The following is a 144,179-nucleotide window of genomic DNA, read 5'->3' as shown; positions in this document are numbered from 1 at the left end:
AAGACCCTGAAGGTAAATCAGCGGACGAGACCCTGCAAGCACGGGCTCTGCCCCTCACTCATGTTCCCGTGGGAAGACCGAAGAGTCGGGCGAGATTGAAACGGGAGTCATTATCGTCATCGTAGATGGCATCAGATGACAGGGCAGGATATGGACGGAGGTCCGCCGGGGTGTGGTGGGGCTGGGGGTGTCCGGGAGGGCAGGAACGGGGGGTGCGGCTTCGACGGACCGGCGCGCGCAGGGGCAAGGGCGCAGAGGAAGACGGAGCGCGCTCGCGGAGGGAGCGGCGGGAAGGAACACGGGGGCAGAAGCCGGAGTTTAAAATTACGTCCCCTCCGCTTCCAGATGTCTCCCGAATCTCCTGGCCCGTCAGTCTGGAGTATGGCCACAGCCTGCCAACTGGGTTCTCCCCTTGCACACGCCTCCCACCCCGACCCTGCGCAAGGAGTCCTTGTCTTAAACCGCTCGCCTGCTCGCGCCGGTCCCCTCAAAGCCTCTGAGGCCCCCAGTCACCTGCAGCCCAGCGGTGAGCTCCGCTGGCCCCGCGCGGCCCCAGGCACACGCCTCGCACCGGCCCATTCCTCCGCGGCTTTTCCTTGGGGTCCCCAGCAGGGGCGCGCTCTCGTCCCACCCAGCTGTGCCTTGGGCGTGCGTCACGTCAGAAAAGAACACGCCTAGAGACCTGGCCTGGCAGCAATCCTTGATGCCAAGAAGCCAGAGGCGCTCCTCGGACCTGTCGGGCGGCTGAAGGACCTACTGCGTGGGCGGAACCAACCCCAAGCCCCCTCCCCGCCTTTGCCTTGGCAGCGAGCGCCGCCTGCCCCGAGCAGCCCGCCCCCCAGCCCCCGGAACCACCGAGGGTTGAGCCCTTCACCCCTCTCCCGTGTTCTCCCCGGTGAGCCCTTCCGCAGACCCCTCACTGGCTAACCCCCAACGTCAGCGCGAGGAGGGGAGGGCGCTGCCTCACTGGGGCGGCGGGGGCTCCGTCCCGGCGCCCCGGGCCCCCTGCGGCGCCGAGTCCTGCAGTGTCCCCGAAGGGCTCCACTAGCCGCTGGCCCGTAGACGCTGCTTCACTACGGGACAGGATCGAGGCTTAGGTTAGGTCTTTCTACGGAGGAGAGGCTTGGGATTGGGGGCGCAGAATGCCCACGCCGCCGGCCGTCTGTCGCACGCTGTGCTTTGTGGACGGGCGTGAGAGCCCACGCTGACCTAAGGGAGGCTGCGATTGCTTAGTGACTAATTAAAACTGTAGGCGGCAGAGTTTTAGGCGCTGGCCTTTGGTGTCAGATCACCTGAGCGTCACACACACTCTGTCATTATCAGCCATGTGACCTTCAGTTGTCTCAGCTGTAAAAGTGGGAAGAGCGGTGCCTACTTTCCAGGGGTGCTGTGAGGACAAACCGCATGATCTGAGCGCATCTGCCCAGCGCCTGGCATGCAAACCTCCGTGCCTTCTGTTCTCTTCTGCTAAGCCTTACGATTGGGTCAATAATAAAGAGAATTCTAAAGTTGCTCCGTCATTCCAAAGCAAGTTGCTGTAAAAAAAAAATCTTCAAAAAGAACAGAGGGGCAGTTTTAACTCCCACATAATTTAAAGCAGACTGGGGGGAAAAAAGGAGTAGGCACATTTTTCAAAAGCATCAAATACGCCAGCAATGGGAGAATCATCTCTAGACCGTAGACTCTCATACAGTTCTTAATTGTTCTCATAACTCACTTTTACAGAGAGATCAAGTTACCATTGAAGGAAATGATATCCTGTTAACGTCTTATTAATGACAATTACATTCTTCAGAAATTGATATAGAAGAGAGAATTCAATTGGTTCAGAAAGATACAACTTCAACTGTATCATTTGTTTGGAAGTGTTCTGGTCACAAAATGTCCTTAATTACTGTTATTCTCTTTATTTGGGCCTGAAATTACAGTGCTGACATCCCTTTAGTGACAAAAGCACTTTTCATAGCCAAAAAATGTTAGCTATGGCTTGTAAGTCTCTTTTGATTGGAACTCTGTTGGATGCAGCTGGGGTATTTCTGAGTTAAGCTATGTTCATATGTTCTCCTTCTGGCTGGAACATTTCAGCCTCTGTTGTTTTGATTGCAATATTGTCCAGCAGGCTGAGCTTATGATTAATTCACGTTATTAAGATGAATAACACTCCTTTCAGATCGCAGTTGAAAATCCACAGCAGGAAAAGCTGAAACAGTGATTTGACTGCAGTTGCAGGAGGAGTGGAGGTTATGGACTTTCTCCCTCTATAGCTCAGGAATATTTAAGCAGGATGTTCTTAACATCCTGTAGGCCACTATGGTTTCTTGAGGACCCTGTAAGTGGCCAGAAAGAGAAGTCCTAAGGGCGGTGTTCCCAGGGGGAGCATGATGAATGCCCAGACACAATCAGTCACTGCTGCGATAAGCATCCTGGGGTCCCGGGAGGAAGTCAGAGGTAGGACTTTTGTAAAAACGCATCGGAGATGTCTGGTTAGCCCACTCCTACTTTAAAATACCACCTGCATTCTGTGTTAGGGGGTGGCTCTAGCATTGCGCCAGAGTGGGCACCTGACCCAGGTGAGCCAACGGGATTTGAATTGAAATTTAAAAAGCATCCATCTGGAGTGGATCGCGCCAGGTATTAACCACGTAAGCTCACATAGAGGTGGGGACACATCTTGCACCCAAAAGCCACTTGCTTATTGATGTTATGAACAGGCAAGAGCTAAAAGCTCACAGGGAAGCCAGTCTACAAAAACAGCATAAAGCAGATGGCACATGAGAAATGGACTTCTGGGGGAGAGAGGGCACAGAACACTCACCAACACCCCCAAGGCCTCCTGCCTACAACTGGGAGCTACAAGACTCTATTATATCACTACAATAGGTCCTCACCTACCTCCAAACCAGGACACCTGGAAAACCCCAAGTACCAAAGTCAAGGGCCACCACTGTGCATCCCACAAGCAGCACAGGGATAGGGCTGATTGGTACGGGGGAGGGGAAGGGAGACCTCTCCTACCATGACTCTAAAAGGACCTTCACAAATTCCTCTGGCAGCTTAGGGTATAACTGAACTAAGACCTGAATCACAAATCATTTTTCTAAGTTGAATGTTCTTGCTCTATCTTAAAATATAATTCTTTCTCCAACTTGCTTATTCTACATAATGCAAAAATACGAAATTGGAATCAGAACATGTGGACTCAGCTCCTGGCTTTATTACTTCCTGTCTGTGTATGGTGGGAAATTATTTAATCTCCCTGAATCTATCTTTCCTCCTTTAAAAAATAGAGATCATAGTAGTATCTGTCAACTATTTCTATTTTACCTCCTTTACAAAGCTTCTCTAATTGCCCAAGAAGGAATTCGTTGGGATGGAACCTGGTTTATATCTCTATAACAACAGTGGACATTGTGATAGCTAACTTTATGTGTCACCTGGACTGGGTCATGAGGTGCAAAGACACTTGGTCGAAACATGATTCTGGGTGTGTCTGTGGGGCTGTTTCTGGATAAGATACACATTTAAATCAGTACACTGTGTAAAGCAGATTGCCCTTCCACGTGGGTGGGCCTCATCCAATCAGTTGAAGTTCTGAAAAGAGCAAAAAGATGGACTCTCTCTGGAGTAAAAGAGAATGCCTCCTGCCTGCATGCCTTCAAACTGAGACACTGGTTTTTTCCTGCTTTCAGACTCAAACTGAAACATCAGCTATTCCTGAGTCTCAAACCTGTTGGACTCAGACTAGAACTACAATATCAGCTCTTCTGGGTCTCCTTTTGCTGACGGCAGATCTCAGGATATCTCAGCCTCCATAATCACATGAGTCAATTCCTTGTAATAAATCTCCTTCTATATATATGCACATCTTACTGGTTCTGTTTCTCTGGAGGACCCTAACTAACATAGACATATTATATTACAATTCTCTGCATATATTGGTTTTCTCCATCATACTTTCAGACCTTCATTTGCACAACACAAGGTACAACATCGGGCAGAGAGTAAGGGCTCAATAAATATTGAGTGAAAGTATGTCTGCCTTTCAGACTGGCTTTTGTGATTGTTGAGAGGCATAAATAAAATGTGTGAGTAATTGAAAATGGCACAACTCCATACAGAAATTAGATATTTCTCCATAGTCATCCCCAAACCCAATCTTACTATAGAAAATCAAATCAAACTAGGACTCGAGTGTTTCTAACCTGTTTTCCATGAACCGTGATTAACTCTAAACGTATGAAGGATTGCCTCATGTGTGTGCAGCATCGTTCTTGGCCCTGAGGACAAATGACGTAGACAGGTCCCAGAGGTTCTATTCTAGTGGAGGTGGGGCAAACTTTAAACAAGTAAATGCATAAACAAGCAAGATGATCACCACTAATGGTGAAAATGGAGACGAAAATCAAGCAGGGTCATCCTGGGGCAGGGGCTACATTAAATGGCACCACCTTCCCCACTAGGAGATCTCCCCACTTTTGTGTTTTTCCAGTATTTTCTTCACTCATTTTCAGTCTTTCCCACCTCAGAAAAGAGCTATAAACAAACTCTGGATTCATTCAAATTAATTTTCTTAAAACAGAATTTTGATCACATCATTTTCTTGTTTAAAAAGTTGTGTTGTTAAAAGCTTGATTGAAAACTAAAATAAATAAATAAATAAATAAATAAATAAATAAATAAATAAATAAATAAAAAGTTGTGTTGTTTTCCCATTTCCTACAAAGTAATGTCCAAATGACTTACTGGTGCCTAAGGCATCTGGGGTCTGTTCTTAACCCATCCACAGCTTCCCATCTTGTTAATGCATGGATGTGCCTGCCCACTCCCCCGTTCACAAGCATGCTATGCCCTACCTCCACCCTGCCTTCATTAACTCCGCCCCCCTGAGAAGTCCCCTCTTAACGCCCTCTACCTTCATTTGTGCACACAGTCCATCCATTACATGGAGAAAGGGTCGGGGCACATGGTACCTGCTTAATAAATATTAGTTCCTTCCCTCCTAGCTAGAAGAAAATGCTTGCTCCCCCAAGTCTTACAGCACTTGGTCCAAAACTCCCGTCTGGTGCTGATCTGGCTCTGCCTTGTGTTATCGTTCTTTAGGAACATGTCATATCTTCCATCTGGGTTAGTATTTCCTTAGGAGAACAAAGTGTCTCATTCAACTACATTTTTCCTATAGTCAGTACAAAACAGCCTTCGACAACTGTGTGCCAAGTGGGTGAGTTTGGTGAATAAACAAATGGCCCAGCAAGTAAAAAAGGAAGAAGCCCAAATTTTTCATAGTTTCTTCTTGAACTACTAATGTCATATTCACAATAGGTCTGCGAATTCATCATTCTTTATGGACTTGAGTGATACGCAGTCACCACAGAAGTTCGGAAAGTGAGAGTAATTTCTTTTTTCCAAGAGTGACCATTTTGGTGACAATTCAGAAAATCATATGCTAGGTAAAATGAACCATTTTCAACAATTAAAAAATAAGTAATTTTTAAGTTTTCTTTTAGGGAAAATTCTTTTAGAGAAAAGTGTGTGACTCTACCACACAATCATGGTGACACTTCCTCACAGCAGGACATCCCCAGACAGGTCCTCACAGTAGTGTCAGGGCTGGGAAATGCTGTTGGGTATGTAGCCCAGTGGGTGGTCAGCACGACTGTGAGGCTGTCTTACACCATCCAGCCCCAGGTGAGCCACCGGAGGACCACAGCCCCACGAGGAGCCCTCGGTGAGACCAGAGGACTGCTCAGTCCTCCGACTGTCCAAAGACCATGGCATGTCAGTCATAACCTGAGGTATTAAGTGAATCTAAGTCTCTGCAACTGACTAAAAGTAGTATTGTTTTTGAGGGATTCTGAACTCAGATTCCTTTGCAAGTGTCTTTAAGTTCTCCACATCAAGCAAATCAAAACTAAAAATCATAGGTGGTGAAATACATTGTGGTTTATGCAAGAAAGATGACACAGAATTGTAACCTATACTCAGTAAGACTGATCCTATGTCAAAAACTGGCAAGGAGTGACTGGGTGCTGCAGTCGGATAAGCATCTGACTTTTGGTTTCAGTTCAGGTTGTGATCTCAGGGTTGTGGGATCGAGCCCTGGGCTGGGCTCCATGCTGAATGCGGAGTCTGTTTAAGACTCTCTCTCCCTCTCCCTTTGCCCCTCTCCTCTGCACTCTCTCTCTCTGTCTCTCTAAAATAAATAAATCTTTAAAAAAAAAAAAAAAAGCAAGTCTTAAAAAAGACTGGCAAATGAAAGTACATACTTATGCCTCAAATTAAAATATTTAGAATATGCATGTAAACATTTCCTTATGATTCCCCCATTTAACTGTTTTTTTCAATTAACTATCTAAATGTTGGGTTACTTCAGATTGCAGTCTGCTTCTGTATGTGACATTATATTTCTCAGACTTGTTTCTGTCACAGGAGCCAGTCTACAACATGGAGAAATGGGTATTCCTACTCTCGGTCATCCTGAGGTGGGAAAAGGAAGCTGGCCCTAGACAGGTACGGGGGGAGGATCTGATTCTTCTCTCTGGAGGCTAAAGACTCTGGAAGCGGGGAGAGAGTTGCAGGAGCTGCTCCTGGGAGAAGGCACTGGGGCCCTCACTGCAGGTTGCTGGGGAAGCAAGACCCAGACCAGAGCCCCTCCAGAGCAGCCTCCCAGGGAAGGGAAGATGAAGACACAGGGATGCCAGTTCTAAGAAGGCTCTTCACTCACTTTAAGTTTTCTTTTCAGAATCTCAAGGCCCTTACTCGACCTCACAGCTTCGGTGGAGCTGGCTGGGTTTGCAGGAACCGGGGCAGGAGCTCTGTGCGCACTGGAAGCGAGCCGGCCCAGGAAGAACCAGAGCTGGAGCAGAGCCATGTGATGCCCCAGGAGCTGCCAAAGGCAGAAACCGGGGGCTGCGGTCTGAATGTGTGCCCCCAAATCCATATGTTGGAATCCCAACCCCCAAAGGTGATGGTGTGAGGAGGCGGGGCCTTTGGGAGGTGATTGGTCACTGGGATGGAGCCCTCCTGAGAGGATTAGTAGTATCCTTACAAAAGAGATGCCACGCAGCTCCCTAGTTCCTTCCCCTTGTGAGGACACGAGAAGCAGGACACAGAAGGGGACCCTCACTGGACCATGCTGGCCCCCTGTTCTCAGACTTCTGGCCATGAACACTAGATTTCTGCAGCTCTGGGTCACAGCCGCCCCGGATGGGCTGAGACTCTGGGCCACGTGCCTGGTGGATGTGAGCCCGTCGGGAGCAGGATGAACTTCGGAGGCAAACAGAGTGAGCGCCCAGGGACCCTTGCCTGCTGGAAAAGAAAGGGAAGAAGAGCACAGAGAGCAGACAAAGGAATGAAGGGATTCAGGTTACCCAGGTGACTGAGTGACAACAGGGACAGCTTTAATGACACTGGAAGTTCTAGGACTTTAAGTTCCCAAGACAGGGGCATGTCGTACACACCCCCCAGGGGCTCTTGGGAAGCACCAGGGTTAGTCAGGAGGCAGAAGGAGCGAGCGCTTACTGTGGTTTCCACAGGAAGGAACGGGCCAGGCTGGGAAGGCAAGTTTAGGACTGGATAGTTTGGATAATGTCGGCAGGCTGTGGGGCTATGGGGGTGGTCTCCAGTTGTCCAGAACGTGGTCCTGGGGGTTGCGGGGGCAGAGGAAATACTGGCTGGGGTGTGAGAGGTCAGAGGTGTTTGGGATGTGGGATTCTCTAGGAATCAGGAGCCCTGTGAGGGGCGGTCTCTCCACAGCTAACAAGGCCCCCACGATGTCAAAGCACCATAAAATACAGAAAACAAAAAACATGACTAATACATTGTATTGTGTGAAAGTCTATCAAATGTGTCCTCAGAGTTTATTCACGTGATTATCTGGGTATGTGTGGGTTTTCCTTTTCACTAACTGATATGACATAATACACAAACATATTTCTTAATACTTAAAAAAAGTGTTCATTCTCAAAAGCGAAAAATAAAACATTTCCTGCTTCGGGTATGTAATGTCCTCAGGGATGCCCTCCTGTTCTAAGTCTCTAAATGTCACCATGTCACTACCCTACTTAAATCTCTCACGTGACACCCCCGGAAGCGGAATTCCTTCGGGGAACACACCCTGGCCCTCCAGCTCCCAGCCCCGCGACTCAGAAGGCGAAACCATTCCCGTTTTATCTACACACGACAAGGTTAAAAAACCTTCACATTATCACTTAGTGTGTGCCAGGCACTCCACTAAGCATTTGTGTGCGTGATTCTATTTAATCCTTCCAACAATATCCCCATTTTACACACTAGCAAGTTGAATGTCACAGCTTAAGTAACTTGGCCCAGGTCAGGCATTTAGGAAGCGGTGGAGGAGAAAGTGAAGAGAGCCTGGGGTTTTCAGTTTCCTCTGGGTCTTTGTGCCTTACGGTTCCTCTCATGGGTGTCCTTCCCCTCCCTCCCCACTGTCACCCACAGACCCATCCACCCAGTGAAATGCTGACAGGTTTCCTCCGACTCTAGCCCCTGACCTCCCTTTCCTTAGAGCATTTACTTTTGAAAACTTGTCATTGTAAATTCTTCGTCTGCCCCTCTGAGAAGTAAATCTCCCAGCCACAGTCCAGGAATGTCTTTCTCAAACACGTGGGAGCCAGCTCTTTGAAACGTGACCTCCAGGGAGAGAGGCCCTGGTCTCCAGTCTCTGGGGGAGGCCAGGAGCCTACCTTCCAGGAAGTGCCGATTAGCAAGTGAAGATGACCCGATCGCCTTGACCACCTTCCCCCAGAACCTTCCACCACTTAAAAGCCTTCAGTCTCTCTCCTCCACAGCAACAGTCTCCAAGTCTTCCTGGCCATTTTTAACAAGCTCTGCTGCCATTTCTCTCTCCGGTAGAGCTCCCCACCAGCAGGGGCAGGAGGCCCTCCTTGTCATGGTCTCTCCACTGGAACTCTTCTCACTCCACGTTGAGCTCACGTGCAGATCAGGTGCTTCTGTGAGCACATCCCCATCCATCTGGGCACCTCCAGAGGCCAGGGTTTTGCCTTGCTCATCTCGGTATTCCTCTGCCTCTTTTTTCCAGGCCTCTGGTGTGGAGCACAGAGCATGCCACTCAGGAAGCGCTCCGTAAGTGCTGGTGGAAACAACCAAATGAATCAAGCAAACAAATCTTTAAATGATGACTGATTTTAAATCGGAAGGCATGCAAAATAAGAGAAAAGCATGCATTTTGTATGTATCACACCAGCAGTTTCCAAATTTTAGGATGAGGTTCCTTTCGGCTTCCCAAACCTGTTATCCGAATTTTCCCTATTCTGCTCACCATCTGCATTCCAGCCCGCGTCACCGTGGTGAGCAGCCACGTCATGAGCCACAGACACAACTCATCGCCATTCGATGCCCGTGTAACACAGACAAATAATAACTGCATTAGTCAGACATTTATTACAGGCCAGGTGCTTCCCATCTCATTTAATGCAGCAATCCTATGAAGAATCCACTGTCATTACACAGATGACATTTTACAAATGACAAAAGTGGGACTCAGAGAACTAAGTCACACGCACAAGGTTACCCAGTGAAGGGGAGGAAGAGCCGAGACGCCAACATCAATGCTTGGACCATACCACCACCCCGCCTGCCTCCACGCCCAAGGCCGCTTGCAATCAAAGCCAAACTTGAAGACATACTGGTGATTTCTCCCGAACGTGACAAATATTCCTCACCCTTAAAAGTTATCTGATCTCCATCACAATGTCCTCTCCATTCTTGTCCTATTTAGATCACTGTACTGAGACCTCAAAATAAATAGGTATTATGTAACTTGGTAATTAAGTAAAAATTAATTTTAAAAAATACCCTTTTCTAAAAACAGGGAGAAAATGTTTGGTGAGAACCTTTTCAATTTCATCACATTGCCTTTTCTCTGGTTCGTATACTCCCTCCTCTCTCCCGAGGCATCAGTGTGCTCTCTATCACGCACGCACTCACAGACACACGCTCACTTGCACGCCGAGCTATCCCTCCTCCTTGTCATCACTGTGTGTCTTCTCCCTCATTAGCGCAGCAGCTGTCTCCATATTTTCACTTTCTTGTCTCCTAAGAAGAAATAAGAAGCGCTACACCAAACAATGGTAGGCAGACCACTCTAAACACCCCCATATGAACAGCAGCCATAATATGTATGTTAAGAAGTGCAGTCTCACAAAAATATGCCTCGTGCAGTTCTCAGGTGCTCACTACAGAGCCTGGCGGCACCCGGCCAATGTGTGATGCACAAACGCAGCACCACCCCTGACGGGCAGGAGCCTGGGGCCCCCAGGAGTCACCACTGCCCCCCTGCACCTGTCCAGACCCAGGCAGACCGGCCTGCGGCACCCACATCACACAGCAGAGACGCCATCCGCACGTCCGGCACAGAGAGTAAAAACACAGCGCCATGGGCTTCCGTTTTAACAGAAGTGAGAAAGCCGAAGTAAAAGTTTAAAAGTGTACCCCTCCACTCTTCCATCACAGAAACACACACAACTCGTCTGCCTGGGAAGCAGGGGCCCAACACTGGGTAGTCAACAGGTCACAAAGCCTTAGTTCCCCCTCTACCTTGCCTTTCGGCCTCACACCCACTCAGATTTCCGAAGGTCCCTGTGGAAGAGCAGACGAACAGCTGGAGAGCTGAGGGCGGGACAGTGATTCACGCCCCTGCAGCAGGGACTGTCTCTGTTTGGTAGACATGGACCCGGGGTGCGAGAAGCGAAGGATGTGGCCCCAGTCACATCCAGGGAACTCACAAGGTTATGATTTGACTCTGGATTTGTTGAACTCCACAGTGTTCCCGATTTCCACTTCATCCTCCTAATTTTACGTGTTTATAAAGTGCACTTTCTCGACTTATTTCAATATACGCAACAGACATAGGTAAAATGCAAAGGCTGGGGCGGGGGCGGTTAGGTTAAGACAGTTTCCTTTGAGGTCCAAAGTTCCTCAATTTGGACCCTCAGTTGTAATATTTCCCTTAGCAGGTCCTCTTCTGTCCCTGCTTCCAGCTGAGCCCCCTCCATGCCTGGCCTCAGTGGAAGCCCCTTCTTTTCCTCAAGCCTGCCATCTTGCAGGTCTTGGCAACCAGAAGCAAATGATGGTGATTCTCCATTTTGCATGGTTACTAATAAAATATGTGACCCAAATTATAAAGCCAAAATCTTTCACTTATAGAATGACTTTATCTTCTCCAAAACACCTGCCCATTAGAGACATCATGCATTTATTCTTTCCAGGTTCTTTAGGGCCTTCTGAATGACACTGAGCAAAACCATGGTCAGAACCTAAAGGACAAGTCAAAGAATAAAATGGGGACATAGGATAATAAAGCCATAAATGCAAAGCCTCAGACTGTTCTTCACTATCCGTGATATCTATTTGCTTTTCAAATATTAAATAGCAATTATATTCTTGACCTACATAAAGTATAGGAGTGTTAAACAACTTGCCAAGCTTGGTAAAACAGGGTGCAGTGTGTTCAGAAATAAAAGCCACTAACATGTTACTCACTGAACCAAGTCAGACTATGATGGCAGACTAATAATGAATTTTCATTCATTTATTCATTAAGTAAATTACATTTTTTTTTAAAGATTTTATTTATTTGACAGAGAGAGACAGCGAGAGCAGGAACACAAGCAGGGGGAGTGGGAGAGGGAGAAGCAGGCTTCCCGCCGAGCAAGGAGCCCGATGTGGGACTCGATCCCGGGACCCCAGGATCATGACCCGAGCCGAAGGCAGACGCTTAACGACTGAGCCACCCAGGCGCCCGTAAATTACATTTTTATTGGGTATTGATTGTGTGCCAGGCGCTGTGGTTTATCAGTGCTCTAGGAGGAAACATCCTGTGTGCCTTCACTCGTCAGCATCACCCTTCATCCAAGAGGACCAAACCTCCCAGCTGTACCCAGAAATAGATGTGGTGAACACCTCTCCCTGGGGGCCGAACACCCTGCTTCCAGTATCAGCTTGTGCTGTGTTGGCAGTGGGATGCACTGGTGACTAAGAGAAGAATCTTTGGCAGCTTTAGAAAGCTAGTAGCAGATATTAGGTTAGGTGTGTTCCAATATTTCCACCTAAATTTCCATCTTTCTACTGCAAGGTGGCACAGTCCTATTTATAGGTCTCCTTTTTGAGAGTCCAAAGTTGATGCTAATGCCCTTGAAGGACATTTCCAACAAGAGAGCAGCAGGAGTGAGCCATGGTGCAGTGTTCACAACAAGCCCACTTGACTTGCCCATCACCTAAAATGACTTTGCAAATTGGTACATAATCACGATCAGCCCCAGGGTGACTCAAGGGCCATAATGGTCTTAATGAGATTTTGTCGTTCCTCCCAGTCATATCTGGAAGTGACAGCACAGCTCTGATGAGGAGAACTAAGGACTCAGCTCTGCATCACTGGTTCCTTGCTCATAGCAGACACTGCTTCTTGCTTTGCATCGGTTCTGAAGTTACATAGAGTAGTTCTCTTAAAAGCAAGGAATAAGTGACTACTAACTAGTGTAGCCTAATGTGTGGTAATCTAATGTACGGAGAAAAAGATACCCAAGCAAGTGATGGAAATATTTGCAATCACGTTGTTCTCTTCTTGGCCTGACACATGTATATCTTAAAACTCAAATCACACTTTCTCAATCCAGTTTTTACAGTTATACCCCATTTTATTGCACCTCACTTCCTTGTGTTTTGCAGATACTGCACTTTTTTTACAGACTGAAGGTTTGTGGCAGCCCTGCGTCAAGCAAGTCAATCAGCGCCATCTTTCTAACAGCATTTGCTCACCTCGTGTCTCTGTGTCAGTCTGGTAATTCTAGCAATATTCCGAACTTGTGTGTTTTTATTATCTTTGTTATGGTGATCTGTGATCACTGTCCTTGGATGTTGCTATTGTAATTGTTTGGGGGCACCATGAACCACACCCACGTAAGATGGAGAACTTGATGAATCTCGTGTGTGTTCTGACTTCTCTGTCAACCCGTCGTTCCCCCTGCTCAGGCCTCCCTATTCCCTGAGACACAACAATGTTGAAATGAGGATAATCAATAACTCTATAATGGCAGCTGAGTGTTCAAGTGAAAGGAAGAGTCCCACATCTCTCACTTTAAATCAAAGCTAGAACCGAGTAAGCTTAGTAAGGAAGGCATGTCAGAAGCTTAGCAGCCTGAAAGCAAGGCCTCTTGCACCAAAAGTAGCCAAGGTGTGAACGCAAAGGAGAAGTTCTTGAAGGAAATTAAAAGTGCTACTCCAGTGAAAGAGAAACAGCCTTATTGCTGAGAGGGAGAAAGTTGGACAGAAGATCAAACCAGCCACGACAGTCCCTTAAGCCAAAGCCTAATCCAGAGAGAGGCCCTGACTCTCTTCAATTCTGTGAAGGCTGAGAGGTGAGGAAGCCGCAGGAGAAAAGTTGGAAGCTAGCAGAGGTTGGTTCCTGAGGCTTAAAAAACTGTCTCCGTGACACAGAACAGTACAAGGTGAAGCAGCAAGTGCTGTTGCTGAAGCTGCCCCAAGTTCTCCTGAAGATCCAGCTGAGATCATTACAGAAGGTGGCTCCAGTAAACAAGAGATTCGCCTTGCCGATGAAACCGCCTTCTGCTGGAAGAAGAGGCCACCTAGGACTTTCCTAGTCGACGCCTGGCTTCCAACTTCAAAGGACAGGCTGACTTGTTAGGGGTTAATGCAGCTGTGACCTTAACCTGAAGCCAAAGCTCATTTACCATTCCAAAAATTCTAGGGCCCCTAAGATTTATGCTAGATCTACTCTGCCTGTGCTCTGTAAATGGGACAACAAAGCCTGGATGATGGCACATTTGTTTACAATATGGTTTACTGAATATTTTAAGCCCACTGTTGAGAACTACTGCTCAGAAAAAAAAGATTCCTTTCAAAATTTTACTGCTCATTGACAATGCACCTGGTTACCTAAGGGCTCGGATGGAGATATTCGACAAGATTAATGTTGTTTCCATGCCTGCTAACACAACATCCATTCAGGAGCCCATTGATCAAGGAGTAATTTCGTCTTTCAAGTCTTATTATTTAAGAAATACATTTCAGAAGTCTACAGCTGCCATAGATGGTGAGTCCTCTGATGGATCTGGGCAAAGTAAATAGAAAAATTTCTGGAAAGGATTCACCATTCTAAGTACCATTAAAAACATTTGTGATTGGGACACCTGGGTGGCTCAGTCGGTTAAGCATCTGACTCTTGATTTTGGCTCAGGGTCATGAGATCAAGCCCCACGCTGAGCGTGGAGTCTGCTTAAGATTCTCTCTCTCGGGTGCCTGGGTGGCTCAGTTGGTTAAGCGACTGCCTTCAGCTCAGGTCATGATCCCAGGGTCCTGGGATCGAGCCCCGCATCGGGCTCCCTGCTCAGCGGGAAGCCTGCTTCTCCCTCTCCCACTCCCCCTGCTTGTGTTCCCTCTCTCGCTGTGTCTCTCTCTGTCAAATAAATAAATAAAATCTTAAAAAAAAAAAAAAAAGATTCTCTCTCTCACTCTCCCTCTGCCCCTCCCCCGCCGAACTCTCGTGCTTTCTCTCTCTTAAAAATAGAAAATTGTGATTCATGGGAAGGGGTCAAAACATCGACATCAATAGGAGTTTGGAAGAAGTTGATTCCATTCCTCATGGATGACCTTGAGGGGTTCAAGACTTGAGTGGAGGAAGTAACTGCAGAAGTGGAAGGAGCAAGAGAACTAGAACTAGAAACAGAGCCTGAAGACGGGACTGAATTGCTGTAAGCTCATGATAAAATTTGAACGGGTAAGGACCTGCTTCATTTGGATGAGCAAAGAAAGTGATTTCTTGAGATGGAAACTACTCCTGGTGAAGATGCTGTGAAGATTGTTGAAATGACAACAAAGGATTTAGAATATCCCTTAAACTTAGTTGATACAGCAGCAGCAGGGTTTGAGAGGATTGACTCCAATTCTGAAAGAAGTACTATGGGTAAAATGCTATCAAAGAGCATCACATGCTACAGAGAAGTTGTTCATGAAAGGAAGAGCTGATCAAAGCAGCAAACTTAATTGTTCTTTTAAGAAATTACCACTGTCACCCAACCTTCATTAACCCCCACCCTGATCAGTCAGTAGCCATCAACATTGAGGCAAGACCCTCCACCAGCAAAAACATTACAACTTGCTAAAAACTCAGATAATGGTTAGCAATTTTTAGCAATAAAGTATTTTTTAAATTAAGGTAGGTACATTGGTTTTTCAGACATAATGCTATTGCACACTTACTACAGTGTAAACGTAACTTTTATATGTACTGGAATGCCAAAGAATTCATTTAACTCATTTTATAATGATGCTTAACTTATTAAGGTGTTCTGGAACTGAACTGCAACATCTCCAAGGTGTGCCTGTATATTTGAGGGTTCATTTAGGCTCACAATCCTTTGTTCAGACCTGCAGGTATAAGGGACTGGCATGAAAGGGCTGGTTTAGGAAGAGATTGTATGTAAGTCAGGGGTAGCAACCTCCACCCACTTTTTGTTCTTTCATGGTGTTTTTGAGAATTGCTAACTAATGCAGTAAATGAGATTACAGGTGTATCTATATTTACATATTACAAAGATTTTTAAAAATTTAAATAAAACCAAAATTTATACACATTAAAATATAATCAGGAAATCACTTTTTAATACAAGTCTATGAATATGTAATGTCCTTACTAAGGAACACTAAACATCTTAAAATGTAATATACATAGATGATAGATAGATAGATATAGATGGATAGTGGGTGGATGGGTGGTTGGGTAGATGTATGTATAGATAGAAATACGATACATACTGATGATGGCTTTAACTTCCTGCAAAATATTTCAAATCTATCCTTACATATAACTTAGTCACTTAATATTTTGCCAATATTGGTTTCTTATCAGTTTTTTTTAGTATTCTTAGTCCCTTTACCTTCTTTCCCTCCCTCTCTAACCACTAACCTGAGTTGAAGTTTATCATTCCCATGAATATCTTTTTTTTTATTATGTTAGGTTAATCACCATACATTACATCATTAGTTTTTGATGTAATGTTCCATGATTCATTGTTTGCATATAACACCCAGTGCTCCATTGAGTACGTGCCCTCTTTAATACCCATCACCAGGCTCACTTTTAATGCCTTAAATATACTTTCTGTAAATGCGTATTTCCATAAAATATGTGGGAGTTGTTTTGGAAGGTGTTAAGCCTTATACAAATTGTATCATACTAAAATGTTATGTTTTTGAGATTTATCCACATTCATGCATGTACCTCTGGTTCATTCATTTAAACTAACTGTATAGTATTAAAGTTTTATAAATATTCCACAACTTTAAAATTCATTTTCTTGTTGATGAACATAGAGGATTTTTCCAATTTCTTGCTATCACAAACAACAGTGTTAAAACATTACATCTCTCTCCTTGTACACATGTGCACAAATCTCCCACTGATACACACTTAAAAATAAAATTGCGGGCGCCTGGGTGGCTCAGTTGGTTAAGCGACTGCCTTCGGCTCAGGTCATGATCCTGGAGTCCTGGGATCGAGTCCCACATCGGGCTCCCTGCTCAGCAGGGAGTCTGCTTCTCCCTCTGACCCTCCCCCCTCTCATGCTCTCTCTATCTCATTCTCTCTCTCAAATAAATAAATAAAATCTTTAAAAAAAATAAAAATAAAAATAAAAATAAAATTGCTAGGTTGTCAAGTATGCCAATTTTCACCTTATTGAAGAATACAAATTTGTTTTCCAAAATGACTGTACCAATGTTTACCCCCACCAGCAGGGCAAATGAGTTTCTAGGCTCCACATTCTGACCAAAACTTGGAATTGTCAGATCTTTATATTTTTTCCATTGAGGAGTGGGAAATCGTATCTCAGGTTTTAATTTGAACTTCTCTGATGACTAGTGCAGTGGACTGTTGTTCATATGTTTAGTGCCCATCCATCCTTTCTGCCCTGAGACTTGTCTGTTCATATCCTGTGTCATTTTCCTAGAAAGTTTCTAGTCTTCAGCTTATTGCTTTCAAGGAGTTTTAATATTTTCTGGATATTAATCATCCACCAGTTGTATGTTTTACAAACATCTCTCAGTCCATGCTTTGTCTTTTCACTTGTTTATGAATGGAAGTTTCCTTTACATATAGTTAATTTGATGTGCATTTTCTTCTGTGGTTTATGTTGTTTTTGTCTTTTTATTTAAAATCCCACCCTATGGGGCGCCTGGGTGGCTCAGTCATTAAGTGTCTGCCTTCGCCTCAGGTCATGATCCCAGGGTCCTGGGATCGAGCCCCACATCAGGCTCCCTGCTCAGCGGGAGGCCTACTTCTCCTTCTCCACTCCCCCTGCTATGTTCCCTCTCTCACTGTGTCTCTCTCTGTCAAATAAATCAATAAAATCTTTAAAAATAAAATAAAATCCCACCCTATGCTGAGGTTAAATGTTCTCTGATGTTTTCATTTCAAATTTGAAATTTTGTTTATGTCTTTAGTCTACCTAGAATATATATTTGTGTATGGTGTGAAGTAGGGAGTCTAATTTTATTTTAATTTTTAAAAATTTTTTACTTAAATTTGATTTAGTTAACATAAATACTGTATTATTAGTTTTGGAGGTAGAATTTAGTGATTCATCAGTTACATATAACACCCAGTGCTCATTACATCCAGTGCCCTCCTTAAAGCTCACCACCCAATTACCCCACCCCCCAACCCACCCCTCCAGCCACCCTCAGTTTGTTTCCTATAGTGGAGTCTCTTATGGTTTGCCTCCCTATTGTTTTTATCTTATTTTATTTTTCCTTCCCTTCCCATATGTTCATCTGTTTTGTTTCTTAAATTCCACATATGAGTGAAATCATATGGTATTTGTCTTTCTCTGACTTATTTGGCTTAGCATAATACCCTCTAGTTCCATCCACATTGTTGCACATGGCAAGATTCCATTCTTTTTGATGGCTGAATAATATTCCATTGTATGTGTGGAATTTATCCATTCATCAGTTGATGGGCATCTGGGCTCTTTTCACATTTTGGCTATTGTGGACATTGTTGCTATAAACATTGGGGTGCATGTGCCCCTTCAAATCACTATTTTTGTGTCCTTTGGATAAATACCTGGTAGTGCAATTGCTGGGTTGTGGGGTAGTTCTATTTTTAACTTTTTGAGGAAACTCCATATTGTTTTCCAGAGTGGCTGCACCAGTTTGCATTCCCACCAACAGTGTAGGAGGGTTCCCCTTTCTCTGCATCCTCACCAACATCTATTGTTTCCTGAGTTGTTCATTTCAGCCATTCTGACTGGTGTCAGGTGGTATCTCATTGTAGTTTTGATTTGTATTTCACTGATGCCAAGTGATGTTGAGCACTTTTTCATGAGTCTGTTAGCCATCTGTATGTCTTCTTTGGAGAAATGTCTGTTCATGTCTTCTACCCATTTCTTGACTGGATTTTTTGGTTGTTGGGTGTTGAGTTTGATAAGTTCTTTATAGATTTTGGATATTAGTCCTTTATCTGATAAAACATTTGCAATTATCTTCTCCCATTCCATAGGTTGTCTTTTGGTTTTGTCGACTATTTCCTTTGCTGTGCAAAAGCTTCTTATCCTGATGAAGTCCCAATAGTTTATTTTTACTTTTGTTTTCCTTGTCTCTGGAGACGTGTCTAGCGAAAAGTTGCTGCAGCCAAGGTCAAAGGGGTTGCTACCTGTGTTCTCCTTTAGGATTTTGATGGATTCCTGTCTCACATTTAGGTTTTTCATCCATTTTGAATTTATTTTTGTGTATGGTGTAAGAAAATGGTCTAGTTTTGAGCCCCACATTGGGCTCTCTCCTTCTCCCTCTGCCTGCTGCTCCCCCTGCTTGTGCTCTCTCTTTCTCTCTCTCTCTCTGCCAAATGATTAAATAAAATCTTTAAAAAAAAAAAAAAGAAAGAAAAGAAAATGGCCCAGTTTCATTTTTCTGCATGTATATGCCCAGTTTTCCCCAACACCATTTGTTGAAGAGATTGTCTTTTTTCCATTGGACATTCTTTCCTGCTTTGTCAAAGATTAGTTGGCCATAGGGTTGAGGGTCCATTTCTGTTCCATTGATTTATGTCTGTTTTTGTGCCAGTACCATACTCTCAGGGTGATTAGAGCTTTGTAATACAGTTTGAAGTCCAGAATTGTGATGCTTCCAGCTTTGGTTTTCTTTTTCAACATTACTTTGACCATTTGGGGTCTTTTCTGGTTCCATATAAATTTTAGAATTGTTTGTTCCAGCTCTGTGAAGAATGCCAGTGTTATTTTGATAGGGATTGCACTGAATGTGTAGAGTGCTTTGGGTAGTATAGACATTTTAACAATATTTGTTCTTCCAGCCCATGAGCATGGATTGTTTTTCCATTTCTTTGTGTCTTCCTCAATTTCTTTCATTAAGTGTTCTATAGTTTTCAGAGTACGGATCTTTTACCTCTTTGGTTAGGTTTATATCTAGGTATCCTATGGTTTTTGCTGCAGTTGTGAGCAAGATCAATTCCTTGATTTCTCTTTCTGCTGCTTAATTGTTAGTGTATAGAAATGCAATAGACTTCTGTGCATTGATTATATATCCTGCAACTTTGCTGAATTCCTGTACCAGTTCTAGCAATTTTTTGGTGGAGTCTTTCAGGTTTTCTACATAGAATATTATGTCATCTGCAAAGAATGAAAGTTTGACTTCTTCTTTGCCAATTTGGATGCCTTTTATTTCTTTTTGTTGTCTCATTGCTGAGGCTAGGACTTCCAAGACTATGTTGAACAACAGCAGTGAGAGTAGACATCCCTGTCATGTTCCTGATCTTAGGGGAAAACCTCTCAGTTTCTCCCCATTGAAGATGATATTCGCTGTGGGTATTTCATATATGGCTTTTATGATGTTGAGGTATGTTCCCTCTATCCCTCCATTGTGGAGGGTTTTTATCAAGAAAGGATGTTGTATTTTGTCAAATACTTTTTTCTGCATCTATTGAGAGGATCATATGGTTCTTATCCTTTCTTTTATTAATGTGGTGTATCATGTTGATTGATTTGTGGATGTTGAACCACCCCTGCAGCCCAGGAATAAATCCTACTTGGTCATGGTGAATAATCCGTTTAATGTACTGTTGGATCATATCAACTAGTATCTTAGAATTTTTGCATTCATGTTTATCAGAGATATTGGTCTGTAATTCTCCCTTTGAGTGGGATTTTTGTTTGGTTTTGGGATCAAGGTAATGCTAGCCTCATAGAATTAGTTTGGAAGTTTTCCTTCCATTTCTATTTTTTGGAACAGTTTCAGAAGAATAGGTATTCTTCTTCTTTGAATGTTTGGTAGAATTCCCCTGGGAAGCCATCTGGCCCTGGACTCTTGTTCGTTGGGAGATTTTTTATTACTGATTCAATTTCTTTGCTAGTTATGGGTCTGTTCAGGTTTTCTATTTCTTCCTATTTCAGTTTTGGTATTTTACACGTTTCTAGGAATTTATCCATTTCTTCCATATTGCCTAATTTGTTGGCATACAATTATATTATTATAATTGTATTTCTTCAGTGTTGGTTGTGATCTCTCCTCTTTCATTCATGATTTTATTTATTGGGTCCTTTCTCCCAAATAGGGAGTCTAATTTTAATCTTTTGCATATGGTTCTCCAATGGTCCTAGCACCATTTAATGAAGAGTCCATCATTTCCCATTTGAACTACAATTCTACCTTGCCATAAATTGTTTCCATTATGCATGATTTTGTTTCTGGTTCCCAACTTTGTGTGTTTGTAAATCAATATTCTACCCTTGAGCTAATTTCACACTGTTTTAATTACTACGGTTACAAAATAATTCTTAAAAGTATGTCTGCTAGCTTCTTCCTCAAAATTGTCTTCTCCGTTCTTAGTCCTACAGTTTTCCATATGGCTTTTTTTTTTTTTAAGATTTTATTTATTTGCGAGAGAGAGAACGAGAGACAGAGAGCATGAGAGGGAGTGAGAGGGAGGAGGGTCAGAGGGAGAAGCAGACTCCCTGCTGAGCAGGGAGCCCGATGCGGGACTCAATCCTGGGACGCCAGGATCATGACCTGAGCCGAAGGCAGTTGCTTAACCAACTGAGCCACCCAGGCGCCCATCCATATGGCTTTTTAATTCTTATTAAGTGTAAAACATTTTTGCAGTGAGGTTCCAATTAGATCGCATTCATAGATTAACTTATTGGGAACTGACATTGTTAGAGTAAGCCTTTCCCTCTACAAAAATGGTCTCTACTTATTTACATTTTCTTTAATGTCTTTTCAGAAAGTTTTATGTTTTCTCCATAAAGGTCTTATATATTCTTCATTGAGTTTGTTCCCAAGGGCCATAGAGTTGTTTGTTTAGGTTTTGGGTGGATTTTTGGCAATTACAAATAATACATGATTTAATTAAACTTTCTAATTATTGATTTTTAAAAGAAATTGATTTCTACACATGGATATTTTATGCAGAAGCTTGAATGAAGTCTCTAATTTTAATATTCTTCCAATGGGTTAGTTTGGGGTTTTGATGTAGAAAATCGTATCATCTGCAAATAACAGTTTGAGTATTCCTTTCTAATCATTTTTTCCCTTTTCCAGCCTTCCTGCACTACGTCAGACTTCTATCCAAAACAGTTACACAAAGTTCACTAATGGGCAAAATTAAGGCATTTAGGAATGCATACTTCAATTATTAAAGTATGGAGAAAAATAAGGATGTGATAACCTAAAAGTCAGGATAGTGGTTGTCTTTAGAGAAAAGAGAGAGAATTTTTATTGGAAAGACACCTGGGGACCTGTGGGGTGAGGGCAGTATGGGGGGGGGGGGTTGTTATGCAGGGTTTTGAATCATAGTTCATCAATCTGTACATTTTTCCTTTATACAGCTTTTCTATATGTGTTATAATTTACAACTTTAAAAAGATTTTAAATTGTTTAAAAATGAATTGGAGAACATTCTGTTTTCACATGCTCCAGAACAGTTGGCAAAATGTTGGTATTATCTGGTCCTTACTGAACATAAAGTGAAAAATCAGTTTTAAATTCTTTAAACTTAGTGAGGGTTTTTTAATATATAGGGTTTTGATTACTGAATCTCTTTAACAATTTTATTTCATTCACATGTTCTATTTCTTATTAAATCAATTTTTGTACTTTTCTTAAAAAGCATTAGTTTAAAAAAAAAAAAAAAGCATTAGTTTTCTTTGTTTTCCATTGAATAAATTAGTTCATTATCCCCTCATATTTTCAATTTCTGTCATATCAGTACTTTTGTCCTTTTTTTTCATTGTTAATATCATTTATATCTACACCCTTTGAAGGTGATTTTTATTTTCCCCATTGTACTTCGTTTTGTACTTTTTAAGCCTCTTACAAGAAGGATGCATTGCTTTTATACTCCATGACAATCTAAGATGTCTATTTCAATTTGGGGAGGAAAAAGTAAGGCCTGTAGGCATTCTTTCATAAGGTGAAGTGGCACTAGATAGGGGCAGCAGCCTCACCCTTGTGTCCTAATTAACTGTCCAGCATGTCATAAGTTGGGCTTGCTAACATGTACATCAGTACAGGAAAATGGATGCCACACAGCCCTTTTTAAAATAAAAACAATGCCTGTATAGGGATGATTACCAGAGCAAATAGATTCGCCTTCACATGTGCACCTTGCCCTAGGGAAGCCCCAACCCTGTGTTGTCTCCAGTTTGGGAAGGGAAGTGCATTTACACCAAATCCTTGCTCTCATGGTCTCCTGACAACAGGTGTTTGTTTCCATGACCACTGGCTATTGGAATTAAATTTTTGTCAACATCCACAGAAAGGTCAGTTCCCTCAACAGGAAGAAAGTAGACCAAGCTTTTTTCACCAAACCCTAAAATTCTGAGATTGTAGGAATGCAACGTATTAGGGAAATTATCTCATTAGCTTTTCAAGCAGGAGTCATTTATCAATTACCTGACTTCATATTTGTCATGCCCCTTAGCTGCTTCTTAGCTTTTGTTCTAAATAGTAATACCACATGGTCTCAATTTATCTTTATCTTGTATCTTAAGCTATAGGGCGTAATAAGTGAAAAGGTCATCTGCATAGGTTAGTGTTTAACTACCCATTTCTTTTTTACTTCTCAGAGACAGACAGGCTCTCCCAACTCCTAATCTCATCCTCCCTATGCCACATGGTCTACAGAGCTAGTAGGCTAAGAAGTAGTTCTGCAAATCACAGGAGCAGTGAGGTTTGTAAGGTTCACAGATTGCTAAAAGAGGGCTTATCCCATTGTTTCTTAGGTGAAACACCTCCCAGAGGCTGACTCTGGCTGAGGAATTTCACGAAAGCTACATTCCCAAAACTGAAGCTATTAACTTCTCTGGACACACAGTCACAAAATGTGTGTGAGCAGAGACTTGGGCACAGTTTCCAGCATTCATTTGCCTCTAAAAATAACTTGCCCGGGGCGCCTGGGTGGCTCAGTTGGTTAAGCGACTGCCTTCGGCTCAGGTCATAATCCCAGGGTCCTGGGATCGAGTCCCACATCGGGCTCCCAACTCAGCGGGGAGCCTGCTTCTCCCTCTGACCTCCCTCCCTCTCATGCTGTTTCTCTCTCTCTCTCTCTCTCTCAAATAAATAAATAAATAAAATCTTTAAAAAATAAAAAAATTAACTTGCCTGATCACATAAACAAAGCACCATTTCTCTAGTGGATATTAGCGGCTCAATTATTTGAGTCAAGTCAGGAGGACACGCATAATTGCACTCACTTCGATGAACTAACTCACGGGGGTTGGACATTTGTTGACTGCCTACCATGTGAAGGGTGACATCAGTTGGTTACTGTAATCTCTTTGGCAAACTTTAATGAAGAATGAAGCTTCATCAGTTCAACATGTCCTGAGGGCTTTATTTAGCATGCTATCTTGGTCAGCAAGATTCCCTCCTAAATGGCATCCTAGAGGTCACCGTGAAAGTGAACCACAAAGTGAGAACCAGGACGCATCCACTCCTTCAATGCCCAGATGGTTACAGTAAACACTGCCTCGGTGCAATCTCAATGCTCTTAACTTTCTAAAATTGAACGTTTTCAGCTGCATCCTGCCTTCCTCATCCACACGTTAATGTCTTCCTTTAGATGCGCTCACAGTTTAGCTGCTGAGGAGGAGGGAGAGAATTGTGCCACAGCATTCAATACCATCTGCAGCTGGTTGCTATATATACTGGATTTCCGATCCCAGGATGGGCACAACTGACTTCCTTTCATATGGAACAAATTCTCTAAAATTCCAATACAGCAAGTGGAAAACAGAGTTATGAACCCACAGGGTTAATTCACAGGGAGTTTCAATTTCCTCACTGACAGGTGTCCGGGAACTTTAATTTGAGCTCTGAAATTCTAGGCATATCTTCAAGTTAAACAGACATTGAAGGTTGAAAACAGGGCAATTACTGTTGAATCATAGACAAATTTTATTACAGACTGTGGTAAAGTAAATGTTGTGGAGACAGGTAATAATTTGTACCTGCTATGTACTCAGTAAATATTTGTCGTACTGGATTTAATAACTGAGAAGGAGCCTGAAGAAAAGCAGTTCTCTTCACTCTATCACAGCCGTGGCTTCTGTGTTTCTCAGAATCGGACCCTGTCCTCTACTGGACTTTCTAAGGGCGTACACGAGCTCCACAAGGAATTTCTCCTCTCATCACCATGTGATTTGTCATCGTCCACACTGCACCGGTGGGACAGTGGGAATGCAGCTATCTACCTGAGGCTGAATTCCTGGTGGCCTTGATTTATGATTCAGCACTCTTAGGGAATATTTTCCCGGAAAATGAATGCTGTTAATGTTTCTGGTGGAAAGAGAGGGGAGAGGGAGTGTGCAGTAAGAGCTGCATTATGCGTTTGTCATTGCGAGCCACTAAATCCACACCTACCTCTCTACCTCCCATCAAATTTACCCAGTGATGACGTCCGCCATTTTGCATTGTGCCTGTCTACACCAGACACTTTGACTTCCATCACTCAGTTATTTCTTTGGAGAATTCCAGTCTGGGTTATACATGGCATGCAGATTCTCAATTGCCCAAAGAACAGTGTATATTCATTGTGGGATGGCTGAGCGAACAGCATTAACCTCTTGGCATCAAGCACCTGGCAGGGTTTACTTCCAGCCTCCCCCACCCAAAGAGACAGCACATTCCCCACCAGGGTTGGCCCACCAGGGCAGCCAGTGCTGCTCCATCAGACTGTGAACAGGTCAGGAGACTCCTTGGCTCAGCCAGAGCACAGACTCTCCCTCCTTTGAGATTACAAATCCCAAGAGATCCCCTGGCTAGGCTGTGCATGTTTGGAAGACAAGGAGGGACAGGAATAGCCCCTGCATATACAAAATGATGTCTCCCATGTGCTAGGAGCTTAGTGAGTGAGCATTTTGTGAATGAATACCTCTGAGGTTCCTTCTGCTAGCAGCAGTTTCTTAGGGGAAATGCACAAATATCACCTGATGGATTCAGGGCAGATACGAGAAGGAAAAGCCTTCCTGCCCTGACTGAGTATTATTACATGGGAGTCTGACATCTGGTCCTGACTTTCGAGAGCGACCTTATATGTCTATTCAAAGTGCACTTACTGAGTCTGATGAGGTAGAATAATGAACAAAAAGATGCACCAGCCCTGCCCCAGAGGGCAAATCATCTATTCCAAGTCTCTACTTCTCTTCTCTTAGGCCTTCTTAGGACGGCCTGCCCCATTGCTCCCTCACCCCCAATCTTCTTGACCATCACCCTCTCCACCCTCCTCACTCTATCCTTGAATGAAGAAAGAGTCCTGTCTTGTCCTCTGCCTTGGTTCCTGACCCTCTAGTGACATGGTCAGCTACATGTGGCTGTCTGGAGACTGGCCAGGGGTTCTCCAAGTGGGGTCCTCGGTCTCATCTGGGAGCCCATTAGAAATGCTGATTCATGGCCCCACTCTAGGTGTTGTGAATCAGAAACTCTGGGGGTGAGGCCCAAAAATCGGAGTTTTATTCAGATGTGAACTACACTGTGTGAACCCCCACTTTAATCAAATCCCCCAACACCCTCCTGAGGCCCTCCTGAGTGGGAAATGTGATTCTGAACAAGGGCAGCTCCAGAGCCCAGGACAGGCCCTTGGGAGGCTGTATGTCTTAGTGGGGGCTGCAGTGGGGGTGACAAGCACGGGAGACATGTGGTAGGCATCGAGCAGGAAGAGGAAGGAGGGACGATAGAGAAAGGAGAAGACCCACTCACGGGTGGCGGGGACAGTGTGTCAGTCAGGGTCCCCCAGAGAAACAGAACCAACAGGAGATAGGCCTATTTGTGATTAATGTTAAGAAATGGCTCACTCCTCTGTGAGGGCTGGCCTGCAGACGGGGAAGTCAGACAGGGTCCGTGGATGTGCAGTCTTGAGGCCGAATTCCTTCTCTTCTGGGAACCCTCAGTTTTTCTTATCTATCCTAAGTGATAGATAAGGCCCACAGAGATAATGGAGGGCAACCTCCTTTACTCGGAGTCAAACGACTGTAGGCATTAGCCACCTCTACAAAACCCCTTCAGGGCAGCGCCCAAGTTAGTGCTCCAGCCTGGCGGGTAAGACGACCTGCCACAGACCCTAGAGACACACCTCACTTGTATGGGGATTTTCCAAGGACCACTACCAGATGAGACGGAGCCATCTAAGACTGCAATTCCCAGGGGACCAAAGTCCCAGCAGAGGCAGAAAACCTGCCGTTTTAGAGTAAGATCTCAGCGCAGAGATCATACGGCTGGAGGGCAACGTCGGATAAGATCGATTTTGCTGCCCACACTTGTAATTGAGGTCAACAAATAGTTACTGAGCAGCTACTAAAGACACAAAATTAGGCATCTTTTCCACTAGCAGCCAGCTCTCACCTCCCATCCTTTCCTGGCTCGGAGCCAGACCTGGGCGAGCTCTGCATCTGCTTTATCAGGTAGTGAACGCATCTTGTCATCTTGGTGACCACAGGACCCAGATCCGGCCCCGCACTGAATGGGTGCACGTGTTTGGATCACTGGTCATTGCTGAGGGGAAAAAAGGTTTCCTATCTGTGGTTTAGAATGAGTGCCATAAAGTATGAGCAAGAACTTGCCACTTAAATGTGACGTATTCGCTGGAGCTCAAGGAACACGGACACCTCCAAACACCCCAGGGCTCACACTCAAGTCTGAAACACGGAGTTTACATTCATCTGCTACACGATCCTCTCACTGCTTTCACAGAATCCAACACATCTTAAAGGACTGAAGGCAATCCTCCGTATTCCGTTCAAGTTTCAAGCCCATACAGAATATCAAGGGAACAATTTCCTCACCTGAGATTACATTACGCTCTCTGCCTCCGGAATGAAACTTTTAACCTTTTCCTATTACCGTGTGGAAGGTTTTCCATTTCGCTACCCCGCCCCCCTCCCGATGAAACAAAGTTTTTGCCATCTGGGGACTTTTTCCTATGGAGAGCTTTGAGGATCTCTGTAAAAAAAATACTTATAAATGGACCATAATTATCTCCTTGTGAAGGAGAGAAGAGCCTACAATTTATGGTCGGGCATCACGCGGGCCTATTTTGGCTGCACATAGAGCGCGTAGTAAATAGAAACATCAGCTTAGCCATTTCAGAGGGCCGCTTTGGAAACAGATTTCTCTTGCATGACCACTCATTCCACTTGAGCAGAAAGAATAATAGGGCAAATTAGCAATTTAGTTGTGGAACAGTGGCCAACAGAATCTTATTACAGAAAGAAAGTATCATGTTCTGGGAAAATGGGTGGCCAGGGTTTATAAATCTGTAAGAGATACCACTTAGTATCTCATTCCATGACAACTACAATTTCTTGTGCCCTAATCAAAGGCAAGAAATCAGTATGTATTGGAAAAGCACGAGAACCAGGGGCAAAGGGACTACTGGGGTGTCGGCCGGATGTGAATAAAAGATCAAATAATTTCTATTGCAGGCTCCAGAGTCTAGTTACATCAGAATTTAACAGACTTCATGCAGCCACAAACTAAATTTCAGATTTTTAAATATTTTATTACATTACAGCAACATTAATAGAATTACACATAAAATGTAGTCATAATTCTGTGACTTCAACAAATCAAATTGCATATATTTGTCCATTTTTCCATCTAGTCCCTGTTACAAAAATATATATATAATTTTTGCTGAGCTTAAAGCACACTGCAGCTAAGAAATGCTTGACATTTTAAATCAATACACAATGTTTTTAACCCCAGTGTTTTGACCCTGAGGCTGTTTACTCTCTATTTATCAATAAAAACATTTTCCTCAGAATTATACCAATGATAAAGGCCATTAAACCAACACAACCCTTTGATGGGCTCTCTAGGTCACATAAGTGAACTGTGCACACTGTTCCCTCTTCATAGCACCAAACCCTTTCCATGTACAGTTTGCAACAGAAATGTGGCTCATTTTTTTTTTTGGTCCCTATCAAATTTTACAAATTAACATTTTTGCCACTAAGCATTTTCTTAAGTGCTCATTACTTCTTCCAGGTCTGCTGTTCTTATGTGAAGTTTTGGCAACCATCAGTCTTCTTTTGGGCTCACTGTTTGCACCAAGGCTAACTTTTCCTAAGAATGTATGCAACCAAAACATCACTGCAGCTGAAATGGTAGAGTCCAAACATCCTGCTTTATTCACGCATACACTATATAATAAGACTTTTGTTTTTCATAGGTATGACCATCTGTGACGGACTAAAATCCCTTAAACAGATGTATCAGAGATCAGTCCACCAGCTCAGCTGATGTTTTAGGACCTGCCTCAGCTTCCCTTTAAAAACAACAGAGGTGGAGCCACGTGGGATCAGACATACTGTGCACCACCAGTCAGGGGAATGTTGGCCCAGAGGTCACATTTTTTTTTTTTTTTTTTGCCAGTTATTTAGTCACAGGTGTTGGTACAACATGGACAGGAATACTCAGCAAGAGTTATTAAAACAGGGGTGGGGGCTGGGTAGTTCAGTCGGTTAAGTGTCAGACTCTTGATTTTGGCTCAGGTCGTGATCTCAGGGTCATGAGATCGAGCCCCATGTCAGGCTTCATGCTCAGCATGGAGTCTGCTTGAGATTCTCTCTCCCTCCCCCTCTGCCCCTCCCGCTCATGCTCTCTAAAATAAATTTAAAAATCTTAAAAAAAAAAAGTTATCAAGAGAGGGCCTATGTTTCCTAATAAGAGAAGGTCCTGTTTCTAAAAGAATAAAAGAACGGTGTCTGGGGCACCTGGGTGGCTCAGTTGGTTAAGCGGACAACTCTAGATTTCGGCTCAGATCATGATCTCAAGGTCTTGGGGTCACACCCCGCATCGGGCTCTGGGCTTAATGGGGAGTCTGCTTGAGGATTTTCTCTCTCTCTCTCTCTCCCCCTCTGGCCCTAACCCTGCTCACATGCACTCTCTAAAATAAATAAAAATGTCTTTAAAAAAAAATGGTGCCTGAATTGAGTGCCCATCAGAGATGCTACCACATGGAAATACTAGCCATGTTGTCTTTTTTTTTTTAATTGTGGTGAGAACACAACATGAGATCTACCCTCTTAACAAATGTTTAAGTATACAATATTGTAAAATGTAGACACCGTGTTGTACAGATCCCTCGAGTTTATTCATCTTGTATAACTAGAATTTTATGCCCAATGAACATCTGCCCCACTGCCCTCTCCCCCAGCCCCCGGGGGCTGCTCTGTTCTCTTCTTCTCTGAGCTTGACTATTTTAGACACTTCATGTAAGTGGAATCATCAGTATTTGTCCTTTTAGAACTGGCTTACTTCACGTAACATAATGTCTCCAACATTCATCCACGTATAGCAGGATTACCTTCTGTTTTAACAAGGCTGAAAAATATTCCACTTTATGTATACACCACATTTTCTCTATCCATTCATCTGTCTATGGATAGATTGCATCCATATCTCGGCTGTTGTAATGAACACGGGGGTGCAGAAACCTCTTGGAGATCTTGATTTCAATGCCTTTGCATATATGCCCAGAAGTGGGATTATGATAGCTCTGAATCATATGGTAGTTTTATTTTTAGTTTTTTGAGGACCCTCCATCACGTTTTCCCCAGTGGCTGCACCATTTTATATTCCTGCCAATAGTGCACAAGGGTTCCGGTTTCTCCGCAATTGTACCAACACTTGCCACATTCTGGTTTTTCATTTCAGCCATCCTTCCAGGTGTGAGGTGATCCCTCACTGTGGCTTTGACCTGCATTTCCCTAGGGATTGGTGATACTGACCACCTTTCCACATACCTGTTGGCCATATGCCTATCAAGTCTTTTGCCCATTTTCAAAATCAAGTTATTTTTGCTATTGAGTTGTAGGACGCCTTATTGTCTCCTAGGAGCCTTATTTTGCTTTTCCCAAAGTAAGTGCCACAGAATATGCAGCAGGACAGAGTAACAGTCAGGCACGGCCTTCAGACACGTGAATCCTAGCTCTGTTACCAGATGTGCACCTCTGAGCATAGAATCCCTCTGAACCTCAGCTCCTTGTCACACAATGTTGTTAGCACACTACCTACCCCGCAGGGGCTCTAAGGATTTTTTTTTTTTTTAAGTAGCCTCCATGCCCAGCATGGAGCTCAATGTGGGACTCAAACTCATGACCCTGAGATTAAGACCTGAGCTGAGATTAAGAGTCAGATGCTTAACCGATGAGCCACCCGGGTGCCCCGGGCTTTTAAGGATTTTAAAGACACAGGTAAAGCTTGTTACACAGTGCCTCGCACACAATAAGCTCTCAAGTTTTAAAAATGAAAGTCATTATTTCATGGTGAATTTCTTACTTTCTCCCCAGCCAACAGCAAGCCAGTAAGAGTTCATAGGTGTTTCATCTCAAGTGTATGGGTACTTCTCTGAATTAGACACGTAAAAATAATGTACTTTTTATACCCATTTCACTGTGACTCAATCATTTGACTATATGTCAACCAGTTAACAAACATTTGCCTTCGGGGCAATTCCCAGAGTTCGGTTTATAACCCCCAAGAGGCCAGAAGGTAGATGAGAGGGTTAACTAAGGCCAGCTGTCCAGGCTGAGGCTGAACCAGTTCGGTAAGACTCTAAAATCTGCCATTCCGCGGGTAAATCCAACTGTTTCGCATTTCACAGAGCACATGCTCATCCCTGTGCATCATTTTCAGGAAAAAACATAATTTTATGTACACCTGAAATGATGGGTGTATGAGCCTGAGTCCCTGCCTGAGTCCCCTTGTCTCTCCTGTTCTGCTGAAGGCAGGGCCCGTCGCTCTTTCTAGCTGTGCCCAGACCAGCCCTTTCCTCCCCGACCTTGTCTGCAGCCTGGCGGACCTCGCAGCCTTGATCACGGGAGAGGCACCTTCAGCTGCTCCCCCTTTCTTTCCCTGTGCTAATCCTACTGAGCTATGCTCAGTGCAGGTAGCTTTCAGCCCCAGGGGCTTCTGCAGCCCATGTCTTGTTTAGTGGAAGCTCAAGGAAAATCCAGATGTTATTCCATGAAGCCACAGGAGACTACAAAAGACATCCTATGCTGAAGTTGATGTGATATTCCACATACGAAATGTACCCTCGTGTGTAGAACCCGCACCTCCACATCCAGTTCTTTAAAGGCACATTCTTTACACTATAGGCATTAAAAACATTTTGCAGAATGACTTTCTCGTATGAGCATTTTCTTTCTGCAGCAGTTCCTACCAGACTTATCAGAGGTTAATGACAATGAGACAACAGTCAGGTCACATATAAAAATCATCTTTATGAAGGCTGGTCAGATCTTTGGTCTGATTTTAAATCAGGCAAGATTTTGCATCTGGAGTACTCTTGAAATAAAAATATGTCCCTTTTATTCTACACTGGTGGCAGGTATGCTTTTCTGGGTGTAGCTCACACTTGTTTCCTTTGCCAACTGCATAATTAAGAGTTTGCACCTGTTACTTCGATTTGATTTAACTTGAATTGATTTAACTCTGTGCGTCTCCATCCTCATTGTATTTAAGACATCCAGCATAATTCCCCTTGCTTTACAATCAAAAGGCTTCCTCTCAAAGGAGTATGATGAGTAAAGGCTTTTATCTTACGTGTCTGACAACTTAATGTCACTACATACAATACTAAGACGGTCAGCCCCCTAAAAGGTTTATTATTTAGGTTGGGCATAATGCGTGAGCATTATTTTAATATACATATCTTTACCCTTGAGAAATGTCTGCCCTTCCCCCACTGTTAATTCCTACAGCCATGAAGCGGGTCCAACAAGGCGGCCACCTGCCGTGGGTGGGTGGGGGATCCACAGTCCAGGCAGGCGAGGCGCGCTCCTCCCTTGAAGCGGCTGGTGAGGGAGGACGGGCCTGAGGAGGGAGATGAGGACATCCATGCAGAGAAGTGGCTGTAATGTGGTTGGCCTGGGTTTGGTTGGGGGCTCTTCCTACTGCCTTCCCGAGACAGTCTTGAGGCTAGCGGCAGGTCAGTCCCCTTCCTAAGAGGCTAAGTCCACACTCCACCCATCTCCCTTACCAGAGGGGCCCCCCCTCTCTGGTGCCACTCTGCACCTGCCCCAACGGCCCCCGGTGTAGGCACCAGACAACCAGGGACAGCCCCTGTCGGAGGATTATCCAAATCTGCCAACCCACAAGGAGCTTTCAGAACCTAGCTATCACGGCTGGGCTTTTCATTCATAAGATGCCCCCTCCAGTTCCAGTGTGCTGTCACCCTGTCCCCGGGCACAACTCCCCGCATGGCCCAGCCTCCCTCATATGGAGCTGCCTTTCATCTATCTGAGCATCGGTATGTTGTGGCCCAGCATCAAAAGACTCTTGAAATCCTGTAAAATGGTGGCCCCACTGTGATGTTTCTGGGCCCATGTGGGGAGAGGAGGCCACACATGCAGGAGTGGGGGGCACCGAGGCATGATGTGTTGGGGCCCTGGCAGGGTGAGAAGGGTCTCCTCGTGGCACAGCATGCAATCCCGGTGTGCCAAGGTGAGGGGGCGGCATCTGCAGAACCAGAGGGGAGCAGTGGGAGAACGAGCTGTCTCCCCAGGTCCCTCAACTGTGAACACACTATTCTGTCCTCTGTAACAGCAAGTGCCTTGTGGCAACACACGCCGAGACTATGTCCCTATATTGTTCCTATTTTCACCCACAAATTTTCGCATCCATTGAGGATTCTTGCCTATAAGAATCTACTATAGTTTTGTCAAATGGTGAGGATGGAAGTTTTTTGAAAACTAAAAATAACCTCAGAGGCTTTTGTGCCCGACTTGCAAACTATAGCCTGGGGCCAAATTCAGCCCGCTGCCCGTTTTAGTAAATAAAGGTTTCTGGAACACAGGCAGGCCCGTTCGCTTGTGCACCATCTGTAGACTTCACGCTGCAGGGACCCAGCTGAGGAGATGTAACAGGCACTGCATGTCCCCCACAAAGGCTAAACTACACTCGGGCCCCTCACAGAACAAGGTCTGCCAACCCCTGTGTTTAGGAAAATATTGCATTTATGAGACAGGTACAGAATGTTTAATAACTAGAAAAATAATTCTTATAAAGCAAAAACCTGACCAAATCACCAAAATTAAAAAAAAGTCAACAGAAAGATTGAAAAACAAAATTGAGACAATATTCCAGAAGAACAAAAGACTAAGATAGAAATAATCAGAAAACCAATCCCAAAAGCATGATAGTTGATTAATAAAAGCTACAGAAAAAGAGAAAATACTTTTTTAATCCAGAATTCAAGTAAAAAATTCTTTAAATGACCCATAATGAATGAAAAAGATGTACTCCAAGGCACAATGTCTTGAAATTTTGAAATACCAAGTGAGAGAAGAGAAAGAGAACAGCTCACATACAAAGGAAGAACAGTCAAAATGGCATGAGCTCCATCGACAGCAATGCTAGGATATGCACACGTGTTAAAACTGTCTTCACGTTCTAGGAGAAAACATCTGTCATCCTGCAGTGTCTACCCAATTAAACTATCCATCAGACGTTTTCAGGAATTCATGGATCCAAAATGTGTCTCCCATGTCACTTTTCTTAGAAAGCGGCAGGAGAATGTGCACCACACACACACACACAAAAGGATATAAATCAAGAAAGAGGAAGACAAGACTCCATAAAATAAGATTCCCACAGGAACTTCCCAGGATGACAGCTGTCCAGCAGGACTAAAAAGAAGTTTAAAGCAAACAGAGGCAGAACTCTAGAAATGAAATAGCCTGGAGAAAAAATAGAATTTGTTGATTATTTGATATGATTGATTTAGAAAAAAATACTGAAAAAATTGACCAACATATGAAAGACTGAACTTCTTGGAAAATTTAAGTTTCACCAAAGCCATGCAAGAAAAAAGGGAGACAATTATGCACCCAAGAAAAATAAAAAGTTGTAAAAGAGAGAAGTGCCCTATTACTCTCTGTGACTCCAGGGAACGATACCACAGTCATAATTAACAAACCATAACAACTTATATAAAATTGCTATATTTGATATGATGCAAGACAGGAGATGGCTGGAATAGAAAAGCTACTATTTTATCTACCTTAAGTGAATAGATGTCCGAAACTGACAAATCCAGAAACAGCCACAGAAGAATATTATTTAGAAATATGGGGGCAAACCTGAGAAGAAACAGCTTTAAACAGCTGAACGTTATCTTAGACCCACGAGAGGATGGGTGGGGGCAGGCCTGGGTCTTCTGGCACCATTTGGTGACATGTGGTGTGCACACCGTGCTCTGATAAGACGCTCACAGACGCCAGGACGCCGTGAGTGCCCTTCCTCGCCCGCGCTCACCCTTCCCCCCAGCACTGCCCGGAGCAAATTCAGATGTGAAGGGCTCCCAGGCTCGTCAAGTCAGAATTTGTGCCTGCCTCCTTCATGCTCCCATAGCTGCTGGTATATTCCTTATGATAATTTCTGTTGATTCAACAAATCGTGAGTATTATGAGACTGGCATCCTGTTAGATGCTGAGATAGAGTAGTAAACAACACAGCAGAGTCCTGCTCACGGGACTAGCAGTCTGACAGGCAGACATTACACACACACTCAATTCAGTATGGACAAGAGTTCTAACAAGACGCCCCAGCCTCAGTTTCCCCCCCCCATCCAGATAGTGTTCCCCTGGGGCTAAAGAAAACCGTGCTTGGTCTCTGCCCCTGCCTGTCTTCCGACATTTCCATAACATCTACACCCTCCACAGTTTAACTCAATGAGTTCCAGGCATCACCACAGTCTCGGGGTCATTTTCCAATTCTGACCTGCAGGTGACACGTGGCTTCTACCACTTGCCTCTCCTGACGTCTTCATGGCTCAAGCCACTGCCTCTCCATCCCCCCACGCTCACCCAGATGGGGCAGGTGCTCTGCACCTCTCTGGTGGTACCACGAAATAACATGATCCCCTGCTCTCCGCTCTGACCCAAATTTCAGATTTCTCCCTCCCCAGGGCTCCCACCCGAGGCCCCAGAGATCAGGACAGCAGGGACAGCAAGGACGGCATCGGGGCAGGAGTCCTTTGTACTGTCACTTTCTTTGGCTAAGAACTTAATATCTGTCCCAGATCTTTTATTGCTGTCTTCAAGCAGCTCACACACACACACACACACACAAACATCCCTCAAGAGAGACAGCTGATCAGATAGCTCAGGATGAGAAACAAAAATAGAGAGGAGGGGATGTGCCTCCCAGTAGGAGCAACACGGCATTTCAGAAATCACTTCTGAGGGCGCCTGGGTGGCTCAGTTGTTAAGTGTCTGCATTCGGCTCAGGTCATGGTCCTGGGGTCCTGGGATCGAGCCCCGCATCGGGCTCCCTGCTCCACGGGAAGCCTTCTCCCTCTCCCACTCCCCCTGCTGGTGCTCTCTCTCGCTGTGTCGCTCTCTGTTAATTAATTAATTAATTAATTAATTAAATCTTAAAAAAAAAAAAGACATCACTTCTGAGAGTAACCTTAAGTAGGAGATAAACACATGATCAAAAAATAATCTATACAATCTAAAATGAATTTAGAACAAAATCCCTAAAAAAAAAAAAAAAACAACACATATACTTAGATACACGTTACCCCTGTTTGAAGCCCAAGTATCTGTCAATTCCCTTAAAACACTTTTGCAGAGGATGTGCTCACCACTAACTCATCCGTCTGGGTCTCCACTAATGTCCAGCTGGGGGTCTTCACTGCATTTGTATCGCACTTTGCTCTTTTAAGCAATGACAGTTTCTTCCAATGATTTCAGATACATCTTACCTTGTGAGGTAGGCACTTGCCAAATTTAGTTCCATTAAATACTAACGTGGCTGCTGAACGCCATGAATACAGCACTTTCTCATTTTAATGGATACCATGAGGTTCATATTTAAATACACTTTTTCATTTTGGGTTCCAGCCAGTAAAGAAAAAAACCTTTATCTCTACCACACACACACACACACACACACGTGCACACAATGATCACGTACATACACACACACATACACGCACATTGATCACAGTGATCACACACACAGTGAGCACATGCTTAAGCAGAATTCCTTGTCTTTTAAATTATAAGGGCAAAAGAGAAGGAAATAGCTTTTTCCTTATTTTATATGAATTTTCATTGGGACATGCTATTTTCACGATTTTAAAACTTAACTTAATTCTCTAAACATTAGTTTTAAAATGACCCATAAATCATAATTTCTAATGTGAAAGAAGAAGACATCAAAGAGACAACTGCTTTATTTCAACTTCCAACACCAAGAACACAACCGGTGAGTCCAAAATAAACAAACAGCAACAATAATTTGCCACCTCCTGCCAATACTTAGTATGTTGTCCCAAACCAGTGGTTTATTTTTGCTATCCTCAGGTAAAGGACCAGGCTGACGATGAAGTATTCTTCCGTCTCTTTGATCCACACCAGCTCCATGTGCACTTTTCCTTCCGAGTCCACATAGTCAACATAGTAAGTGTGTCCCAAGAAGTTAGGCCCATCAGAGGGCCCGGAAGATCTCATGCAAACAGGGGAACTGAAACACCAAAAGGGTTTCCCATATTCATCCAAAAGGGTTACGTCCATCACAGAACAACTCTACAAAATAAACACAAATACTCATGGGTGTAAGGGCAAAATGGCCAACTGGACCTGATTTCCAGGGCTAACTAATACCTGCGTAAATGTGTAAATGAAGCCTTGTTGTGAAGGATGAAGTGAAAGGGGAGGGAGGAGATAGAAGAGAACAGAGTTACAGAAGAAGGCAGGGCCACACCAAGACGGTGAGAGAGCAAGAAGCGTCGGAGGGACTAGGAACCAGGGGCGCTGTGGGGCGACGGACAGGGCGGCAGGGCGGCTGCCCACATCACCTCCACCACCGCAGCAGCAACCAGTGCCAGTAAGTGCATCTCCGATAAACAAAAGAGCAATGGAACAGGGGTGGGGGCAGCGAGAACAGCACAGGGATGTTGGTGATCATTACACGCCTGCAAGGAGACAGTAAAGCGAGCCCCCAGCGGTCGGTGGTAGTAACTCACGGGAAAGAGATGGAAGAAGTATTTTTAAGACACACTGAGCAGTATCTGGTATCGGGAGGTGAGGGTAGGTGAGAAGGGGGCGCTAACCTCCTACTCTCTCCCCACTGCTGCAGAAGGGCAGGGTCTGGGGAGAAGAAACGTGTCCCTTTCAGACACACTGCATCTACAATGCCACATGAAGAGTCACTGCTGTACGGAGACTCGAGTCAGGGGAGATGCTGATAACGATTATTATTAATGAGCTATAGTTTTGCATTGATTTTTTAGCTGCGGTAAAACACACGCAACAGAACTTTACCACTGCAACCGGTTTTAAGCGTACAGCTTAGTGGCATTAAGTGACACTGCTGTGCGGCCTTCAGTACCGTCGACCTCCAGAGCCCTTTTCATCTCGCAAGCCCCAAACTCTGGACCCATTAACTTCCCAGCCCTCCCTCCCTGCAGCCCCTGGGAACCACCATTCTACTCAATGTCTCTGTGAACTGACCACTCTCGGGACTTCGTAAAGTGGAATCTTACAGTATTTGACCTTTTGTGTCTGGCTTATTTCACTTAACATAATGCCCTCTAGGTTCATCCATGTTGTAGCGTGTGCCAGAATCTCCTTCCTTTGTAGGGTGGGACAATAGTCCATAGTATGTGTACACCACCTTGTGTTTATCCGTTCAGTGACTGGTGGACACCGGGTTTCTTCCACCTTTTGACTCTTGTGAAAAAACGCTGCTATGAAATGAACACGAGTGTGTAACATTAGCTATATTTTTTAACATGTTCTGTTTACTAAACACTAATCCAAGCAGTTTACATATACTATTTTATTTAATTCTCAAGAACTTTTTTTCTCAAGAAACTACAAAGTAGTATGAAGGCTAAAATTTTCTCTAACACTTCCCTTTTTAAGAAATGGCTCATTATTTGCCATGACTTATGCCCTGTGTTAGTATTTTATTAATTGGAATTTAAACGCTTACTCTTAGATATCTGCATAAAATGAACAATGATATCAACCTAATTATAGAGACACAGGTATTACAGATACCTAGACAGATATATAAAGATATTATAGATGTCAGCATAAACACTGCTTTCAGAGATCTATACATGATTAAATGTGGCCAATAGCACTGACCATTTGGACCTGAGTATGATCAGGCCAAAGAGTCCTGACTCAAAAAAGTGTTTCTCAGAGAGAAATTAAAGGAACACAAACATTCCAAAAGTTAAAAAAAAAAAGAGAGAGAGAGATGGTCTAGTAAGTAAGGGATGAGAAGTGGTTCCCACCTCTGGAGGAGAGCTGAGTGAAGAACGAGCCAACATGAACCATCCCCGGCCCCCGACGGCAGAGAGCACAGACCAGAGCCGAAAGCCCCTGCCCACATGAGGTGGGGGCCACCCAGCGAGACAGTCTGAGGAGCCCAACACTAGACCCTCCACATCCTGGAACAGCACACATCTACCCATCACACCCTCTGCCTCTGGCAGAACAGGGACCACAGTTCACAGACCATGGAGAAGGGCTCACTGGGGCTGAGAACAGGGGGAACCAAAGTGAACCCTGAGAGCTAGAATGTGTCTCTGTCTGTGCTCAGGCAGCCAGAGCCCTTCTGGAATAAACCGCTATCATCATGGCCATTTGATGAAGGAAGCTCCGTGCCATGTCAACGCCCAAGATAATACACCTGGTCAGGTGGTCATGCGGACCCAAGACTTTCTTTACCCCATCGCCCTTCATTATCTTAACTACTGGTTTAGCAGTCTCTCGGTTTTGTTACTTAAAACCTCATCAAAATCCGGCAGCACAGACACAGTGGCTAGAACCATGAGCAAGGAGGAGGCCGTGAGAAGAAGGTGACACCCTGGGCTGCCCCAACATTTCAGAGGAAGATGGAGAAGGAAATCCAGGAGGAACGGTCGAGAGGTATAAGAACTCTTTGATAAGGATGCTGCTCATGAGCCCTGAGCCTTTCAGGAAATGGCTTCCTGTCTGCTTTCGGCCCCTCAGCTGCCGACAGAGTTGTGAGCTATCTCCCAAAGCTCTCCTGGTTCTAAAAGCCTAGCATCCTCCAATTCCTACATATCCTATGGAACACCCGGCACACAGAGGCACAAAAACCCTTTAACAGCCTCAACTCCAAATTCTTTATCCTGGGTTGTGAGGCCCTTTGTGAGCGCCCCCCCAGCCTGCCTTTCCACCCACCTCCTGCTACTCCCTCCCTCCTCTGGTGCATTCCTCACTGGGTGCGGGCCCTGTCACACTGGGGAAGCTCAAGATGGGTAGACAGCCACCATTGGGCTCTTCCACCCCTTTCCAGGCTCAGTGAATACCCAAACGCTGCTTCACAGAGCACAGAGGCCACCTCCTCCTTCATGCACGTGGGGTGTCGGGTTCCTCCCAAGGTGCCGACTCCTTTAATCACCCAGCACTGCCAGCAAACCCACCAGGGCATCTTTCTTGGGGGCTGGGGTGGGACACGCCCATCGGCAGGCTTCACTATTCCTACATAAAGCACAACCACACTTACACTAAAATATCTAGCTTGAATTACAACGGATGCCGAGCTCCATATAGATCTAGAAGTAAGTTACATTAAAATAACACAAAAAATGCCAAGGCATGAAAGGAGAAAGTACAAGGAACGGATATAAGAAAAGCCTTACCATAGGAAACTCCATCCATCAGCACTTCTGATAGGAACAGAAAGAAGGCAGGGCAGGAGAGCGGTTTTGACTGGCACTGAACTCCACCGAAGCCTGCAGCAGCGACCACCCTGGCCATTCAAACGGCCTTTGTAAGACAAACTGGCGAGTGGTCGGAGAGCCGCGGGCCTGTGTGGGCTCAGCACTAACAGCACCTGGGGCAGGCGGCTCTACAATGTATTTGAGACCACCATCTGACTTTGAAAAGAAAAAGAAAACCTCATCAGCTTTTAACGTGATGTTTTTAAGTGTTTACGGCTGAGCAATCCCCCGTATAAAATGACGAGTTGCTGACGTTGGGCTCCAGGCACCCAGGAAAGAGTTACGTCTGGTTTGAACGACCGACGGGGCCACCCTCACACTCCCGTGCTCCTCTGGCAGAGAAGAACCCCCTGCGAAGAGTAACCAGGAGGACCCCAGAGAGCCCACCCGTGACCACACACCACTCCAACAACACAGTGGGATGGGCGGCTCTGCCGTCCGTCATTATCATGATCATCGATATCCGTCCCAGGCCCAGAGTCGCCGGCTTGGGTGACACTTTCTCACTGACCTGCGCCCCAACGGCGTGCTGAGCGACCGTCCAGAAGGCTGTTTTACAATCTCCGCCACAAGCATGCTGCTTTGTTTTTTGGTTTTTCATAGTTACATGTATTTAAGAAACTTTTTTACAGTTTACCCTTGTTAATAAAATGTTTTTAACTCCTTGAGAGCAATTTCTCAAAACATGTTTTATAGTTTCACTACAGTTACGCTGCTCAGATGCCTGAGGGAAATGCCTGACCTGCGTGGCGAACACAAGGGACAGGACATCACTTACCTCGACTTTTCTTCTTTAGGAACTCGGAGGATATCTCAGTCCTAATACCAAACCCCAAAACTACGAACAGGAAAATACAAATGGACCTTGCCCAACTGCAGCAGGCCCCCGGGAGAGGGTACAGCCGTGGAGCCCCACTCCAGCTCCCCCCCGAGCCCAGCTGGGAGAAGGAACTGCAGGGGAAAGTGTGCAGGGACACGCAGTCCATGCCTGACTGCAAGGACCCAAAACCCCGTTTTCAGATCGAGCCATTTTGCTGGAAACGTGCATTCCTGAGTCACATCGGTCTAGCGACCTACAGAATCACGGCCTGGAGCTCATTTTGAAGCTACACCTTCAGCTTCTGGTTGCTGTAAAAAATCTGTCCCCGCATTTGCAGCTAAATGCTATTTAGGGTGGTCTGTTCCACAGCTTAGTCTGCCCCACCTAAAGCCCCACCAGAGACTGTGTGTGTGACGAGAGCTAGGATAGAGCTCTGTTTCTCTCTAGAATTACTCCACATCCCTCCCTCTGCTCTCATCCTGCTCCAAGTACCGGAAAACACAGAACAAATTACATCAGTTTTATAATCACACAGACACGTTAAGTCTTCAGTATCTGTATTCTGCCTTTCTTGGACCACAAGGTCTACTCTGACTATATTTTATTTTAGTACATATTTTTATAAAACCCATTAAAAAAAACCAGATCTGTGTTCTTAAAGACATGAAGCAATATTCTTTTATATATGATAAAAATAATCTATACCAAAGTTTAAATATTTGTTTTCAAATAAATAAGGGCTAAGAAAGCAGCTCATTGTATCAAATAGCAAGTGGCTCAAGAGATAATACTTAATGATAATTAACTGTTTTTAACACTCAATGATAACACTGCTGTTGTCATCATCAGTAATTGTTCTGACAAAGTGTCCACACTTTTACGGCAGAATAGAGGCGTGTTGCTGATGACAGATCCCAGTGGCTCACCAGGAATACGTAAATGCTATTCATCCCACAAAACAAAGGTGGAGAACAATGGGAACCAGGGGCAGCCATGGGCACAAGATCACAGAAGAAACAAAACTACGTCTCAAAGGGTCTCATCCTCCTCCGCCTCCTCTTCTTTCCCCCTTCACTGCCGACTCCCAACCACTAAATAAATTCTCCCATCCATGTGGCTAATTTTTGACGAAGCACAAATTGATGTAACTGTTCAAGGGAGGGTATTCAAGGAAATATCTGTGTCCTGACTTGTAACTTGATGTAAGAGCAAGTAAGATGTTGAGTCAATGCTACTTGCCTGGTCCAACCTAGAGCTCCCCTTTTCTCCATAAGACAGACAGACAGACAGACAGAGGAGCTTCAAGGGAGGGCAGGGGTACAAAAACATTGCTGCGTACTACACACCACTCCTGATCCCCCACACCCAACAAGAAACAGAAGGTACAAGCTAAGAAAATGTGCACCTATCTTCAGACATGAGAACACTAAAACTAGGACTTTAAAAGCAGTATCAAAGATATACATAGACAGACTTTTTTTTTTATTATACAGAAACCAGGTTACACTAAGAAAATAAAACAACAAATTACCTTTATACAGCCATCAAAAACATCAGTTCTCCAAGAGAGGCCAACTTTTCCAATAAGAGGTAGGTGTTCTGTGTTATTTTTGAAACTTATAACAACAAGCTTCACATATCCATTTTCAATGGATCCTGAAAAGATTTAAGATTTTTTAAATTATGACATATCCATGCAGGACAAGTCAAGACTCTTTAGGCTTGCTGTTTCATAAAGAATGCCTCATCTAGCCACGTCCTGGATGCAGGCATCTGGCTTGAGGCCAGTGGCATACCCACACTCCAGAGACAGAGACACAAGTGCACACTCTGGAAACACGATCTCAAAGGGGGTGGGGGGAGCTGACTGGGGTGAACCTGGATCTCACCTGTCACCGATGAGAGGTTGCTAAGGAGGCTGAGGTTCTTCTGATTTGATTAAGCTAACAGCAGTACAAACAGTACACAAGAACTGTGGAGCTTTCCAGAAAGCAGATGCCAGAGTGGTCCAGACATGAGATGTGAGGGAGCAAGGAGGGCAATGTCCAGAGGACTGAGGAACTTGAGAGCAGGGAAGTATGGAAGAGATGAGAAGCCCCACGCACATAAAGGAATAAACATCTTTCATGTGCTTATTGGTAAGTAAAAATCCTTGCACTTGCTACCAACAGCTTGAGACCAGAGGCCTTGCCCCTCCGCTGCCTAGTTAAACACTGACAAAGAGCTACCTGGCCACTAGCAAGGGCCCAACACAATCCAGGTGCGCGAGTCCCACTACCCAAGGCCCTGATGCTTGGACAGCCCCCAGGACTGCTGAGCTTCCCGCGACCATGAGCTCTGCACCCTCCTTTTATATGCCCTAAAAAGTGACCAGCACGCGGGACAACATAACAGCTCCTTGACTTGTACGCAAGCTTTCTTCAGAGAGAGACACCTCGACAAAGGTAAGATGTGAGTCACAGGGCAAAGCAGACAGAAGAATGGGGAAGAACAAATGTTCTTTGGCCTTAGGTGGGTTATTTCAGGAGAGAAATAAAGCCAAAACTAGGCTGCCTTAGGAGCCAAAAGCCCTACCCTAGAAATTCAGCAGGTGCTATCACGTAAGCTGAGCCTTAGTGCCGCTTTGCCAGCAGCCTCTTCTGTGACACGGTAGTGGCTCTAAGGGAGAGATCCCTAGGAGCAGAGCTTTCCAGCCCTGCAGGAGGGTGCTGGGAGCCCATCTGTACCAAGGACAGAGGCAGCCCACGACGTGGTCCCCTCGCTGCTGAGTAATTACCAAGGACCGTGCAGCTCCTCTCCTCCTCTCCCCCGGTGCGGGAGCGAATGCCAAATGACACTGACCCTTCCCGGCAAGAGCTCCACTGTCACCTCGGCAGGGCTCGACGGAAGCAGGGAGGAAATCTGTGAGAAGGGAAGCCTCAGAGGAGACGTGGTAATGACATTCTGAATGGACCAGATGTGGTTCTGCTCTGCTCTATATTACTGCACAGCCATGTGCAAAATCGAGAGAGACCTCCGACCGGCTGGCATGTGCACTGGCAGCCAGACGATGCCATACAGAAAGTCGTGAGTTCATTTTCCATGTGGCTTGTCCTCAGGACACTGCAGAAAATGGACCCCAAAGTACACCAGCCAATAACATCTCAATGGCAATTGTCTAAGCTAATAAACACGAAATCTCTGTGGAAGCAAGGACTGTTGTTATTTTATTACCAAATATTCTCCCGCTTTAGAACAACTTTAACATTTGCAGTATCTTGAAAGGTCAGAGCTCTCTCGGCATGCTCTGTAAGTGCTTGTATCTATCAGAGACAAAGGTTAAGCTCACCCAACATTTAAACAATCTGCACACTGAATGTATGTGTGAAAACGTGCATATATAAAATAGGCAATATTTTTGAGTATTTACTGTACACCAGCCATTGTGTTAGGCACTTTATGTAGAGTAGCTTAAAAGACTACTTTAAAATATCTTAAAATCCTACTATTAATTAGGTATTACAGTTTTCTGAATTCACAGGTGAGAGAAGGGCACACAAAGAGATTAACTGTGCGTCACCCAAGGTCATACCACTGGTAAGTGACAGAGACATGATTCAAACATTATGTGTCTATTATAAGATGGATCTTATAATAGATTAAAACATATACAAAAAGGGGAAACATAATCACCTATTTGCTTAAATACTGAGAATTTATAATATAGATTTAAATTTTCATAAAGTTTTGCTTTTGTATTACTGCCAATAGAGAAAAATCTATAAATTAGCAGACAATATTTGCTGGGGAATCACTTATGGTTCCCCCAAATTTGTGGCAATTCCTGTGTCTATGCATCTCATGCTTACTCCTCTCCCCTCCCCAACCTTCGTATAACTAGGTCATAAGTGGCCTGGTTCCCTCACTTGAGCTAACATACCCTTAATGAATTCCTGTGTTGCTTAAACCCATCAGAATAAATTCTGTTGTTAGAAACTCCAACTCTGGGCGCCTGGGTGGCTCAGTTGGTTAAGCGACTGCCTTCGGCTCAGGTCATGATCCTGGAGTCCTGGGATCGAGTCCCGCATCGGGCTCCCTGCTCGGCAGGGAGTCTGCTTCTCCCTCTGACCCTCCTCCCTCTCATGGTCTCTGTCTCTCATTCTCTCTCTCTCTGAAATAAATAAAATCTTTAAAAAAAAAAAAAAAAGAAAGAAACTCCAACTCTAACCTACCAAACCACAAGACCATCCCCAAAATGCAGAGAAATTAAATTCAAAGCTCACTGCCCTTGGCTTCAAGTGACATTCACTTACAAGCCTGGCTTTTAGAGTCATGAAGGCCTCATTCCAAGCCCTGCCCAGCCATTTACTAGCTGTGTAACCATGGTCAGGTTCTAAGCTGAGTAAAGTAAGGACACAAATAGAAAGTACTTTATACGGTTTTGTGAAGATTAACAAAACGAAGAATACACATTAACATTACAGGGTAGATTATTATATATCCCAGGCTAGATGTGCTAAGCACCTTATATGTATTACATCCTCTAAGAGCCAAGCCTACTGCCAAGTAGAAAGTAGGTATGTAGCACGTGCATGGACGACAAGACTCAATAATTATAAACACATCTGTTTGCCCAAATGATCTACAGATTTAATGCAATCACAATCATAAACCCAGCAGGCATTTTAATAACTTATGAAGAATCAATATAGAAAAATAAGTAAATAATAAAATTTGATAATCTGATTCTAAAATTCATATGGAAATACTAAGGACCTATAAAATAGCCACACAATCTTAGGAAGAAAAAAAGCTGACTTCAAGACTTACTATAGAGGTACAGCAATCAAAACAGTGTGGCATCACTGTAAGACACGCAAATAGATGAACAGAACAGAACAGATGGGTTTAAATACAGACCAACACTTTTACACGCACTTGACTTTTAACAAAGACATCAAAGTGATTCAATGAGAAAGTCTTTTCACAAATGGTGCAAAAAACCTTATTATCCATATGGAAAAACAGAATGAACCTCAACCCTTACCTTATACTTAACACAAAAATTAATTAGAGATGGATCATGGATCTAAATGTAAAGGTTAAAACCATAATACAACTGGAGGAAAGAATATCTCTATAACTTGGAGTAGGAAAAGTTTTTAAGCACCCCCCAAAAATTTACAAAATAAAAAAACTGATAAATTAGATTTCATCAAAATGAGAAACTTCTGATCATTAAAAGACACCATTAAAAGGCAAAAATACACAGTGGGGAAAGGACAGTCTCTTTGATGAATGGCGTTGGGAAAATTGGACAGCCACATGCAAAAATAAAAATAAAACTGGACCACTATCTTACACCATATCCAAAAATTAACTCAAAATAGATTAAGATTTGAATGTCAGACCAGAAACCATAAAACTCCTAGAAAAAACATAAGCTCCTTGATATAGATCTTGGCAATACATTTTTGGATCTGCCTCCAAAAGCAAAGTCAACAAAAGCAAAAGTAAACAACTGGGACTACTTCAAACTAAAAAGTTTCCACACCACTAAGGAAACCATCAACAAAGTGAAAAGATAACCTACTGAATAGGAGAAAATATTTGCAAATAATATGGCTAATAGGGGTTGATATGCCAAAGAACTCATAAAACTCAGTATCAAAAGAAAATCTAATTAAAAAGGGACAGAGAATATAAAAATGTTTTTTCCCAAAGAAGACATCCAGATGGCTAACAGACACATGAAAAGATGTTTGAAATCACTCATCATAAGAGAATGCAAATCAAAATCACCCTGAGAGATCTCCTCACACCTGTCAGAATGGCCAGTATCAAAAAAAAAAAAAAAGAAAAAGAAAAAAGAAATAACAAGTACTGGTGAGAATGTGGAGAAAAGGGGATCCTTGTGCACTGTCAGTGGGAAGTAGCTGCACTAATTTACACTTTCTACCATGGAAAACAGTATAGATGTTCCTCAAAAATGTTTTTAAAAAACTACTGTATGGGGCGCCTGGGTGGCTCAGTTGGTTAAGCGACTGCCTTCGGCTCAGGTCATGATCCTGGAGTCCCGGGATCGAGTCCCGCATCGGGCTCCCTGCTCGGCAGGGAGTCTGCTTCTCCCCCTGACCCTCCTCCCTCTCATGTTCTCTGTCTCTCATTCTCTCGCTCGCAAATAAATAAAATCTTAAAAAAAAAAAAAAAAACTACTGTATGATCCAGCAACTCCACTTTTGGGTATTTGTCCAAAGGAAATATAATCACTATGTCAAAAAAAAAAACACAAAAAACAACTTCGCATCGCCATGTTCACTCCAGCATTATTTACAATAGCCAAGGCATGAAACAACCTAAGTGCCCATCAATGGATGAATGGAAAAAATATGTAATACACATATAAAAATCATATCCAAAAATATGTTAACACACACACACACACACTAAATAGAATATTATTCAGCCACAAAAAAAGAAGGAAATCCTTCATTTGCAACAACATGGGTGGACCTAAAGGACATTATGCTAAGGGAGCTAAGCCAGACACAGAAAGACAAAACCCTATGATTTCACTTATATATGGAATCTGAAAAACGAAACAAGGGAAAAAACAAAACTCATAAATACAGAGAACACAGTGGTCATTGCTGGAGGGGAGGAGTGGATGGAAAGGGTGAAGCGGGTCAAGAGGTACAGACTACAGTTACAAAATACATTAAGTCACAGGGATGTAATGTACAGCATGGGGACTACAGTCGAATATTTGTAGAGCATACTTGAAAGTTGCTGAAAGTTTCTGTATGGTGACAGAGGGTAACTAGACTTATTGCAGTGATCATTTCACGATGTATCAATAGCCAATCCGTACACTGTACTACAGAGAGTAATGTAATGTTATATGTCAATGATACCTCAACAAAAAATGTTTCAAAGATACCATTTAGAAAATGAATAAGCCAGCCACAGACTGGGAAAAGATACTTGTAGAACATTTATCTGCCAAACAACTGGTATTTAGAATACATAAAGGACTCCCATAATTCAAGAATAGACAAGTCATTATTTTTAGAAAGGTGAAAGGATTAGTAGATGCTTCAAAAAGAAGACAGGAAAGTTACCAAAAAATGGCCAAGAGGCACGTAGACAGGCGCTCACCACTACTGGCCATTAGGGAGACACAAATCAAGGCCATGATGATCATCTTACTCCCACACACTGGAACAACTAAAATTTAAAAGACTAATAACATCAAATGTCAGCTGGGATATGGAGCAACCAGAACACTCGTACAATGCTGGTGGGAGTATAAAATAGTACAAACACTCTAAAAAAATATTTTGGCAATTTCTTACAGAATTTTTTTTAATCTTTTTTTTAAGATTTTATTTATTTATTTGACAGAGAGAGACACAGCGAGAGAGGGAGCACAAACAGGGAGAGTGGGAGAGGGAGAAGCAGGCTTCCTGTGGAGCAGGGAGCCCAATGTGGGGCTCATCCCAGGACCCAAAGATCATGACCTGAGCCGAAGGCAGACGCTTAACGACTGAGCCACCCAGGCACCCCCCCTTTTTTTTTAAAGATTTTATTTATTTATTTGAGAGAAAGAGAATGAGAGAGAGACAGCATGAGCGGGGGGAGGGTCAGAGAGAGAAGCAGACTCCCCATCGAGCAGGGAGCCGGATGCAGGACTCGACCCCGGGACTCCAGGATCATGACCTGAGCCGAAAGCAGTCGCTTAATCAACTGAGCCACCCAGGTGCCCTGAATTTTCTTATACATAAAAAAATGTCTGGCAATTTTTAATACATAAACCTCCCCCAAAACCCAATGATTCCAGTACTAGGTATTTTGCCAAGAGAAACAAAAAACTTATGTCCACAAAAAAGACCTTCACAAGAATTCTGTAACAGCTTTATTCAAGATAGTCCCAAACAGGGAACAACCCAAATTTCCTGTCCATCAACAGGAAAACAGGTAAGCAAATTGTGGCATATTCATTCAATGGAGTATTACTCATCAATAAATAGGAATAATTATCAGTACCTGCAACAGTATAAATGAAACTCAAAGGCATTTTGCTGAAAGAAAGAATCCGGACACAAAAGAGTACATCCTGTAGGATCCCACTGATATAAAGTCCTAGAACAAGCAAAACTAATCTATGGTGAAAAAAAGAATCAGAAAAAATGTACGTGGGAGTTCTTGTGCTATTCTTGTAACTTTTCTAGGTTGGAAATTACATCAAAATAAAAAGTTACCAAAAAAGTAGCACTCAAAGGTGAGCTGTTAGCAGCTCTATCAACCTTCCTCTGAAGGTCCCCTTTGCTTATGACAACTAGCGGTTCTTTTCCTATCAACGGATAACTCTGGGAATGCCCAAATCTGTGTCCTCAGATCTTTCTTCCTCTTCCCTTAGGGAGTTTAGTCCCTCAAAACTTCAATATTCACCTCCATGGCTAACAGCACCTTTCAGCCCACACTAATCTCTTCCTTTTCTAACCCCTGCTGCACATACACCTGAACATTTAATTATACTGGATTGTTTCTGCATGTTAGAGGTTTCCTGAAATAACCTACAGTCTTTGGGAATAAAGGTCATGTCTTCTATGGCGTGATTAATGGCACTACTAATCACATTTCTCATTTCTCAGCTATGATTAGAATTCATTTTTTGCCCCATAAATAGAACATTGAAAAGGCAGGAAGTAAAGAATGTTGGGAGCAGAGACTGACTGATTGTTTGGTTTGACTGAATGAATGATTTTCCTAAGGCAAACAGGGAGAAAAGGGAAGGGGGTTAAAGCAGAATAGTACTGCCTGAGGCAGGAAAAGCAACACACATCAACCCGACGAGCGAGCACTGAGTAAGGTGGGGCCCTGGAGCGCCATCTGAGAGACCAACGTAGTACCATGAGTTAATGGACTGGACATCAGGAAGCAACTCTCAGGTGGGTGTAAATCTTGGGTAAAGAGGAAGGAAGACCCTACAAACTCAAATATATTTAGTATTAACAATTTAAAGCTGCAGAGACTCCAACGTTACAAAGGAATAATTAATAACAAGACAGAAAAGTCATTAGACTCTAAAAATCAAAAAGAATAGGCATACATCCGCTCTTCAGGTGAGAAAATCTTGAGTATTTCCCCCTTTCCTTGTTAGGTATCTAACATAAATCTCCTCAAGGCAAACACATAGCTTCTCTCTTTTTCTCGGCTATTTTCAGATACCTCTGTTGTTTCCCAAACCCCTGATACACATGAAATTTAAGTAGCTAAATCCAGACACAGATCATGGACTATGAAAAGAGAGGAGGACTCTGAACATGATGAGGTTCAGAAATTTCTCCCCTGGTTTCACTTGCTGTAAGGACTGTAAGAGTGAAGTGAATTGGAGCTGTGTTAGAAGGAGACTGGAAAAGTAGAACTCTCAAATCTGTGGGACAATTTCCCTCCTGAATCCAGAACTGTTGAGTATGACAACATCAGTAAAATCTCTTTAGTCTCTGTGCCACAGAGTCTCTACTTCTTTCATACTAGCGAGAACCCTAACAGGCTACATTTGCTGCTAGTATTGTTCCTGGTACTGGTGACAAAACTCGATTTTCAACAGGATAAAGTGTGTACTTAGAATCTTTAAAAGCTCACTGTTCATTAATTCAATAATGTTTCAAAATAACTTTTTCTATTGATGTAAATATTCAGACTGGTATTTTCATAAAACCCAGTTCTATCTTCCATGCCTGTGGACCAATATTCTATCAATCCAGTCTATTTCACTATGCATTATTTTTTTCTAGGCGAGTCTTTCCAAAGATGTTTAAGGAGAAGGTATATGGATATTTGTTTTGGGCTCGCCAATATCTGTTCTGCCTTTCTCACTAAGCATGTTCTAGTATTCCTCTGAGACACACACACAGGTCAGTCCCCATATTTCAGATGGTGGCATCCAGGTTCAGATACGGAGCATCCCAATACACCTGGCACATTACTGAGTCAGGGATGAGTCCCTACGCCGACTACAGCCAAGGAGATGCAATGAGACTCCTGGGGAGGAGGTGCTGGAAAGGAGAACCTCACACTAGGACATGAGATCTAGTGCTAGCCAGAGCTGCCTTGAAAGTAGGAACAGTAACTCAGAATATAGTGAAGCAGGAAGAATCAGAATGAGAGAGACGAGGAGGGACAGACAGGCTGTCTAGACATATCCAGTCCCACTGACAGGCAATAAGCCCTCACATCAAACTGTTTGAAATAAAACCTCCCCCTGGATTTTTCAACATGAATTCTTTTTGCTAAGCCAGTTTTAGGTTAGGTTTTCTGTAGTTTTCAACCAATTTTTTTTTTATCTGTACAGAAGTGTTTTTTTTTTTTCCTTCTAAAATAATTTTTGAATCAGAAAACATGAATATAAGTGGAAAAACAAGATGATGATGGGAAAATAGATTTGAGATGATGCTGAGACACAAATGGCTAAATGCAGGTCCCAGAGGGGGTAGGAGCATCTATATTTAGGAAAAGAAATTGGGATATACTTTTTGGAAAGAAGTGGGACATCTTTTTCGCTGAAACAGGAAAGAACACAAAGAGACTGTAATATACTGACAATGTGACAGCAGATGAGAGAGGAAGATCAGGAAGCACAGAGGTGACAGTGTTTCTTAGCACAGCAGGTAGTGAGCCCAAGAACAAGGAACAGAGCAGGAAGAGGACTGTGATCATATCTAAACACCCCTTATATGACATATAAAGGGGACTTACGGCGAGCTGACTGAAAGACTTCTGAGTCGCAACAAGGGGCAAGCCGGAGCCTGACAGCACCAGTGGACTCCCATCTGTGATTTCCCCCAAGGAACTGGGGCACATTCAAGTTAGGAAGCGGCACCACGGTGAGCCGTATTTTAGTTATCGATGCAGGGAAGCCACAGGCAACAAGGGAAGGGGCTCTGAGGTGACCGACAGCAAACATGTAACCCAGGCTGTGTGCCCTGAAAATCATGGCAGAAAGGGAACGAAGAACCAGAAGAAGAAGAAACCCAAGAGGTCTGTAGAAGGTACAGGAATCATGGAGGGTAACATGCTTGTGATCTGCGAAGCGGCTCTAAGCTCAACGTCCTGATGGTCTAAGGTTCTAATAACAACTAAATTCACACCAGGGAAAAATTAGAAAACCCATTTCTTATGTTTCTTATTAGACGTAACTTCCTCAAACTGCTTGTTTTAAGAGATTCTATTTTTCACAGTTGCCTTAACAAATATCCATGAGAAAAGCACAATGCATTATTTAAACAATATGCTTGAAAGTGAAAACATAAACAAAATAAAGACCTCATATCCTTCCTTTTAAATTATTTTAAAAATTCAAATCGCCATAGGGAAAGAAAAAAACAAAATCTGAGGTCAAATGTCACATAGAAGTCAGAGTCCAGAACAGCAGGAGACGATGAGAAGGACCCACAAAGAGGCCTCTCCTCACACAGCCTGTGTTTCTGCAGGGCCAGCTTCAGTCACAGCCAGCTCTGCTGCTGTCATTTTGAAACCCTTACATTTCCAACAAGGAGCCCTGCAGTTTCATTTTGCACTGGGTCCCACAAATCACATGGCCTGTGTCTTACTTTTAGATAGGGTACTTCAACTCTTTTTTTTTTATTATTACCATATCATGTATTATTTGTTTCAGAGGTATAGGTCTGTGATTCAACAGTCTTACACAATTCACAGCGCTCACCATAGCACATACCCTCCCCAATGTCCATCACCCAGCCACCCCATCCCTCCCACCCCCCTCCACTCCAGCAACCCTCAGTTTGTTTCCTGAGATGAAGAGTCCCTTATGGTTTGTCTCCCTCTCTGGTTTCATCTTGTTTCATTTTTCCTCTCTTCCCCTATGATCCTCTGTCTTGGTTCTCAAATTCCACATATGAGTGAGATCATATGATACTTGTCTGTCTCTGACTGACTTATTTCGCTAGGCATAATACCCTCTAGTTCCATCCATGTCGTTGCAAATGGCAAGATTTCATTTTTTATGGCTGTGTGATATTCCATTGTATATAGCTCTGGCATAAAAGGTATGGAGATGTGGGTTCTCCTGTTCCGTGAACGGTAATCTGTAGTGCTGATTTTTCATAATGGCTCACCAGATGGACAAAATAGGAAAAATGTACTAACAACCAATGATGAAGACACTGTAAAGAATTATCTGCTCTAATTTTCATAGGTAATCACCACCCCCAGACGGGAGTATACTATTTCTAATGTCTTCGTGTTATGATAAATGCTTAGAATAATCTGACCTAGAAACATAGAAAGTAATTACTATCAACAGAGGGAACAAAACAAGTCATTTATTTTTGGAATCACAACAGTAAAAATGAGATAACATGCTACCTATGAAAAATATTTGAAACAAAGTATTAAAACCTTACAAGTAGAATTTCTTTAAAGAGAGGTTATCTGGGCTTATCAGGTTCTGCTGAACAGCTGAAACCCCACTTTTCTGGGGGAAAAAGAAGTTTCTGAAATCCATACCTTCTTTTTCTCCCCTCAATATTTTCTATTGTGTCTTACAGAGTTAAGTACTGAACATGTATTATTTAATCAGTATTTTAATGAAGAGCATATTGCAGAAACTCTGTAGGATATAGCCTGAATCTAACAGAACACGGAAACATAAGCTGAAAGAATTCACTCACAGTGGCAACATAAAAATGAAGCACTAGTGAGTGGAGGGTCCATATAGAGAACACTTCTTCCGAGGGCAGTGACAGAGACTTAAATAAAGAAGGGAGTCTGAAACCCTAAATAGAAAGAGATCAATGCCTTCCAACTTAACATACACATTTAAAGCAAATCTGATCAAAATCCAAATGAGATCTTTTAAAATCTGGCCGAATGATTATTAAATACATCTAAAAGAATAACTGGATTAAAATAATAGAGAAAACTTAGATAAAAATTCATCAGTAAGAAATTTTATATTGGGGGAGGGACACATAATTTCATAACAAAATACACAAGAGGGTGAAGGGCTGGCTCAGTCTGATGAGCATGCGACTCTTCATCTCGGGGTTGTGAGTTCGAGCCCCATATTGAGTGTAGAGATGACTTAAAATAAATAAGCAAGGAAAGCTGGCCATGGCCACATGCCTGGGAGAGGCAGCAGCATGGTGGTTCCTGTGAAAATGCCCCCCACAACACACACAGCCCACCCAGCGGCCGCCACACCCACCCACTTCTACTGTAGTCAACAGCCTTTGTAAATAGTCAAACATTCAAAGACACATGAAGATGTAAAACAATCAGATGTCACTTTCACCTCTCAAATGATCCAATATTTTTCAAAATAACACGCATCACAATAGCACTACAATCATGAAAAACTTGAGACCAAAAGTCCCATTGAGAGAACGGGTCAATGCATCATGATAAAACCAAACAATCGGAGGCCATACAACTTTTCATGATAAAATTTGCTAAACGATTCAGTGACATTTTCCCATGTGGGAAAATGTCCACAACATAAGGGGAAAAGGCAGAGTAATGGCACTGTTCACGAAATGCGGTCCACAGATAGAAATAGAGCTGTATGTTTGAAAATGCGCCAAAATATAAACAGTAGTTGTCCTTGGTAAATTTTATTTGCTTCCTTATAAACTTCTATATATTCAGAATTTTTAAGTCCTATAATAAAAAGGCATTAGTTTTTAAATGCGTTTTTCTAACAACTCGAAAAGTCAAATGACAGAAGCAGCATACTTTAAAAATCCTTTGCCTTTGCTTCTTCTCTATCACTCCCTCCCAATCCTGATAAAAAGGCTACAACATGCTGTCCTGGGCAAAACCCTTTTCCTTCAGCTTCTGAAAATTGGTAATAATTAGCTTGATACAAAGATCAAAAATACACATTCCTTCATAGTTTGCATTGCTGATCATGCCTTTTTTCAAGCTCTATTTACACATCAAAAACGCAGCTGCAGTATTTCCTGCCTGCTCCTTCCAGAGGCCGGACCACACTCCCATGGAAGTGCTCACAGACAGTTGTGCGGAGCTGAGTCAACACAGCAGCCCTGGAACTGTCTACTCTCAGGGAGGCCTGCTGGCAAGGCTGGCCCGTGGCTGTCTGGGCACTTGGATTCCAGAAGGATTCCCACCTCGTCTTTCCTAACCTATATGAGTGGCTCACCGCATCATCCTCGAAAAAGCTGATGTCAACCACATGATTTATGCTGAGCGTCCTTCCCTCGGGGAGTCTGGAATGTTGTAGTGCCAGGCAGAGGGTGCCTACAGGACCAGTCCCCAGTAAAAACCCCAGGTACTGAGTCTTTAAATGAGCTTCTCAGGCACACAACCTTTCACACGTGTTTTCACAGCTCATTCCTGGAGAAAATAAGTGCCTCCCAGGTGACTCCCTGGCAGAGGGCTTTCCTCTGCACATCCCCCCACACACCTTCTCCCCTTTGCCAAGTTTGATCTGTACCCTTTCACCTAATAAACCTTAGCCATGAATACTACTATATCCTAAGTCCTGTGAGTACTCCCGTGAATCACTGAACCCAGGTTGGTCCTGAGGACCCAATGCCAATAGTCCACCCACGTTTCCCAAAGAACAGAAGACAGAATGCAGACAGAGAAATACACGAGGCACTTCTACAAGCTTAACTCGCAGGTTCATTCACAAACCACTCTTTCATTATTTCCTTCACTGTTTATCCTTCCTACCCCTTTGCCTCTCATAAATCTACTTCAGGTGACAAAATATTTCTTCTCCTAAACTGCCTTTTAGCTTGATTTTAGGGACAATACACAAAGAAGCAGGTAGCAAGTATGGACAGGTACAGGGATCATAAATTTTTCTTTGAAGAGAGATAATATGGATCCTTTAGGAAAACTCTGAATCCAGCCATGACTTGTCAAAGTGGCAGAACACACAAAAATACAAAGAGAAAACTTCCCAGGTTCCTTGGCGGAGGAATATGACAAAGTTCCAAGGGGAAGGAGTCAAGCCTTGAGGGAGAGAAGAAAGGACACATCCTTTTATGGGAGGTAGTGCTGAGAGGTAGAAATTCCTACCCCTCAATACAGTGTCTGACTAAGGGAAGAAGCTTGAGCAATATCTTATAAAATGAGGCCCTAGGCTACTCCTGAGCACTCTGGAATAGAGCCCATTCTGATCTGAATGGTGAAGGCAGGTGAAGAATATAGCAGGGCTGGGCAGTCACCAGCCTGGGAACTCAGCCCACCAGACCAGTGTTGGGATCCTAAGCCAAGAGGCATTAGCTATGGCTTTCAGTGGATGAGGACAGCCCTGCCGAACGCAGGGCCTTGCTGGTGGGCTATGGAGGTACTGCTCATCCTGGGTATCTCCCACTGAGCCAGCTCAGGCCTGGTCTCTTCTGCATGTCAGGAATCTCACTCCAGGCACCAAGAACTAACCAGGGTCTTCTGCTTTGTTTGCAGTAACATGTATGATAAAAAGGAAAAAAAAAAAAAAATCTAAAGGACCTTGCAGCAAAGTCCATGAGACGTTGAGAACAGAGACTAAGATGAGACTAAGAAAACAGAACAAAGGGATAGCTTGTTCAGAGAAAATACTGTGAAGGAGAACATCTCAACTGGCCAGAACTCACTCTGATATTTCACTGGGCTTGGGCCACCTGAATATAAACATGGCATGAATCCTCTGATTATGTGTACTCCCTGCAGAGTCAGTTCTCAAGAGTTTCCCAGCCAATCTTAGGCAAATGATTCTGTACAATGCATCCTGCACTACCACTCTAGAGAAATATATACACATCCTCTAGAAGATGACGGTATGCTCAGATATACAGGTATATCGTGGTACAACTCATTGAAACAGCTAGTAATTGTTGTGCTGTGCGCCCCGCATTTGTGGGAATAGCCTGATAAAAGACTCTGGAGCCACAAAAGATGTGTGCAGGGGCTCTGCTCCACCTCAGTGACACCACACACTCTTGGTCAGTGGGTTTAACAGGAGGTAAGGCCAGTCCCGCTAACTACCCATTTTCAAAATTTAATCAAGACCTGGATGGTGATCACACAGGTGTTTGCTTTATGATGATCTGTTTCGTGCATTTCTGTGTGTCAGTGCACAATACAAAGAAGTTCAGTTACAAAAAAGAGAAAAGCAAGGGAACAAGTTAACACACAGAACAGCGGTTAACACGACATACAGAACCAGCAAGGAGGGACACAGAGGTGACTTCAAAGACACTGGCAATGGTGGATTTCCCAGGCTGCGTGGTGGCTACGTGGGTTTTATTGTTTTTCCGCAGATGGTCCACACATCATATGTAGGAAAGAATGTATTATCTCACTATTAAAATTTTAAAACAAAACTTTTATCAGCCATTCCATATGCACATGAGTATGTCTAAGTGGATTGTAGCCTCAACTTTGCAAGTCGCATTATAAATTCCCACTGGGATTTTTTAATAAAACTGCAGTGAATTTGTGGACCAAATTGGTATGTCCTCAGAATTCTTATTTAAAGACCCTACACAATCACCAAATTCAGGCTCCATTTATAAGTTATGTCATATTTAAAGCTGTGCCCTTTCCATGCCCCATGACTCCTGCTAACTGGTCTGGACTCCTGCCCATTACCCTGTCTGAACACTGCACTGGTCACTTGTTCTGCCCTTCCTGAGGACCCCCCACGAATCCTTAGCCCCCCGCATGTGCCTGTCACCTGGCTCAGCAGGCTTCTCTGTACAACCTGAGGAGGGCAGGCCCCGTGTCTGACACGTCTCTGCCCTGTGCCCGGCACCATCCTTCCTTGCCCCTTTACTTCCTCCAATCCCTACAGATGGCCTTGTTAGAATCAGGCCAGGTTTCTCATGTCTCACTGACGACAAACAGTGGACAGACCCACCTCAATGCTGGGGGCATGATGATAAAACATTTTATCCTTGATAGGGAGAAAAAGTGTTCTTAAAATGCAGGGCTAAGTGTTGTCATCCCCAACCGCAATGACATAGCCAGAATTTACTAAATATACCACATGGTACCACAAGAGAGTTTCTCAAAAACTGTAGAGGACATTCCAGTTTGTACTTCTTTAAAATGTGCGAGGACGTGGATGGCAGCAGCGCCCTCTGCTGATTCCTGAGCGCAGAACCACATGCCCAGGAAAGGCGTCCCGCATGTGCAAGCTTCTCAAGGTGGAAATCTGTTTTCTAACTGTGAAAACAGATGAAAGGTGAGTTACCTCCATCTCAGCTTCCCATCCTCCTCCATCTCCCTCAGTTTCTGGATCTTGTATAATCATCTGGCCTCCCCAGCGGGCTACCAGCATTAACAGAGAAGTGGCTACGGACTGGAAGGACCCTTCCTGAGCGCCCTTAGGATGCCAACACTTTCAGAAGACAGACCAAGTCACACACACAGGAACGCATATTCTAGAAGCATGTCCCTGAAAGTACAAATATATAGAAGACAGTGCAGCCCAGTATTTAAGACCCACACTCTGGAGACTGGCCCACGCAGGTGCAGATGGTGCTCGGCCATGTGTGAGCTGCGTGTCGTTAGAGAACTGACCTACACTACCAGCTCCAGACACTTCACCAATAACAGTACCCAACTCACAGGCTTGCTATGAAGATTAGGTTGAATAATTAATATAAACATAAAACATTCAGCAAGAACCTATAATGAGTGCCCACAAGTTTTCCCTGTACTATCGTCTTCCTTATTAAGGGCACAGCTCAGGTATAAGGAATGCATACAAAGCTTAATCGAGGTTTTGCTGTATTTGTTTAGAACTAGGAAAGGGTGAGTCCTCTCCTCCGAAGTTCTACGTACTCCCCTAAGATCTGACCTAAGAGACCTAATCCCTGGAGGACACAGCACAGGCTCCTTAGATCCTGTTAGATAAGAAAGACTGGAAGTGAGAGGGCATTTGAGGATGTCCCAAGAGAGAGAACAAATTCTCCGCTAACATGACCCAGAGGGCACATGTGTTTGTACCCTGAGGATTGACCGCCGCACGTTAGTAGCCCCCTCAAGAGTATGTAACAGAAAGAGGAAGGAGATTTTATTCTCTATTTCAAATAACAGAACAAAGTTAAAAGGGTTCAAGTACTAAGAAAAAAGGCAGAATTTTCACACCTTCATAAAACTGGGAGGGCCATTCCCAGGGCAGGACCCTGAGCAGAGGCTGCAGAGCACATTCAAGCCCAGGAGGGCTCGTTTTCTAGATCACCTTTCAGTTCCTTCCTGATTCAGACACTCCAAGATTCTGGGCATAGCAGGAAGGGCACTGAAGAAAAACAAGAAACCCTGAAAATTAAACAACGCAGCCAACTCAAAAAGCTAGAAAGAGATCAAAATAAACCTAAAGAAAACAGATGACTTTCTAGGAAATCATATAAATACTAAAAACTGATTCAATGAAAAGTAGAAAACCTGCTTATAACCAGATCAGAAACAGATTTTTAAAAATGAAACTATAAATAATCTGTTAGTGTAAATGGAAAACACCAAATACCAACAGTAACTTATAAATAAGCATACATATGACATAAGAAGCTTCTATCAGAGGTTCCAAGATGTTTACCATTAGAAGATATACTGAGGAAATTCATTACATTAGTAGCATAAAGGAGACGGAATCATATGATCATCAATAGTTGCCCTAAGATGTATTTGACAACATTTAACAACCATCTCCAATATATTTTTTTAAAAATCCAACTACTTTAGGAATAGAAAGTTCCTTAACTAAACTGCCTTGTATGAACACATAATACAAACCTAGAACAAACATCCTTAGTAATAAAATTGTTTATTAACTTCGTATCCCTATTAAGTTAGAAATCCCCCCCCAACATAGAAGGGAATTTGATAGTCTCTTTCAAAATAATATGTGCATTTGCCCTTTGGCCTAGCAATCCTATTCCTAAGAAAGTATTCCAAAGACAAACTGGCAAAATATAAAAGGATGTATGAAAAAGGCCATATACTTACTATACCTCTACCTGTAATAGCAAAGACTGGAAATCACAGAAAGAAACCATTAAAAAACTGCCTACCTATAGCTGGTTTAAAAAGAGAGAATGAGAAAAATCTCTATGTCATTCTAAAGAATAATCTTCAGAATATATTACCAACTGGAAAAAAGCAAGAAACTTTTAAAAAGTAGTATAATACGCCTCTTTAGAAAAACTGGGAGAAATATAAATACACTGACATATAGCATTCTATATTCAGAAAAGAGCATTTAAAGAATAAGCCAAAGGCCAATATACAGGGTCACCTTTGAAGAAAGGGAGAGAGCAGGGATGAAGGACAAGGGTAGAAGTAAACCTCTCTGAACTTCCTTGTTTTATAGTTTCAACTATAAACCACGTAAATGTGGAATGTAAATTTTTTTAATATAAAAATAGAAGGAAAGCAATACTGAAAAATAAAAAAATCAACTGAAACAAATCACTCTGATTGTATGTCAAAGTGGTAGCATAACCACACAGAGAATTACTTTAGGTGATTTAACTCTCTGGCATGATGTATCTTAAGCCCATAAAGAGTCACAGGAAAATCTTAACTAAAAGAACATTATTCAATGGGTTCATTATTAGTAACAATATCAATATTGTTATTTTTAAATTATTATATATTTTGATGTTGTTTGGGACAAAGACTTTCAGCATGAGAAAGAGATACCAAGTATATAGTCAAAGAAGTTAATTAAAAACCTTAAAATCTTTCATTTAGATGAATGCATGATTTATTTCTTCCCATTATAAAATTTACAAACTTTCTTAGCACTGCCTACAGAAAACGCTAAAAGGAATGAAAACCAAAGAGCAACGTTCATCTCCAGGATCTAGATTATAGTTTCTAAATACCATAGTGTAGTGGAACTAAAAGGAAGCAGAGCTCCTAGGTAAAAGTTAATTCCAGATCTGCGCAAGAAACAGACAAGATGAGCTCGAGGTATCTGGTCATGTTGGAGTATAAGCAAGCTACCAAAGATGACTAGTCATGTCAAAAGACCACAGAAGAAGATGACAATTTGAGCATCACAATAACTATAAAAGGAATAATGACTGAAAATAGACTAAAATACATAAACTACATTTTTTATCTATGAGTTCATAATACTACTCCCCCCCCCCGCCAAAAAAAAACCTCTAAGTCATCTTTGAAGACTGTTAGAGCATTAATCACTATTCTGTAAACAAAGAGAAAGACTCAAGCATGTACCCTGCCCTTCCCGTACTAATCATATTTCAGTTAACTAAATAGTTGATGAGAGAAAACTCTTCTTTACAGAAGGATCCTAGATAATGGGCATAGAGGGAATGATTGAACTAGGGAAACATCATTTTTGCAATCTCTAATAAAATAATGGATATAAGTGCCCATCATTTGGTGAACATTCACAGAGAAATTTGTAATAGAAGAAGCAAGCCAAAAAACTCCTTAACCCACTGATCAATCTAACATAATTAATATTTATACAAATGTCTTAAAAGATACAACATACCAAATCTCACTCAAGAAGAAACAGATAACTTAAGTAGCCCTCTCTCTATAAAAGAAATTGAAGTTAAAAACCTCCCCACAAAGAAAGCTCCAGGCCTTGATGGCTCCCAGGTGAATTCCACCAACCATTTAAGGAGAACTACTACCAATTCCATGTAAAAGCCTACAAAAAATCCCAGAGGTAGGAAGGAATACTTTCCAACTTAATCTATGGCCTGAGACCAAAGCCACATAAAACATTACAACTGGAAGATACAATGAAAGGGAAGTAACAAAGATAAAATACTAAAGATCTTAACAAGAAATGGGCAAAAATAGTATGAAAAAAATTCTGAAACACCCTAAAAGACATGTAAGTATCTTTGAACAAAATGAAAAACAAACCACATTCTTGGGTAGGACAATTCAACAACAAAGACGTCAATTCACCTCAGGTCAATATATATATTTGACATAATTCTAATAAAAATGCCAACAAGCATAGAAAAACCTAGAAATCCTGAGTCAAAAAACAAAAACTCAAAGACTAATGGGGGGTGTATCAAAAGGGCACAGAAGCCAGCTTGAAGTAGATCCCAATGATCAAACTAAGGACAATTTTAGCTTCAAAAAGAATAATATCTGTAATTGTCTATAAATTATTGAATAAATAAAAAACCAAGAGTCCACAGTGACACTAAACAACAAAGACAAAAGAGAGAGAGTGCACTCAAAATAACTTCCACCACAGGAGGTGATGATAACATCCATTCCTTAATCTGAGCGTTAGTGGTCAAAAGAGAAAGGTCATTTACCCTTCCACTACAGGAGTTCACCAGTTGATGTGGGGAATTTCTTTAGAAAATCTCAACTAATAAATGTAGAAGTATTAGAAAATCACCACTAATAAGAAAATCACCAAAAATTAGAAAATCACCATTTTCTAAACACTAAAAGAAATTGATTTAGGCAAGGATTAGTAATGGATGTCAAATCTATTAAATGAAAGAATTCTGGGGAAGAGGATACTCAGAAATGAAGTATAAAATTTCCCCTATAAAATATTACCAAAAATGTTTAACTTGAGGGGCGCCTGGGTGGCTCAGGCAGTTAAGCATCTGCCTTCAGCGCAGGTCATGATCCCGGAGTCTTGGGATCCAGCCCCGCTTTGGGCTCCCTGCTCCGTGGGGAGTCTGCTTCTCCCTCTCCCTCTGCCACTCCCCCTGTTGTGCTCTCTCCCTCTCTCTATCTCTCTAGCAAAACAAATAAAATCTTTAAGGAAAAAAAAAAAGGAGGAAACAATGGAGACAAAGCAGAACAGGGGGCACTCTACATTCCTTCTTCCCTTTCACTCAACTGAGGCCTCCTCCCTCTCAGCCCACTCTAGTCTCTGTCTCAGCTTTGGCGAGCATGATAAACATGGATGCAATAGATACAGAAGGGTGGTTTCTCTTTATTCTTATCCTGGACACGTGCTACACTGGCCCTGTGGGCAAGTTTACTGAATTCCTTTGAGAAAGAAGGGAAGAAGTTTGAGGTAGGAGGAGGAGGCACAGCAGGGCAAAACAGTAAGGAGATTATCTATAGAAAAGATGAGCAGAGAATATTCCAGAAGGTAGAAAGATGGTAATGAAGGAGACGGAGCCCAAGGCTAACGAGACTAGATCCGGCCATGGGATTCCACAAGTCCTAGGATGAGGTATGGGTATGGGAAGACAGAGTGCCAACAGATGATCAGTGAAGAGACAATTCTTAACTCAGATATAAAAACTGGTCCCCTGTTATCTCCAACCTTCTAATTTCACACTGAAACAAAAACTCAGTTTCACCTTTCTTGGTAAAGAGACTGCGAAATGTACCACACATGTAGAAAATTCCACCGCTGTGCATATCAACATGGAGCTGGTAGCCATGCAGTCCGTACTCTGGGTTGTCATCCAAAAGAGGGGTATGAGGAGGTAGCTCGTAGGGGCTAAAAAGCAAAACAAAACATACACACAAGTTTGTCAACACCAGAGATAAAATGTTTAAACTGAAAATACTCTTTAAAAAAATTAACATCCATCCAAACACCAGCTCCTATCAATCCTCTACAGGGTTCCTGATAATCTTCCACACCGGGAACTCAAAAGAAACGCTTTGTATTCCTTTCACCAACTTCTATAAAGACAGGCAAAGGAATGAGTTCCCTAAGGATCCACAAGATGACCACAGATGAACACATTTCTGGGATCTGCCTAGGACAGGAGCTCTACAAAGACAACTCTGCTCCTCAGAAGTCTCAATAACCAGAGGATGGAGCTGCTCAGCAGGAAAATGCACCACACAACAGACCTACAGATCAGGAACCCAGGCAGAAGACCCAAAGCTATGAGGGACTAAGTTTTATTCAGTAAGAAAAACCTTACTTTGTAAGGTAACAAACTCAAAAACATTCAGGAGCTTTTCAGATAACTGTTAAAAAAATGAGTACTGAGAGCAGTCGTGAAATGAAAAGCATACTCCCCAACTGAAGACCTTCAAATTCATGGAAAGACACATACTGTGTTAACCAAGCAAAACACATCTGCAGCCCGACTCAGCCATGGGTCTGTGTGCCTTGCAAGATATGAAAACTCACATTAGTGCAAAGAATGGGAAGCATCTTGCAGTAATGACACTATCCTGCCCCCACAAATAATATTCTTCTAGGGACATAATCCTTAACCCAAAACAAATAAAGCAAATATGTACTCATGAATAATCCAATTATTTTAGCAACAGCTAAGTAATTATGCCTGTTGGCTTGTGTCTACTGATTAAAAACAGAATATCCTTGTAACTATTCTCGGGATATTAAGATGGTATCAACTTCTAATCCTTTACATTGACTCTACAAAAATTTAATACATCCACATATAAATACATACACAGTGGCTGAGCCTAACGTGCTCTTCTCCACAAGGTGATGGAAATGAAGATTTGCCGTAACAAAAGCCAGTTCTTCCTCCCTCTGAAAAGTTAATTAGAAAGAATACATTTTCAACTGAAATATTTTAATTTTTCACAAGGTCGTTGTGAAGATCGCAGCACATTCATCTTACAAATAAATGCAGTTTCTTACAACTGTAAGCTTACCACAATACTAATGCATTATTACTGCTAATACATTATTACTATCCAATAAGAATTACATGTCATATTGACAGCAGGACCACAATTCACCCAAATACACAGATCATGCAGTACCAAAAGGATTAACATCCTAGCACTTGTGAAATATCAAAATACTCTATTATACACGATTGTGAAAATATACATTGTTAGTTCCAGGTTCTTTCAAACTCTTTCCCAAAATAAGGACAATAGTGGTAAGACCTTCACATATACAAGATTAATTCCACAAATACTTAACATTAGAGGCATAGGTTCCTCTCTTGAGTACCTGCTTGACTTGGCAAAGCCAGGGGGAATGAACAGAGTCACCCACCAGGCTGAGTAGCAGAAAATGTGACTGTAGAGGAACAGACATCCATGTCTCCCCAAATTCACGGCTGACACTGACTGGTGGAGGTAATCCAGAATGTGCGATCTGAGGCACCGCTCTCCAGTAGCCAGCCAGAGGAATATTGGACCGACCAGGGTTCTCATAACTACGTGAGCCAACACAGACTGATGAATTCAAGTCAAGGAAATGCCCAGCAAGCCAGCTGCTGCCTGCGCCACAAGTCACCCTCACGCAGAGAGCTAGGGAGAGACAGAAAAACTGACTGCCTCAGCAGGTTGAGAAAGACAAAGTATGATGAGAGGATGATGCCGTAGATCTTGGTTCTGTCCAGCATTGTTTAGACTTGTGGACTGTTATTCTCAGCATCACATTTGTGAACTTCTATCTTAAAACCACCACAGACCAAGGCCACAGATCTCCACACGTGTGGGGTACAGAGAAACATCACAGTTACGCTCTTCACTGAAGTGACTGCCCAGAAACTAACCCCAGAGGAGGGAGCCAGCCAACAGCCTCACCCTGTGAAAAAAGAAACCTCATCTAGTGGGAAAGGAGAACTCTTTAGACACTGTCCCCTGGAGGGCAGATTACACTCAAGGCCACACGTCTGGGATCAGAAACACGTGTGGAGACTGGGTAAACACACGGTAAGAGACACTCTGGCAGACACGGGCTGTGAAAGGAGGAGGAAGGAGCATGGACCGCTGGGAAGGAGAAAGGGGGAGACTCCCATGACATGGAAGGGAGAACGCGAACAAAACCATGCAGGCAAGAACAAGTTGCCTGCCATTTGTGACAGCAGAACAGCCGAGTGGCCTCCACAGAACAGGGGGTGATTTAGCTAGAAAAATGAAGTTGTTAGGACGTAAAACAGAATGTCGTTAGTGGAAAGTTGGAGGGACCTCACATTTGGTGTCATGCATCATGGTGAGTCAACGTGGAGCTGGAAGGAAGATGGCACAGAGCAGGCAGGGACTCGAACCTTACCTTCCACAGCCCCACCAGGAGGCCTGGGTGTAGACAGAAGATCCGAATGAGTCGGTCCCAGCCAATCATGGTGGATTCAGTTAAGTTACTCAGGTTGTACTTTGCAATTAAAGAATGCCACCGAGGTCTTTGAACATCCATGACAAAGGAAGGAAAGAGAAATGAGCTTTCACATCTGGAGTGTTAACAATTCTGTCTAGTGTATCTAAAAATACTTTTGAAGAGCATGCTAATCATGTGCACCTTGCTAATAAATGGTGCATGGAGGGTCAGGGGACATAAAAACTCCTATAAATAAAAGGAAAATGAACACACCCAAATTTCTCACCCAACTATGTTTTCCTTCCCCTCCTCCTTGCTCTTACTCTCAACTCAACAGCCCATTCAGAAGTAAGTGGAAGAATCATGAGGGTGAGAAAGAACCATCTTTTCTCCTCTTTCCCTCAGAGCCCAGCACAATGTCACCATCAAAAGTAGATTCTTGTATGTATTCCTAATCAAGGGAAATAATGCATAAGCAAAGACAAAATATTTTAAATGACAAAAAGCAGGTGGTCTCAGTAGGCTGTCTGAAAGCAGATATATATAGATATATAGATATATATACCTTTTAAAGTTATTATCAAGGATAACTCAGAGAAGGTGAAAATTTTAATATTAGAAAATGAATTTAAACCCAAATCCTGAGTATTGTCATGAAGGAGATCCACTGTGAACTCTGTATTAGAATTAGTGTCTAAGGGTAACAACTCAGATGTGTAAGGAAACACAACTCTGCTATTCATCATAAGAGGTAAAAACAACAGAATGAAACATTCTATAAGCACTATAATGGTAAACATAGATGTCTGTCATTTCCAGGGACATAGAGATAGTTTAGGAAATTATAAGGGAGATGAGATCTCAGTGGTCAATGAACATAGCTCAGCATTAGAGGCAAGTCCCTAAGGAGCTGGGGCCACATGGCATTCAAGCATTCTCCTCCAGCTCCTAAGACACCAGCCAGCAGGAGACAGGTATTCAAATGTTCACTAAGTAAAAGAATGAGAAAACTAAGGAGTTCAGTGGTGGCACCGTTTCCAAGTGGGAGCATGAGAGGGGGAGGCTTTAAGCATCAGAACCAAATCTGCAGCTTCCAGACTACCCTGGTCTCTCCCTCAATTTTCAAAGGACTTTTTGTGCTGAAAACCACAATGGTTAGGGAGAGGCGGTCGGCAAGCATGTGCATGATATGTGACCTAAAAATATACCCCGCATAGGCAGACTACACGGGGAGGAAGCCAAACAAAGGGTTAGGAACCTAAGTCCAGCATCAAGGAAACCTTAGATCCAAACCTAAGGTGCTCAGAAATGGTAGTCACTGCCTGTGTGGACAGATGAGGCCGGGTGGGGCGTAAAAAAGCCTCCTCTCACACTCTTCAATGGGTCCAAAAGGAGAACACTCCACCATGGCTCCAGACCAGTTTAAACAGACCCCACAGAGAACGGGCTAAGTCCTCATGTGCCTTGGCCTCACAGACCACAGAGAGAGATGAAGGCTAATATTTACCCAACATTCTTCCCAAACTTGGAGAAGTACAGCATAAACCACAAAATGGAGAACACTTGCAGAGGAGAAAATTTAATGAGTCTGACTAGAATGGTAAAAATTACAGGAAAATTCAAATTGCAAATTACATAAATAAGGCTTTCACTGCTCTTGAAAAACTTCTCATGGAGGAAACAAAAAAGACCCAAATAACAATCACCAAATTTCTCTTTTGCTGTCACACACATGCATACGGGGTTTGTACTTCTGCATGATCAAGGCATTTGCTCTCCAACTTGTGATAAAAGAGCCCATCAAAACAGATTCCTAAAAAACACTTTTAGTGTCTGTTCTCCACAGCTTATCAAATGCTGGCTGAAGTCCACTTAGTTTTAATGGAAATAAATTACACTAAATCAATTTTCCCAATAAATTCTAGCACTTCTCTCACTGTGCAGTATCTAGTATTCCTGACCCGGATGGCAGTTTTCAGGAGCAAAATATATTTAACTGAGATTTATAATTCAACACTATCCACTTCGTCTTCTATGACTATCTTAAGTGATGTTAATAATGTTGTCCTAATGCCTATAAATAATATTTCATGATATTGTTCAAATTAGTACAGAGATGGTGGACTGATTCTCCAAACATCATTTCAAAGTGCATAAAACCTAAATACTACATTAGAAATATCTGGTGTCTATCATGATACCATATGAAATTTTGGGGATTTATCCAAATAAAGTTACCATTTAAAAAAGTAAACATGCTTCTAAAATACCTTCAGTAATATAATCATGGAAAATTATTCATGTGTTATTCTTCGTAGCATTAAGGTTATTTTCAGAATACAGTGAGACCTGGCTTTATCATCACTAAGAAGCCCAATGCTCTCACATTCCCAGCACAACAAGTAGAAACCTAATCAATGAAACAATCCTCAAAGAATCAGCCCCACAGAGCAGAAGCTAAAACAAGGTCCCGGGTTACAAAGTTGCAAAAATGTGTCCGTGTCCAGGGAAGCCATGAAAGAATGTTGTCGCACCATGACAACACCTCCATCCCAAGGTCACATGTGACCTGTGAGAGAAACCAGGGGTGGAACCCCAGCACACAGGCTGGTAGGAACAATGATGTGGTCAATGCCATGGCAACGTCAAAGGATGCTGGGCAGCAAAGGAGGCAGTCGAGGGCAGGCAACCGACCTGAGAAGGCAGCTACGAGCTCTGTACCTCTCCATTGGCCGTGCCTTTTATGTAGGTGCACTCACTTGCTCAGGAGGTCAGGACGCTACAGCAGGCAACATCTGGCTTTTAGGAGAAAGTGACTAATGGCCAGAAGAGTGAGCAGGAGAAACTTGTAATGCACATGGACTCAGCACAGAGCTCCTGAGGACAGAGCCCCTGAGTAAGGACTCTGTCCACATCAGCAAGGTGACACACATGGATCTGACTGAGGCACTTGACAGTGAAACCTTCTGCTCTTCTTCACAGCAGCCGTGCATGCTAAATACTCCTTGCCATCATCACCACCCCCTTCCACACACGGGAAAGCTGAGGCATAGAGAGACTAAGCTACTTGCACAAGATCACACATCCCCGTCAGTTCAACAGAAAGGTGCATAAACATAAGATTTATTACCTTATGGCCTAATGTTTAAACTACAGTTACTGTACCATTTACTAAAGAAGATATAATAGTTGTATAAATGTTTGTGTTAAAATGGTTAAAACTAAAAAGCTCAAAAGGTTAACCATCAATCACCTAGGAATTTTGTTAACTAGAATACTCTTCTCTGTTACAGACAACCAAGGTATGAGGAACCTAAATTTAGATCTAATCATAAATGTTATAAATCCATTCTTTTTCTATTCTATAGTGATCCAGGATGCAAGAGAAGTCTTTAAGATGCAATCAAATTAAAATACGCTGTTGGTATTTTTAAATTACAAGAATAATGGCAACTAGTATTTATACATAAGATGTTCTCACCCAAAGGTTCTGTTGAATTAGTACTTACCCATTTTTGGAGGGGGTTTTAGACCGGTCCATAAAAACTGGCGTCACACCACACAAATCTAAGGTTGACAATGTGGCTAGCTGTGGCCAATTTTTGCCATACCACATAATCGTCACTGATGAATCATTTATGGAAAGGTCAATGTGCTCCATGATGTACTCTTTTCCATTTTTTTCTTTCAGTATAATTACCCAACCTAAACCAGATATTCTGGAGAAAGAAAAGCTAAAAATGATTGCCTCATTGCAGGAAGAAAAAAATGCTAAGGTCAATTTTACATATCATCTCTAAATTATCTAGGTCCTAAAAAGTCTAAGTTGAAGGTGCCTGACATAAATTTTTGGTTCATCAATGGTCCTCTCTATAGAGCTTTTCTCCTCACCTCACGAACATTCATTGAACACCTACCATGTTCTCGGAACTAGCAATACACAGACAAGACCAAGTTCTGCCCAGAAGGAAGGATGCTCTGGATGCTATTGCTTTACTACACCAGATTACTAGGTTATTTCTGCTTTTCATAAAACCTTCAGACCATTTATATGGAATAGGGAAATACTATACAGCTAACAGACACACAGGAACACACGAATGTCTCAAGACGGTCCCTCACAGTATAACCGCACATACATCCTTATACACACAATACCCTGAGCTTACACCATCCTTCTTTTTACAGTGACATGCACATAAATGTTAAATGGGTCCCTCAAGTAACCACGGCGCATGGCTCAGGAGGGTGCTGTGTACCTGAGGGCCTCTTTGGTTTTGACTGGAAGGCCTGTGTAGGGGTTGACAGGTTGGAGAACCTGAGCTAGCGCTGCTTTTACAGATGCTCTTTGTTTTGTGATATATTCTTTCTTCCAATATCCAGCTTCTTTATCCTCAACCGACAGTGAGTTCACAGATACAGCGGTCGTCTCTGCTGAGTTAACTTTCCAGTTAGATCTTTTAGGTGAAAATGCAGTTGAATAGATTCTGATCCAAATAAAACTGGGGGAGAAGAGGAACTACTTTAACTAAGACACATTGTCATGTCCCTGCAGTAGCAATATATTACCTTAGAGATGCATGATCGTTTTTAAATAGCCCGGGTCCATGAATAAATCAAACTGAACATTTACAGTCGCTCATGTGTTAAAGTGAACTGCAGTTCGAGGTAAGTGTTTCAGATTCATCAACCCCAGAAACACGTACTAAAAGGAAAAGCTTGTTTCCCAGGGTCAAGTTAAAATGAGTGATCTCTTGGTATGTGGCATCATCCAAACCACTGCCATCCTACAGCAATAATGGAATAACAGATTACAGAAAAATAACAAGAAATATACAAGGTGATTCCTATCGTGTTATTTTAAGTACACACATTTTTAAAAGATTGGAAAGGAACCATATACACAAGCACACACGGAGAAATGTCAGCAGCAATGGAACTGTATGTTATTTTTGATTTCTGTTTTAATTTTTCCACAAGGAACACATTATGCTTGCACAAAGAGAAGAAAGTGAAAAAACTCAACTGCATAATGAATGAAAAAAAAGAAGAAAAAAACAACAACAGTTAGTATTTTTTGAGCACTGTGTTAAGCATAATTTGAGCCCTTTGTAAACGTTAACTACTTTAATCACCAACAAACCCATGAAGTAGCTACTATTATTGTCCCCATGGAACAGACAATGTAATGAGGCCCCAGTGCAAAGATGTGGCCCAGGCCAGTCTGTGTAAGTCGAGGACACGGTAGGCAGGGTTGTACCCACGCAGCCTCAACCAGAGCCCACCCACCCACCCCCTGGGCTTCTCAGCCTCCTCAGCAGCACAGAAATGAACTCGAGGAAACCAAGAAATTTATCCAAATGCAGAGAGCCCATCAGCCACCAGGTTGACTCCAGCTTCAGCTCTGAGCCACAGCCTGTGCCCCTCGTGCCCATCACGCTCCGAGGCCCAGGAGAAGTCCCAGGAACAGTGGCAATGAGCAGGCTGAAGGGAGCCCAAGGCACCTCTCTCCCAGCCACTGCTCTCCTTCAGGGAAAGAAAGAAGCTTCTCTTGGGGGAAACTGAGGCGGGGCTAAAATCAATTTCCTACAGTGGAAGGTGAGCTTTACATAAATAAACATAATGATGTGCTAATGTATGTCTCCACATTTCTGTGTAGTTCGGTGTGGGATGAGCTGGCCAGTGGCCAAGAGGAGCGGGGAGAAGGCACGCCCCACGCCCGTCAGCCGCTTGTCACCCCAGAGCAAGGGGCACCTCGCAGACGTTCCACTTGCACACAGGTCTCTCCGATGCAGGCAGTACACGGACTTCCCAAAAGACTCACCCACAATCCGACCCCTACCAACGCTCTTGCTAGTAAGCACTCTGAAATCATTTCTCACCCCACAGAATCCTTTCACACCAAGTTTTCTGCCCTCAGGTATTTATTTTCTCAGTTCAGAAACGTCTGGCCTTTCATACGTGAGCTAAGAGTTGCAAAATGATGATGATTTGAGTCCATGTACGTAAATGTGACACTGTTTCCCCAAAATCCCTTGAGTAGGCACTTTTTAAAACTCCCTTTACATAAAAGCTTGTTCATATTTTCTTCAAATTTATTTTACTCATCATTTTACTCCACAGAAGTGTTCCCAAATTTCTCACGTGGGCACCACAGAACTGCAGCTGAGTCTATTCCTGCCCACGCACCAGTGCTCCCAAACTACTAGAGCAAATGCTGCGGGGAAGGGGGAGCAGAGCGCAAACCCCAAACCCCGCACACCTTCAGTTAGAGTTACACCTAACGTCTGTACGAAGAACCACTTTCACACGCGTCAGCTTACCGTATTTACCATAAGTGAAGCCTAAAAAGAACATTTGATAGAATTAAAATCCTGTGCAGATTGTGCCGCTGGATTATCTATAAAATACAAATGTCAAGTATAAGATGCTTCTAACAAGTACTTAAAACCCAAACACAGTCATTTCTTGATCACCCATCCTGTTAAAAAACTAAGGTGGATTTGAGGACAAGAGCAGAGTTAGCCATTCTGACTACCAGTCAGGCACAGACAAACTTCAAACAAGTTGTTGACAAAATGGGGCCATTTAATGTTCTGATAAACCGTGTTAATATGCCCTTTATGAAGTCTAACTATAAAATCAGACATGACTCTTAAAAATAAAATTCAACATATGCAGGGGCACCTAGGTGGCTCAGTCGGTTGAGCACCTCTTTTTTTTTTTTTTTTTTTTTAAGATTTTATTTATTTACTTGACAGAGAGAGAGAGCACAAGCAGGAGGAGTGGCAGGAGCACCTGACTCTCAATTTTGGCTCTGGTCATGCTCTTGGGGGGCGTGGAATTGAGCCCCTCGTCAGGCTCCATGTTCAGGGTGGAGTCAGCTTAAGATCCTCTCCTTCTCCCCCACTCCCCGGCTCGTCCTTATGCACACATTCGCTCTCTCTCTTTAAAATAAATAAAATCTTTAAATAAAAAATAAAATAAAATAAAATAAAATGTATGCGATTAAAATATTTCTTATAACAAGAAAACAAACACAAGGATAATTTAATCAGAAGCTCAGATTTTTAAAGGACAACTCCCAAGAAAGTGGGATGGGCACATAATTAATAATAAAAGTATGCAAGGAACATTACTAGAGGTATGGCCCCAAATCCACTGGAAGGCCCAGTGCCTGCACTATCTGGGCCTGTGAAGGTCAGTGGGGAGACGTGATATTTAGAGAAACTAAGCAATTTATAATTTATCAGCTTATTGAGTAATTGGAGCTCTATCCTTAAACAAAGTAAGAACCCTTCAAGGAGCTATAATTTTGATATTTAATTGACCTCTTTCATGAAAAATGCCTTACTGCACTTTGCTTTAGTGAATGTCTTCACCTCTTACTAAGAGTCATTAAGAAAGAGACACAAAAATTGTTCTACATCCATTCTAGTACTGTCAAGAACATGCGTATTTCCCTTGAACCCACAATGAACCCACTTGTGTGCCTACTGACACAGACAAGAGATATATTCTTCTATACAGGAGACAACAGCTGCACCAATAGTAAGTTTGATCTTTTTCAGTTCATGCAAAGATATTCCTTTTTTTTTAAACATGTGAATGCAAATCACTGGAAATACCCATTTGACCACTTAAAGCATTAGACATATTACATCTTTTCTAAAAACACTTTCAAGGGCGCCTGGGTGGCTCAGTCGTTAAGTGTCTGCCTTCAGCTCAGGTCATGATCCCAGGGTGCTGGGATCAAGCCCCGCATCAGGCTCCTTGCTCAGTAGGAAACCTGCTTCTCTCTCTCCCCCTCTGTTTGTACTCTCTCTCTCTCTGTTAAATAAATAAATAAAATCTTAAAAACACTTTCAAAAGTAACTCTTTTAAGTTTAAAAAAAAATGGTTAAAACAGTCTCACTAGTTTTCATGACTTCCATCAAAACGCCATCAAGAGACAAGAGAGAGATTTGGTTTTCTCCTTACTTGTCATTGGCCAGATGATAAAAGCGCCTATTCACACATCCAGCACACAGCAGGGTCACAGCATCCAAGTAGGAAAAGATCTTCAGCAAGATTTCTGAAGGCATCCTGGGAGAGGGGAAGAAATCAGAGAAGCGGGCAAGCATTTGAGCTAAAAGTTACCCAGAAAACAACAGGTGTTCACCTCCAAACAGAAGGTGACCAGCACCCCTCCTGTATGAGAGGCAAACTGTACTCTTAACTTCCACTGGTTTCTCAACTGAAATGTCTGCTATCACAATCCTCATGACCTAAACGAATCCAGAGACCCAAGGTTATGGGAAGCTAACATCCTTGGCGTGTTATTCATATTCACACACTGTGAATCCACAGGCAGAATTTCCCCACCTCCCTCATGAAAGTATGCATCATTCTTTGGGGAGATAAAAGGAAGTAAGAGAAAAAGAATGCATTCTTAGGTATTCATTAAAAATAACACAGAATCCTCCTCCTCAAAAAAAAAAAAAAGGAACTGGAATAGGAAATATCCACTTATTTTTCACCTAACCCATACTGCTCTCACGCGCCCTCTTCCTGCACGTCCTCACACTTGAAACCTTCCTCTGGGGCTTTAAGGAGACACCAAGCCCCGTCAGATTTTCTGAACTCTCTTTTCCTTTCTCATTTATTGCCTCAATAATGACACTGAGCTGGATTCTCAATACCCCATGAATTTCTATGACCTTACACTTTTACAAAACAACTATCAGAATCTGAACGTGTCCAGAAGGCCTTACCAATGTGAGGAAGTCAGGAATGGGCACGTTTGGGCACGTTTGGACCTAAGGCTGGAAGAAAGTAAGCCAGAGAAGATGAGTGCGGGGAGGCCTGGGGATAGAGAACTGAGGCCATAAAACGCTTTGGCCAATTTAAATGGCTTGCCCCTATTCTCCACTTGTGATTTTAACGATTTTAAATTTTTAATTTAATTTAATTTTTAAATTTTAAATTAAAATTAAAAATTAAAAAATCAGGTTATCAAATGTTTCCATAGGGAAATAATCAGTCCCAAGATTCTGATAATACTGAGAAAGAATGAAGTAGATCCTCAGAGAAAAGATGATGAATGGAAGACTTGCCTGATCTGTGTCACTAGTCGAAGCTACCCCTACTCAAATCCTTCAGAGATATTTAACCAAAGACTCCCTGCTTGTTTAAACAAGCGGTTTTGCTCAGGGATTAATTAAATCCCTCCTGCCAAATGAAATTCCTTACATTCAGAGTCAATAAATTAGATGCTTTTAGTGACAAAAGGTTGCTAATGCAGAGATGGTACAGTTGGTGACCATTTGGATTACCCATTGCACATAGTTTTCATATTTTGATTCAACTGTTTCACAGAAATTCATAGTTATTATTTTTTTAAATAATTATAATTCAAAAAAATGTAAAGCTGGGCTTAAAGAAAATATTTCAGAAAGGTATCTGGCAAATCTTACCCAGGAAGAATTATTTAATTGGATTAAAATCCTATTCAAAGGCCATTAGAGAGGTTCACCCTCCTACCCAGCAGACTAACATAATGAAAGGGGGGCTCTCCCTGTACTTCTAACAAAAGCAGAAAACCCCCACTTTATAGTTAGAACAGTAAAGATCAAAGACATTCCTACGTACTGTTCATGAGATTTCCTCGAAGCCAGTACCATCACTATCCACACCCCCATTGGGTCACTTTGTGTGGGATTCTAATTATTTCATACTGCAGCGGATGCAAGTGGGGGAGGATGGCGAAGGAGATGGGGCAAGTGAGAGGCAGGACCATCCTAGAAGCTCAAAGTGTCAGGGCACAGTGTCTGGTACAGAGAAGGTCCCCGAATATTTGATGGATGGATAAACTGAATCAATATTCGTTCTATTTCCTGTATCAGATTATTGTATCACAGATCGTGATCTCAGACTAGAAGGTTTAAAACTTAAATTGCTGTCCTTAATTCTTTCTTTTTTAGTTTTCATTTCTTTTTTCAGCACACACTTTTTTCATTTCTTCTTTCAGTACACTCTGAAAGCATGTACTCTGTTAGCCGAGTTACAGTATCAAAGCCCAAAACCTGCAATCAGGTAACTTATGTTTGGATCTGAATTTTGCAATATGCAGACTACGTGAGCCCTGCTTCGCTCGCTGTAAATGTCTGCAGTGACCCCAGGAGCTCAGGGCGCCACACAACGCATCGCGGAGAGCTGGTGCCCCAGAAAGCATCAGCACAACAAAAATCCGCACGCATCTCCGCATCAATTTCAAATAGTTCAAAAAAAGGATCCTGCAGAACCTTTCCAGGGCAAAATGGGCTCCCAAAGCACTGAAAGCTAAGAGACCCAGAGACCTCTGGAGTTTTTAGAAGAACACACTTTAATCTCCTTTCCACTGTTTCAAGGGTCTTTATCAACTAGAACATGAATAATTTTGAAGAACATTTTTTAAAAAGGAAAATTTACTTGTCACTTTTAGTTCACTTCATAAACCTAGTCTAATAATGACAGTGGTGACAGGCTGATGACTCACAGCAAACTCTCCATGTTGTACTTTCTTCCCACGCAATTCTATTCTCAGCTCAGAACAGCAGCTTGGTATGTACAGCATTGGAACTTTCTCTAAGAACTCCACCCCAGAGCCCCCCAGAAGAGCTCCAATTACTGCGACTCACCTCTCCAGAGACACAGGATGCACAGTGGAGGGCTGCTCACGGCGCCCTCCCCGCCCAGCGCACTGCTTCAGGGTAGTCCTTCCCGCACACCTGGCGCTTGGCCCCCTTCTGAAACTAAGATGGAAAAGTCAAGTTATAAGGACAGGTGACCTCTGCAGTCCCCTCTACAAAACCATAAAGGGTTCATAAACTCCAAGAATGACTCATTGTAAAATTTCATCTCGGGAAAGGGAAAGGAAAGGAGGAAGGAAGGAGAGAAAGAAAGGAGAAAGAAGGAAGGAAAGTAAGAAGGAAGTAGGGAGTGGGGTGGGACAGCCAAGGGACTGAAATATACCATGTGTCCTGAGTAAGTAAACCTGAAAACTGGACTTACTCTAATGTGTTTTAAACATAAGATGAATCACTTCTGGCCTTTTGGCTAAGATCAAGTGTAGTAAACAATAAGATTAAATATTTGCTTTTATAGGCTCTCAACATATCAAAGAGGTGCTATAAAACTTATTTACTGGAATAAAAGGAAAAAAATAAAATGTTATCAACTGGCCGGCTTCAACAATAGCAGAAACCTAACAAAAAACAGCATCGATCAAGTAAGAAACACTTTAGATTTGTGAACCAGAACTGCCCCCATAATCTACAACTTTGCTGGTCATTGAGGGATGATAACTGGCTCCAACCCTGGCTCCGGCGATCACAGCCACAGAAACACCAAATACTCATCCTCCACTTTTTTTCACATTTTAAGTATCTCACGTTCAATGGAATATATTTAACTGGCCATCTATTTTTTATTTTAGTGGTACAAAAAATAGTAAATCTTACAATCAATGGCTTTTAAGATTCAATGAAATAAGGTATCATATTTTATGCAGTTAGTTCTTTTCAGAAGTTCCTAAAATAAATTTTTATTAAAATCAGCCCTCAAAACCAGCACTGCTCCACAGCAGCTTGGTGCGGATCTGAAACCTACCCAGAAACCCAGGAAGGCATGGAGCCCACAGCTCCCAGACAGAGCCACTGCTGGATACGCTAGTTCTCTTGGAAAGGCTTGGAAGCCGCTTCTTTACCACACACACACACACGTATCAATTACTGACCCGCCTCCCACCCAGCATGTGGCGAAAATCTAGAGTATAGGTTCCACACGCCCAGTTCACCAATATGCCATTGCTCTGACTATGTACTTTGTTCACCAAGAGTTTAGCACCCCCCATTTTTCCTACCAAGCCGATTCCCTGGATATACTTGGACTAACAATCAAAAAGGATATGGGCAACAACTGGGGGCAAAATGAGGGTCACGAGAAGTTGGAAGGAAGGGCAATAATCTCTCTGGAAGTGGAAGAATGAAAGCCCCAGGGATGGATCTGAACAGAGGATGGTCCTAGATCCCAAGCACAGCCCCGCCCATAGGAGGCACAGGGAGCGCATGGCCCACAACCCAGCAGAGCCTGAAAACCCCATGGAAAAGGGGAGCCACAATGTGCACGTCCGCAAGCACTCAAATTGCCTGATGATTCCCCATGGGCTTCTGAGCAGCCAGAGAATTAGTTTGTCCTCCCTTTCTAGGTTTTCCTCTTCAGAAACAGCACAATGGCTGGTCATGATAAGCCCTCAATAAACATTAGCTAGCATCTGCATGCTGGCACCTCCACCTAGGAGAGGAGGGACATGGTAAACCTTTCCAGATCCTGGAGGGTAACAAATTCACCGAGGTAAGAAACGCTGGCTACCCAGGCCTCTCCATGCCCGCTTCAGCAAAAGACGTTCACCGTGCCAGTGAGTTCTTGGGAATGCAAAGAAGTTAGGCAGAACCAGTGGTACCCAGTCTGTGCCCAGCAGCACAGGAAGGGGAGGGACAGCGGGCAGAAGAGACCCTCATTTGGAAAGCTCTACCATGCCCTCCCCCTTTATCCAGAGAACTCCACCTATACAACAGATTTTTGTATTTCTGTTGAAAGTATTATTTAAGCAAAGATTTCCACAACAGAAAAGCTTCAACTCCACTGACCTGGCTCTAACACAGTAATAATGAGAACTGAAATACAATTTCCTAATTGTGTTAGTGTCCTAGGGCTGCTTTAACAAACTGACTCAAACTAGGTGGCTTAAAACAACAGAAATTTATTTTCTCAGTCCTAGAGGCCAAAAGTCCAAAGTCAAGGTGTTGGGAGGGCCATGCTCCCTCCACAAAGTCTCTAGGGAAGAATCCTTTCTTGCCTCTTCCAGCTTCTGGTGGTTGCTGACAATCCTTGGTGTTCCTTAGCTTGTGACAACTAAGATGACCAACTCTAACCTCTGCTCCATCTTACCCAGCCATCTTCCGTGTGTGTGTCTCTATCTCTTCTTATAGGGACGCCAGTCACATTTGGTTTAGGATCCATCCTAACCCAGTGTGACCTCATCTTAACTAATTACATCTGCAAAGACCCCATTTCCAAATAAAATCACATCCTAGGGTTCTGGGTAAACGCGAATTTGGGGAGCACCATTCAACACAATACACAATTTTTAAACATATACATTTTTAAATGATTTAAAAGCACTCCTTATTTTAAGTCGTTAACTTCTTGTAAATTCTCTACCCATCTGTATTACATGGTCAAAGATCAAATATCTTTAGTTGACAGTGGTTTCTAACACATAAGCTTTAAGTAAAAGGCATTTCTATTACTCCTCCATCAAATAATACTATCTGCCGGGATTTCCCAGCCAGTGACCCTTGGACCCCTGCCAGTATGAATGGTCATCCAAGGAGTCTGGGGGTCTGTATATACACATTGTATGTGAAAACTGAGGAAAGCCTCCTTAACTTAAAATGAATACTGCTGGGGTCCTCAAATACACATTTGTTTAAAAGCATTAGTAAATTGGGATATCTGGGCAGCTCAGTTGGTTAAGCATCTGCCTTCGGCTCAGGTCATGATCTCAGGGTCCTGGACTGAGCCCCGCATCTGGCTCCCTGCTCAGCGGGGAGCCTGCTTCTCCCTCTGCCTGCCCCTCCCCCTGCTTGTGCCCTCTCTTAGATCTTAAAAAAAATCTTTAAAAAAAAAGGCATTAGTAAATTGATAACAGCTTTTTGCCACACGTATTTCTGCAATCAAAAAGTGTCAAAAAATAAAGTCTATTACACCCTAAGTCCTTTCCAAGGGAGTCAAAGAAAAGTAAATTAATATGCTGTATCGATCCGTTTCAATCTAAGAAACTGGCAAAGACCAAATAAAAAAACATCTCATTCACTGCTGGGAGTATAAATTTGTATAAACAGTATGGAAAACCAAATCTGGTAGTGTTTATCAGAGCTTAAAAGGCACTTGTATTTTTTTAAGCCAGGAATTTCACTTGTACAAAATATATCCCAAAGCAAGAAAATGAGCCCAAAAATGTGACTCGAGAAAGTCCATCTCAGAGTTGTCTGCACTGACGAACTTCCAGAGACAGTACAGGGATTGGTTAAACAGCCTGGCTCCATACAGTGAACAAAGCTCAGCCAATTAAAATGGACAGTTTCAACACAGCTGAAAGTGTCTGAGATAGAAACGAGCTCATGATGCCTTCCAGATGTCTGCGGGCTTGGTCCCTCACCTCCTTCAGGTATTCATGCAAATGTCACCATCTCACTGACAACTCCTCTCTCTCAAACTCCAACCCATACTCCACACACACACATACACACACACACACACCGCACGCACATGCACGCACTCTAGGCCCCCTCATTTTTTTTCCTTAGCACCTATCACCATCCATCACTACACATCTTACTTATCTACTCTGTTCACATCACTGGAATTGTAAGCTGCACATCCGCAGGTCTTTTGCGCAAGTTTTGTTCATTCCTGATTCTTCACCCACAACATCCTGGCATACAGAGATAGTCAATAAATACCTGCTACATTAATAACATATCAGTTGAAAAAAGCAGGTTATCTCAGGATACACTACATAATCTTATCTTTGATTTTGTCTCTTAAGAGAAAAAGTAAACACACACAGAGGAAAAAGTTCTGGAAGGAAAGACAACAAAGTATTAACCAGTAATACATCTGATTCACAGGATTACGAGATTACAAGGTTTTTGGGTGGTGGTTGTTTTTAAATGGGGGCTGAAGAATTGAAGGGCCAGAATTCCATGTATTTTCTAGTATTACTTAATATATTGAATATGCAATAAACTGTGGGATTTTTGTTGTTTTAATTTCAAAACGAGAATCCCATACATGAGAAGGTTTAGACTCACAGTTTGATAGCATAATCCTTTAGGGCAGGTACAGTGGTTCCAAAGGCATCCACACAGCTGGGGGACCAGCTGCCCTGAAATCTGGGGGCACAGCCAAGAGTTCAAAAGTTCTTTGAAGTCTCTTAATTGATCTTAAGAATTAATACAAATGTTGCATTCTACTGGATAACTTACCTGTGGTTGTCTTATTGTACAAAGGTATTATATTACTTACCAGTTAAATTACTTAACATTTTCCCCAAAGCCACTGCATTAATTTTACTTATGCATAATTAAAATAGATCTAATGAATCCCTATTTCACAAATCAGAGAAGACTATAGTTCTGACAAGGCACTTACAGTGACTCATTTAAGGTCCCAACATAGAGGCCAAGAGCCCCAGAGACTTTCATCTCCCGACTGTCCTTCCAGAGCTCTTCCAACTGTATTACATTACTATATTCTATATCTTATCAGTATGGCTTTTGGTATTATTGAAAGTACATCTCCATTTCTCCATAAAATAAACCAACTGCACATTTTCAAGGGCCACACAATTAACAAATCAGTAAGTTCCATGCATGTCCTCATGTAGATTTATGTCTACAAAATTAAGTGCATACTTAGCTGACAAAATTAGTAAGATGACATTTAGTTTTAAAACTGTTTTTAAGTAATAGATTTTGCCTGATAGCTTTGAATAAATTCAATATTTTAAAAATTTACCTTCTTAAAAAAAAAGAAAAAAATTATCTTCTGTCCCTGATTTTTGATATTTGATAAGCCAAAGAAACTAGATCAAGTAGAAATTAAGCCAACCTGATATCCTTTCTGCTATTTTTCTCAGAGTTTATGACATTTACACATGTTCACATTTTTTCATTAAAAAGGTAGCTGATTCCTTATTAAAATCTAATTTTTCTGCAGTGAGACAATAAAAATCACCACCTACTTAGACCATCTGCAATCATTCTTGGCAGCTGATTTTTCTTTCCCATAAGGAATGCAGACCTCACCAAATCACAGGCTGACATGTGGGCTCCCATGCCAGGCACTCTAATTACGTCATCACCAAGAAGTTCGCTCAACTTACAAAGTAATAGAAAATTCATCACATAAAAATCATTCTGCTCCCCACTGACAGAGCTCTATATATAAAGGCTAATTTTAGGAATCGTGGCAAATTGATTTAAAGTTCGAGGCTCCAATTTAAATGCCACTGTTTCTCTCCTACAGAAGTTTTGAAGGCACTGTCACCATTTTAGTTCTCACGAGGCTTGTGGTATGTCTAGCACTGCCGCTATTCTCAAGAACCAACTATTACCATAATACTAAGGTGCAGAGCACCCCTTCCGAAAACAGGGTAAGTGGGTAATGGACCCTAGGATGAACATGGGACAACATCCTGGAGATTTGGGAAGACAAAAAGTAATTTAAGTTCTTGAACTGTTAAATAACAGAATATTTTATACATAAACATAGACATTTGGTTTGTTAGAAGGCATAATACGAATGAGTTTTCCTATCTTACAGATCACGAGGACTTGCAAGCAAAAAGACTCCGCAAGAATGCAAATTGTTCTTTGTATTGTCCCTCCACTTGGCGAACCAATTGGGATGATGCGTATAAAGCTAGGAACCACTCACCATAAACGAGAAGAATCTAATAAGGTACCATGATAGCACATTGATACCTCTAACAGACTGGATCATTCCCTATGAAATGAACCTGAACCTTTACCCTTGGAGTTAAGCTAAAGATCCTTTTGGAGTGTACCTGCAGCCTCCTGCTCCCTGCCCCTTCCCCATCTCCTCAAAGTTGCCTTCTCTCACTGTAGAAGAGGACCACCCTTCAGAACCAGGGTGCCCAAGAGAAATGTAGGAGATGGGTCTCTAGACACCAAGAAAAGAACACAAGCCCAGCACTTCGTCAGGAAGGCAGGCAGAAGGGGATTAGGGACGAACACGAACGGGTGGCTATCAATAGGCTTCCCTTCAGAGTTTGCTTAGAAACCTGCCGCCTGGGTGGCTCAGTTGCTAAGCAGCCAACTCTTGGTTTCAGCCTGAGCCATGATCTCAGGGTTGCGAGCCTGAGTTCCAGGGTGGGACTCTGCCCTGGGCGACGAGCCTGCTTAAGATTCTCTCTCTCCCTCTCTCTCTCTCTCTCTCCAAAAGAAAAGAAAAGAAAATGCAGAGGAGGCCTCGAAGTTGCAAGTGCAGGAACTCTGCCCCGAGAAAACACGCTCCCAGACCAACCCACCCACCAGAATTATCTGCTTAGGGGTCGTGTCTTGCATTCACCAACCATGGGCGGGAAAGGAAAATTGGTAACCTTCTCAAAAGCAGATTCTACTTTCCTAACTTACAAACTCACAGAGAGGACGAAAGGTGATTTCCAGCCCCAGAAGAAAACAAGGAGCTGGGGGGACACGTTCCGAACGAGCGCCCTCTCCAAGGCTGCAGGTGCGGACCTGTGATAAGCACCTGCCCGCACAGGTGGAGCTCATCCGCGCGGCGGGGCGCAGCGACGCGCTGCCCCGGGGTTCCCAGTTCCCCCCAGGGCCTAGAGCTGAATGAAGGGAAGGAGGAAGACTGTTCCCCGGGGAGGCCGGGATACTTGTATCAGGACTGGGGGTAACTGCGCGTTTCCAAGTTGAGGAAATTTCCTCCCGCCATTCTTCAGACCTCTCCTGCACTAAGAGCCGCGAGCAACACACCGCGCCGGGCCGACGAATGAAGATAGAGGGGGGGGGGGGGGGGGGGGCGGGGCACTGACCCGCCCCGCGGCCCCCAGTCACCTGAACCCGGCGGCCTCCGCGTCAGTCCCCGGGGCCGCGCCGGCGCGGCCGGGCGGCAAACGCAGCGCCGGGAGGCCGCGCCAAAGCTGCTGCAGGAGCCGGCCGCGTCCCGTCGCCATGGAGACCCGGCGGGCGCGCCGGAGGCGGAGCGGTGGCCCGAGGGAGGAGCGCACCGCCCCCGCCACGCCCACTCGACGCCGACGCCGACGCCCTCGCCGGCGCCTTGCGTAGGGGCGGGGCGAAGGGCGACACCGCCTTTCCGCCGGCCCCAGGAGCTGTTCTAGAAACTTCTGGGGCCCTGCTTCTTCCCACGCGCCACGGCCTGAAGCTGAGGACGCCGCGTGGCAAGCGGGCCGCTGAGTTTCGGCCACTGGCGTTGGGCACTGCGGCGGCCTCGTCCCTCCCCCCTGCTGGCTCTGGGGAAGTTTGTGCTGCTTCCTGTCCGGTTTCCTTGGGGAGAAACTGAAACGCAAAGGCTACATCATTTGCCCATGAGGAAGGGCAAAGCCACAACTGGACCGAGAATTCCCAGTTTACAGCCCTCTCTGAGAGTCCACCAGAACACCCATCTTATAATTCCTAATTTGATTTTTGTCAGTTGCGGGATCACTCCGCCCACCCCTGCGGCGCTAAGTACGTGCGGCGCAGGCGCGGGGAACTCTCGAAGGTGGCGGAAGGGACACGCTCTCTGGCCGCCCTGCACTGTGGGAAATGTAGTCCTGGTGCCTTTCCTGCTGCGGTAGCTCTGTGAAGAGTGAGGGCCTCGAACTACTATTCCCAGGACGCCTCGAGGTTTCCCAGGTTACTTTGCAGAGGTATGGCGGGTAGTGAGTGAACGTAGGTACGGAAGGTAATTAAAGCACTTTAATTGGAGCAAAAAGAGCATGGAAGGGAAGAGGAAGCGGACGCAGCTTCTCTCGTGAGCTAACGTTTTCGCCGAACACGCCGTGCAGAACCACCCTTGTGGATGTGTAGCTGGCGTGTATTGGGCGGTGAAGCTCTGCTCTTCGTAGTTGGCGCCTTTGCAAAGCGGAGCAGTTTTCTGTGATCATGATTTGTACTTTCTTACGAGCCGCACAGTGTGCGGAGAAGCTGCGCAGGTCGTCGGGGAAGCGGTTGTTCCCGCCACACTTGGTGCTTAACAAAGCTCGCCTGGAGACTGCGCCCAGCTTGAGCTGGGGGGTGCAAGAGCGAAAGAAAACGGTGCAACCCAAGTGCATCCTTGGAGGCGCCCGGAAAACCATCTGGACGCAGGGGCAGAGCGCGCAGAGGGGAGGGGACGGCAGCAGCAAACAAGTGTCTGTGCGCGGTCAGGGACGGGAAGCCGGCGTCTCGACGTCACAGAAAGGTAACGGGCGCGATCATCTTTCCGCAAACGTGACGAGAGCTGCCCGCGTCCTTTCCCACGGGTTCGGTGCTAAGGACAGGAAAACAGCTCGAGGCAGGTCAGAGTTGAGAATATAGGCGACAGTCTTCTTCGCAGACTTGAACTCAGATTTCAGAGTTGATTTTTACATAACTTTGTTGAGTTATGGCTAGAAGATTTTTCTCAACTTTATCAGTTTTAGTGTGGAGCTGTATACAGCTTAACCGTTGTTTGAAAGTTTATAATAAGTAGATTTCACAGATGTCGTTTTATCTCCGTTGAGTTTCCTGTTCCCTCCCTCAGACATGAAAACTCTATGTATGAGGGGGCGCCTGGGTGGCTCAGTCGGTTAAGCGACTGCCTTCCGCTCGGGTCGTGATCCTGGAGTCCCGGGATCGAGTCCCGCATCGGGCTCCCTGCTCAGCGGGGAGTCTGCTTCTCCCTCTGACCCTCCCCCCTCTCATGTACTCTCTCTCATTCTCTCTCTCTCAAATAAATAAATAAAATCTTAAAAAAAAAAAATTAAAAAAAAAAAAAAACCTCTATGTATGAGGCACACTTGCCCAGTTTCACACAACTGAAAATTAAAACCACATTTTCCTTATCTTAATTTCCTAATAGCCACGTCAGGGCTCTTTAGAACAACCATTCACGAGTATTTCTTGAGCTTCCACTTCCTCTGTGCCTGACCCTTGAACAGATGCTAATGGGTGTGCCAGGGAATCCCTGTGCACAAATGGATGAGCACTTAATGAAGAAGAAAGTAGATACGGAGTGTGAAACAGGGAAAACACGGTAATTGTGCTACAGAGAGAGTGCCGGAGAGCGTAAGATAGGTACAGAGTAATTGGGTGGAGTAAATGGGTATTATTGAGGCATAACCCGTATGGGCTGGCTCAGGTAGGTCAACTCAGCACTGCTCTTGAATGACTGCTGTGCCCAAACGTCGAGATAGACTCTTCGTGCTGCAGAATTAAAGGTGTTCAAAACAGCATTTATCTGCAGGTGACACGGGCAGTAATAGAAGGAACACAGATAATGGGAAAGGCAAAAATGTAGCTCTGCCAGGAAAAGTCAATTGTTTATTTCTTCATTTCACAAGTAATCTGTAGAAAAAATAAGTAAAAAGGAAGCAGGCGGTTGAGACATTCATGATTATACCATGCAAAGGTGACTATTGTTAATATTTTGCTCTATGTCATTTCAATACGTAGAGTTTTTAACAACATTAACAACCAAAAAAAAAAACGGTATGCTATCAATTGTTGTGTAATCTGCTGAATACGTAAAACACGTATCATTCATTCGTAATAGCCTGGACAGGGTTGTGAGGGATGACTGACAGTCCAGCACGAATGAACAGCCTGCGTGCAGAGGGCAAAGGCTCAGATGTCAAAGCGTCTGTGAGGTCCGGCTCCTGCAGCGGCGCTGCTTACACTGCAGAAGGGTCCTACTGCAGAGTCCTGTCCTCACCTGGACCCCGTTCAGAGGCGACAGCCTTCCTGGTGACTCAGTGATGAGTGGGAGCAGTATTCCCAAATGTGGGATATGCTGCCCGCAGAGTACAGAGGGGCCTATCACATCGTGGTACGGGATGCCCTAGTTTCTTTGGTTTGGGATGGGGTGTCTTACCATGCCCCATGCAGTGTACCCCTAAGAGTTTTGCATATGTGGCCGGTGAACCCTGGATCTGCTTTCTGGGCTCATCCCCCCCACACTTGGAGTACATGTGTTTACCAAGCTTCCCGACACACACGCCCCTTGTTACTTCGGGCTCTAATACGATGGCATAAATAGAATGGACAAATGGGATGTTTTGCAGAATGTCCACAACACTGTTGTCCAGATAAAACGACGCAGTGATGGAAATGTTCTATCTGTATGCGGTCTCTGTATGGGAGCCACTAGGCACACGTGGCCGTTCGGCACTTGAAGTGTTGCTAGTGTGATTGAGGAACTGAGTGTTTATTTAATTTTAAGTTAACTTAATGGTAAAATTAAACTCAAATAGCCACGTGTGGTGTGTGGTTACTGTACAGGACAGCCAAAGTCCAGAAGGTCCAGGTCCCTTAAAACGAGGTGATAACAAGTGGGAGACCTAACAGATCCTAAGCAAGGCCGTACACGTGCGCTGTTGTCTGTGTCATGTTCCTACAAACCCTGCTGCTCCTTCTCAGTAGAGATGCCGGATCTGGGCAGGTTCTTCATTTTCTAAGTTTATTCGCTTCACAAATCTGTCTGGCCAAGCGAATTTCTGTTCTAAATTCCATTCTGGTTGTACTGTGTGCGCAGCCAGTGGGGGGTGGGGGTGGCAGGGTGGGAAGTGACTGTCAGAGTTGAGGCCTGTTTCGATCCCTTGGACCGCAGTTGACAAAGCAAACACTTGGTCTGTGAGCAGCAGAATGTGCCCGGCGCTGCCCAGTCTGTATCGTGTTTTCACGCCGGGGGCCTGGATCACTTGTTCAAGTGTTTCTTCGTCTTAGAAAGTAAAGAGGTATTAAAATTGTAATTCTAAATAAAGTACGGATTCCCTGGCCCACAACTCTACTGAGGTTCTTTTGAAAACTTTTCTTCAGGTGGTTCTGATTCACAGGGAGGCTTGGGAGCAGCCGCCCCAGAGCACGCGCAGACCCCCACCCACATGGGGTCCCGAGTCCACATGTCCCCCACTAGAAGTGCTGAAGCCGCGAGCGCTCCCGCCTGTCAGGCACACATCTAACTGAGCCATGCTTTCTCTCTACAGTGAAAGAAGCTGGAAGAGATTTTACCTATTTGATAGTGGTGCTTTTTGGAATCAGCATCACAGGTTGATCACAGCAAGTACAATACCTACTCCTAAAATCTTTTAACAGTTGTCTTGCTCTTGCTTTGCTTGATCTTCTTTTTCTATAATTTGCAGGTGGCTTGTTTTACACAATTTTCAAAGAACTTTTTTCTTCATCAAGCCCTAATAAGATCTATGGGAAAGCCTTAGAAAAATGCAGATCACACCCTGAGGTTAGTCTTCCAGATGGAATCACACACACTCTGAAGATGGGGAAAAAATGCCGGGGGGGGGGGGGGGGGCTTGCTCCACCTGTTTCTCCAGTCCTGTCAGGGAGGAGACCTCAGGCATCTTGCTCTTTACATCTGTTGATTTCTTACCATTGGACTCTGGGCCGTCGGTGAGAACCATGAAGGAGGAGGCAGGGAGACACATCTGAGTATGTGGGAAATGAGCAGGGAATAAGGAAGGTTCCAGTTACAGTTCTTTTTTTTGGAAAGGCTCCAAAGTACTTGCATTTTAAATCCAGAGGAACTACATTTCCATGTCATTGTCAGTTTTCCTGTTAGGAATCATGGTTTCATACCTCTCGATCTGAGGTGATTATTGCGGGCTTCCCCCGGTATGTGAAAGTGGCACACTCGTGTGAAAGCTCTCGTTTAAGCAAGGGCGTGAAGCAAGGGCACAGCCACCATTTCCTGAAAGCAAAAGGCCTTTGGATTTTGTTCAGTTAGCAAACAGGTACTAATGTAGGATCTTTAGAGTGACGTCGTGAAGCGAACTTTTGGATAGCTGGAGAAACCTGTACTCATTATCTTTCACTGTCTTTAGTGACTCAAAAAATTGTGTCGTTCTTGTACCTTTGAGTATTAGACCCCATGAGATACATTTCACTAAAAATATTCAAATGCGTGTTTAAACGTTTGCCCACTTTGTTGTGCCTGGTTTTTGTGGGAAGTAGGAACACCTGTCGTGAAGCCATGGTTCACACCACGGAGTCACGGACTAAAGTGTCTGCACAAAAGACGTACTTGTGGAAGCAGGTTTTTCATCGTTGGGAGTTGTCATTTTGAAAGGGTCCCAGGCTTAATGATTTGTTTTCTTAAAAAAATCACTTGATTTGTCAGAAAATATTTCTCTGGGAAGCGTGAAAGGTGGAGGCCTTACCGAGTCCCGCGCTGCATCTGTCCCACAGGTCATCAGTGTGTTCGGCGAGCCCGTGAAGGGCTACGGGGAGGCGACACGCCGCGGGCGGAGGCAGCATGTCAGGTACCGCGCTTCGCGTGCGCTCCAAAAGCTCGGGGTCATTTTTAAATGACAGGAATTGAGGCTGTGCTCTTTCGTTTTCTTGACAGTTTTATTGAATATGTAAAGGATGGGCTGAAACACATGCGCGTGAAGTTCTACATCCAGGGCTCTGAGCCTGGGAAGCAAGGAACAGTGCATCTTGAAGTGAAGGAGGTGTGGGGACTGGGTGGGGACTGGGTGGGGACCGAGGGCTCTGGGGCAGGGGGACATAAGCCCTGGGGACAAAAGTTACACCTGGAAATATGTTTGTTTTCCAGAACCCAGAAAGTGGCGAGTATGAATTTCGATACATATTTGTTGAACTTGAGCCCTACCCTAGAAGAACTATTGTCATTGAAGATAATCGATCCTGAGGTGATTGCGGAACCCCGGCAAGCACGGCTTCTGGGCAGATGTGGCGTGGTGTGGACCCCCAGCCCTGCTCTTCCCTGCTCTTCCCTGCTCCTCCCGAGTCTGTAGAATGAGATAGGACAGAGTGTGTAGCGCAGAAAAGTGAATGCAAGTGGGTAGTCATTGCATTTAAACACGGTGAACTGGAGGTTCTCTTGTAGAGGGCAAAATCATGAAGTAGAACATAGTTTATGCTATCTCTGAATCGATCATGGACGGTATTTCTGCTCTAGTTAATATCCTCTTTCATGATAAGAAATTTTGTTAATTAAAAATTTTACACCATGTAAATAAGAGAAAAGAGTTGACTATTTTATGCTTTTATGTTGTATAACTGTATAAAATCTGTGAAATAAAGTCAAAACTAACAAAAAGATGTCAGAAGCCGCTTGTTTCCATAGACTTCGGAATCTGACTTGAACACGTGAGAACGTTTGAGGACTGTAGGAAGTTCAGATGACAAGTGCACATGATAAACATACTCCACGACGCCTGTGGAAAGGCTGTAGTAATGTAGTGTATCTCGTACTTCGTCCTCGGTGAGTGGGCACTGTGCAGTGGGAGAAGCCCACACCCGCTGGTCGGGGGGACTGGGCCCTCAGGTGCGCATCAGACCTCGCCGTCCTGGCTGGTCAGTACGACGACGAGAGGACAGGTGCAAGCATCCGACCACAGACGGCATCATGGAGTGTCCCCACGCCCTTTAGAAGGGGCACACCTCCCAACTGCCAGAGGAGCATGGAGACCAGTGAGCGTGGTGCAAGTATGTTAGAATGACTCTGGGAGATGACAACTCTGTTTTACGTCAAGCATTGACGGGCGTTCTAGAGAAGAGTGACCCTCACAAGAGTGTAGTCGTGACTGTGAAGTGCCCGTGCACTGGGAGAGCTCTAGAAATGTCCTTATCTGTGGGGCACGGGGGTGCGGAGGGCCTGGTACATCATGTGACAACAGCGTTAAGACTTCTCCAGTAGCAATGGAGAACATCAGAAACGAGCAGGAGTGGAAGCAACCGTGTCTCTAGTTTAGAAAGGGAACTGGTGGCTGTGTGAAGAATGAGAGCCAGGGAAGAGGCCAGTGTGAATAACGGACAGTTCAGACGACACAGTGAAGCTGAAGAAGGTGCTACCACGGAGACATGCTTAGGGGGTAGGAGAACAGGACTCTGCAGCCAAGTGGGTGTAGAGGAGTGGCCCGGAATAGCTCTCAGGTCCCCCTGGAGTGATCACAGTGAGTCCAGGAAGGGAGCAGAGATAGTAAGTTGTGCATCTAGCCTAACGAGCACCTGAGTCAGCCAGGTGGCTGGTCTAGAAGTAACAGGACAGTCGAATCTGGAGCTCTGAACGCTCTCTGGCCTAGAGAAGGAGGTCGGAGAGCCCTGCAGGGAGGAAGCAGCCGAAGCTGACGGGGCGAGTTGTCCGGTGCAGCACGCGGGGGCCGAGTGGGGAGGGCACACCACCTCGCAATCCCCCCATCCCCTATCATGCTTAACAGACGCTAAGGACTCGTGTGTCTCCACGTTGAATTTTGAACTTGTTTTGTCTTTTATTTTTCTTGGGTTGTTAAAGGTGAAAGAAATTTGGGGGCGTGCAAAAGAAAAGAAGGCGAAGAAGGAGACACTGAAATGCAGGGAAGAAAGGGGACACGAGAGCAATGTCCCAGGGGACTGCATGCAGCAAACTGGAGGGAGGCAGGGGTCTGTGCATGTGACGAGTTTGGACGCATCCCGGGCCTGGGTATGTCATCAGCCAAGAAAATGCTCAAAGTGGGGTTGGGACTTGGAGAGGGGGATGAGGTTCGGAATAGCCTCCGAAGGACAAGAGAGGAGCCTGACCAGGGAGTCGGGGCCAGGGTGAGATCAGCCCCAGAACGTGTGTGAAATGGCAGGCAGCACAGACCTGCGACCCGCGGTCACAGGGACGGAACGGGGCAGGCAGCCGCTCGGGTCCTGGGTGTGAGGCCGCGGCGCTGCGGGAGAGCGGGCTTGTCTCTCGGGCAGACTGAGCGTCTTACAGAAGATCCGGAAGGGCCTCGCCTGCCCAGGGGCAGCGCTCACGGGAAAGGGGCAGGGAGCCGTGCAGCGAGCCTCCCGGGCAGCCCCGGGCCCAGACACACCTGCGCCGCACAGAAGCCCGTGACACGCCAGAAAGGATGCGCTTCTGCCGGGGCATCCAATACCCGGGGGGGAAGCAAGGGAGTGGGATCCCTGCCCCACACCACACAAGCCTCCATTCCACGTAGATTAACCCTTTACAACGCACATCATCTGTGACATTTGTGGGACGGACTTCGTAAGACAAAATTAGAAACCATGAAGAAAAAGATTGATCTTACGATTCAGAACCTAATCAGAGGAGCACCTGGGTGGCTCAGTCGGTTGAGCGTCCGACTCTTCATTTTGGCTCAGGTCATGATCTCAGGGTCCTGGGATCAAGCCCCGCGTCAGGTTCTGCGCTTAGCACGGAGTCTGCTTCTCCCTCTCCCTCTGTTCCTCCCCCAACTCGCACTCTGTCTTTAAATAAATAAAATCTTAAAAAAAAAAAAAAAAAAAAACAATCAGAAAAAAAAAAGTAAGCCACTAATGAGAACACTTTACAGCCCATATAGCAAAGAAAGGATTCCTTACAACAAACTCCAACAACCAGTGAGCAAGAAGCAGCCACCTAGTGTGAAAGTAGGCACCCTCCTAGAACAGCGACCAGTGAAGAGGAGACACGTGGAACTGATGAGCTTCGGAGAATACCTTCAGCCTCGCTCAAGAACATGCCGCATGGGTCACTGGTTTCCATCTGCCAGATCGGTAAACACTTTGTGGCACCTGCTGGGGAGCTCGCTCTGTACTGTTCAGAAAAGTGGGAAACGCCGAACGTCCCCTACTCAGGCCTTCTTCCCACTAGGCATCCAGAACACCTCAGCGCACACACCCATAACTAAGCGTAAGAGCAAAAGACTGCAAGTTTGGATGGAAGCCTGAAGAAAGACACTGTGATACACAACTTCAGTCTTCATGTGTTATGGCCTGAATGCTTGTGTGTCCCCCAAATTTCATATGTTGATGTTGTAACCCCCGGAGGTGATGGGGTTAGGCCGTGGGGCCTTTGGGAGGCAACTAGGCTGTGAGGGCGTGGATCCGGTGAATGGGGTTAGTGTTCTTACAAAAGCCCCCACAGAGCTCCCTGAAGCCTTCCACCGTGTGAGGACACAGCAAGAAGCCCGCGGCCCAGAGGACAGCCCTCCCTGGGCCCTGCGGCCCCTGACCTCAGACTCCCAGCCTGCAGAGAGGTGAGCAGTAAGGGTCTGGCTGTCTCTAAGCCGCCCGGTCTGCGGCATCTTCTTAGAGCAGCCCAGACCGACTAAGACACCTGGGCCCCGGGAGCGGAGGCCCTCGTGGCACAGGTCAGGGGCCAAGCGAGGCGGGGACCCCCTGTATCTAGACAGTGTGAAAGAAACGGAACCCACGCAGCTACATACCTGAGCACACAGGATATTCACAGATATTTTGAGCAAAACAAGGCAAGTTGCAAAATACTAACGTGCATGTTGACATCATTTTTATGAAGTCCAGAAACACTCAAAAGTAAATAAACTTACTGCTTGGTGATGCATCCCTACGTGGTAAACCCTATAAAGAGGTGCGAGGGAAGATCAGTCCTCGTCTGGGCGGCGGGAGGGGAGCCTCGTGGGGCTGCTCACGGGCAGGAGCTCAGGCTGGGCGCTGCGGCCGGGGCTGTTCACGCTGCTGTCTTGCTATTCAGCTGCCGCCACACGCAGGCAAATTCACGCAGGTGGCAACGAAGCTTAATTAAGAGCGGGGTCCCTCACTGTCACGGACCCCAAAGCCCAGCCCTGCACAGGAGACTTCGAAAACTGCCTAAGACCTGGGGGCCTTGAAGGCCAGCCCTGCGGGCAGGTGATAACTGTTATCCGCGCCAGTCAAACATTTCAGGGTGGAAACTTGCGACCACTTCCCCCACCAGGCCTGTGTTCCAGGCCTGAGTGGGTCCTTCAGCCTAGTCTCAGCCTTCGATTCGACTTACCTGGTGACCCTGAATCCTGGAGTCTCCCCAAACTCCAGGCACTAGCAGATAAACGAAAACCTTCTTTTCTGTTCTTCCCCACTGTAATACCTTTCACTGTTGTCCTCTCTGTATCCTGAATTGTACCTGACGTGACAAGTTTGGCTACATACCTGTTCTTCCTCCTTAGTTTTTTTTTTTTTAAGGTTTTTATTTATTTGAGAGAGAGAGACTGTGTGTGTGAGCAGGGGGAGGGACAGCGGAGAGGGGGGGAATCTCAGGCAGACTCCATGCTGAGCAGGGAGCACAACACTGGACTCGGTCCCAGGACCCAGAGATCATGACCTGAGCCGAAAGCAAGAGTCAGATGCTTAACCGACTGAGCTGCCCAGGCGCCCCTTCCCCCTTAGTTTGGAATCCATTTCCTACCCCTGTCCCCACGGCCCCCTTGCCATGGTAGGTGCCCCTAGCTGCCGTCAGCTGGGAGGTCAGAATCATCTCCTAAACCACCGTCTATGCCCCTAGTTCCCGCCCTCCCCTAAAACCAGCTCTGCCTGAGTCTCCCCGACTCCCCACACGGCTCCTTCCCTCAGGACCAGCCTCTTGTCTGTTCGAGCCACCCTGTTCAGCCCCCACCCCACCCCCCACCGGGCTCACTTCTTCACACCCTTACATTCAATCTTCACTGACAGGTTTTGTTTTTTTTTTAAAGATTTCATTTATTTATTTGAGAGAGAGAGAATGAGAGAGCACATGAGAGGGGGGAGGGTCAGGGGGAGAAGCAGGCTCCCCGCCAAGCAGGGAGCCCGATGCGGGACTCGATCCCGGGACTCCAGGATCATGACCTGAGCTGAAGGCAGTCGCTTAACCAACTGAGCCACCCAGGTGCCCTGACAGGTTGTTTTAAGACATGTGTGTGTTTTACTAGTAAATATTCTCGGCTACTCAGAATCTTCTTAATGCTTAACAACGGGCCATGTGCACATTCCTCTCTTACCAAAGCAGTCATGTAAGCTATGCTTTTACTGGGTAAGATGTCTCCTTCCCTTGGGGGCATTTTCAAAAGCCATCTACAGAATTCCATACAATTCCACACAAAAATTAGGGCCACAAGGCATGTTTTGTGGCAACGCCTTTACAGAGAAGAAAAAAGCCAGATCCCCCCGACCACCACCACAGGCCATACGTTCGTGGAGCAGAAAGCACCTCCTACCCACCTTCCCTCATTTGGGCCTCACAGCCCGCTCCCGTGGAACTGGGGGGACCGTGGGGCTTCGTTAGTCCCAGGAGCCGGAAACAGGATTTCTACTCAGGCATTTGCTCTTCCCGCACCTCCTGGGTCCACCTGCGTGGAGCAAGGGAGAGAGGCTGCTACCCTCTAGGGGTTTGGAACCAACCTCCAGTGATTCCCGTCGTGGTTCACCTCCCACTGCACCTCCCAGCCCTCGTCATGTACAGACGCGACATATGGACGATACGCCCGGAAAGGGGAGTGAGTGACAACCTGAGGGAGAACCACTTAAGGAAATAATGTTTTTCTTCCTGCTCCATGTGATCGCCATGCAGCTGGTCAATGCTGGGCTCCTCGTGTGCGAGACGTCATGCCAAAACTTCCACAGCAGGTGCGTAAAGCCCGGGGCTGGCGGTGCGCCCTCCCACGGAGACCCAGCGCTGCCAGTTCAAGGCTGAACCGAATAACCCACTGCCTCGAGATCCTTAACTTAATCAGGACTTTTGTGTTATACGATGACACTCGCAGGTTCTGGGGATTAGAACATGGACATATATTTTGGGACCCTCCATTCTGGAGGCAACCAAAAGCATCGGCCAAGCAATCTGCTTTGTGTGACCTTGAAACCAGGGATTTGAACCCTGGGTGTTTAAGCATTACTTCATGCTGCTTTACCTCTATAGTTCAGCTTCCTCATCTCTCAGAGAAGACAACAATATGACTGCCTACGGTTTTTGTAAGGATTCTAAGAGGCCGTGTGGAAGGTGTTTCAACAATATTGCAGCTACCAATGTGTCTCTCATCTTCCCTTTAGACCGCAGCTAGAGAAAACATCGCTGCCATTTTGGACCTCCATTTCGTGGGCTATTTGGAAATAGTAGGTTCTCAAAAAATGTTTGTTAAATCCAAGCCATAGAAACATCCATAGTTCGGGGGCACCTGGGTGGCTCAGTCAGTTAAGCACCTGCCTTCAGCTCAGGTTATGATCCTGGAGTCCCAGGATCAAGTCCTGCACCATATTGGGCTCCCTGCTCAGCGGGGAGCCTGCTTATCCCTCTGCCCTTGCCCTGCTCATACACACTCTCTCTTTAATAAATAAATAAAAAATCTTAAAAAAGAAAGAAAGAGGGCGCCTGGGTGGCTCAGTTGGTTAAGCAACTGCCTTCGGCTCAGGTCATGATCCTGGAGTCCCTGGATCGAGTCCCGCGTTGGGCTCCCTGCTCGGCAAGGAGCCTGCTTCTCCCTCTGACCCTCCGCCCTCTCATGTGCTCTCTGTCTCTCTCATTCTCTCTGTCTCAAATAAATAAATAAAATCTTTAAAAAAAAAAAAAAAGAAAGAAAGAAACATCCATTGTTCTAATGCAACACGTTACTCAGAAGGCAACTGAGAAGTTGCAGAATTCCTGGTAAGCCAATTCTAAGAAACAGAAAACCACAAAATCTGTGGATGCAGCCCCCTAACATCCCTGCATCAGTAAAACACAATAACAGCCAAAATAATGTCAACCTGCTGCCTCTAGAAGTTTGATACGCCTCCAGGAGCAGGGTTGGGAGAAGGAAAACACACTAGCTCTTCAAGGTGTATATCTATATATGGCAGCAAAAAATGCTTTATTGAGCAACCAACTTGTAAGACATCTTACTTCACAACATGACAGAACAAAAATGCAAAGAAAAGAAAGTAATATTCTGATCAAATAGTTACTAGAATCACAGTAAGTGGCTGCATTCATATCTACTGATTTGACCCGAGAGTTCCGTTCTTTTAGGAAAGAGTATTTTCATGGTAAAACATTTCTTTGACTGCAGTGCAAATGCTGTGACCGTTTACTTGTAAACTGCTGCAGAAGCAGCTCAGAAGAACCATTTGCATTCATCACATGCAGTGGATATTCTGCAGTTATCCATTGATTGTCCAGAGCGGTATCCTGACCCCACCTGGAGACCCCACCTTTTCATTGTGTGGCACTGATGTTACCAGCGGTCATTTATGTGTAGCTTGTAGGGAAAGTTCTCCCCAAATTTCCCTGACACCCAGATGCCTTGTTGAGGCACTGTGTCCCCTTTTCCACCAATATCCTATTTCCAGATTCCCCACCCAACCTAGGAAAATATTAGTCAGTGTTTCTCTGGTTTATAATCATAATACTAAGATCTCTGATAAATTATAAAATGCCTCTCTTTCTCCTCCTTTTTCCATCCTCTCCCCTTATTCCCAGAATCTGTGAAGAGCTTTTATTAAAAACAGTTAACAGAAATGCAAATAAATGAAACAATGGTTAACATGTGTCAATTCCATGTATTACTTTGAGATCTGAGGGATTAAAAAGTTAAAGTTGGGGCACCTGGGTGGCGCAGTTGGTTAAGCATCCAACTCTTGGTTTTGGCTCAGGTCATGATCTCAGGGTCATGGGACTGAGGCCCGTGTTGGGCTCCACACTCAGCTTGGAGTTGGCTTGGAAGTCTCTCTCCCTCTCCCTCTGCCCCTCCCGCATGTACACACTCTCTCTCTCTCAAATAAATAAATAAACGCTTTAAAATAAAAGATAAAAAAAGTAAAGCTGAAAAGGTCAAATTCCTTCATTCCTTGCCCTGGGTATCCACCCCTGCATTGACTGCACACCGGCTGTTATTTGGCATGAGCTGTGGCGTTGAGTCATGGGCGGGGTGGCATGATGAGTGAAGAGAAGGATCATAATGATTTTTGTCAATAATGATGCTCTAGTCCCAAGAGGGGTCTCATTTATGAGAATTCATTGTTCATGTTCACTTACTGTTCCCACCACACGAAAATGCAGCAGAGGGAATGTTCATTTATTTAAGCACAACTGTCAGTATTGTTTTGGAGACAAGCAGATGCTATCAAGTAAAGGCTGAGTGAGGCATATGGCTTTCTGTCCATAGAGGAGGCTCTGAAGGAATATACTGATTTCTCGATGAACCAAACAGGAACCCCGGTCTTTGGCACAGATGATGAAAATCAGCTGTTTTTCCTGGAAGTGGCAGGTTGCTGTTGTGACAGACCGCCAGTAAACGTTGTTCATTTTCCTTAGCAACAGTTCAGATAAAAACGATAAACGTAATTAAGCTCAATGTCACAGTCACTGATATAAATTTGTATTTATGCTATAAATATGAAATGGATATAAATACATAAAAATAATGTCTGTCATTTCAGTAGTTTCAAATAATATACAGATTGTAATAGGCTCATTAATTTTCATCTCAAAGCATTATAAAAATGTTTATTTTTGTCCTTATCAAAAGCAATTGCATCATTATTTGTGTTATTAATACTGCCTTGCTTTATTGCTAATTTACTTATTCCAGGAATGCCGGGCCCTTTGCTAAGGGCCTGTGCAGAAGTTTCTCATTAAGTGTGCCATCTGGAGGCGGTGGCTTTTGGGGCTCACGTTAGGGAATACCAGTGGGGGCATCCGACCACGGGAGCAAGTGCAGTGCTTGGCTGGATTGCATCCGTCTTTGAAGTGTTCTTGATTTGGTTCCTGTGGTTACAACCCTGAGGATGCTTCTCAAGTGGGCTGCAGGGTTCCTCCTATACAAAGGGGACCTGCAGACTTACTGAAACTGCAGACTTACTGAGTTTCAATGAGAGATTCAGGATTCCGGTGTGCACGGAGCTCTGAAGAATAGTTAAACAGGAGCCAAATACCTCATTATCCAGGTAACTTCAAACAGAAGCTCATGTCCCAAGGAAACAGCAGGATGCGATTGCTCTCGTTTAAAATCCATAAAGCCCCAGGTCCCACGTTTTCTCCTCTGTTGTGTCCCCTTCTCTCCATCACTACCTCTGACTCTCTCCATCTCTTCTCTCTCATCTCCTACTTCTTCCTGCTCCTTTGCCTCCTTGTTTTCTCCCTATTCTCTCCTTAACAGACTATAATAAAGACTTATGTCTAGGCAAGACCCTCTTGACGAACATTTATGTTCCTTCTTGTTAATTTCAATCAGGCAAGATCAATTTTGTGGGTCTCACTGGATCGGGAGAGGTAAGGATGCATCTCGCCCATTGGAAGAAGCACAAAATTAGAAACAGGCACTTCATGAAGTCAATTAGGGGATCCAGAGCATCCCATTGATCCTCTAATGCCTACACCAGGACGCCATCTCAGTCTCAGACCAGTTCCTTAAATGTTTATTTTCTATTCACAGTGAGTAGGACCAGAGACTTGGTCTAGTTTTCTTAAGAGAAGCAATGCAGCTTTACCATCAAACATTTCAGGGGTGGGACTGGGGAAGGCTTCACATCCTTTCCATCGGCTGGGGCCTGGGGAAGAAATAAAGTGACAGGGGCTCTACGCCATTAGTGGGCTGGACCACAAGCCCAGTGGAGGGAAGCAGCTGCAGGTGGGAGCAGGAACATCTGCCCGGTCACTACCTTCAGAGTCCGCGCAAAGGAGCCCTCAGCAAAGCCCAGCTCATCTTCAGTCACTGCTGGTCTTAGCCCTTCCGGGGGCCACTTCTCCACCAGCTCCTCCCTCCTTCCTACCCTGTCCTTCCACGGCCTTCATTCTCCTGTTCTCTCTGTACCTGGTGCTGGTTCTATTTCTCAAAATTTGCTCTATGGATTTTATTAGATTTTCTACTTTATTTAAAAAAAGAGTTGGTCAAATTTTGACCCAAATTATTGGTCAAATAATTTTGAAAAATGACATTTTAACTTTTAAACAAAGTTAAAAAGACTTCTTGACTGCAGGACTTCTAAGGGCATGTATGTGGCAATTTATAATGATCAGTATCTAAGGGAAAGTTAGAATGAAGACTTACAAATTTATTCGAGGATAGAACCTCCCCCAACAGATGCACACACACACCACCCCACACAAACACACGGAATATATACATGTTTACACCTGAAGGAACAGTCACAAGGAAAGTGTTACCTTAAAGTGTCTCACGTTACATTTGAGGAGGAGGATGGTGTCGACGTGGATATAAAAGTTGTAACACAAGGGATAAAAGGTTTGGGGAGTAAAATTATAAGTTCAGTTTTGGAATCTGAAATGCCACTGATACACGGATGTCCAGCATTCGGCCACAAATTCAGACCTCAGAAGAAAGGTCGGGGATGCAGACACAGCTCTGGGACTTGTCAGCATAGAGATGGTTCTCTAAAGATGGAAAATTGGAGACCCAGAAGGAGAGGAGAGACCAAACAGGGGAAGGAATAAAAATACTTGAAGACACGATGGCCAAAAACAATTCTGAATTTAGTGAAAAGCAATAGCCTGCAAATCCAAGAAGCTCCGCGAGAGACAAAAGACGAAGAAAACTACACATGGGGGGGCACCTGGGTGGCTCAGTGGGTTGAGTGGGGGACTCTTGATTTCAGCTCAGGTCATGATCAAGGGCCATGGGATGGAGCCCTGAGTTGGGTTCCGAGCTCGGGTGGAGTCTGCTTGAGATTCTCCCTCTCCCTCTCCCTCCCATTCTCTCTCTCTAAAGTAAATAAATAAAATCTTTAAAAAAAAAAAAGAAAAGAAACTACATGTGGGTATGTCAGGCTCAAATTGATGGAACCCAAGTAAAGAGAACCATTTAAAATGGGCAGGGAGGGGCGCCTGAGTGGCTCAGTCATTAAGCATCTGCCTTTGGCTTAGGTCATGATCTCGGGGTCCTGGGATCGAGCCCCGCATCGGGCTTCCTGCTCTGCGGGAAGCCTGCTTCTCCCTCTCCCACTCCCTCTGCCTTGTGTTCCCTCTTTCGCTGTGTCTCTCTCTGTCAAATAAATAAATAAAATCTTTAAAAAATAAAAAACTAAAATAAAATGGGCAGGGAAAAGAAGACGCATTACAGGAGGGGAACAAAGAACTAATCTGCACTGATAGCCATCTTAGCGCCGTTTACTCCTGGGGGCTGGAGAACTGACCTAAGGGGATTCAGAACATTCGGGGGTAATGATCGCACAGATACATGAAACTGTAAAACTCAACACTTCTTACCAGCTGCGCGTTCTGTATGTAAATGATGCCTCCATTTAAAAGGGTAAGCAGAGTGACCCGAGCCGGCAAGACCCAGGACTGGACTGTTTCCCAGAGGGGCTGCTGCAGGGCTGGGATCAAACTTCCAGCCGAACCCACAGCTCCACCTCAAGGACACCTGCAGTGGCCCCGGCAACCAGAGGCTCACACCTACTGCGCATCACAGTCACGGGGGGCTCAGGTCCAAGCCAGTGGTCCAGGCCCGAATCAGTGTCTGGGGTGTGGCCTGGGGCATCCCTGCTTTTAGGCACTCCGGGGATTCCCTCTGAGCCAGACCAAGGACCCCGACGGTATTTCTCAAAATAATCGGATCCTCAGAATAGCTTTAGAGCTTTCTGACCGGATGGCTTCCGGGGGGCCAGGGGTGGGGCCGTAGGGTCTCCTGCAGCTGCTGAAACATATCACCACAACCGGGCTTGCGGCTGCGGAAATGCAGCCCAGCGATGCGAGATCCAGGCCAGGCCAGGGCCACACCCCTCGGAGGCCCCAGAGGGAAAATCCTACCTGGTCTCGTTTGGCCTCTGGCGGTGGGCCGGGTCCTTGATTTCTGGCTGCATCCATCCAGTCTCTGCCTCCCTTGTCACATGGCCTCCTCTGTGTGTCCGCCCCCTTCTCCTCTCTGAGAAGGACACCGTCACTGGATTTAGAGCCCCTCTGTGTCATCTAGGGGGCCCCATCTCAAGATCCTTAATTACACCTGCAGAAGAGTCTTCCCAAATAAAGTCATAATCGCATGGTCCAGATATTAGAACACGGACATCTTTTTTGAGGGGCCACCATTTAATCAAACACTATGGGGCCCAAGAATCTGTCATTTTTAATGGATTCCCTCTGTAATACGGATGAATTAGAAACAATTGGCCAAGGGCATGCCCACCACTGGCTCTCGCTGCCTCCGCGAGCTCTTTGTTCTCTGCGTTTCCCTGTTGGTTTTGTCTCTGTAACTGGGCTGTCTTCTTACTGGGGATGGGGCTTTGGCTGAGATTGCACAAGCACCCCCTGGCAGGATGCGCATCTCTGAGAGAGGCGGCCCAGGGTCGCAGCTAAGCAGCTCCTTCTCCAGAACCCCCCCGTGGGGGTCCTACTCCCTCCACATCCATGCTGCTCAGGGGTCTGCTCCCATCTGCTCACACCACATGCGCGGTCATTGAATAAGAATCGGCGTGCAGGAGGTAACTCCGTTTTGGAAGGATGTTTACCTGCCACAGAGGTAAATTACTGCACTACACCTGGTGCGAGCAAAACAAGTTGCCATGAATGCAGCTTTCGTGGGCCCCCGGTGCGCCGGGAGGGAAGTAGTTCACTGTGGGCCAGAAGAGGTTTCCAGAACCATTTTTCCAGCCCTCTGAGCCTAACTGTGTTCCAGGCGCTGGAAAAGCCACTCTGAGCCAAGTGGCAAAAAGTGATAGAGAGTGTGTAATGAACTATGTAACTCATAAGTTACCCAAAAAAAACCTCGAAATCAATAGAGCAGCCTCTTTTCTCTCCCAAAAACCATTAAACCACAGATGAGATCACTCCACAATTACCGTGCTGTATCAGGATGGAGCCCAAGGAGGGAGCCTTGGTCAGAAACAACCAAAAGGATTCAACAGCAGATGACGGCCACAGTCACCCATCTGCTCAAGGTTAAAACCACATGGAATTTTCAGAGTTCAAAAAGACAATTCAGGCCTTTGTCCACCTTAATGCCTGTTACCCATGTTACTATGAAGACCTCATGACATGATTGCCAGAGGGAAATCCCACCTGTGATTTTTCTGCTTATGGACTTTAGAAACACCCTTGGCTCTTTATGGAAATTGGGACATTATGAAGTTGTATTCATAGACACCAATAGTACGTTACAATTCATGGGAGATCAGCCTTCGGATTTGAGCATATTTGCAGAATGAGAAGGAAGATTGACTAGTTTAATGTGCATAAAGGCTTTAGCTTAATTAGATCCTGTCTTTTGGTCAAAATAATTTACATAGCAGAAAGGAAATAAGTCCTTAGCTCTGAAGCATTTTTAACATGCCATGCAAAGTCCTTGTTTGAGATTATAATGAGCACAACGATTTGGAGAAGTACTAAAGCCCTTTAGTATGTCTGCTTTAAAGCCTTGTCATAGGGTTCAAGTACATTCCAAAACTTAGGGCATGAATGGGAGGAGTGTTTTTTTTCAGCTACGAAATCTGTCCTCACACACAGCACTGGGCATATAACATTTCTCTTGCCATCATTCTCTTCTCCCATGACTCTCGTGCATGATTGCGAAAAGGAGAGAGGGACAAGCAGACTCTGCCCTGAGTGTAGAGCTCAACGCGGGGCTCGATCTCACAACCCTGAGATCATGACCTGAGCTGAAATCAAGAGTCGGACGCTTAACTGACTAAGCCCCCCAGGTGCCCCTAGGACTAGAAGTTTTAAAACCAATGCCACATTTTTCTGTACAATGGGAATGTGTGAGAATAAGAATTCAATTTTATTTTCCAAGGACAGTTTAATGCATGTAACCCAGGTATGCAATGTCAAAATGCAAAAGAATACTGTAAAAATGAGAAAATGGGAGAAATCTCACCACCACCACCACAATATGTAACTATTTTTAAAGAAAAAGCGGGCCCGTCATCCCCCTCCTACTTTGTTAAACAGCATTTTTAAAAAGCTATCTTGTTTTCTTATTATTTGCCCTGTATAAATGGCCTTCCCTCTAGTTAGTGATAGCCATTTGTCCTGAGTTTTAAATATGTGGAAAGTAGAAAAACTTTATTTTTTCTGACTAAAGCTGTGAACAACATAATAATTAATAATAATACATTATTTAGCTACTCTGAGCTAACTTCGTAATTTACCCAAAAGGAATATACCTTAAAAGGAAGGATCCCCTGTAATTTGTAGCCTCCACAACTACAAAACTCAGATGCCCCTGACACCCCAGAGGAGCTGGGAAGGAGCTGAGAAGCTGAATGGCGGTGGTGGACAGAGGGACAGAGTAAGAATGAGTTCATACTAGACATGCTAGATTTCAGTGTCAGCCATGCTGGGATAGAGGTCAGGCAGCTGAACCTGCTGGTCTTTTGCAGGACTCAGTCCTGGAGACTAAAACCAGAGGCCATTCATACGCATACACCAAGTATCCGCTGAGCCCTGAGCGCAGAATGAACATGGCCATCTTTCTGAGGGTGTGTCTGTGGGTGGAGAACGATGGTCTGATAGACACCGTGATCAGGATGGATGTTGGGAAGCGACGACAAGCCTCAAAACTGACCCGTAGTGAGTTAGAAAGTGTCCTCCAAAATCTGTGTTCACGTGGAACCTCAGAATGTGACCTTAATTGGAAATAGGGTCTTTGCAGATGTAATTAAGGTAAGGATTGAAATGATACCGTACTGGATTAGGGTGGGCCCTAGATTGATTGAGAGCATCCTTATGAGACACAACAGGACACATGGAAGAAGGAGGGCCATGAAGCGAAGGCAGATTGGAGGGACAGAGCTGCAGCCACCAGGAACTTCGAGGGGCAAGGAAGGATTCTCCCCTGGGCCTGTGGAGGGAGGGCAACCCTGTCAGCACCTTGGTTTGGGACGTCTGGTCTCCAGCGTTGTGAGAGAACACACATGATGTGTCAAGCCACCCAGTGTGTGGGGATTTGTGATGGCAGCCCCGGGAAACGAGTCCAGAAGCCCAAACAGGGGTGCTCTCCAGGGAGTGAGTGGGGTGCAGTGTTTCAGGGTGTGAAGAAGAGAAGCACCGAGAGGAACGTTACCGGGGACCTTTAAGGAAGAACACGAAAGGAGAGCAGAGGGAGTAATCAAAGGGATGGAGGGCAGCGAGTTCAAATCAACTGGTGTAGGACCACAGGCCGACACGGAGAGAAGACCTGCTCTGTTGGACAGCTGCGAAGGATATGGTGGCAATCCTGGAACCGGGGCAAGACCGCTACATCGAGGAAGCAAGAATCCACTGTCACATCAATGCTGTATTTCACCGAACCAGGAACTCAGCCCACTAAAGGGCACCTGCGCTTCAGTTTCCTGAAGAGCTGTTGACAAGCTGCTCGCCTCTCCTGAAAGCCAGGCTGCCCAGCAAGGGTTAGTGGCCCCTGGTTTCATCTGTGGCCAAAGAAGGGCAAGGAAGTTAGCGGTGTGTGTCAGTCCTGGGACCGCAGGTAGGAGCCCTGTAACATAGCATTGCTCCGCCATGTTTTACGCATGTCTTATAACACCGTCACCGGATTCTAGAGGCCCTGGTTTTGAACGAGATGTGATAAGGTAAAATTCCATGAGCCAGCATGGAATTCTTATTCAAGGAAACATGGCCCCATTGCTGCAGAAGCAAATCAGTGTGAGGAAAAAGCCATTGGTTATGACCAAACACAATAGGTGTCTCCCTAAATGGGGGTGGGGCAGGAGAATGGGGGCCCAGCGCGGGACGATGGTGAACAGGATGCCTACAAATGGCGCTGTGGGCCGGCATGGGGGTCAGACCCTGAGCACAGTGAGAAGAGCGTCTAGAGGGGGGACGGTATCAGAGCTCGAGGCAGGAGGAGGCCTTCAGTGTAGGGACAGCGCTGCGGGGGGCTGGAGCGTGGACGGGGAGGAAGGAGGTCGCCACTCAGGCTGGCCTGCTGGGAGGGGGTTGGAGCTCCGGTGGGTCGGGGGGGTTGCCTGGGGAGGCGGCTAGAGACGGTCACCTGTAGGGCGGTGATCCAACTGTCACATACATAAGGGAGGGGAGCCAAGTTCACTGCTGGAAGGAAGTGAGTCTGTGTTGTTGTTGGACCAGGGCAGAGGCGGCAATGAGAACCGGGGCTGCTAATTCACACGATGGACAGAGAAATTCGTATGGATGGAAGCACGTATGTGTTCGTGTGTATCTGTGTTCGTACATCTTCCCTAACTCACCTCCCAGGTGTCCGGTTCTCACTAAAAGGAACCAGGGTTCTCCGGAGAAATGGGTGATCCCAGGACTGGGCCAAGATGCATGCAAGAAACCTACATCATCTTATGCCAAAACACGAGAAATGCTCACACACTGACGGATGGGGACAGGTCAGAACACAGAAGCAGCTTGAAGGGCCCCTCACCGGCCAGATCTGGAACCGTGTGCACATCAAAGTGAATAGCAGTGGAGGACAATCCACTGAGTAAGCAGGGAACTCTGGGTCCACACTGATACAAATCAGCACATGAAGAAATGGGAAGTTTCATGAGGAATGGAACACTTACATGGTCCGAAGTACCCCCCCGCCACACACACACACACAATTCAGTATTATTCACTGGGAGTGGCTTCCCAGGGGAGAAGCCCGGCAGACACCACCTTGGCACACGGCGGGGGATGGCGCCGGGAACCGGCAAGTCCCGCGTCCCTGAGAGGAGGCGTGAGAACACAGTGCCCCTTCCGACGTTCCCGCCACCGATGCGTGCCGTCGGACACCCCCAGACTGAGACACACCCCACTCCCTCACCGGCCTGTGATGTTTGAGCTCGTGCGAGTCAGGGGAAGCGGAGCTCAGAGAAGCTGCTCCAGCCCAAGGACAGTGAAGAGAGGAGAGAGCCGCGTGCAGCCCGCGACCCCGCACTGGGGCTTCTGTCGCGATGGACAGCCACATACTGGGACTTGGAAGGCTGAGGGCCACGTGGCGGCGACGCATCCGTGCTGGTGCTCTGCTCCTGGAGGCTCTCCTGGGCTGTGCAGGTGGGGGACGTGGCCTAGGCTCCCATCACAACGTACCACACACAGTAGCTTACTCGACGGACGCCCATCCTCTCGCGGTCCTTGAGGCTAGAGCTGCAAGATCAAGGCGTCGGCCGATTGGGTCCTTCCGAGGCCTCTCTCCTAGGCTGGCTGATGGTCTCCTCCCCCTGTCTTCACGTGGTCATCCCTCTGTGTGTGTCTGTGTCCTGATCTCTTCTTCTAGGGACACCAGTCATTGGATTAAGGCCCACGCATGCGACCTCATTTTAACTTAATCACCTCAAGGACCCTCTCTTCAAATAAGGTCACCTGAGGTTCTGGGGGTTGAGACTTCAATACGTGAATTTTGAGGGGACACAATTCAGCCCATAAAAGTCGGAGAGTGTACACTGAAGAATTTGGAAATAAGGTGACACCTGGACAGCAGCTTATTCTCAGAAAGTGAAAAAAAAAAAGTTCTTTGCAATTGCACTTACTTGCAGCTTTTCTGTAAGTTGGAGATTGTTTCAAAAAATATTAAAGAAAAACAGTCACAAGGGGCATTTAAAGTTCTGTTAATAGGCAGCAATTCTACGAGAATGACATGAGGCTGTAGCACTTTGAAATCTCAGCTCTGCAATTATCCAAGCTTTCTTCCTATCCTTTACCAAGATAAATGTTTGACTAAGCACAGCATTCTTCAGATAACCCATTATCAAATGTTGGCATGAATTCTTAATATTCTGAAAGAAAATGATCCTGGAAAGTATAAAATATTTACAGCCTGCTGTCCGTTCTCCTCACTTGAGGAACATGCTCATCTGTCCACAAGTGCTCTTCGGCTTCTGGCAACAGCTGGTGCAGAGTAATAAAGACTGAAACATTAGAAGACAGAAACTGGAGCATGGAACCCAATAGAGGGAGACCAGTCCCCGTGGGGAGGCAGCATCTCTATGTTCTTGAGATAAAGAACTTGAACTGGTATTGCTGTTTTAGTCCATCAGATTCTACCAGGTACTCCTCTTAATTTTAGATAAAACTCCCCTCTGTGCCCCAGAGATGTGTTACTACACAGGGCATTGCGTGACTGCATGCTAATATTATCATTCCGCAGGGCCAGCAAGCAGGGATGCTCTGTGGAGGCACCATGAATCCCTTGCCTGCAGGACTGGATGGGAAGGAAGGCTAGTCCATCTAAAATATCACCACCTGCTTCGCCCACCTTTGTCCTTCTAGGGACTGCCAGCAGCCCTCTCACTAAAACCTACACTTCCTTTCTTCCTTTCTTCAGGTCCCTCCGACCCAATAACAATATTGTAATCCTAATTGAAATGTGCCGCCAAGAGATCCCAGGATCCCATAGTAAGCTGTGTTTAGTTCTTCGCCGATTCATTCCCCGAGGCCACGCTCCAAAACAAGAACACGCCTGTACGTCATAAATAGACACGGACCTAAAAGAATAACCACATGCACACGTACATACGCAAACAGTCCCCTACTTTTTAAGACCACTAGAAACCACGCATGCCGTTATATTCACAGTACTTTTTGGTGCATTTCATATTGACTTTCCTTTTCTGAGCATCATTATAAATTCACAAAACTTCAAATTTTATTTTATTGAAATTTAAGGATGTCATTTTCTTTTCGATGTTCACATTGGTGAAGTTAGATTAGCAGAAAGCCCTTTGTGCTACCTTTGTCTTGATACCACTGAGACCCCATAAATGGAATATAGTATTTTCCAGGAACACTGGTTGTGGGGGAATAATATTAAATAATATTAGAGGCTATAATCTGGGCAGTGGGTGTACACGTGAGATTGGGTAGGCAGAAGTAATGGTCCTGCTGTCCTTAGTGGGCCACTATTTATGATGAAGCTGGAGAAAATATTTCTTTCAAGTTGTAATTTTATTTAATTTACCTGGGGGGGAGGAGAGGCAGAGGGAGAGGGAGAGAGAGAATCTCAAGCAGACTCCACACCCCAAGGGGAAGCCCAATGTGGGGCTCGATCTCATGACCCTGAGATTATGACCCAAGCCAAAACCAAGAGTCGGACACTTCACTGACTGAGCCACCCAGGTGCCCCTCAAGTCATAACTTTAAATTAAATCAATTTAAATTTCATTCAATTTTGATCAGATTAATTAAAATTGAAATTAAATTAGTTTAATTAAACATTTTAAGTTAGGGCACCTGGGTGGCTCAGTTGGTTAAGCAACTGCCTTCGGCTCAGGTCATGATCCCGGAGTCCCGGGATCGAGTCCCGCATCGGGCTCCCTGCTCGGCGGGGAGTCTGCTTCTCCCTCTGCCCCTCCCCCCTCTCATGTGCTTGCTCTCTCTCATTCTCTCTCTCTCAAATAAATAAATAAAATCTTTAAAAAAAAAAAAAACATTTTAAGTTAAAAAAATTTTTGGTTTCTATTTTATTTCTTCTAAAAGCCATCTATCTTCATTTTTAAACCTCTCTCCAGACTATATTCATATAAACCTCCTCCCTTAATAAACTCCTCACTGCTCATTAACCACTGTTCTGTAGTCAGTGTATTGACAGTTCCACCCAGGAAGCCTGTTGTACTTGTGTTTGTGGAATTAAAGTCTGAAACCCAGTATGGGAGGCAGACTGTCGAACACACAGCACAGGCCAGTGTGGAGGGAGCTTTTTGTGGGAGAACTGGCCCTTCCCAGTTTCCAAAGTCCCTCCACCACAGGAGGCAATTGCCCCCTACCCTCTACAGCTGCCACTGTGAGACCACCTTGGGCCCCCCCAACTCCGTGTTTCACAGCAATGGAGTAGAGCAACGCTCTTTCCTTTGGTTTCTGCAACTCCGGTGTAGCCAGTCTCACTGCTCGTATGTTTTAATGAAAAGAAATGGTTTCAAATGTTTGCAAGTCCTCGGTAACAGTGATGCGTCGTATTTCACAAGAAGTACTTTGGAAGATCTTTTTCAACTTGCCTCACCACTCTTTAACACGGACCCATAACTAAATGAGCCTTGATGCTTAGGAAAGTAAGAGGAATCGCTCTTCCCAAGGTGTTGGCAGACTTGAAAGGGACAATCTGCTTTATGTTATTGTCTTCTTTTATTGGCTGTTCTTCTATGAAGAAATACAAATTGCCAATTAGGGAGGGACGATGTGCAGCACAGAAGGACTCTTCTGCTTACCAAACATTTCAACTCAGCTCCTTTTAAAAAGCAAGACCCTGGACTGAACTTAGAGATGATTTCTATACCATGGAATATTATTAATAGCTATACAGAGGTGTAACATTAATTTTTAAAGGCCTAAGAGCATAAAAAGGTGGAAAATGCAGGTCTGACCTCTTCCATTAGCTGATGTCAACCCAGGTGGAGCTGGTGCTTCTGCCAAGTGCCTCAGAACATTCTAGAAGGAGCACTGTTGCGTAGGGTACGTTTCAGGCCCGTGAGAACAGGGTGACATGGGAAAGATAAAAACGTGTGCCTTCCTGTGTGACACATTAAATGTAGGCAAGGGGAGCCTGGGTGGCTCAGTCGGTTAAGCGACTGCCTTCGGCTCAGGTCATGATCCTGGAGTCCCGGGATTGAGTCCCGCATCGGGCTCCCTGCTCAGCTGGGGGTCTGCTTCTCCCTCTGACCCTCTCCCCTCTCATGCTCTCTCTCTCTCTCAAATAAATAAAATAAATCTTTAAAAAAAAATGTAGGCAATTTGGAAGTTTCGAGGTTTGCACAGAGTGGCAAGGGCCTCTTTGAAATGTTTTAATGCCTGTGGGCTCACCATGGCTTTGGGAGGGAAGCTGAAGTGAGAAGGCACTGGAACAGTTTAGGAGCAACTCTGAGTGAGGCATCGACTGGGACGGTTTCCACGGCAGATTGATTTCCAGGTAATGATAACAAAAAAAAACAAAATAAATCCCCTAATTTTGGCCAGGCAACCAAATGGGGTCTGTTTGATTTTACAATAATAACTGGCATATATCTGGGATGCCTGGGTGGCTCAGTCATTAAGCTTCTGCCTTCAGCTCAGGTCATGATCCCAGGGGCCTGGGATCAAGCCAGGCACCAGGCTCCTTGCTCAGTGGGAAGCCTGCTTCTCCCTCTCCCTCTGCCACTTCCCCTGCTTGTGCTCTCTCTCTCTGATAAATAAATAAATAGATAGATAAATAAAAAGATCTTTTTAAAAATAAAATAACTGGGGTATATCGAACACTTCATATATGCCAGGCGTTATGCTAACTTGCTTCTTACTCATTATCTCATAGAATACATAAAAAATAAGTGAAGTAGGTGCCATTACCATCCTCCCTTTACAAACAAGAAAACCGAGGCACAGAATGATGAAGGACCTTGCAGAAAGTCCCAGGGACAGCAATTGTAGGATCTTAGAAAGCCGAGGGCATGGAGGCTGGGACCGATCCTTGTAGCTCGGACAAATGACATGAATGACAAATAAGGCCTGGCGCTGATAGCGTCGTTCAGATCTACTACGTACCTCTTCGCTGGATTTGTGTCTAGTTGCTCCATCAACTGACAGAGAAGTGTTAAAATCTCAGATTATATTATGGAATTGTCTCCTTCTTCTGTGAACTCTGTCAATTCTCCCCTCACAGATTTTGAAGCTCTGTTATTGAGCATATACATATTTTTGACTGGTGTCTCTTCCTGTTGAACTGACACTTTTATCACTATGAGGTATGCTTATTTATTTCTAGGAATACATTTTCCTTTGAAATTTTCTTTTTCTTTTTCTTTTTTAAAGATTTTATTTATTTATTTGTCAGAGAGAGAGAAAGAGAGAGCACAAGCGGGGGTGGGGGGCAGACAGAGGGAGAAGCAGGCTCCCCGCTGAGCAGGGAGCCCGATGCGGGGACCCGATTCCAGGATGCGGATCATGACCTGACCAAAGGCAGACACTTCACCGACTAAGCCTCCCAGGCATCCCTGAAATTCACGTTTTCATATTAATACGTCCACTCCAACCTTTTTTGTCTTGTCTGTTTTTCATTCCTATGTTTCTTCTTTTCTGCCTCTCTGGGATTATTTTGATTTTTTTTAAAGGATTTGCTCAAGACTGTCAGAGGTGTATGACAAAACAGATAGATCAGTTCTCTGCAAGTGAGAATCACAACTGACACACTTCAAGAAAGAAAATCTGGTTATACGCATCAAAATGCTTAATAAGATACCTGTTCTTCAGCCTAGCTATTCTACCTCTGCACATTTATGTTTAAAAATATATATTTTGTAGATTCAGGGTAGACCCCAGACTTACTTTTCTGCTCCCAGAGTTGACAATACCTGCTGTTATTATAGTAATACTCTTATGGAATATTACCATATAATACATAACAATAACCTTTGACAATCCTCACCTGCTCTGCCCTCCCCCCTCTCCACCTTGCCTCTCCCACCACTTTCCCTCTGCAACTCACCTTAATGTCTCATCGGCAAAAAATTTACAGTGTACTTTTAAATTAATGTTAACTCTTAGAATTTTGCAACTTAAAAAAATTTTAGAATAAGTGATACATTCTTCATCTTGAAACAATTTCATTATGAAATTCTTCAGGCATTCAAGAAAATGTTTTAAAGACACCTATGTGCCCATCATTAGCACAAACAATAAAATGATTCCTCAGCTCCATCTCAACTTGACCTACTCAATTCAGTTTTCTTTCCTCGTCATTCCCAAAACTGCTCTTGTGAAGGTCACCAACACCCTCCCTGTGGCTAATCCAGTCAGCCCCTGTCTGCCTGCATTATATCTGATCTAAGGACAGCCATCATGGCCAGTGACAACTTCTCTTGTCCTCCACGACGCTGTCCTCACGGGCTGGGTTTTCCTTCAACCTCTCTGCCATCCCTCTTCCTCCCCTCTGCTGGTTTATTCTCTTCTCTTCAACCTTTATAGGTGGAAAATCTCATGCCTTGGCTGCAGTCCTCATCTCTTCCTGGTCTGCACACTCTCTCTTAGTTGATTGCCTCTGGTCCCATGACTTTTAATAACATTGATATATGAATCTTGTTTATCTTCTGCACTGAGGATGCCTTTAGCAACCGATTCTATGGCATCTCCTCCTGGATATCTAATGGGCATCTTGAACTTAACACGTCCAAAGCAGAGCACTGAATTGCTACCACCCAAAAAATATTCTCCTGCCTTCTCCATCTTGGAAAAAGGCAACACCATCTTCCTTGTTTGTACCTCCATCTAACTTTTCAGTTAAGTGTTACCAGCAGTTCCTTACAAATACCTTTCCTTCTGTCCATCTTTCTTTCTGTCCATCTCCACTGCGTCCTCTCTGATCCACACCACCAACACCCTTTGCCTGCAGCTCAACCACTGATTCCTACCCACCCCCCCATCTGTTTTCCACCCAACATGGAGTGGGAAACTTTTACAGTGCAAATCAGGTCATCCCCCCCACCCCCCGCCTCGCGCCTTAAAACACTGAAATAAGACAGAAGAAACTAAAGCAATCACGGTGTGTATGCCCCCCTGGTGAGCCTCTGGTGAGAATTTTAAATCCTTGGACAGAAGCCCTTGGGTGATGACTCAGAGTAATAGCCACGTGTCCTAACTGACAGTCCTGCTACCTGCCCAAGAGCCGCCTTTCGAATTTACAGTTTGTCTCCTTCTCTTTATGAGGAGTCCCTAATAGGTTTTTATTGGGTAAAAATTAAGTTGGTGTAGCCCTGATTCTCACTGCCGCCCCTGGCAAGTCAAATTTAATGGTGGGTTCTGGAAATTCTCTGTAATATTTTATTTCCCAGTGTTAGACCAACTCCTGAGTTTGTGTCTGAATCTGACAAAACCAGATCTTTCCTGTAAATAGGGATTTATCTTAAAAAGATACTCTTGGATTCACTCGTTTCTTGTTTTTTGGTTTTTGGGTTTTTTTTATTGAGCCCAAGGAACTGAAAACTTTCAGTATGGTTAGACTTGAGCTAGCATTTCCACAGTAATTTAGAGCCTCTTTATCCCCACAGTGACCCATGACACAGCATTATCGACGTCTCCATCTTACGGAGGAGGCTCCAGGTCTCAGCCGGTAGCAAAGGTCCTGGCCCCCCACATCCCGTGCTCTCTCTCATACACTATATATGCTTTGAGGCTTTTTTTTTTTTTTAAGTAAATCCACAGAGCATATAGTAAAAATGTCTCATTGTTTGAGTCATCTTGCTCAAGCAACTTTAAAAAAAAAACAACTATAGTTTCTGTTCTAACAAAACTATGGAAAACACCTCAAAATCAGAGAAGACTAAGAGGCAAAACACCAATATCCAAAATAAATCGTGAAAACAGCTGACGATAAGAGTCATCATCAGTAAGAAAGTGAAGACTTTTCTAGTGAAGATGTAGACTAAAATCTCCTTTCATTCATTCTGCATTGAGTTGCTACTTCACGCCATGTTTTGGGCAAAGCCCTGGGAATAGAGAGATGAGAACAAATCCATGTCTGTCCAGGAGGAAACTGCACAGTCCAGGGGGGAAGACATTCCAGAAAATGGCCATCACCAGCGTATGCACATCGCCTCCCTCGGGGCAGGGAGATATCAGCCTAAGGGCACTGGTATGCAAGCCGAGGACAAAAGAGTGATGGGGCCACGTGGGGTGGGCGGGAAGAGGGCATTTGAGACGGGAGGTACACGTGCAGCCCGCGCACAGGTCCTGGTGGGGGGAGCTTGGTGTCAGCAGCTCGGGGTGGCCACGGACGGCTGCAGGGCCCAGGAGTCCCCTGTGAGCTCCACACCACACACCAGCCACACCAGCAGCTGCCATTCCCATTGTGGGCACCTTCATTGTTTGAAATTTCCTGCATCTTTATTATAATTTTGTAAATCCAAAATGGGCATGTTTTATATTTCTAATTATTTTCTCGAAGAGAGCAGTAAAGTGTCTTGTTCTAGCAAAAATTAATGCACCAAGACAGCTTTCTGATGGTGGAAATAAAGTATATTATTCTAACACTATATGTATTCTGCTTCATTTTACAGAAGAGAACTACATTGATCATTAAAAGATTTTTTTTTTATAAACAAGAGCTGCCATTCTAGATGATACACTGATTAGTGAACATTTTAAGATTAAAAAGCACCTCCTACTGATAGGAGATGGATAGATAGATGCACATCATACTTCTTATGAGCATTTACCAGAATGGCATCGCTGAGATGCCAACTTCAGTTTTCCATTATTTTCCTTGTGAACCACGTTACTACAAAGTAATATCCCTGTCTGCTAGGATAACCCACAAGGCAAGGATTATATACAAATTAGATACATAATAATGTACTAAATATGGCAATTGTTTATTTATTGTCATGGAAATTTCATCAAGAGGATAATTAAGTGCTGCTAAAATTTAGAAGCATGTTGCCTATTTTTATAATGTCACAATTCCTAAGACAAAATACTTGCCAGGTGTCAGAAGACAAAACTCAGAATCAGAAAATGAAAAACTGAAAGCTCTTAGAGAAGAAAATGAAAAAATGCTATTGAATATACATTCGGGGATAATAAATGAAGTGTCAGGAAAAGCGCATGTAACGTCATCGTCACAACAACGAAGCATGAGGTTGAAGTGACTATCAGCTACTTTCTTGTCCACTGCGATGTACACATTTCATGAAATGTTGGAAAAGAAAAAAACAGACAAAAATACATCAGGTTAATTACTCTATCCTAGTGACTTTGAGTTCCTAATTACTTTGATAAATTTTTTCAACTTTTAATTAGTGTCAACAATTTAATTTGTTGTATGACTGGCATAGAATGATTTCATGTTTTCAATTGTTACTGTTGAGAAAATGTAGTATTCCAAATTAAACTTTTTTGATTGGAGAACGACCTTCTTTTCTCACTCTCAAAGATGTGCTTTGGGGCCTGGGAGTGGCCGGGGGCTGACACACAGGCCCCGGGGGGCCACAGAACGGAGCAGGCTGAGGCCATCACAGATTCCTAAGTGTGCAAACAACTGTTAATTTAGCTTTTAATGGGCATATGAAATAAATTGAAGGCTTTATTTTCTTTAGCTCGTCACAAAAAGAAGAAAATCTCAACACATGGGGCTAGCAAAAGAAAAAACAACAGCTGTTCATTAAATGAATATTACATATCCACATTGGGCATGGCATTTTATGCCAAATGCATATGCAATAAAAAGGAAAAAAGAAGAGAGTGGCATTTAAAAAGCTTTTACTTTTTGAGCAGCTTTGAATCTCCTGCTGCGTTGGTAGAATATAAAAGGGTATGTGGGGGTTGAGAGCAAGGACCCTCAAATTGGGCTTGGGGATGGGGGTGGGCACAGAGCAAGGCAGAGAGCACTAAAGCTCAAGGTAGCTGGAGGAGGATGCTCAGAATCAGGAAAGGCTTCTTCGGCTCACCACCCTGCCCCCCCCAGCAGCCCCATCCCGCATTTCCTCTCTGTCCTCTGGGAGGTGTTCTCTACACATGCAAGCACACCTGTATTCCTTCCCTGTCTTTACTGTACCCACTGCTTTGCCCCTTCCTTGTTTCTCTTGACCACCACCGGTAATGGCCCCACTATGAGTACACACGAGGCTCTTCCCTTTGGCTCACCAGCTACACAAGAGACCTTCGTCTGCATAGTTCAACGTGTGCGTCTTCTGGTCCCATCACAGGGGTTTGCCAGCCTGTGGCTGTTCCAACAAGGCTGCACTGGTCGTCTTAGCTTTGATTTCTCCCGGAAAGGCGAGGCTGTTCACGGTTCTAGTCTCTCTACTTGACCCCGCCCACAATGGCTACCTCCTCCAAAGCCTGGTCCTTCAGCACTGCTGACCCCCCCCACAGCCCACCCCCTTCATACCAGACAAGGAGTTGCCAGGACGGGACAGAGCTGCCCTCTCTTCTGCCATCAGATGACTGAGAATCTCTATCTACACCCCCTGCCTCCTCCCACAGTTGAAAGCCACCAATCAAAAATGAATTATTTTTAGAAGATTAAAAAAAAAAGTAAGAAGAAATAATAATGTTCTTCAAAACATAAAGGAATAATTCCTTAAATAGATCTTTCTGGGGCTCTTGCTGTATCTGCATTTCCTGTATGGGAAGGGATAGGGGGCCTGAGCTTCGAAGCTCCTGCCCGGGGTGGGAGATTGTCAGCTGATGTGTGACCTGGAAGCTATTTCCTATGGGACAAATGGAGTGAAGTCTGTGACCCCTATCCCAACTCAGACGAAAGTGGGGCACAAACCAGACACAGAGACGCAGAGAGCAGACTACACACACAGAGAATGGAAGAGAAAAAGAGGGAGACCGTTCTCAAGAAGATCGTTTATCTGAGAAACACCTCACAGTCCAACAGGGCAGGGATCCCCACAGGAGCTGGTTAGGAACAGAATAGAGAGCGAGAAAGTCCTGTGTGACTAGAATGAAAGCCCTATTCCCAGGACACACCCATCCTCCGTGGACAGTCCCCAGAGGTTCTAAGAACAGGGAGGAATTCAGTGAGGCGGGATCTAGAGAGGAGGGGGGAGCTCGCTTGGTAGGGCATGCGTTGAAGACAGCTGGTGAATGCCCTTACCTACCAGGGGAAGGGCTAGATTTTGTCTTCTGGGAAATGAAGGACTTGTTAGCAGAGGAAATGCATGATTATATTTATTTTAGGGAGGTCATTAGTCCTCAGAGTGGGAAATCTAGTCTGACACAGACCACACAGTACCAGTTTTGGGACCTTAAAATCCCCCCAAAGTTGCTTGGGCAGCATGTCTGCTAGGATACTTTTTATTATGAGGAACTTAAACTCTGAATCAAACTGGCTTAATAAAGGGAAATTCTTAGCTCACACAACAGAAAAGCCCAGGGGTAGATCAGGGGGCAGGTGGGGTGGAATCCAAGAGTCCAACATCAACAGTGACCCAGTGTTTTCCAGTCTCTCCCCTTGGCCTCCCAAGGTGTCCACCTGATCCCACGTCTGATCTTCTCTAGCCTGGAAGATGTTTGTCAACAGTACCAGAGCCTCCCTCCTCATTTACAGACAGACAGATAAAGACCATCTCTTTCCCCAACCCTCAAAGCTGCATTCCCACAGCCCCATTCAGATCATTCCCCTCCTGAACCCCTGTGGCCCGGGGAAGGCACTGCATGGAATAGTTTAGGGAGAGATTCTTACTGCTTCCTGAACCAGTCACTGTGTGATTCGTGCTCACAACTAGAGCTGGGAATGGGTCTGTATGAACTCAAACAGAATGGTCACCAAGTCCCAGGGAGGGTAAAATGGACCTCAGTTAGGTGACCGCAGTTTGCCAATTTTCTCCTCTAGTTACATTTCCACTGAATGTCGGAAATAGAGGGGTATGCAGGGCCCACAGCGTTTCATCCTGTCTCTGCGGGCAACAGTCAAAAGTTTGAGACCTACACAAAGTTTGATGCGGTATTTGCAGTGGGTTGGTGTCCTCCAAAAATTCATGTCCACCCAGAACCTCAGCATGTGATCTTATTTGTAAATAAGGTTTTTGCAGATGAGGTCATGCTGGATTAGGGTAGGCACTAAATCAAATATGACTGGTGCCCTCGTAAGAAGGGGAGAGGACACTTGACAAATAGAGAGAAATAGCCATGTGAAGATGGAGCCAGGGATAGGAGTCAAGGAGCTATAAGCCAAGGAACACCAAGGAACACCAAGGAAACCCGGCCACGACCAGGAGCTGGATGAGGCAAGGAAGAATTCTGCCCTAGAGCCTTCAGTGGAAGAAACATGGCCTGCCAATGTCTTGGCCTCAGACTTCTTGCCTCCAGAGCCATGAAGAACAAGTACCAATTGTCTTAAGCCACCAAGTTCGTGGTGATTTGTTATAGTAGACCTGGGAAACTAATACAGTATTTATCATGGGAATATTTTATTGATTATGGTTATGTTCAGCTGCAAGTACCAGAAACCCTTCAAAAATGTGGCTGAACACTATGGAAAGAGCCCAGATGTCCATCGACAGATGAGTGGATAAAGAAGATGTAGCATACATATGCAATGGAATATTACTCAGCCGTCAGAAAGAACGATTGCCATTGGCAACCACATGGATGGAACTGGAGGGTATGATGCCAAGCAAAATTAGAGAAAAACAATTGTCATATGATCTCACTCATGTGGAATTTAAGAAATAAAACAGATGAACATAGGGGAAAGGAAGGAAAAATAAAATAAGATAAAAACAGAGAGAAGCAAGCCATAAAAGACTCTTTACTAGAGAGAACAAACTGAGTGTCGCTGGAGGGGAGGTGGGTGGGGGATGGGCTAGATGGGGGATGGGCATTAAGGAGGGCACTTGTAGTGATGAGCACTGGGTGTTCTATGTAAGTGATGAATCATTAAATTCTACTCCTGAAACCAATACTACACTATACATTAACTAACTTGAATTTAAATAAAAACGGCGGGGAGGATGTGGCTTAAACAAGGTTATTTTCACACGTAATAATGAGGTTTAAAGTCAACAATCAGGGACAATCACAGTGTTTCTAGTTGCCTTTGCAGACCTAGGATCCTTCTATCTTCCTGCTCTGTCATCTTAACCATGGGGCGCAACATCGCACCAAGCAGGGGGAATGCAGCAGTCTTTCTCCTTAAAAAAAAATTGTCTTTTGGGGCGCCTGGGTGGCTCAGTCATTAAGCGTCTCCCTTCGGCTCAGGTCATGATCTCAGGGTCCTGGGATCGAGCCCTACATCGGGCTCCCTGCTCCACAGGAAGCCTGCTTCTCCCTCTCCCACTCCCCCTGCTTGTGTTCCCTCTCTCGTGTCTCTCTGTCAAATAAATAAATAAAATCTTTAAAAAAGAATTTGTCTTTTTATTTGGAAAGAGATGTCTTCAACAGGGCCTTCTGCCTATATCTCATTAACCTATATCTACCTATAATACATAACCAGTGGCAGATGGTCACAGGGTCTAGGAAATTGAATGTTTTCATGAATAAGGGTCAAAGACAGCATTAGCCACAATACAGAAGGCCCCCCTTGGTGGGGTGAAATTTCACTCAGGTTGCACAGGAAACTGTGTTGGAAATTGAGTTAGTTGCAATCTTGTGCATCTAATGGGTCTTGTAGCTGAATGTGGTTCCAGATTCTCTTTGGCCAGTAGGAAGCTTAGAGTTAAATCTGAGACCCACTTACCATTTTAAAGGACCAATTAACATTTGTTTCTGGGCTCATCTTACCTGCTGGCTTTTCATATTTCTCCTTTGGCCAGACCACATTCAAGTGTTTATTTTGATCTTTGATATTGTCATGTATTTTTATAATCTGACTCAAGTCCTTCATCACAGGATAGGAAGGAGAGACTGAGAGTGTGTGAGAGAGAATGAGAGCTAAGTCTAACAGGATTTTTGGGTGGGGGATAGTGAAGTCTCTTTTGGATGTACAAAGTTTTGAGATAACTATTGGATATTAAGTAAAAATAAAATAAAGATTGGGTGAGGTTTGAAAAAGGCCAATAAATATTAACGTCATGGGAGTGGCTGAGACGATCAAGGGAAATGGTAGAATGAAAAGAGAAGAAAGATCAAAAGGAAAAGGAAGAGGAGGGGATACTGTAAATAAGGAGTATGAGATACTTCATTATTTAAAGCTTCTTTCTGGATTCAGGAAGCACCTGCTTGCCCTGCCTGTGTAGTAATTTTCTTTCCAAGCAGAGAGTCTGGCGCCACCTGTCTCACGTTTGTTAGAACTTTTTGCTCTTCTATCTTTCATCACTTTAATTTAACTCTTTACAATAGATCCAACTCCCTAACTAAAGACAGAAAGGAAGAAATAATTTTGAAATCAGTTAGCATCACTATACATGTCCTTTATCAGTGACTATTTGAAATTTGGTCCAAACAAAAGTATAAAAACTGTGTCCATAAGACAACCCATTTTCCGTCTGCTACTGAAACATCCCTCATAACACATCCTGGGGTTTGGACAAGAAGTCCATCTTATGTTACTCCCTAGGGAATCCCGGAGTCAAACCTAGCTGGTTTCCAAAATGAAGACTAGGTCTCATTGCTGCTGGCTTGTCCCTCCCCACTTCGTGTGCGTGTTCCCATTTTCACTGAGAACACTGGCAGACGGTACCCCCCCATCCCCGCCCACCAATTTAGTGCCTTTACCTATATGAACTGCCAGCATCCGTGGATGTTGGCAAGCCACAGGTCACAGTTGCCGAGCACCACCCTAGCTTCCGCCATCTGGAAGCCGTATTTGTTTTCTATGCCTACCATAACAAATTACCACAAACTTAATGGCTTCAAACTGCACAAATCTATCACCTTACAGTTCTGGGTACATCATTAGCGCAACATGGGTCTCACCAGGTTAAAATCAAGGCGTCAGCGGTGCTGCGATCCTTTCTATGGACTCTAGGGGGCGATCTGTTACCTTCCTCATTTGCTAGGATGGCATTGAATGTATAGATTGCTTTGGGTAGTATAGACATTTTAACAATGTTTGTTCTTCCAATCCACGAGCATGGGATGTTTTCCAATTTCTTTGTGTCATCTTCAGTTTCTTTCATAAGTGTTCTATGGTTTTCAGAGTACAGATCCTTTTACTTCTTTGGTTAGATCTTACAGTTTTCGGTGCAATTGTAAATGGGATTGATTCCTTGATTTCTCTTTCTGCTGCTTCATTATTGGTGTATAGAAATGCAACAGATTTCTGTACGTTGATTTTGTATCCTGCGACTTTACTGAATTTGTGTATCAGTTCTAGCAGGGTTTTTTTTTTTTTTTTTTTTTTTTTTGTGGAGTCTTTCGAGTTTTTTTATAGAGTATCATTGTGAAAATTTGACTTCTTCCTTGCTGATTTGGATGCTTTCTATTTCTTTTTGTTGTCTGACTGCTGAGTGCTTGCTCATTTGGAAAGTAGGCAAATTCAATTCCTTGCAGTTACAGGACCAAGGGCACTGTTCCTTTGCCGGTTATCATTTGGGGACCATTCCCAGCTTCCTGGAGTCACTCCCATTCCTTGGATCCCTGCCTCTGTCCTCAAAGCCAGCAATGGTGTGGCAAGACCCTCTCCCCCTTTGAATCTCAACTCCTTCTTCCAACTCCTCGGCCTGACCCAGCTGGTAAGGATTCTCCATTTTCAAGGACTCACGTGATGAACGTTGCCTAGTCTCTTGTAAGTAGGAGCATCTGGGTTGAAACCCAGGCATTTCAGCTACTGAGGCTGGGCCCTTACCACTCCAAGACAATGCTTCTGTAACAAAACTCATTTGGGGCAAAGAGAAAACAGTGCCGTGTCGAGACAATGGGAAAGTGGGGCAGAAATCAGCCTACTGATATTGCCTGTCCTTAAAATGGTGATATTTTGTTTATTATGGATATTTTCAATTAATTTTGATTTCTAAAAATATCTCATAGAAATGTTATCTTGATCACCGTGCTTTCAGCCCCCCTACAGTGTATGCTGGAGGGGAGGGCCTCACTCTCCTCCCCAGGCCCAGAAAGAAAAGAACACAGGGCTGGTTGCCCTTTATGGGAACCTACGTATACAAACACCTTTCCCAGATCCAAATGTATAAGCTACTTAAGATAACAAAATGATTCCGTATAAAAGAAAGTGAGGAAAGGGAACCAAAGTTTATAGTATTCTGAAACACACCGAGCAATAAACCTTATCTTTGTCTTTTCCATTGATCCCAAGGAGAGATGAGTGATGAAGATGGAGAAGACAGGACCCGTTCTTTTCCTAACGGCAGCGTGTCTCACTTTTCAAGAAATGTCACCAAAGAGGCTCAGAACCTCCTTGGGTCAGAAGGGGGAGCGCTCGGTTTTTAGTTTTGTTTCCCCAGCACCTCAGGCTTTGGGGGTTTGTTTCTTCCTTTTGTCAACAGGGGAATAGTATTAAGGATTCTATATAAAAGGCCAACTTACTGTTTGAGTTGGTTACACCATTGCTTCTCAAAGTATCTGCTTTTGCGCTTGTTCGGGCCCTTGCCCAGGTGGTTTCACTCCACTCGGCCGACTTCATAAAGTATCTCTGGTGAGCGGATGGTCATCTTGGGAAAAGCTCAGTGTTTCCTGAGCCTTAAAATAACGCTTTAACCCTTTGGGGCCACTAGAGGGCCACAGACACCCACTATAAGGGATTTCAGACTCCAGAAATGTAATAAATTGGTAATTATTTCCTCTACAAAGACATTCTTTTAAGACAGTTTTTTTTTTGATAGTCTTCTAAAGATATTCATTTCTTTAGTATTCATTTGTATAGGATTTATTTAAATTTCCAGATCACCTAGTAAGTCCAATGAAATCTTAAGTAAAAAGCTGTTTACCAGCTTTCACGGATGGAACAATATTTAACTGTTTCAGCCTGCATTCTGTTCCATCGGAGTCTGTGCTTGACAGTGAGGCCACCAAACTGAGACTCAATCCTTGTCTTCAAGAATAGGCAAATCAGAAGCATGAATAGTTCCTGACAGTACTGGGTGGTAAGTGTCAGGGCAGAACTATGCACAGGACAAGGGGGCGCTAGCAAGACTCTACTCAGCATTTCAGGGATTGAGAGGGTTCAGCTGAAGGCATGGAGCACAAGGGAGTATGACCGGGACATACAGTGTTTAATATGACAAGTGAGGCAATCTGTATCCTCCTCAAGTGTTTATTGCTGGAGCTTTAGGAAGCCCAAAATTATTCCCACACCCTCCTAAAGAGAAGATTGTGTTCACCGTTGGATTCATCGGAGAAAACAAAGAAACAGGGGAAATCCCCCAAACCTGACTACCTTAGAAATCTAAAGTTACCTACCAAACACCACCGTGATGTTTTTCCCCCATAAGGAACTTAATTTTTTTTAAATCCTTTAAAAGATATTTTTTAAAGATTTTATTTATTTATTTGACAGAAAGAGAGAGCACAAGCAGGGGGAGTGGGAGAGGGAGAAGCAGGCTTCCCGCGGAGCAGGGAGCCCGATGTGGGGCTCGATCCCAGGACCCTGGGATCATGACCTGAGCCGAAGGCAGATGCTTAACGACTGAGCCACCCAGGTTCCCCTTTAAAAGACATTTTTAATTTTTAAAAGGGTAAAAAAAAATCTATCTTCTCCAAAAGCCATGCTGTGTAGCCTGGTCAGGGAACACTCCAGGCTCCTGCTCTGAGGAGTCCGAGCAAGCCTGGTGCGGCCCTGGGGCTCCTCCTACTTGGTGAAGTGGGGGTGGTGAAGTCCTCTCTTCTGTTTTGCACAACGGGGAGCTGGAGGAGTTACCAAACAAGGGCAGAGGGTGAGCCTGAAAGTTCCTGCCAATCCAAAGGTCTGAACACTACCCTTTGTCCCGCTTACCTGGGCTGTGGGCTCTGAGCCAGCTCCGATCAGCGAGCAAGCAGTCCAGGGACATCTGAGCCCCGAGGCCCTTGGGCCAGCCCCTTGGTCCCCAGGAGCTCCCTGGATTGTAAACCAGTGGCATATGTCAACTGGATGCAGGCATCCACCTGAAAACAAATGTCTGCTACCCAATCCACTCTCGGTGTCACCAGTCAGAGTGGGGGGCAGAGGACGTGCACCTGACAGGGGTACGCCGCAGCTCCAACCCCCGAGCCTGGGACAACGCGGATCCCCAGCAGAGGGAGAGGAGAAAAGCCAGGCCCAGAGGGTGAAGGGGGGCAGCATGCTCAGCAAAGGCTGATGGAGCCAAGTGGGGCCGGGAGTGGGGGGGGCCAGACGGCGCCTGGGGGGCACCCTGCAGTCAGTGCCCTGAACGGGGCAACACTCCAGAGGCAGCAAATCGGGTCTCAGGAAGCCGGGCCTGGGGTGGCGCGTCCGCTCAGACAGATAAGTGGTTGCAGCTTTGGTGCTCAGATCATGGCAGTGACAGGGACACAGAGGGACGCACCCCCAGCCCCTCGGAACCCAGCCCAGCTGCAGTGCAGGGTCTCAGAGAATGGGCTGTGCCCCGCCCCCCGCCCCGATGGTAGGGGGGGAGAGAGCTGCCCCATCCCCCGTGGAGTCGCTGGGCCTGGCAGGAAGTGGCACCTCCACAAGCGCTGAAGAGGCAGGTGGCCTTCTGCCCAGAGACCCTGTCAAGAGGGGAGGGAGCTGGAAAGGAAGTCAACAGCGGGCTCCCGGGCGGTACCCCAGACTGTCTCTGAGACCCTCCATGCCCGCTGGGGCCTGCACACAGACCTGCAGTTGTTCTGATGGGAGCTGGTGTCCCCAGATGAATGGGGGGCAGGGAGCAAGAAGGGGGCCAGCGAGGCACAGCTGACCTGTCATAGGGAGAGTTCTTTGGCCACAGTGCAAAGGATGAGCTGACGCCGTAAGTCCCTTAAAGGTGGTCCCCATGTGTGTTCGGTGTGTCCCTCTGGCCCTCCACAGCCAGCGCAGGGCCTGGCACAGAGGGGAAAGGGATGCCATTCTTCAGGCAGGGCCAGGGCAGGAGGCTGGCTGGGATACGGTTGCCAAGGTCCAGGTGAGGCAGCAGGGGCTGAGCTAGGGCCACAGACTGGACATCTGTCTCCGAGAGAAGGAGCCTTCAAGGAATAAAATCAGTAGGCTGTGGCTTCAGATGACCAGGAGGGTTACGGAGGAAGCAGACTTGGAAATGGCAGCAGGTTTGCAAACTTGGATGACAAGGGCCGGCTGTCACAGAAGAGCTCGGTTTGGAAATGACTGAAGGCAGGGGGCTTGGAAACAAGCCGATATCATGTAGGAAAAGGCTTGAAGATAAGGCACATCCAGCACACCTCAGATGGGACTACCAGCGGCTCGATAGGTCTATGATTAGGCTCTGCATCCCGGGCGAGCCGGGGCTTGAGCTGGTGAGCACACAAGCATGACCAATGAGCAGGATGCCAACTAGGAATTACACATCTGACACACGGAGGGCTCTGAAAACAGGCAGTCTGTCACCTCCGTGCTTGGAAACATCTTTGAAATTGTGCTTACGTCTCTACCCTGTTCTGTCAACACAGAGAAATTTGGCTGAAGAAAGCTCAGTTTAGCTCCCCCACCTCTGAACACGTTCATGAAGGCTGAGACTTTACTAATATTCGACGGGCATCGTACTAAAGGAGATGCAAAGCGCTGCCAGCGAATAAAACTTAGTACAGGGAACTAACTAGAGGTGAAGATGGAGATGTTTAGAGTTAACACGCCAAAGTTAAAAATAGCATCCTTATTCTTCTAAAGATGGGATCTTTGCTCCTGGGGTATTTTTCTCTTTAATTTTGAATTTCATCTATTTGTCTACATTTTGGTGCAATCAAGTCCCAAGAAGAGGCTCACAACCTCCAGAGATATTTCAAATATTAGGAAGGACGGAGTAGAAGCGAAACAGCCTTCTGTGGGCCGAGCACGCGGATTGCGTCATGGAGGCGAAGGGTGTCCGTAACTGGCAAAACGAGACCCTGAGCTCTCGCTTTCCAAGTGTCGGTCCTGCACGCTCTGCACACCAGACACAAGGTTACAGCCCCCACTGGTGTCAGAGCGAGGCACCCATCGACGACGGGTCTCTGCACAGTCCGAATGACGAGTGAAGAGGGCCGGTCATCCTTTCTTATGCTGCTCCTTCCAGAATCTGTGAGTGAAGGTTTTTACCATCTGGAGAGGGGACCTGGGGGCACAGGAAGAGGAGGAAGGCTGACCCGCCCATCTGGAGACCAGCAGACAATCCAGAGAGTTATAGAAACTTCTCAAGATTCAGTTGTGAGTATTTCAGCTTGGACGAGAAGGACACAGATGTCGCCTCGTGCACCAAGAAGCTTTCTCCATACACAGCCTCGTGGCCGTTGACAGCACGACGCCTCGAGTCCTTGACTGTGACCCCTGGAATAAGTTCCTTAATCTCTGGCTAGCTCTCGTGCCTGTCTGAAAACCAGGGATAGTTACGGTCCCTTCCTCAAAAGCTTACAGGAAGGATAAAGATGAGGGAGCGAGACATACAGCACTCAGCCGGTGCCTGGCACACGGGGAGAGCTCAGCAGATGCTAATGATTGTGATGATTATCTGCTCCCTGGGAAGAGCAGTGAAATCAAACCAGTTATGTGCTCCATGCGATGAATAGACGACTTTGCAGCAGTCAGTGTGACTAGATAAGAAAAGCCTGTTTCACTATAATAATCTTATTTCACAACGATCACGTTTTGTGCCATTGGCACTTGGGCTCAGGGCACAAGCCCCTGGTGTGGGGAAGAAGATACGAGAGAAGCAGGTCCTACTCTGCAGGATGGGAGCAAGGAGGGGGCTCCACAGACACGGTGGACACTCAGCTGATAGGGTGGAGCTCTGCCCAGATGCCACCTTACTGCGCTCGGTCCAGGGGCCACGCTTGCACCTTCTCCCCACGGGAGAAGCACGATGCTTGTGTGGTCTCCCCTGGGGCCTGGGGAGGTGGGACAGGGGCAGAAAGTGCCACTGCTATCTTTGTCCACAAAATGCACATGCACAGATCTCCTTATTTTCTCCCTGAATGCCTGGTATTAAAGAGTGCTCAATTTAGCCAAAATCCATGGGAGGGGAATAAAAAAACACTTTTTCTTAAATCTGTGGGAAAAGAAAAATTGAAATTTGGGGTCTGGGCATTACCCAGATTACTGACACGAGGAACAGGGAAGGGCAATGGGAAGCTCATCAGAAAAATCTTCACTTCCTGTGGTTTAGAACAAAACCCATCCCGCAAGCCACAGGTGGCACGAGGTTGGAAGAACTGCTCAGACAGCTGCTGAGACATCTGCTGAATGCGTCGAATCCATTGCACTTCTTCGTGTTCCTCTCCTGATGTGCTAAACAGTGCGTACACAAAATAAACGCCTCTTGGATTTAAGTCTCCTTTTGTTCTTCTGTTCCTCGCACAATTTCTCTTTCTGTTCCAAGAATTTAAAATCCGCCTGAGTGTTAACTGGAACGCGGGGGTGAGTGATGGATGCCCAGGACTAGGGCCCCGTTTATTCTCTGCTCTACGAGCGTGCTGGGGCCTGAGACTCCCTCTCCCCTCTGTGAACGTGCAGCGCCCATCCTGGCCTGGGCACCACGGGGCAAGCTGCTCTCGCCAACCAGTATTCATAGGATGCACCCTTGGGCTCGGCTTTCCCAGGGAGGATGTATCGGCACCTTCCCTTGCAACCAAACGCTGTGGATGCTGTCCTGAGTTTGTATGTGCTGCATGAACAGAGGTAGACCACAGTGGTGCGGGTGGGCTGACGCCAGCCTCCTGCCTGGCGTGGCAGGAGAACGCTTACTCTAAGCAGGAGAGAATTGGCTTTGAGTCCTGCCTCTGCCATCTCGCAAACTAAAACCTGAAAACTTACTTCGCTGCTTACTCATTTGTAAAATGATGGTAATTGTCAGGGGTTAGTTCTGTCCCCGCAAAAGATACTTGAATGTGGTCTTATTTGGACATAGAGTCCTTGCAGATGTTATTAATATGTAAATTAAGACAGGCATGCTGGATTAGGTAGGACTCGTGTCCCCGTGAGGAGAGGACTCATAGAGAAGAAAAGGCAGAGGCTGGAGGGTTGTGTCCATAAGCCAAGAAACACGCAGGGACTCCAGCAATACCAGCAGCTTGAAGAAACAAGGAAGGACCCTCCCCCACAGAGCCTTCAGAAGAAACTGCTCCCGGGCGCCTGGGTGGCTCAGTTGGTTAAGCGACTGCCTTCGGCTCAGGTCATGATCCTGGAGTCCCGGGATCGAGTCCCGCATCGGGCTCCCTGCTCGGCGGGGAGTCTGCTTCTCCCTCTGACCTTCCCCCCTCTCATGTGCTCTCTCTCATTCTCTCTCAAATAAAATAAAATAAAATCTTTAAAAAAAAAAAAAAAAAGAAGAAGAAGCTGCTCCCTGCTAACACCCTGATTTGGGAATTGTGTCCTCTGGAACTGTAAGAGAATGAATCTGCTGTTTTGTTATTGTTGTTGTTGTTTTTTAAGATTTTATTTATTTATTTGACAGAGAGAGACACAGCAAGAGAGGGAACACAAGCAGGGGAGTGGGAGAGGGAGAAGCAGGCTTCCCGCCGAGCACAGAGCCCGATGTGGGACTCGATCCCAGGACCCTGGGACCATGACCCGAGCCGAAGGCAGACGCCCAACGACTGAGCCACCCAGGTGCCCCTGAATCTCTGCTATTTCAAACACCTATCTGGGACATTTTGTAATGGTGGCCCTGAGAAACTCATATAGTAATAAATCCTGGTTCACGAAATGTGGGGACCGAAGGAGATTATGTAAGTAAATGCTTATTAAGTGTTAGATATCGTCCGTCCCTTTCCTTCCTCTTCCCTGGGGAGTGAGACTGTAAGTGAATTCAGGGAAGAGTTTGATAGCCATGCTGTCTTCTGAGAACCCAAAGGGGAGTGCTACTGGGTGTTGATCAATCTGATTTTAGATGCATGGCCCGATTCCAAAGGCTGCAGCCTGCTTCTCCCCTGCACCTTGCCCTATAGGGAAGATTCTAGGTCTGAGGTGGGGACTGGATGCCTCCACTGGCCCAAGTCCCAGCCAGCCTGGCCCCGAAGTCTGGGGATGAGCAGAAGGCGGTGTCCAGCTGAGCGTCCCAATCAGGGATGGCAGAGGGACCTGCAGCCAGCCTCCTCCCAGTCCTCCAGTGACTCACACTGGCCAGACGATCTCCAAGTACCCTCTGAGCTCTGGTGTCCTAAATTCCATGATGTGGGATCCAGGAACCGCAAAAAACCAGCCCCGAGGTGGCGGCACCTTAAGGGTTGTGTTGTTCCCACAAGAACATCTCAAAACTGTGTTTATATTTGACACCTAGTTCTAGTAAACCCTCTGTACTTGTGAGAGTTCCTCATCTGATGAAAATCATTTACTCTGTTTGTTGAATTTTCATTGAAGCCCCGACTACCAGAAACGAAGTCAAGGTTTGAACAGACTGAGGGAGACAGCCTTTCCAGAGCCTCCGCATGCCTCCCTGTGGGCACTACAAGATGAGCAGTAGTGACCTGTCCGTGTCACTCCAGCTGAGAGCCCGCGGAGCACAGCCCTGGACCTGGATGGGGATCTGGCTGGAGCGGAAAGGAGGAGCCTCCCGAACCCAGAAGTCCATCCTCAGAGAGGGAAGAGCAGAGTCAGTGAAATCAGTTCTGAGGCGACAGGTCACCATGGAGAGAAGCAGTGATTCTGAGCACTGCCTCTGACCTCGGGTGGGGTCCCAGGGCCAGGAAACCTGTTAGGGCTCGAACTGAATGTCCCCCAAATTCGTATGGAGGGGCCAGAACGTGACTGTATTTAGAAACCAGGTTGTTGCAGACGTAATGAACTAAGATGAGGTCAGACTGGAGTGGGGAGGCCCGGAATTCAATATGACTGTCCTTATAAAAAGGAGACATTTGGGCACAAACACAAGCACAGGGAGAACTCATGTGAACATGAAGGCCGAGATCAGGGTGATGCTGGAACCGAGGAACCGCAGAGACTGTCAGCAAAGCCCAGAGGCTGGAGAGAGCCCTGGGACAGAGCCTCCCTCCCCACCCCCCACACCCCCAGCCCTTGGAAGGAACCAGTCCTGCTGACACCTTTCTCTGACAGTTCTGGCCTCCCGGACTGGGAGAGAAGAGATTCCTGGGGTTTGAGTCGCCCAGTCTGAGATTCCGCATCCCAGCAGCCCCGGGAAGCGGATGTGGCATCATCCCAGTCATGACGGCCAAGAGCAGGAACTCTGGCCAGGCGGGGCCATGGTGGCGGGCCACCCACAGGCTCCGTGCACACTCACAGCCATGGGATTGGGGGAGGCCTTGACTTCCCCGGCGAGTCCCCAGAAGAGCCACACGGTTGTGGTCCCAGCAGCATGCCATAGAAGCCTGGCTGTTCCCACCCCCCAGGACCCACATCCCTTCTAACAGCACCTACTCACCTTCTAGTGGCTATGTCAGGATGCTATTTAGGAATAAACTGACCTTGTGCCTGAGAAATTAATCTTGTGTGGGTCAGAGCTTTTATTGAGCATCCAGCTTCAGAAATCAGTGCAATCAAGTTTGGACATTAACAAACAAACACAAATTTAACAGCCCCTGGAATCCAAATATTAGGAAGGCCACAGATGCAGGTGGGGCTCAAGGATTTGCAGAGTCAGGCCTCGACACCTCCAGCAATCTCCTCTCTGTTCTCTCTCAGAGCAGCTGATTCCCTTCCCTTCTCAGAAACAGCTGCAAAGCCCCGGCCTCTCAGCCCACAGCCTCTGTGCTCAGGGGAGGGCTCGTCCTCAGCTCTGCACGGAAAGTCCCTGGAGAAAACCACCCCCAGACAACCAGCTGTGGTCTTAGTAGAAGGCCAGTGATTCCCTAGAGCCGTGCAGCTGGAGTCGGGATTGCGAGGGGGAGGGGGAGCCGGCCCCTACATGAGTGGCAAGTTAGTGGGTGGGGGGCAAAGAGGAGTGGAGATGGTTCTCACCAAGCAACACACAGACATCCATCACACCGGGAGCCGGGAGCCTGCGGTGGGAGGCACTGCCCTAAGCTGTAATCGGCTCCCAGGAGCCAATTAGCGAACCACAGGCCTTACGTCCTAAAACTTTAGACCCTGGATAAGGATAAAACGGTCAAGGAATCTTAACACCAAGTCTGCCTGACACAGCTTTGAGTCTTGTCTATCACGTTATAACCAAAATAGGATCACGTTCTCCCAATTTCACTTCAGCACCAAGAGTATGAGAAACTCGGTGTTTATTCAGTATCCAGTCAGTATCCAGATGAGAAGTAAGCTGATGTGGGAGGTTTGTGTGTTTTTAAGACAACATCCTGGGATCAGAACAAACATAACTCAGTCTTCCTTGCCATTTAATCGAGAGTACTCTAGCTTGAGACCAGCTATGCAGAAACACCTTTCCCTCAACAGTTAGTGACGGCGCGCCTAGCTACTTCAGGTGTTGTGTCAAGGGTTGAGGACCCAGTGATCAGAAGGACCTGGTGCTTCCTCGGGAGCCTTCTTAGAACCTCAGTCTTGTCATCAGAATAACTGCGATAAGTAACACCTACCATCCCCACAGATACAAGGAGACACACAGTGTAGCACCCACCACGCTCTAGAACATCCAGATTCATTATGGTCTATTAACTTTCTGATGTTAAACATGTATTACTCTGATTTATTTTCATTTTAGAAATCCAATTATGGGAAATATTGTTTACTGTCAGTTTTCTACAATATTAAGCTTATAATAATAATAATAGTTTTATCATTTTATTTTTTTATTTTTTTTTTTAAGATTTTATTTATTTATTTGACAGAGAGAGAGATAGCGAGAGCAGGAACACAAGCAGGGAGAGTGGGAGAGGGAGAAGCAGGCCTCCTGCCGAGCAGGGAGCCCGATGTGGGACTCGATCCCAGGACCCCGGGATCATGACCTGAGCCGAAGGCAGACGCTTAACGACTGAGCCACCCAGGCGCCCCAATAGTTTTATCATTTTAAGCAGCATTTGAAATATGTTTGACAGTTTGGGAGAGTCTCAGTTCTAATTAAATTAGTTAATAGTTAATCAAAAATCCCATGCCTCAATCATCTTGAATAATTAGAGGGTTCTAGTAAAAATAGCAGGACAAGAAAAATTAAGCCTTTTGGAATAAAAGTTAAAGAAATGAGAGTTTTAAATAAGATTTAAAATATTGTCAAGTTTTTTAATGTGAATTATTCATCCATGTATAAGAAACTCCATATGAGGTGCAATGAGGTAAGACTTTGATCTTATTGATATGTTATTTTTTTAGTCAAAACTTAATAAGAAACAATTGGTCATGGTCCTCAGGTTTTAAGAGCATTTTTTGAACTTCTTAGAGATGAAAAGCTGACATACTTACGTGGCCTGGGAGTGAGCAACCCACTTTCTCTCAGAGCCATGAAATTAGTAGGAATTTCGTCTTTCATTGACTATGACTGAGCACTCAGGAATCCCTTCTAGAAAATTCTACTGCATATAGGGCAGCAATGATGGGGGTGGGAGTAGAATGCAGCGGAGAGTCGTGTTTCGTGCAGACATTTACACCAGGGCAATACCAGCAGGTGTCAAGTTGTGAGACATTTAGTTTTTCTCTTCCAAAGAGCAAATGTTTGAAGATCTTGAGTGTTGTCAACCAAAAATAAATCAGTATGGAAGAATGAGTAATGGCATTCTACCAGAAAAACCATACTATTTGCGTGATGTGGAAATATTATTTCTAAGCCCATGACACATAACCAAATGAGAATACCACGTCATTCCAACAGTAGAAATGTGAAAGTCTGGAAAAGATGAGGCCCATCTGCTTGATTCAGTAAACAAGGGCCACTGGAATTGCTCCTGTTCACGCCTGCTCACTTCAAGCCAGTTCTAGAAGCCAAAGCAGCTTACGAAAATGAACACCCACATTTGATAATAAAAATGCTGGATGTTTCCCACCTATTTTACTTAGTTCCTTGTAAACATTCATCAGTAAAGTGATATAATTGTATTATGCTGCATACATTCAGAATTCAAGATATGCATAGGAGAGACTTAAGCCAAAGTAACAGAATCACTACAAAATGTTTAACTTGAGCTATGTAATTCATATTACTTTTGAAAATGCAATTTTGTATCAAGATAACCAGACACATTTCTAGCTGTGGGAAATAATGTATAAAAGAAATCCTATTTTTAGATTTGCATGTCCAATAATGGTCATATTATTTCAGTCTTGGCCAGAATTCCAGATTTAGAACATTTTCCACTCTCAAAATAGAGCATGTATCGGTATGTGAACTCTATCTCAATAAAGCTGTTTAACAACAACACAAGGCACGTACAGTTGCAGATACGGCTTGGATACCTTCAAGGAGGATTCCCGAAACCGTGGCTCACTAAGTAGGCTTTACCAGTGTAAGTATGTTAAAATTCCAGCACAGCACATGTGCCTGGACAAACATTACCTTACTATCAAATTCCTGAGAAGAGCCAGCATTTATTGAACCGTTGCTAAATACCATGAAATGCTCCAAACACTTTTCACAAACTCACTGATTTCTCATACTGACCTTACAACGTAAGTGCCGTGACTTTCTTACATGAGAGAGGAAACAAAGACATGAAGAGTTTGTACAAATGGCATTAAGTTCACCTGTTGGTGAGGGGCTGAGCCAGCCCCCGAGCTCAGGCAGTACGGATCCAAGAGCAGACTTGGTGCCAGTCCAGGTGAGGACAGAACCGGATGCCAACGCCTAACTTGTTCCATCACCAATCAGAGCCCATGTGGAGGCCCCTCCATGGACCTCTGGCCACATCCCTATACCACCATGTTCCCTTTCTAAGCCCCATGGAAAGAGGCTGAACCGGAAGTCAGAATCAGAGGCCCTAGAAGAAGGCAGCTGTAAGACATTGGGGTTGTCCCACAGAACCACTAGGGACCCCTCCCAGCACTGCCTTCACTAACATCATACAGCCCTGGGAACCCCATGGACTTCCTTCCTTCCAGGGGTGATGTGGGGCAGAGCCCCCTGCAGGGGTGAATTCAAACCAGGGACTCTGGAGGCAACATGGAGCCAGGCAGGACCGCCCAGTGGCAGGGGCTACAGTGGTCCATCCACAGGCTGCCTGGATCAGAGGGCCTCCAGCTATCCCCACCAGACGCTCTCCTGGGGCCTGGAGGATGGAAGCAGGGCCGCTCCCTCCCTCTCCTGGACCCCAGAGAGTGATTCCAGAAGTCATTCTAGGCATTCTTCCCTGGTGGCACTCCTCCCTGAAGACAGGGTCATTCACGTGGTCCTGCTGTGTGCCTCTGTGAGGGGTGAAAACTTTTTCTAGAGAGGTTACTGGGCTGGGCCCCAGTTTAGCCAGTAGAGAGATCCCGAAGTAGCCCTGAGCCTCTTTCAAAATCATAATGTAAAACAATAGAGATCAATTTTTAAAAACCCTACCTTCTTTCCCCTTCTGCCCTAAATATCCTGCTGCTACACTGAATTCCTGTTTTCTTCTACATTCAAATCTTTTCATGCTAAGGTTTATTAATAGTCTATCTAACTTCAACCTTTACCCCTAAGTGGTCGAAATGTCACATTACCGCAACTTCAAAGCTTCTTGGTTGCTGAAAACAAAATTTGAAATACTGCCTTATAAAATAAAAGGTTTCTCAGAAACAATGGAATGAACCTGCAAGACCTGAATTTCGGGACACACTGAATTGCTTCTGTAATCTTATCCATGCACACAGAAACTATTTCATTGCCAATTCAGAAGGCTGCAAATGCGACAAACACAGGGCACAAAATCAACTTGCTTGTCAGCAGAATTTAACAAGAACCAGGTCTTTTTGCTACTTCCACAGCCTGTATTTAAAATACACAAACACATAGACACACACACCAAAAGGAAACCCCCTCTTTTCTTCTGGATCTACTCTTGATCTCTCGCTCTGAACCTTTTAGTAGAGCTCTTCTCTCTTTACATAGAGCGTGATGCAATTGTTAATACTTAACTTACAAATACTTTTTGGCCATTAAATTGATTTTTAGTATCTTTTTTTAAATTTTTTTTATTTAAGTCATTTCTACACCCCACGTGGGGCTCGAATTCACGACCCCACAATCAAGAGTCATCTGCTCATCCGACTAAGCCAGCCAGCTGGCCTGGTCTCCAGTATCCTAACCAGATAGTGAGCAAAAAGAATACAAAAAGTAAAAGGAGCATCTTGCTTCTTGTTAGTGGTATTGCTGAAAGTCCTAGTCAGTGAAGAAATGATAATTTTCAAAACTACTGGCCCCCAGATGCAGGGCAGCCCAGCCCTGGACAGGAAGGTGCCAGGGTGGGGCTGGGGGTGGCAACCACGGCCTTACCCCCGGAATGGAGGATGGGATGAGAGGAAACGCTCAAAAGCTACATTTCTACCTCAGGAAGTATATCTCACAGCCCATCTGCATTTCCTCTTCCCCTGTAACCTTCTCAGAAATACACATTCGATGCTAGCTTTTGCTGATAAGAAATATGTATCAAAAAGGTAACTAAAACAACGTTACCTTCTACACTTCTCTCACTTGGACTTTTAAAAGATCATTCTATGTGTCTAAACCAATACATCTGGAGCTCTAATATTACGGGACAATGTGACGTCGAATGGTTCCTGTCCAGCTTTCAATCCTGTTGGAAGCGGTCTGGTCTACAGGATCTCTCTGCCACTGGGGTCTGAAGCCCTGGGATTGACCTTCCTTGCAACTTAAGTAGCTGTGTGATCTCTGCCTTTGTTTCTACCAGTGCAGAATGAAGCCATCATCCCCCCCCACCCCCAGCATCAGTCAGGGTCCCATCAGGAGAGCAGAAACCATGCCAAGTGTCTGAGATCAAAATCAGTGCTGGTGGATTTGCTAAGCCGTTGATCGAAAAACCAAGAAGCCACGCAGGGGTCAGGGAGGCAAGGCAGAGCATGCCAGCCAGCAGAGGGGAGGACAGACAGACCCAGGGAAGGGCGGTGGGGTTACGGACCTAACTGGGATCATGGAAGGCCTCGTCAGCAGAGTCGGAGGCCCTGCAGTACTACGTGAGGGAGAACGAAGGCCACGTGCCGCGCCCCTCCGCTGCCTCCTGCCTGGTGCCCCTGCTAACGGAGCTCCCCCAGGGCCGGCGCCTCAGGAGCCAGGGAAGCACGTGAAGCATGGGTGCTCTTGTGAAACAGGGCGCGGCAGGGCAGGGGGCAGGGGGCAGGGGAGGGATGGATTCGAGTGTATAGCTGCCAGGGACCAGCACCCCGAATGGCAGACTTGGAATGACTAGAATCCAGGTTCCTAAAGCAGGTTGTGTTCCAAACGGTGAGCTCTCGGGGCACCTGGGGGTGCAATCGGCTAAACCCCCGACTCTTGTTTCGGCTCCGATCGTGACCCTTGGGGTGAGACTGAGCCCCGCGTTGGGCTCTGTGCTCAGCGGGGAGTCTGCTTGGGATTCCCTCCCTCTCCCTCTGCCCCTCCTGCTTGTGCTCTCTCTCTCTCAAAATAAATAAATCTTGAAAAAAAAAAAAATAAAGGTGAACTCTGGTGTGCATGGGTCCTTGGGACTTGGAGTGATGCTTTTGAATGAACTCTTGTGACTTATAAATAGGACTGAGTGTGAATAAACAACCAGAAAAAAGGAAGTATGATGTAGGAAAAGTCAAACAAGCAAATATTGCCATCTGATGAGGAGTTCATCACTCCCAATGTGATGTTGTGGGCACAGTGGATCCCCATAACACATAATGGAGACAAGCATCACTTCTGTGTAGCTGGAACAGGGGCCAGGAGAATCGCCCATTCACCCTCACACCCACCTGAGACATCGCCAAGTTCACAGGTATATTCAGGACTATACAAAGGTACACACAGGTCACAGGTTAAAAACACCTCTTTTGGGGCATCTGGGTGGCTCAGTCACTTAAGTGTCTGCCTTTGGCTCAGGCTCAGGGTCCTGGGATGGAGTCCCACGTTGCGGCGGGGGGGGGGGGGGGGTCCCTGCTCAGCGGAGAGCCTGCTTCTCCCTCTGCCTCTGCCCCCTCCCCCTGCTTCTGTTTGCTCTCTCTCCGTCTCCCTCTCTCTCTCTCAAATAAAATCTTAAAAAAGAAATCTCTTTTGTAACCCTGTTCATATCATTTTCAAGATATATCAAGTATCTCAAAAGATGTCAAATTAAACCTTAGCTATTACCTGAGGCTAGAATAGTGATAGCCAAGCCTCTAAACCGACAAGAGGTCTTCGAGGCCACCGAGGGCAACACACTATCTAATTTCAGGAGAAAGAACTCACAAATGCTGCACACAAAGGCAGACACAGGACTGCAACTCTGGATTTTACAAGTTACCCCTGCTCTCCTTATTTAAAGGAGAACCGTCAACCATGTGCTTCCTAAATTAGCTTCTGCACAACAAAATACTGCTCATCCTGGCCCATTATTTCACAATTTTATAGTTCGTAATTTACAAGGAATCTGGACTCAAAGAAGTTTCAGGACTTGTTGCCCAAGGTCACAGTCTATTAAAGGCAACACGCAAACTTAAGAGCCACTCCTCCCAACTCCCGACTCAGGGCTCCCCGGGCTGAACCGGAGGCGGCCGCGAACCCCAAGGGATGTGCCCTCGTTTGTGGTGCCGAGACGGGGCAACGGTGTACTGCCTTCCAAAGTGGTCAGGTCAGTCAGTCCTGCCGCGATGGTAGCAATCCGACCTGCATTGCAACACGGCTTGAAATATCAACTAAAATTGCAACAGACTGTACTGCAAATGAAAATTTTGTTTGTGGGAAAGCCAGATTTTGCACAACCCCAATGCTCATTTAGAAAGGAAGCTCGTGTTTCTAATACTATCTTTCAAGCACATTGACTGTATATTTTGTCTGCCTGTCATTCTGGGCTCTCCCCACCTCTGTCACAGCACATGCCCTCCCCCGTTGCTTCCTCCAGGCAATTGCCATCCCCCCACTAGGTGCCAGCAACTCTGTATCCCTAGCAAACGTTCTAGCACACAGTAGGACTCAATAAATATTTGCACAATAAATGAGTGCATGAAGGGGTAAAAGGCAATGACCAACCATCACATTTTCTGGAAATAGCCAATTCCTATAGCCATAAAGATGAGAAGTCTGTATGTCTCAGACAGGTGTCCCTGAAAGTTGACCCTGGGACAAGCCTACAAGTACAAATTGTTTATGGGAGAGGTGATCCCAGAGTGGGGAAGTGACACGGGGATGGGAGGAGACAGAAGGAAGGTTGTGGGAGGGATATAGTCACAGGCAACTGGGGCTGCACCCCAGCAGGGACTCTGGAGAGGGCAAAGAGTCCGTCTCAGCATTGCCCTCAGACAGGAGAGGAAGCCAGATATTCACCCACCCATTGATTGAGTCACCCCTGGGACATTACAGCACACCTGCCCACTAGGCGGCCAGCCTGAACCCAGGCAGAGGCCGGGAATGCCTCAGGCAGAGAGACACAGGAAGCCAATGGCTCCAATGAGAACTGCCCCAGAGAGCGAGGCTTGGGACCCCTGGGCACCTACCCGAACTCAGGTACCATCGAGCCCTCCTGACAGGCGAAAATCCGCTGCAGCGCTGGGTTATTCTCTAGAACCTAAAGAAGCACCAAGGTGGGGTGTCGTGTATTAGGGTCCAGGAATGACAATGGTTTTGAAACACCGTATGTTTATTAATGAAAACCATGCATTTCAGCTGTATATACTTCTTTATCAGAAATGCCACTTCAGAAATGAACATATTGAGAACCCAAGACACCAGAAGAGGCTCACTCTTTTTTTTTTTTTATTCATTAGGGCTTCCTTCCTTCCTTCCTCTTTTCTTTCTTTCTCTTTCTTTCTCTTTCTTTCTCTTAGTTTCAGAGGTAGAGTTCAGCGATTCAACAGTTGCACATAACACCCAGTGCTCATTCCGTCCATCACATGCCCATCACCCAGTTACCTCATCCCCCCACCCTTCCCCCCTCCAGCAACCCTCAGTTTGTTTCCTGTGATTAAGAGTCTCTTATGGTTTGTCTCCCTCTCTGGTTTCATCTTGTTTTATTTTTCTCTCCCTTCTCCTATGGTCCTCTGTTTTGTTTCTTCAATTCCACATATGAGTGAGATCATACGATAATTGCCTTCTCTGATTGACTTATTTCACTTAGCATAACTTCTAGTTCCATCCACGTCGTTGCAAATGGTAAGATTTCATTCTCTTTGATAACTGAATAATATTCCATTGTGTGTGTGTGTGTGTGTATTACATCTTCTTTATCCATTCATCTGTTAATGGACATCTGGGTTCTTTCCATAGTGTGGCTATTGTGGGAATTGCTGCTATAAACATTGGGGGGGGGGGGCACATACCCCTTTGAATCACCATGTTTGTATCCTTTGGATAAATACCCAGTAGTGCAACTGCTGGATCACAGAGTAGCTCTATTTTTAACTTTTTGAGGAACCTCCATACTGTTTTCCAGAGTGGCTGCACCAGCTTGCATTCCCACCAGCAGTGTAAGAGGATTCCCCTCTCTCCGCATAAGAGGCTCACTCTTAAAAAATCAAAGGAAGCTATTCACCAACAACTTGCTAAAATAATACCTGTTAGATCACCAATTGGCAGCCCACCTACAAAGGAAGAATGAGCTGTTTGCACCTTCTGCCACTTTAGGGAATCTTAGAAGGAGAAGAGGAGGCCTGGCCTGTGCTTGGGTGAGAAAGAAGACAGACGGGAGGAAGGGTCGAGAGCAATGAGCATCGTGGGCAGGAGTGTCCTGGTTCCCGAGGGGTGGCTCCTAGAAACATGCAGCAGCCGCAGTGAACACGCTCCAGTGCCCCCTGCTCTGCCTGGGGCTCTCAGGACACACGGCAGCCATGGCGGCCCCACCCCAGTCCCTTTCACAAACATCACCATACCCAGTGAGGGTACCATCTATATTCTAATTCTGCCAACTGGCCCACCGATACTCCGTATAGCACTTTCTCCTCCAGCTCAGCACACCGCCCTGCATCTGGCACTGCATCCCTTTGTCACGTCTGTAGTCATGCTCATTCTGGAATATTCCTACGGCTTGTCGTTACCTCTTAGGACCTTACATTTCTGAAGAATAGTCTCCTCTCCCTTCCAGTGGCACTGTCCTCATTTAGGGTTGGATGCATTCCTGGCCAGTGAAGCTGTCCCAATCAGGGCATCCTGCCTGGAGGCGTGCACTTCATCGGCCCATCGCTAGTACTGCGAATGAGCACCCCGTCAGGCATCACCAGTTTCTCCACTGCGGAGTTCCTATGTATGGCTTCCCTTGTGACGACTAAGCAGTCTGAGAGGAGACACACGACGGCCAGCACATACGTTGACCCTCATGAAATATCCCGCTTAGACTCGGCATCCGTGGTGGTTCTGGCCAGAACCGGTGTTCCCCGTGAGGACTGCAGATCGTCCACCTCTGGCACTCCCTCCCCGTGTCCCAGTCACCCCCCGGCAGAGGCGTTTTTATAATGCTGGTTCAGATAAAAACCAAGCCTTGGGAAGGACACCTTCATGATAGAAATGCACTAATTTGTTCAGTCATCCAAGACATTGCTGAGCACTGTGTCCCACGAAAGGTCTCCTTGCTCTCCCATTTATTTACCCTTTAATTATCATTACGGACTCACTGATTCCTGTTTTCTTCCAATGGTTTGTAAGTCATTACTCTACTTATTTGTGTTCCTGCTCAGGTCCAGCTAGATTTGGCCAATGGGAGCCCTGCCGAGTTGGCCCCTGCGTCCTTCCGACAAGCCCCATCTTTTTTTTTAAGTCACTCTGTATTTTGTAGCATAAGCACTCCATACTCACGGACCTACCTGTCCTGGCCCTGAAATCAGCCATTTCCTGAGGAGCCCTGGCTCCTTTCTGTGGGGGCAGTACTTGACAAAGGTCTGGGCAAAGTGTGCTAACTTCTGTCACAGAGGTGTCCTTTCCAAAGCCGGTTGTTATCTGAACCAGCATGATGAAACAAGAGTCTCCCCGTGTTCACTCTCTGGAACAAAGAGTACTGGAGTTCAGGCTAAGAGAAGGAAAACAACACAGGAACCGTGACAGAGGACTGGGCTCACACATGCAAAATGGTACTGCTGTGTGCTGCCTCACCAAAGAAGCCACCCGCTCGGGCAGGACAGGGGTCCCACGATCTGCTCTCTGCCACTGGTCACCTGGATGTTCATCTTCTTTGTGGTTTTGGACAGAAAGCTGCCAGGTTGTTTTAACTAGAAAATGGAGCAGTGACCTTGCTGGGACGCTCATGGAAACCATGGGGCCACGACTTGAATTCATCCTTCGTCATCGTGGTGATGAAATGAATTCAATGACGGGGGCGCCTGGGTGGCTCAGCCGGTTAAGCGGCCGACTCCTGATTTCGGTTCAGGTCGTGATCTCAGGATCCTGGGATCAAGTCCCGCATCAGGCTCCATGCTCTGTGGACAGCCTGCTTGAGGAGTCTCTCCTTCTTCCTCTGCCCCACCCCCTCAGCCCTCTCTCTCTCTCTCAAATAAATAAATAAACCTTTAAAAAATAAATAAATAATAAATGAATTCAATGGTGCCCTATTCACGAATCTGGAAAAGCACTGGCACCAAAGAGCTCACAGCCCGTTTACTTTTTCTTCTTTAAACATCGTATTGTGAAAAACTTACAACATGCACAAACAGGAAGAACCCCAGGTGGCCTCATCCACTATTCTTTCTTCATTGCCCTACCCCATGCTCCCCCCTACTTTTTGGCAAGAAAATACTAAAGCAAATTGTAAACAAACTTGAACACGCGTCTTTCACAGTTGAAGACAATACCATTATCATCTGCAGCAAAACTTAAAAGAATAACCTGATTAACCAGTATCATCTAGTAGTACCCAGTCCATTCTCTCCAATTATCTCCAAAATGTCTCTTTACACTTTGTTTAAATTAGGATCTAAACAAACAAGGCTGACACCCTTTACCTGATGGATCTAGCTCTTAAGAGAAATTTAACCCATGCGACCTCCTCCCCTTTTAATACCACTTACTGGTTGAAGACACTGAGTTCTGGTAGAATTTCCCACATCCTGGATGTGGCTGGTGTCAAGTCAGCCCTTAATATAGGAGGAGAAATTATCCAGGGACCCAGGGAGAGGCAGACCTGGTAGATGATGAGGTGATTAGAAGAGAGAAAGGGCACATTGAGGGGGTGACAACAGTTTGAAGAGACAGAAAGAGACAAGGCAAACTGCACTGCTTGCTAAGGGGACCCCTCTAGGAGTTATGACACAGGTCAGCCAGAAGCTGCCCGCACCCACAAGCTGGTGCGCAGGGATCACAGGAAAAGCAGTCCTCTCTTTCAGAGCTGTGGAAGGAGGTGGCCAAATCTCCCCAAGGCTTCCACGTGTGCTGCCAGCATTCGTGTCTGATGAACCGTGCTCTCTGCGGTGGTTCCTACACCAGAAGGCACCCCGTGAGCATCGTACAAAAACCGAAAACACGTCCGTTCATCTTACAGCCTTCCCGACAAAACAAAACACTCCTCAAAATTGCTTGTCTTTCTATGTTTATTTTTACTTAGTTGACACCATTACCTTGATCTTCCTTTGTTTGTTTAAATATCCGGGTGTGTTAGGAGGCCAAGGTCCAGGGGGTACAGAGAGATGCATGACTGGTTGTCATGCAGGAAAATGCTGGCCGCTCAGATCCTCCCTGACCCACTGTCTCGAATGGGACACATCCCTCCTTCTTCCTGGATTCGTTTCCTGGGGCTGCCATAACAAAAGACCACAGACCAGGTGGTTTCAGACAATAGAAATGTATTCTCTCATAGTGCTGGAGGCCAGAAGTGCAAAATCCAGGTGTGGACAGGGCTGTGCTCCCTCCGAAACCTGCGGGAGTGGGGAGCCTTCCTGCCTCTTCCAGCTTCTGGTAGCTGTGGGCAGTCCCCGCCGTTCCTTGGTTTCTAGCTGGATTACTCATCTCTCGCCCTTCATCATGGCCGTCTCCATGTGTATCCCTGTCCTCACACAGCCATCTGCTCATGAGGCCAGACTGAATCAGGGGTCCATCCCTCTCCACTTGACCTCATCATAACTAATAACATCTGTAACAGCCCTATTTCTGAATAATCCCATCCTCAGCGACCAGGGATTGGACTTCCTTTTTTTTTTTTTAAGATTTTATTTATTTATTTGAGAGAGAGAGAATGAGAGTTAGAGAGCACGAGAGGGAAGAGGGTCAGAGGGAGAAGCAGACTCCCCGCCGAGCAGGGAGCCCGATGCGGGACTCGATCCCGGGACTCCAGGATCATGACCTGAGCCGAAGGCAGTCGCTTAACCAACTGAGCCACCCAGGCGCCCGGGATTTGGACTTCTATGTGTCTTTTGGGGGAGATCAAATTCAACCCTTGACATTCTTCTTCCACATATGAGTTCAGTATAACTTAAGCATACATGTATGTAGCTCCAAATAAAGTACAGACTACCAACCTCCCCTCAACCTAAAGATTTATTTTATTTATTTTAGAGAGAGAGAGAGCATGGTAGGGGTGCAGGAAAGCGAGAGAAGATCCCACTCCAGAGCGCGGAGCCCAATGCGAGACTCACAACCCTGAGATCATGACCTGAACCGAAATTAAGAGTTGAACACTCAACTGACTGAGCCACCCAGGTGCCCCAACCTCCCCTCAATTTAAAATAATCTGTCTGCCTTATTGAAACTGAAATAGGAAATTCTACAGGCCACCAGTATCTTGAGGCTGTGTGTGATGCCACTAACCTAGAAAACAGCACATCAACCTTCAGTTGTGTGTCCAGAATAAACGCAGGCCCTCCTATCAGCCAGGCTGGAGCATAAAATGCTGGCATCAGAGGGGAAAACGAGTACAAGAAGCAGAGCCAAGACCCCAGACCAGAGCTGTGAGACTCAGAGACTCACGGGCCCACTGCTCCAGCACGCACTGCCGAGCAGCCTTCGTGCAGTACTGAGCATGGTGGGTGGCCAGGTTTCAGCCTCCTCCGTAGGTGAGGGAGCTCAGCTGCTACGGGGGCAGAGGGGGCGAGGTTCGACAATGGGGCATTGCTTACGAAGCAGTAGGTATTGCCACCTGCCCCCAAATTCTGTAGGTTTTTAAAAAGTGAGGGGTCAACATCTGAAACATGAGAAAAGATGGCATCGTTCTTCAGAAGAAAGTAACTCACATCCATATGTATAAGACATGGCATATACAGGTTCTCAACCTATCAGAGCCCCTACCAACCCACTTAGAACTGATATTTAGGAATGCTACCTTCATCTGACAACTCCTAGATGATATAACTCATAAATACTTTCAGGAAGAAT

The 144,179-nt window shown here is 45.0% G+C and overlaps 2 protein-coding genes across 3 annotated transcripts; one reads left to right on the top strand and one right to left on the bottom strand.

Moving 5' to 3' along the window:
- Window positions 1–36,735: 36,735 nt before the first annotated feature.
- FBXO15 (F-box protein 15) lies at window positions 36,736–84,379 on the bottom strand. The gene is made up of 10 exons (XM_045886558.3): window positions 83,760–84,379; window positions 76,743–76,856; window positions 74,065–74,169; window positions 70,344–70,586; window positions 69,594–69,803; window positions 66,043–66,169; window positions 64,478–64,560; window positions 63,398–63,540; window positions 42,634–42,758; window positions 36,736–37,103 (listed from the first exon to the last, which is right to left on the bottom strand). The coding sequence occupies exons 1-10, from the start codon at window positions 83,876–83,878 to the stop codon at window positions 36,837–36,839; spliced, it is 1,536 nt and encodes a 511-aa protein (XP_045742514.2). The 5' UTR covers window positions 83,879–84,379; the 3' UTR covers window positions 36,736–36,836.
- TIMM21 (translocase of inner mitochondrial membrane 21) lies at window positions 84,361–89,963 on the top strand. Of its 2 annotated transcripts, XM_045886555.3 has the most exons (6): window positions 84,361–85,107; window positions 87,869–87,931; window positions 88,025–88,122; window positions 89,085–89,158; window positions 89,245–89,350; window positions 89,455–89,963. In XM_045886555.3, exons 1-6 carry the CDS (start codon window positions 84,810–84,812, stop codon window positions 89,548–89,550), a joined length of 735 nt encoding a protein of 244 aa, XP_045742511.1. In that variant the 5' UTR covers window positions 84,361–84,809; the 3' UTR covers window positions 89,551–89,963. The 2 variants fall into 2 exon arrangements, with proteins under 2 accessions (XP_045742511.1, XP_045742512.1); XM_045886556.3 differs by lacking the exon at window positions 87,869–87,931.
- The last annotated feature ends 54,216 nt before the right edge of the window (window positions 89,964–144,179 follow it).

This window comes from Mirounga angustirostris, unplaced genomic scaffold (genome assembly GCF_029215605.1).
Source record: "Mirounga angustirostris isolate CCGP_5_RB_7025 unplaced genomic scaffold, mMirAng1.0.hap1 SCAF_14, whole genome shotgun sequence".
Lineage (NCBI taxonomy): Eukaryota > Metazoa > Chordata > Mammalia > Carnivora > Phocidae > Mirounga > Mirounga angustirostris.
This window is presented reverse-complemented; position numbering and strand designations above follow the sequence as displayed.

What these genes read in the sequence shown, in the direction of transcription:
- FBXO15 (XM_045886558.3), bottom strand. Translation starts at nt 83,878, where the DNA reads ATGGCGACGGGACGCGGCCGGCTCCTGCAGCAGCTTTGGCGCGGCCTC. An exon ending in AAAACCCCCTCCAAAAATGG is followed by an intron (nt 66,170 to 69,593) that starts GTAAGTACTAAT and finishes GGATGTTCAAAG; the next exon opens with ACCTCGGTGGCATTCTTTAA. An exon ending in ACGTTAGGCTCAGCCACTGT is followed by an intron (nt 63,541 to 64,477) that starts GTATGTATTTAT and finishes TTTGCTTTTTAG; the next exon opens with CCCCTACGAGCTACCTCCTC.
- TIMM21 (XM_045886555.3), top strand. Translation starts at nt 84,810, where the DNA reads ATGATTTGTACTTTCTTACGAGCCGCACAGTGTGCGGAGAAGCTGCGC. An exon ending in AATGCAGATCACACCCTGAG is followed by an intron (nt 88,123 to 89,084) that starts GTTAGTCTTCCA and finishes TCTGTCCCACAG; the next exon opens with GTCATCAGTGTGTTCGGCGA. An exon ending in GGGCGGAGGCAGCATGTCAG is followed by an intron (nt 89,159 to 89,244) that starts GTACCGCGCTTC and finishes TTTTCTTGACAG; the next exon opens with TTTTATTGAATATGTAAAGG.